This window comes from Sylvia atricapilla, chromosome Z (genome assembly GCF_009819655.1).
Source record: "Sylvia atricapilla isolate bSylAtr1 chromosome Z, bSylAtr1.pri, whole genome shotgun sequence".
NCBI lineage: Eukaryota > Metazoa > Chordata > Aves > Passeriformes > Sylviidae > Sylvia > Sylvia atricapilla.
Genome location: NC_089174.1, coordinates 86,359,905 through 86,499,798, shown reverse-complemented (window position 1 = coordinate 86,499,798; position 139,894 = coordinate 86,359,905). Strand labels below are relative to the sequence as shown.

The 139,894-nt window shown below is 42.5% G+C and overlaps 2 protein-coding genes and 1 long non-coding RNA gene across 9 annotated transcripts; all 3 read left to right on the top strand.

Annotated features, from left to right (window-relative positions):
- The first annotated feature begins 10,715 nt into the window (after window positions 1–10,715).
- On the top strand, window positions 10,716–38,547 carry PIAS2 (protein inhibitor of activated STAT 2). 7 transcript variants are annotated; one of them, XR_010745871.1, is made up of 16 exons: window positions 10,716–10,796; window positions 19,606–20,080; window positions 22,348–22,432; window positions 23,036–23,086; window positions 23,181–23,271; window positions 26,563–26,697; window positions 28,601–28,706; window positions 29,255–29,328; window positions 30,192–30,352; window positions 30,952–31,085; window positions 31,532–31,703; window positions 33,868–34,007; window positions 34,524–34,582; window positions 35,358–35,519; window positions 35,851–35,888; window positions 36,532–36,550. XR_010745871.1 is itself a non-coding variant. In XM_066339596.1 (14 exons), the coding sequence occupies exons 1-14, from the start codon at window positions 10,773–10,775 to the stop codon at window positions 36,636–36,638; spliced, it is 1,767 nt and encodes a 588-aa protein (XP_066195693.1). In that variant the 5' UTR covers window positions 10,716–10,772; the 3' UTR covers window positions 36,639–38,547. The 7 variants fall into 7 exon arrangements, 3 of the variants coding, with proteins under 3 accessions (XP_066195693.1, XP_066195692.1, XP_066195691.1); XR_010745870.1 differs by lacking the exons at window positions 35,358–35,519; window positions 36,532–36,550 and adding an exon at window positions 36,558–36,606; XR_010745869.1 differs by lacking the exon at window positions 35,358–35,519 and having other exon boundaries at window positions 36,532–36,579.
- A 39,609-nt stretch (window positions 38,548–78,156) lies between these two features.
- On the top strand, window positions 78,157–84,680 carry LOC136373828 (uncharacterized). Its single transcript, XR_010745748.1, has 4 exons — window positions 78,157–78,265; window positions 82,078–82,213; window positions 82,787–82,898; window positions 83,891–84,680. It is a non-coding gene; the product is annotated as an uncharacterized lncRNA (long non-coding RNA).
- A 1,645-nt stretch (window positions 84,681–86,325) lies between these two features.
- On the top strand, window positions 86,326–132,934 carry ST8SIA5 (ST8 alpha-N-acetyl-neuraminide alpha-2,8-sialyltransferase 5). The gene is made up of 8 exons (XM_066338553.1): window positions 86,326–87,088; window positions 102,429–102,536; window positions 113,871–113,963; window positions 116,398–116,484; window positions 119,694–119,838; window positions 122,122–122,234; window positions 125,736–125,828; window positions 128,507–132,934. The coding sequence occupies exons 1-8, from the start codon at window positions 86,958–86,960 to the stop codon at window positions 128,967–128,969; spliced, it is 1,233 nt and encodes a 410-aa protein (XP_066194650.1). The 5' UTR covers window positions 86,326–86,957; the 3' UTR covers window positions 128,970–132,934.
- Window positions 132,935–139,894: the final 6,960 nt, after the last annotated feature.

The following is a 139,894-nucleotide window of genomic DNA, read 5'->3' as shown; positions in this document are numbered from 1 at the left end:
GTTTAGCTTTGTAGTGATCTAGCCTTCCTGTTTAATTAGTATTTAGAATTGCATGTTGTTTGTAGCCACTGGTATTTTAATAGATGTTTAAATGTTTAAAGTTTAATAAGCTTCCATTCTTAAAAGAACAGAAAAACATATGTAATTAAATTTTCAATTACTATAGGGGATTTTGGGGCCTATGAAATTAATAAAACCTAAAGGCACTTAAATGTGATCTTGTTTTAAAAATCTGAACAATTGAGAACTTAACTAATTAGCTTCAACACTTACAGTGTTATTTTATTTATTTCTAGCTTAACAAAAGAGTGGCACATATTCCTATTTTTGAGACATTTTAAATTAAACTCTAATAGAGTTGTGTATCTTTAGATGCAATTGTTTGTCTAGTCATTTCCACACCTTTTACTGAAATGCATTTACATTCTAAATCAACAAAGTCTCCTGTGTAATTTCCTGAAATTAACGGACCTACTAAAAGATTAATTTAACTCAGTAACGTTTCATTATCATTTGACCCTATATATTCTGCATGAATATGTTTGTTGGGATGAAAAATAAAGAGCTACAAGAATAAGTCATCATCTGAGGAGCTTGGGAATAAGAACTATTCTGCTTTATTGCGTTCACTCTAAGGACACCCAACTGGGGCAGTCAGGACGTGCTCAGAAAGACACCTGGGTAGGAATTCAGACAAGAGGCAGCCAGGTGACTGTGCAACCACACAGGGAAAGCACTAATCATAACACACCTGCAGAGCCTTTCCCTCTTTATCTCTGGGATCCCAGGATGCTGACAAGGATGGAGTTCCTCAAAGTCAAGCTGAGACCATGTGCCAGGACAAAGAGGTGTGATGGGCTCATCTAGTTTTCCTCCTTCCTCTACCACCCTGTACTCCCACAGCTCTCCATTCCCCACAGCCTTTTGGATATCTGCACCCTTGACAGGCTTTTCTGAAGGCTGAATATTCAGTTCTTGTCTGGCTTGCTGACCCTACTTTTTTGAGAAACACAAGAAGAATGAACTGGTGAGTTTTAAACAATGTATAACTTGGCTGCCAGTGAATAGAATTTCCCAGGACCAAAAAAGGGCACTTTGCCCTCTTCTCCCTTCCAAATTATACAAGGCTGCTGCAAACAATAGAGTTGCCAAAGTTTTTCAAGGATTACAATGAGCTTTCATAATTAAAGACATACAGCGAGCTCACCGCAGGACTTATGACTGGGAACAAGAAGCAAAAAACTCCTCTTGGCAGCTTCAGGTTCTTCAGGTCACTAATTAAAAAAAGAGGCTCTGAACTTCTCCTCTCTGAAACACAAACAACTCCCTCATCTCTATACACAAAACATAGACTGTTATCTTCAAATCCATCCTGCCAAAAGGCTGAGGAGAAGCCAGTTTACCAAAAGCACATCAAACCAAATCCTGTGGCACAGCTGATGAGAAGAGCTCTTGAGCTCCAGTTCCCAGTCTCACAAACATTTCTACATTTAGTATCCAGCACCGTCCTTGGGACAAAGGCCATGCAAACAGTCTTCGCAAATGGCAACTGGTGAGGTTAAAAATCAAGTCTCTTTTTCTCCTCCCCTCCTGCACATTGCTGCTGTTTCAATACCACACCTTCAGGCTCCATTCTCAGTGGCTGAGATCTGAATTCACTTTAGGATTCAGAAAGAGGATCCCATGATGGAGGATCCCATTCCTAGGTAAATAGATCTATCCTACTAACACTTCCTGAGGAGAGAAAACTGAGGGTTAGGCACCTATTTCTTCTCTCTGGTGACCAGTGAAAGGACCCAAGGGAATTCCATGGAATAGGGTCAGGGGAGTTTTAGGCTGGATCTAAGGAAAAGGTTCTTCCCCTAGAGGGTGGTCGGGCACTCACCAGGCTCCCTAAGGAGAGGTCGAAAGCTGCCAGAGCTCCAGGAGTGTTTTGACAATGCTCTCAAGAACATGGTGTGAATTTTGAGGCTGTGCTGTACAAGGCACATGTAAGAACATGATAACCCTTATGGGTACCTCCCAGCCCAGAACATTCTATGACTCTACAAGAGGTTGATACAACATCTAAAGCTCAGTCTCAAGACTTCTCCCAAAATGCCTCTTTTGTGAAGAATCCTGTACTTTTCACTCTCAGGTGGGAAAAAGGATTGGCGTATGCATGCACAGGACCCAACAGCCTTATGGGAAAGGCTTTTAGCAGCCCTGTAGCCTCTCTTCCTCTGGTAATTTAACCAGCAGATGGAAGCAAAGGAACACGCTATGAAATTCTGCAAAATCTTGCTGTTTCTGGGCTTTCTAGGGCAAGAACCACGGAATCATTGAATCACAGGATGTTTTGGCTTGGAAGTGATCTTAAGAGCACTCAGTTTCTAACCCTGCCATGGGCAAGGGCACCTTCCACTATCCCAGGATGCTGGAAACCCTGTCCAACCCGACCTGGCACACTACCAGGGACGGGGCAGTACAGCCGTGACTTTTTAAAACAAGAACGAGTGGAGGAAGGAATATAGATTGCCTCCTCTGGCTGTGCCTCCTGCTCCAGAATCATTTAGAGAGGGGCTATGGGAGAGCCACGGCCGCCACCGCACATCAAGCTCAACCCCGTTTCCGCCGCCATGACACCAACCCCCGCGCATGCGCGCAGCGGCGCCCCCGCGCCCCCCCCCCCCCCCCGTTGACATGGCAACTGCGACGCGCAACTGCGACGCGCACCCGCTCCCCCCACCGGTTCTCACCGCTTCCCTCGCCTGGTGGGTGGTTTTCAGCGCCTGGCAGGAGAGCTCCATGGCGGCAAGGGATGACGCCGGGAATGCTAGCAGGAACGCCGCTAGGAATAGCGCACAGAGCTCTCGGACCCACACCCCGCCGACCCCCGAGGGGGTCAAGCGCGCCCCGCCTCCCCAGCGCAGCCAATCGGAACGTCAGAAGGTGAAAGATTGACTGTAGATCTGCCCAATCACGAGTAGAGAAGTGTGGGCGGAAGGCAGCACTGGCCAATGGGAGCCGAGCTCGCCTGGGTGGTGCGGGGTGGGGGGCGGCTGGGCGGGGTGTTCTGTCTGAGGGGATGGAGCGGTCCGGCCTTCAAAGAATCCTGAGCGACCCAAACCAACCCAAAATGTTGCAAAACTACCTAAACCGACCCAAAACATGCCAATCCAAGCCAAACCGACCCAAACCATGCTAATCCAACCAAACCCCACCTCAAGCAAGCCAAACCAACACAACAAAACAACACAAATGTGCGCCGTTCACTGCAAACTTAAACGTGCCCAGTTCGCTCACACAGATGAGGTGTGCCTGAGAAACAGTAGAATGCAGTTTGCCCTTCACACCAAGGATGCTCCAGTGTGAAGCATCTGGAGATGCATTAAAATGGAGACCACCACTGTGCGGGAAGACAAGGCTGTGACAAGCGCTCTCTTTGGCTGCCTGGTTGCTGCAGCCTCCTGGGGTTCAAGCTGTGAATTATCAGAGAGGTGAATTGTGCCTCTTGGATTTGGTCCAGTTTCAGTCCAGCTGGAGAGGTAGCCTATGATCAGGCAAGACAAAACCTAAAACTCAGTCTCAGGACCTCTACAAAATCTCCTCTTTCGTGAGGAAACTTGTGCTTTTCTCACACAGTGGGAAGAGGAATTGATGAACACATGCACAGCACCTGGCAGCTTTGTGGGAAGGGTTTTTACTATCCCTGTTCCCAAATGCAACATCTGCTCAGTTCTTGGATGAGGGGGTAATGACCAGGTTCTCACATCACGAAACAAAACCTGGTATAATGGAAGGTGTCCCTGGCCACAGCGGGGGATGGAACTGGATAAGTTTTAAGGTGCCTTCCAACCCAAAACATTCTGGGATTCTATACTACACTTGCTTAGCATCTCATCCTCAAAAACATGTTTTTTCCAGACATCCACATCTTCTTCCAAAAATACTCCTCAGTATAACTGTCAGTATACCACATTACGGCTTTGTCGTTTTGGTGTCTCTCTGTTCCCACTCTGGAATGTTTTCCCAGCCCTTTACTAAAACTTTCCCAATCTGGTACATGCCAACACAGGCTTCAGTGCATGTTCAGAGCTCGGGTTGTGCTGCAAAATATAATATACATTCATCCTGTCAGGAATGCAATTTAATGCACATAGTTTTTATTAAATTTGTCCCATAAAACATGGAGTTTTTTCAAAGTGGATCAGATTAATATTTCTCTAATTAACTTATGTCCCCTCCTACTAGAACGTGGGCTTAATTTTGTGGCCTTAACGTGTTAGTAGAGTATGTAATGCATTTGTTTTTCCATTATCGTGGGCTTCTTTTTTTATGGCTCTGAAAGAGAAATTCCTGTAACTGAAGTTAGAATTCCATGTTCATCACTGTTGGGAGAATAGCATGGCTCAGACCTGTGCTTGACTGGAGAGTTTTCCACCATTGTAGTTAAAGGGGTAATGCTACCTTAATATGTGGTTTCCTACAGTTTTGATGGACAAAGAGATTCTTCAAATCCTTTGAACAAAAACTGAGGGTAGTTTTCAGAAAAAGTGTCCATAGATGCAAATGCTCACTCACAATCAAGGCGGCTGTGTTCAAGACTGAAATCTATGTCAATAGACATAATTTAATAAAAATAATAATCAAGTAAGCAACTTCATAGCAAAATTTAAATATTTTGCTGTCGGTCTTACTACCAAAATATAGGTATATCACGATGATATGTTAAGATGGGCAGGCAAAATCAATATTTCATTATCAAAACTGATTAGAATATATATAAAAATACATAAGGTTTCTAATTTGGAGTTTTCTAAACTTTAATATATCTATTGTCAATGTAGTTATATATAACTATATTCACCATGTGCCTTTGTTGCCTTTTTCCCAACCTGGAAATGAAACTCGGGATAATTTTAGTAGGGAGGCAATATAAAAGAGGATTTTTAATAAAGGCCTTCAGGAGCAGTTGTGGAAAGATGTCCATAAAAGCCTACTCCGCCCTCGCCCAGGGTGAGTACATTTTTATAGGTTTTAGGAAGTTAGCATAACTGATAAAAAGCACAATTAGGAGGACAAATGGTGATGCAGTTCCCCAAGATCAATCTCCTCCGGAATCCCTCCTTCAGCACTAGTTGTACTTCGCCCATGAAATGTGTCTGTAAGAGTTGCTTCCAGCCTTGGTTCCCAAGAAGAAAGAAGATATGTTAAGGGCCTTGTACTCCCTGAGGCTTGGGGCTCTGGAATTGGTTTTTTCTTTCTGCTTAGGGAAAGGCTATGGAAAACTACTAGGAAAACTAGCTACTAATACAATACATGAGTTACAGATATATGTGTGAAGAATACAGAGAACATATATATATAAAAAAAAAAGGTAAAAAACAAATGGCATCACCTTGACAGAAGATTATGTCCCATCCAACCTCTGTTTTGTCAAACGGCTGCACAGAAAATACAGCTACAATATAGGCACATACATTTTTTTCTTTCCAATAAGCAGGATCACAGAACCACAGGGTGGTTTGGGTTGGAAGGGACTTAAAGGCCATCTAGTTCCAATACCCTGCCTCGGACAGGGACACTTTCCACTAGACCAGGTTTCTCCAATGTTGGAGTCCAGGGCATTCCTCTGGACACCCTGGAAGGTCACAGACCTTGGTAGAGAGCACTGGGACCAAAGAGGAGGATTTGAATCCTGGCCAGGGGGGTGTGGAGTCCAGGGGAGTTGCCTGGCACAGAGCCCAGGGAGACACAGTCTTTGACTTCAGTCCGTGGAAAAAAGCTTTTAACGCTGAAGGAAGAATTACAAGTCACAAAGGTGTAAAAACAGTAATGTAGTTTATCACAGGGTGGGAAATTTTGTAGTTTTAGGGTTCTTAGAATGTAGGTGAATGGGGAACAAGATGGAGGATTTAGGGTGGTGTCCTGGCTTCTTCTCCCCTGGCATCCATCTTCTGATGTGATGATGGCACAAAGTAGTTTAAGGGGATGGAGTCAGAGTAGAGATGACCCTGTTAGTATAGGTGATAGGTATTAGCACATAACTGTAAATAAGACACACATAGTTATCTGTATAAAGGGGCCACAACCTCCCATCAGTCGTGTGCTCCCATCGCAGCAGAACAGACCTTGGCTGGGCACAGAGAACATTGTAAGGAAAGAATTAATAAACAACACAAGAAACCAAGAAAGAAACAAGACCTTGAAGACTCTGTTTCATTCTCATGTCTTGCTCAGAGTCTTCAGAGGCAAAATAATCTCTCAAACCACCACCTCAAATCTCGGGTGAGCAAAGAAAACCAAACCCAAGACTCCAAGCCCTGTCCAACCTGAGTATCCAACTTAATATATTGTCTTACAGCCAGAGCCCACTTTTTGTTGTTGTTGTTTGGGTTTTTTTTGTTTTGGTTCGGTTTGGTTTTGTCAGCAGTATGATTAAGGTTGTCTTTCACCCTCTGCACTTTGACAGCTCTAGACTTCACACAAGGGGGTTGTAGGCACTGACCACCACTTAAATATTTTTACCGTTCACTTATAACCTTCCCTTAAAAAGTTCATGACTGTGGATATGAGAGATGATAGAGAAGCTTAAGGCTGACCCAATAAAATTCCTTCCTTCCTTCCTTCCTTCCTTCCTTTTAACACAGCACACACAACACAAATCTACTTTCCACCCAGTCACCCCAGCTGCGTCCCTGCCTTCAGTTAACACTCTACTCTTATCAGCAGCCGGTTAGGCAGCACAGGAGGGGTTTGATGAGGTATAATGCTGATAAGAGCAATTGTTGCAATCCTTCGAGCAGCTGTAGAATGGTTTTGTTTGTTGTTTTGAGATTTTTCTGATAGCTTGTTTTTTTGGGTTGGTTTTTTTCGTTTGTTTGTTTTCTTGTTTTGTTTTTTGTGGGGTTTTTTGGGGTGGGTTTTTTTGTTGTTGTTTAGTTTGGTTTTTTGGGGTTTTTTTTGTTCTTTTTAGCTGCAGCTTTTGTGGAAGACTGTGAGGGTTTGTTTGGATGTTTAGATGTCTTTCCGAAGTTAACACAGCTGTGGGAACAGGCAGTGCTTGTATGGACATACTGTGCATAGCATTAGAAGGATTACTAGAAAAGGTTGAAACCAGATGGGTTTGGTTTTTTTTTTTTCCCTAACAAGCCTCAATTCAGGGGGCAGGTTGCTTAGAACCTATAGGCTCGTTCCTTACCCTAATTAGAGCCTGCTGGGGAATACAAAAACCCTAGCAACTAATTCTGGGAGACAGGAGTATGCACTGTCTGCCTTGAAGAAGGTCTCCTCCAATGACTGGTGCTGGGCCGAGTGTTAAAACCAACACTGAAAATTCGGAAAATGCTCAGGCAAAGAGCCTGGGACATGGTTCAGGCGATGGACCAGCAGGTTTAGGGAGAAGAAATAGGACAGGAAGAAGGGGGCGTTGGAGATGGAGGTCAAAGTGGAAGAGGTTTCACATCCCGGAAGAATCTCCCACATTTGAGGTAGGTTTTTTAAAAGTTTGCTGGGAAGAGAAATACTGGAAATGTTGAAATTTAGCAGAGATGGCTTGGTAGCTGTGGAGTGTAAGCCTGGACTTCATGTGTGTGAGCAGTTGTGATAAAAGAACAGGATTTTGAAGAACCTAGAGCAAAAGGGGTGATTAATTCTAGTTACTGGAAAAACACAAGAGGGAGATGTGAAAGAAATTTTTGTGTGGAGATAATGGAATGGGAGAGAAAATGGCCTGTGCCCTAAGAAAAAATTAAGGAGGACCAAAAGTCTTCCTTTTTTGTCGTTGTTTTTGAGCATAGGACCCCAGAGATATGAAGTATAAAGGCTGTGAGGGAAAGATGAAAGAAAACAACATATGATGAAGGAACACTTCAGTAAAATATTAGGGAAAGCTACTGTGTAAACACTTTGTTATCTTACTCATGTGAGTTGTATAAAAATAGTGTTTGCTCTTATGCCTTCAGATATTGGGGTAAGATGAATGGAAAGGTTGAAAGATGTGGCTATGAAATGAGAGGTGAGTGTACACTAGAAAAGAACCGCCTGGCTCTGATGTGAGCTTAAACACTGATGTCCTTCCCGGTGTGTTTGAAGGAAGGAGTACTTGAGGGTTTGTTAAAAGAACAAAAGAAGGCTTTGGTCTGGTCATGCTTTAATGAACTAAGAGAGTCTAACCTGCAGCTTGCCCCTTTAGTCTGGTATTGAATTGGAGGGAAAAATAAGCATTCGATGGACTTAGGAGTTGAACTCACGCAGTGGTGTGGCAGATGGTATGTTTTATTAGCTTGTCCATTCCTGGTTTTGACTAATAGAAGAGGTTTGAAATTAATGAAGTCCTTATGTTTAAATCATCAGGGAAAGGGGTGTCATTAGACCAAGCACAAAAGCTGTTAGTGCAGAGGACTAGGTATCTGTGTCTGTAGTGGAAAACTTTGGCACATATAAGGGTTTACCTTGGAGTAAATAGTAAATAAAAAGGAAAGCCTGTTTCAGAAATCTGTTACAAAATTGCAGCTAGTGATGTTAATTATTGAGTTCCTTGGCAGCAGCATTAAATGCCCACAGCTAGTATGTATGGCAGGGATCAGTATCCTCTAGAAAAGCTCCGCTATTTGTTCCCAAAATTGCCTGCCAGCATCCCTCCTCACAGATCCTGCTGCTGACGTGGCCTGTCCCTTGGCCCATAAGTTACCACTGTAGTTGCTGCTCTGGATGTGTTGATCATGCAAAACTAGCTGCCTTTTGGTTAATATGAGCAAATATGTTTTGCATTTCAGGCCTCTTTTCTTTTCCAGTGCCTCTTCATCTTGTTTGGGTTGTGTTGGCTGCTTGCCTGTTTGTTGGCTGAGTTTTTGCAATTTTTTATTGCAATAAATCGGTTGTTTGGTTTTACAGCCAAGTTGCCGATGAAACTGAGTATTGTGAGCAGGTAATTATTGTGACTAGGTAATGATCTCTGGCTGCTTTTGAAAACAATATTCTCAGCTGCACCTCGATGTTTATTTTTCTGTAAATGTCTCAACATTTCCCTTGCAGCAGGAAACCCATTATCCATATTTTGAAGCTTTCTGCTGGTGACATTTTCCCCTTCATTTTTTATTAATAAAACGTGCTGCATCATCATTGTAACACAAATTCTGAATGCTCTTGATTGGGTGGATAAACTGGGCTGTAAAATCACAAGCTTTCTATTTAATCCATTTCGATTGCAAACTGGAATATGTTTTATTAATTTTATTCTATGATTTGCTGGTGGTTTTGGTTTTTTTGGTTTTCTTTTTTTTTTTTTTTGTTTTTTTTTTTTGCTTGTTTGTTTTGTTTTGTTGTTGTTGTTGTTTTGGGGTTTTGTTGTTTTTGTTTGGTTGATTTTTAGAATTCCGTTAAAGAGCAGAGTGTTAATCCTGGAAGGGAGGAAGCGTGGCAGGTGTGTCCAGTTCTGGGCTCCTCAGTACAGCAAAGGCAAAGGAGCTCATGCAGAACGTCCAGTGGAGGGCACGAGGATGATGAGGGGTCTGGAGCATCTCTTGTTAGCAGATAAACATCTCAAAGGCAGGTGTCCAGAGAATGATGCTGGACTCTTTTCAGTGGCGTCCAGAAACCGAATGAGGAGCAATGCCCACAAATACAATACAAGAAGCTTCATTTCAGCATAAGAAAGAACTTCTTTATGTTGAAGGTGGCACAGCTCTGGTAGAGGAGGTCCAGGGAGGTCGAGGAGTCCCTCTCTGGTGAGATACTTCAAACCTACCTGAACTTTCTGTGTGACCTGCTCTGTGTGACCGTGCCTTGACAGGGGTTTGGTGTGAGTGATCTCCAGAGATCAGCTTTATTTTGTGATTGTGTGATTCCCTGCGATCTTTTCCATGGCCACTTGACTTCTTCACACCCCGGAGCTGCTGCAGGAGCACCGTGTAATTGGGGCCGGTACCTATGGGCGTGTGTGTACACAGCTGGACTGGTTTTCCCTCATAGCTCCCAGTCTGTGCCACCCCGGCAGGTTTCCCCTCAGGATTCCCGGTGTGTCTGTGCCACTCTAGCCCAGTTTCCCCCCAGGATTCCCGGTGTGTCTGTGCCATCCCTGGCCGATTTCCGCTCAGCGTTCCCGGTCTGTCTGTGCCACCCATGGCCGGTTTCCCCTTAGAGCTCCCGGTGAGTCTATGCCGCCCCTGCCCGGTTTGCCCTCGGGGTTCCCGGTGTGTCTCCGCTCCCCCTGCCCGGTTTGCTCTCAGGGTTCCCGGTGTGTCTCCGCTCCCCCTGCCCGGTTTGCCCTCGGGGTTCCCGGTGTGTCTCCGCTCCCCCTGCCCGGTTTGCCCTCGGGGTTCCCGGTGTGTCTCCGCTCCCCCTGCCCGGTTTGCCCTCGGGGTTCCCGGTGTGTCTCCGCTCCCCCTGCCCGGTTTGCTCTCGGGGTTCCCGGTGTGTCTCCGCTCCCCCTGCCCGGTTTGCCCTCGGGGTTCCCGGTGTGTCTCCGCTCCCCCTGCCCGGTTTGCCCTCGGGGTTCCCGGGGTGTCTCCGCTCCCCCTGCCCGGTTTGCCCTCGGGGTTCCCGGTGTGTCTCCGCTCCCCCTGCCCGGTTTGCCCTCGGGGTTCCCGGTGTGTCTCCGCTCCCCCTGCCCGGTTTGCCCTCGGGGTTCCCGGTGTGTCTCCGCTCCCCCTGCCCGCTCTCCCCTCAGCTCCCCCGCCCCTCCCCGCCGCCCTTCCCGCCGGACCGCCCCTCCCCGTCACGTGTCGGGAGCGCGCTCCGGGTGCACGATGATGGTGGCGGCGGCGCCCGGCGGCGGCGGCGGGTAGAAAATGGCGGATTTCGAGGAGCTGCGGGTGAGGAGGAAGGAGGGAGAGAGGTGGCGGCGGGGGAAAGATGTCGGTGCTGGGGAGCCTACGCCATCCCCGGGGAGAGAGGGAGGGAGGGAAGGAGCGGGCCCTCCCCGACTTACCGGGGGTCTGCCTGGGGATACTGTCCCTGTCAGTGCCCGGTTCCCCGTCCCTGCCGCGCGGGTTGCGCTGCTGCCGCCGCCGGGGAGGTTCTTCCCGCTCCTCCCGACATTTTAAAACCCATCTCGGCGCTGCCGAGCGGCTCCTGCTGGGCCCTGCGCCCCGTGCAGCTGAAGGGAGGGCGATGAATAACCACCGGGCTGTTAAAAATGCTGATAGTTGTGGAATCTCTGGAAATCCGTGGACCGCTTTCCAACCGGGAAAGCTGTGCCTGCCCAGCGTGAAACGCAGTGCTGCTTTTCAGACCTGTTTTATTTTCGGTTCATTATCTTTCATATTGTGGTGGTGGACTCTCTGTAGCAGACTTGTCGGAGTGGGTGTGTGCGTGCGTGTCCTTTCATTTTGTTAAGGCGCGTACACAAAGAGCTGACTGCACACTTGGTGCTTTTCCTCCTATTTCCTGAACAATCCGCCGGTATCTTTGTGTGGAAGGAGGAGGTCGTCCTTCAGCAGCATCCACACCTGCAGAAGTGGAATTCTTGGTGGGAATTCGGCGTGCAGGCCGCTCCCGCCCAGCTGGACCTCGTTACGGGAGGGATAAAAGCCGGTTAAATTGGAACCACTATGGGCTGGGCTTTAGTGGACAAGAGGAGCTGGTGTTGGTGTGACCCGCAGCGGGAAATGTGCTGCAATCGCCAGAGAATTTCCCGTGCTGAGGCTTCTTCCAGCGCTAACACTGGTAGTGCAGCTGAGGGGCTCACTTATAAAAATATAGTGGAAAGAACTGAGTTTCTTTGTCTGAGGACAACAGTGCTCTGTCTCAGTTTTAGGTTTAGGAATCGTTGGCTGGTTTTTTTTTTTTTATTTTGTGTGGGTTTTTGTTTTTGTTTGTTTAGTTTTGTTTGTTGGTTTGTTTTGTAAGTGAACCTTGTGTTGTTGGGGATTTTTTCCCGTTTAAATGTGTTTGTATTTTCTTGATTGGTGTCCTCACCCATTCTTGGCCGTCATTCCAAGGTGTCTCGACGGGTTTGGTTGGAGCTCTAGTGTAAACTTTGTGCCAGTGGTGACTCCTCTTTTATGGCTTCCTCTCCAGTCTTGAGGTGGAGTTGTGATCTATCTCTCCCAAAGCAGTGTAATCATTTATCTAGATATCCATAAATATTGATAGTCTCCCTCAGGGCATTCGGTTCTTGTCACCTTTAAAAGTGACAAGAAACTGAGGTGCACAGATAGATGTAGTGCAGGAAGTATGGACGGAAAAGGGAACTGTGTTTCAGGCCAACTGCAGGGCTGACCTTTCATCATTCAAGAGATCCACTAGTTTAAAAAAAAAAGTCTGAAGACATATCTTTTGATATTCTCATTTGTCTTATTTGTAAACTGGAATGACTGTGAGATGAATCTGTTAGCCTGGAGCTTCTCTAAATGTTCACTATCCGTCTGATAATAATTCGTGCCTATTGTGGGAAAGCTCTAGGTAATTTTTTGAAAAGAATGTAATTGTCTGCCTCATGTCTGCAAGGCTGTGGCTGAAATTTTCCTTTTTTCTTTCTGCACTTGACGATGCATTTAAATGTGCCTGCTTGAATACTAGGCACTTGGTTTTGAGGCTTAAATTTTTTTTTCAAGCAACCAAATCTTCCTGCTTTTGACCAAAGACAAGGAAGATTCTCCCACCCCCAGTAGATTTTGTGAATTGACCTTTAGGTATGATCTGAAATGGCTGCTTTATAGATTAACCTACTGGATGTTTTTATGGCAGTATTGTTTGCTGGTCTCTTGGTTGCAGTTTCCTGTGATATGTCATCTCTACCTGCTTTATAAAAGACTACTTGGGTCATTTTGAGAGTAGAATTTATTTTAGTAATTTGTTAAGAACTGACCAAGTTCAGGAGGTCAGAATTCTCTCTTAAACTCTGTTTATTGAGAGAAGCAAGCAGAAGCATCATGGTTTTTTGGGTTTTTTTTTTTTTCAGCACAAAGGAGCATTTTAGTATTTTTTAGGACTGTCCTTGGCATCCTCTGGATCTTCATAGTTAAAGTTCTGTGGAGCTGAGACCCAAGGGTTATAATTGAGAGCTATAGTGAAAGAAACCACACTTTAAGAAACCTGCTGTCACGTGAGGCCTTTTGGATATCTTCAGTTTTGTTGCAGGATTTGGATGTTTGCTACTGTTTGGAGTAAAGGAGACAATATTTGGTGTAAGGCTTATCCTTCCAGACCATGTGATTGATGAAGCTTTTGATAAGTAGTGTTCAAGGTTTCTGTAGATTACTGGTCTCTGGAGTATTAAGGAGTAGATATGATAGCTCAGAAGATACAAAGAACACAATTCTGTTGTGTCCAGTTTTGCGATACCGTTTCCAGAGCTGCTGTTCACAAGATTTGTTTTTAAAACTGGCTGATACCTTTATTAATAATCCCCTCTCCAGAGCAGCCCAGTAAGTGTTGAAGGAGTTACTCAGGCACAGGCGGATGTGGAACAGAATCATCAGTCTGGTGTGGAGGCCAGAGATGACGAGTAAACACATTTTTGAACAGAATTGGCCCAGAAGTGGGGAACTACAGCTCCTTCTGAGAGCCATCTGTGAGAAAACAATTCCAGCTCCCCACAGATCCTGAACTCACCGAGATTTGGCTTGAAGCTTGTTGAATCTCAACAAAATACTGCTGATAAGAGGATCAGTTACATATTGTTATTTAGTATTCTTGGGTCCCCTGCCTTTCTGCTGGCGTCCTGACTCTAAAATGGAAAGGAGTAGTGTGGAGTGCATGCAGTCTTTGAAACAGATCTCTAGTTTGGGTGACAGCATCAGTCTTATAGTTCGTGTTTAATCACGTTTTGAAGTAATTTGTTAGTGTCATCTTTATGAGGCAGAAAAGAAGGCTCCTCTTAGGCAAATGGTTATGCCTGTGCCAAATCTGTGACACTTGTGATCAGTTTCATAGCCACTGTGGAAGATAACTCATTTGGTTGAGACGAGATAGAAGTGTGCAAATATATCCTATCTGGCAGGAGAGATTGCACAAAATTTACTAGAAAATCATGTTTATAAATGCTGGAAGTAGGTCTTGCTTTTACTTTTTTGCTTTTGCACGCCCAGTACTGAAGTCACACGATTCAAATGGGAAGAGAAATGTTGTTTGGATACTATATTTAAATACAGAAGTTGAAGTCTCATTCTTTTATGTATTGGATCTCTTGTTCAAACCAGACTTGGTGTCTTTCCACTTTTCTTGCTTTATTTTTCCAGTCTGGAAGGACAGCTACCAGATGAAACAGTGCTTAGTGCTAAATTGGAAATAAGAAAATGCTGAGAGCCATTTTCACGTGTCCTCCTCTAGCTCATTGCCAAGCAGTGTTTTATTTTATCTGTGTTAATATCATTTGATTGTACACGCAGACCGGTTTGGTTTTGATGGGGAAATCAAATTCCACATGATGATCTGGATTAAACTTAAGATGGTGGACAGAATAGCTACTGAGAAGTTGCTCTTGGTGCTGTAATGATCCTTAGGCTGCAGTTAAATTGAGTGTATTAAATAACATAAATGCTATTAAAATACTCTAAATAACCTCTGATAATGTGCTGTTACCTTGTATCTGCATGAAATTCCTGTGTTCTCCATAGGTTCACAATTTTAGGTCATTGAGGTTTATCGAGACACCTTAAAAGTTTGTTGAATGTAAAATCATTAACAATTAACTGTGCTGAGATACAATGATTGTGAGAGGAAGGAGATAATGTGGTTTAGGGTACTCTAAAAAAGAGGCTGCAATGAAATGGCCAATCTTTGTTTTAAATGTCTTAAATATTTGTGTTTGTTTAACTTAGGATTTTTGCTGTTAGTAAGTGCATGCAACTTTGGAGCTAATTCCTAATTTAGAACCCTGGCTAGAGTCTGTGCAGAGGAAAATCTCCATAGTACTGAGGATCTGGTGGTTATGATTTGCACTGACTGTAGTTTCTTTAGAACTTCTTTTGCTGTCCTCTACTATTGACACAGATTTCAGTAATGGCATCTTCTTTTTTCCCCTGTCGCTTGTGTTTCTTTATCTATGGTTACATCATGATTGAGAAAACCATTTTCACTCAGCAGAGAGGTCTTCAACCATCCCAGGACACCGTTTTTTTTTCCTTATAGCCATTACCCATTTCTAGCCTGCTGTAAAAAGTCAGCACGGACGCAAATCTGCTGCAGAAGATGTCACAAATGTCCTGCTTTGCTCTGAATGTCCGTGAAAGGGCTTAAAGTCAGGAGTGAGGATTTGTGGAACCTGTCCTTGCTGTGTCCCTGCTTTACAGAGCATTCAGACACTTCAGAGATTATTGGGAAGCCAGTGGGGCTGAAGCAGAGCTCCTAGGGGCAAGCTGACCAGTACTTCTGGGTAGGCTGGGTTGCTTCTGCAGTGACGTGCCCAGTTGGCTGCTCGAGCAGTATTCACCCTGAAAGCCACAGTTGTTGCTGCTTGTTGTAGACATATATCAAGAATTAACAGGCATTTTCAGTTACCTTGCATTGAGAGAGATATGTAGATTGACTGTCAATATTGCAGGGGAGTGTGGGGAATCACACAGCTCTTGTTTGGAGAGATGTTTGGTCCCTTATTTTGCTTCGAAACACGCCTGGTCCTTAATTTCAGTGGTATGTCAGCATTTCCTGGGCTCCTTAACATCATCCTCCCTGGGAAATTAATGCCATTCCAGATACACCTATGGCTTAATGCTTTAGAACAGTGTTTCTTTCTGCTGATGAATCATGGTTGCTAAAGTTTTAACTGTAAGAAACAAAAAACCCTAATGAAACTTCTTATAACCTTCAAGTATAGATTTCAGGGGGAAAAATATATCTGGAATATAAAAGTGCCTGATTTATCCAGTCTGATTTCCTTCCTGAGAGTTCTGTCAAACTACTTTGTGTTCATGGAGTAACGCTGAAACTTAAAATGGCTTTGGTTTTGTGTTAAAAAAGCTTTTTTTATTGGGCTGTGCAGCTGTAAAGAACTTCTCTTAAGAGAAAATGGCATCTACGTGACACAACTTGAATGTCTAATCTTAATTGAGTGATGTGAAAAGCATATTAATAACGAGGCTGCAGTCTTCTGCAATATGCTGAAAAACCAAAAGAAAATAACTTGATAAGGCGTTGTTGGAAGCAGTGTCTGCCTTGCACCATGATTGTAAGTGTTCTCAGTCATACATCTCCATAAAAGTTTGTTGATGATAATGAATGTCCACTCTGTATTTGTAAACGGAGTAGGAAGATAAGTGCAGAATCTTAGGTTTGGTTTGGATGGGACCTGAAAGCTTCACACCTTAAAGCTGACACCTTCCACAGTCCCAGGTTGCTCCAAGGCCTATCCAGCCTGGCCTTGGACGCTGCCAGGGATCCAGGGGCAGCCACAGCTGCTCTGGGCACCCTGTGCTAGGGCCTCACCACCCTCACAGTGAAAAATGCCTTCCCAATATTGCGTCTTGCCCTGCCCTCTGGCACTGGGAAGCAATTCCCTGTGCGGTGTCCCAGCTCTGCTGGAGCCCCTTGAGGCACTGGCAGGTGTGTTTTCTTAGACATGTTTGTTGTTGCCTTGAAGGGAAAGTAGGACTAGCTTCAGAGGTTGTCTATTGTTTAGATATTCCTGTAAACCTAGCTTTTTGTTAGTCTTCTTTCTAAACCCTATGTAAGATTTTTACATTGATGGACAAAACTATGTATATTTTTCATACAAGCATTTTTAATGTGGGTGTTAATTTAAAATTTTGATGACTGTAGTATTGAAGCCAGGCTATGTTTTCCAGTAAAATGAAATCCATTTTGTAGCAAAGTGCTAGTTTGTGAAATTTTTTTGTATGAAATGTTAGCTGTGTCGAGGCGTGACTGACTGCACATTTCACCTTGATTAACTTGCAGGAATGCACAGAAGGCAGCCGGCAGGGTAATAGACAGTATTTTGCAATACATGCTGTTTCCATAATCCCAGTGTAAAGGATTATTTTACTCATTTGCATTGTGGTTATGGAATCCAGCATCGTGCTTACTGCCTGCATCTGAAATAAAGGAGCTAGCATTGCTATCAGGCTTATGCAGCTATCTACAGAAGCATGCAACCTGAAGTTTTCTGTAAATTCATGAATACTAGTATTATCTTTTAACACAGTTTCTCTTTTATGTCATGACTATAAAGCTATTACAGCACTTCAAGCCATTTTTAATGAATGTTGGAACACTTTGTATTTGTCATTCTGACTGAGAGCAAGGAAAAGTAGAAAGGGAATGCCAGGTGGAAACTAGCATTCTCCATCTTGTATCGTTTTGTTTTTGAGAGAAGTTGCTGGAATGAAATTACAGTGACATCTGCTGTTGGCCTCTTCAGAAGTTTGGGCGAGCCATTTAGTACCTCATATAACTTTTTGCTGGCTGCTGTGTCCATAGTGCATTTATAAGACAGTGTGGGAGTACCTGTGTGAAGGCTGCTGTGTTAGCTCTGATCAGAGCAGCTTCTTGATTGAAGAGTCACTGGATCCAAGTGGGCCGTCTGGAAATGTTGAAAATTGGGCTGAAATATGATAACCGTGTCTCATTAATGATGATAAAAGGGTGTACTGGATGAGGTTTCTGCCATAGTGTTTTAGATGGTCATTTTCATGTGCTTAAATAATGTGACCATTGAGAAGGTAAATCCTGGCTAGTTACTCCTGCTGTGTTTTAATGGCACAAGAAATAGCCATTGACTTGGACTTGGGTCAGCATGTGCCCAGGTGGACAAAGTGCCCATGGTGTCCCAGCCGTGGTGTGACACAGCCCCAGGGCAGGGCCTGTCCCCTGGGCTGGCACTGCTGAGTCCCCTCCAGTGCTGGGGACAGCTCTGGGCCCCTCAGGACAAGAGACCCCGAGGGGCTGGAGCGTGTCCAGGGCAGGGAACGGAGCTGGGGAAGGGGCTGGAGCCCCAGGAGAGGCTGAGGGAGCTGGGAAAGGGAGAGGGTTCTTGGGTTCTGCTCTCAGGTAACAAGGGATGGGACAAGATGAAATGGCTTCAAGTTGTACGAGAAGAGGTCTAGATTTGATACTGGGAAAAACTTCTGGACCAAAGCTGTTGGTATGCAGCCCTGCACAAGTTGCCCAGGGCTGTGGTGGAGTCCCTATCCTTGGAGGCATTTAAAAGCCATTATGGATGTGGCATTTGGGGACATGGGTCAGTGGTGACCTCGGCAGTGCTGGAGCAATAGTTGGACTTAATGATCTTGGGAGTCTTTTCCAACCTGAATGATTCTGTGATTTTAAGTTCAGTATTCATCTGACCAAATTTTCTGGTCTTACTGTCAAAGCAATTGTAACAATATTAAAGAGATAACAGGGAACATGCCAGGAGCATAGGGAGGGTTTTGACTCTTTTGGTGATTGACCTGATGTTTGGGCAAAAGTTGTGTTAAAACTTCAGCTGAGATTGGATGTGTGTCAGAGCACAAGTGTTAACTCTGTGTAGTAAGGACTTCGAAGGCAAAGTCAAAATATTGTATTTTGATTAGTGTCCCTTCTGAAGTCAATGCCCAAAGCTTTAATCAAAGTCCAGATGCACTTCTGAACTGTTTTTGAAAACATGTATTAACTCAGATGTCTGCTACTTCATACCTTCTGTTGGCACCTTCATCTACAGTCCTTGAGTCTGGAGTTGTCATGGTGCACCAGCACAGATGGAAGGCCAGTGTTCTTTCACCTTTAAAAACTTCATCTCCTTGCTATGGCAAGTCCCCCAGAGATAGGAGGGGAGTTGGTTAGAAGTATTCTGGACAGCTTTACACCTCTGAAATGGAGGTATAAATTGCTCACAAAAATGTGAGGTGATGCATCTGTGGAAAGTTAATTGTTTGTAGTAGCAGGCTACAAGATTGTTTCCTTTTGCAAGGAGGGTTTTGTTTTTTATTTACGTTTTCACAAACAGAAGGATTCTAAGTTTTTTAACTTTGCAGTTTAATCCTCAGTCTTCCAAAACTAACCCTAATAACCAAGTAAATAATATTATTTGTTTTGAAAATATCTTTGTGATGCTTGATAACAGAATGTGATCTGAAAAGGAGCGGTAGTTCTTTCTCACATTTGAAGAATCAATTATGTTGTTTGTATATCATATGCATGTCACAGTATACAATAGATAATGTAGCTTTTAAAGAACTGTCCACCTTGCTGTGCATACCTTTCAGCAGTTAAACCTGATGTACCTGTCTCTGTTTATGCATGTCTTTAACAGTGTCTAAAATAAAGGGAGTTTCACAGTAGATATTCAGAAATTAAGAAATAAAATAAGGAAAAAAAAAGCTTAAAATGTGTTGGAAGACAGATGATAAAACTGATTCACTTGATTTTATTTTGGTTTGGTATTTTGTTCCACAAGGTGAGACAGATTCTTTGTGGTACAGCTTGTGCTTATGCTGTGAATTTAAGATTTTGTTGTTACTTTTGTTTGAGTGTGGAAACAAATCTTTCATTAACATGGGCAAACTCTACCTACACCCTGGACGCTTTGTTTCTTCATTTTAAACTAACTGTACTGTTGTGTTCTGTGAAGGTGTGGGCAGTACCAATAACCAAGTAACAAGTTGTCAGATTAGATGATGAAAGATGCCGCACCACGCTCCTTGGAAAGGCCTCCTCGGGGTGCTGTTGGCTCACCTGTGCTTTTCTCTCTCTCCTTTCTAGAATATGGTATCGAGTTTTCGTGTTTCTGAGCTGCAGGTGCTGCTGGGATTTGCTGGACGTAATAAAAGTGGCCGCAAACATGACCTCCTGATGAGGGCACTGCACTTGCTGAAGAGCGGCTGCAGCCCAGCGGTTCAGATAAAGATCCGGGAGCTCTATAGGCGTCGGTACCCAAGGACGATTGAGGGACTGTCGGATTTACCGCCCATAAAACCTGGGACGTTCACCCTGGACGGCAGCTCCCCTCCAGCTGAGCCTGACTTGGCTGTTGCAGGCATTCACCCGCTCCCTTCCACTTCAGTCACGCCTCAGTCTCCCTCCTCTCCTGTCAGCTCTGTGCTCCTCCAGGACACTAAGCCCCACTTCGAGATGCAGCAGCCATCACCTCCGATTCCACCCGTTCACCCTGATGTTCAGCTGAAGAGCTTACCTTTTTACGATGTGCTTGACGTGCTCATTAAACCCACCAGCCTAGGTAAGCGTTTAATACCTCTGCAGCTTGCTTAATTCATTAAATAAGCTTTGTTTTTGACAATACCGAGCCTAGCCTTCAGTGGCTTTTTGCAGCTGGGACCAGTGGAAACTCCTTTCCTTTTATATCCTTGTCTTTTCTTTACCGTTTTCCCCCAGAGTGCAAAACCACGCTTCAGAAAATAGAGTTTTCTGTTGTAAAAGAAATATGGTTGAAGATTTCTCTCTTTTGAACCTTAAAAAGAGAAGCAGGGTAGTTCAGTTGGAAGGTACCTGCAATGATCATCCAACTGCCTGACCAAAAGTTAGAGAATAATAGTTAAGGCCATTGTCCAAATTCCTCTTAAACACTGACAGCTTACAGTATTGACTGCTTTTCCTGGAGCTTTATTCTGGTGTTTGACCACCTTCTTGGTAACAAAATGTTTCCGAATACCTAGTCTGAACCTCCGCTTTTTGGCTGAAAGATTTGGACCTGAGGTTTCTGCCTAGCGCACGAGGAACAGTTGTGTCAGAAATAACAGATAAGGGATTTTGGGGTCAGTAATTTACAAATTGCAACAAGGTAAAGAGAACCAGTTCCTTGGTTTGCTGCTTTACCCATATCTCACTCCCAAGGATTCTGCAGGCTCTGAGATCTGGCGCAGAAATAGATACCTTGTGCTGTGATGTTCATTCAGGGTTGTGCTCAGAGTAGTGAGGTTTCTCAGCCAGTGAAGTTGTTGAAATACTGTATGGTATAATATGGAGTGGACATTGTCTTCCAAATAACCTGAAATCGGGTTTGTCTTCCCCGGGTGCCTCAGTCTTGACCATTTTTTGTTACTTGGAACTACATCTTCTGTCTTGAAATTCAGTCTGGCTTACTTTACATGGCAATAAATGTTCCCTAACTATTTAGTAATAAGTTTATAAAATAGTTTGCACCCTCTTAAACAATTACACTTCTTAACTGATTATGAAGTCTTTTAGTCTGTGGGTTGTACCTCAGTGAGGGATCATCTGCCATGCTGCAGTACCTAAAGCAAAAAACTGTACCAACAAACCATAATTACAGTGCCTGTTGTCACTTCTCTTTGTGCATAGTGGCACTCTCATTTTTTGTGCATTTAAGAGTTAAGAATTTAAATAATAGCTAAGTCAGAGAGCTAGGAGTACAGTCCACCTCACTACTTCATGCATGAGATGGGATGAGTATGATGTTCCTTTGCATTTATATAAGAGCACAAGTGTAAGTGTGGGGTTTGGTTTTAACCCACACTGAATTAAATAACAAAATACTTCCACAGTCTTTTTTGACATGTGCTCAAGTATTATTCTTAAATATCTAATGTGCTCTGTGGTGAGTGTGTGCATACGTGCACACTGTAGCTGTTTGGAATTGCTTGAGGAACTTGGTGTGTGTTTGCTCTATGTGCGTTCCATTTCATGTTTGCCTCCTTTTTGTCTGGTTTTTTTTTTCTGGGTATAGAAGCAATCTCCCCTGAAGGTCACAGTGCACAAGGCAGTCCAGCTCTTCCAAATTTGCCTGGTTTAGTTGTGCTATTTTTGCATTTGTCCTCCCTGCTGCTTATTTTAAATTGGACATGTCTAATCTACCTTAGTTTCAGGTTAAAATTTTTAACCTCTCTTCAATTTTAAAGAAAGTAGGAAAGTGACATGTGCCCACTGTGGACTTTAAATACTAAAATATCCCATCACTGACAGGCAGGTTGAACTCTGATGTGAACATTGTATTTATTTTTTTTTTTTTTTTTGTCAGATGCCACTAAAGGTTAACTCCAGATATGAAGTCTAGCTGGCTTCTCTGGTTTGAAGGGGTTGTGCTCCCTCCCTTCCTCCCCAAAGATATAATTGCCTGTAGCTGTTTGTGATTTTTCCAGCTGTCCATTTATAACTTCTGGTGCACATGTTCTTCCTGTAGTACCTTACAGTAGTTGTTGGCATCTCTGTGGTATTCCTTTTGTAAGGTATCCAATGAAATATTTTGTTATGTATTTGTTTGAACCTCCCTCCTTTGGGAGAAGGGATTATAACACTATTTGCCAGACTGCTTTAGTACTGAAGTGTAATGTGATATTAAACTGTCTGAATGTAGTTTATTGAAAGATTTGTTCCATTTCTTTTTTTTGTTAACAGTTACATGCAGTTCAACCACTATTTGAGTGACTTATACCTTATTCCAGGAAAAGCTCAGCTGCAGATCCTGTTTTATTCAACAGCTTTAATCACCATGGTTCAACCTCTTCTGTGTCTTTTTTCTTCTTCTAGTACAAAGCAGTATTCAGAGGTTCCAGGAGAAGTTTTTTATCTTTGCTTTAACACCGCAGCAGGTCAGAGAAATCTGTATTTCCAGGTAAGAAGTAAGAATGTGGGCATAGTGTAGGTAAACTTCTACAAAATTTCAGGAGAAAGTTTGAGATTTTTGTTTACCATATGCATCACTTAATCTGCAGATGCAGAGAGATAATACTCACTGAAGCTACTCTTGTGTTTGTATCTGTTGTGTTTCCTTCAGGAACAGCCATGCACAGAATTTCTGTGTCTTTTCTGAAAATTGTACCCTGTTAAAGAATTAACAGTTACTCAGTTTCAAACTGTCACTGCTTAGAGAGGTGGGAAGCTTCCTTACGTTTCTCCTGGGTGCAGGGATGGAAGCCTGCTTTTCTGTTTTTTTCCCAGGATTGGTGTAAACTATGAGAATTCATAGATGCTTTTTCATCCCTGGCAGCATCCTACTTTATTGCTGCTATGAACTTTTGGTGGAGGATGCTGATCCTGAAGTCCTCTAACTTGGCAGTAGTTAAACAGAAATGTCAATTGTAAGGTGTTCATAGCTCAGTAAAGCAAAAATAAGAGCAACGTTTCATGATGCTGGGGCAGATGTGTTAGTTGTTTCTCTGTATGGCTGCAATATGAGTCCTGCTAAGTGTGTACTTTTTCTTTCTCTTTGTCACAGGGACTTCTTGCCAGGAGGCAGGAGAGATTACACAGTTCAAGTTCAGCTAAGGTACATTTTGTGTAGTGTTCTATGAAAACTTAATTGGCTGATGGATGTTTATGGGGACACTTGAAAATGATGCTTTCTCTTTCTGTGGATACAGGCTATGCCTTGCAGAGACAAGCTGCCCTCAAGAGGATAATTATCCTAATAGTTTGTGCATTAAAGTTAACGGGAAGCTGTTCCCATTGCCTGTAAGTATGTATGTATTTGTGGCTTCTTGGTGACTTGTGGAGTGTGTATGTGTTTTTCTGTAGTGTTAGCTTGCAAAAACAGTCAGGTTGTTTGTTATCACTCAAATTTCTCTAATGTTAGGCATGGAGTTTGTACATTTGCTGTTACATAGCCATTACCACAATTAATCATATTACAGCTACTGCATGGGCTAAATGTGATTAAGCCCACTATAGCAAACCCTGTCTTTTGCTGTTAACATAACTAAATAATTCAAAAACAATCTGGTGTGTGCATGGAGAATCCTCCTCACGGGTGCTCAGACTGAGTTTATTTGAGGGTGGTAGCCCTTGCTCTGTGGGCTGCCTGTGTTTGTGGTAGACTCAAGTTCCTTCTTGTTCTGAGGGAATGGCATCAGCCTCTTGTGTGCCACTTGTGCACTGCTCTGCATCTGTCTGGTTAGAGCAAAGTTTCTTGTGAGGATGGAGAACAGACATGTTTTAGGGTTCCTATCGTGTGCTGATACTGTAACAGAACACTGTTGGCAATCACAGTTCAGGGGTGTCTGATATTGCAAAAATTAGTACATAGTCACAGGGTCATCTGGAGGCCTGGGTATAGACAGAAAGGGAAAAGCTCTCTCATTCTCAAAATATCTCTAGAATGGGTTTTTCTCTTTTTTCAATAGAACAGAGAGAAGTTCTTGCACAGCCCATTCAGAAGTGCTTCTTGAGGTTGTAAAGGGTGGAAAAAGTCATAGAACAGAGTTTTTTCAGTAGTGGGTTTGGAAAGATGCTGTGTGGAGAGAGAAGGTGTGAAACCTCTTTTTCAGAATGTTTTTAACCAGCTTGGTGTGTCAGATGTATACTCCTGTACACTCCCTCCTCCCATATGCAGCTGTGACTGCTTTTTTATTTTTGTCTCTACTCAGCCTAAATGAGACTTGTAGATTTCTTTCTCCTACTTCAGTTTTCAGTTTATGAAAGGATTTCTTTCTCGTGTTTTCTGGTCAGTGTTTTCTGCAAATGCTGGTTGCATTCTGTGTAAATAACTTCGAGGTTTTTCTCTTCTGCAGATTGTCTTTCAGTAACCAACAAAAAGGAATTTGGTCAGATGTTATCTTATGGACATCAGTGTCAGCTGATTCTCAGTCTTGTTAATATAGGTTACACCCTGCTGTGTTCTCAATTTTGTGTGTAACGTGTCACAGTTGTAGCAGAAACTACTACTAATCTTGGATTATTACTTTGCTTTAGACCTAAATCCTCCAGCTTCTTCCGGCACATGATTTTTTAATCTGTTCAGCTGAACTTTAGGTGAGAAAGTGAATAAATCACTATTGTCTTGGCAACTTCCTTCCCCTCTTCACTCACTATGAGCTGAATGACAAATAGAGTCTCAGTCTGAGTGCTTCTGCAGACTTTTTTTGTTAATTCACTCTCTCTTTGCATCATCTGGCGCTTCCTTTCTGTTGCAGGAAGCATAAGGTAACCTCTGCCTCAAAGACCACTATTACTCATTGCAGTAGTGTTAGGTAATTAGCCAATGATACCAGCTTCTGTTGCACAGTTCGTAGGTGAGCTTCTGTCTTTGCCCAGTAGGGCAGTTCATGCCTCTGTGGGGGTAAATTATTCTTTGTCGTCTCCTTGCCTGCAATCCTTACCAGAAGCTTCAGAGAAGTGCTGCCTGTGTGCCAGCACTGGGCTGTGCTCATGTTAACACCGTGTTGCCTTGTGTCATACACTTGTGTCACTTGCAAAAGTCAGAGCAATGAGCAGTTAGGCTCTCTCTTGATGAATTTCCCTGCTGTAGCAGATGATAACCTGCCTTGAGGAGTGTGGTTCTTTGCAGAACCATGGAAGACTTCAAGGCCCAAATAATATTGGCAGTTTCTTGCCACTAGAGGTGAGAGTCTGGCTAAACAGTGCCAGGCCATGCTGGTTGGGAGGCAAGCAGAATGCTCCTAGAAGGACAAGGAAGGGAAGGTTCCCAATACTTGTAGGAGTATGAGAGCTAATCTGTTCTCAAGAATAAGCTCTGTGGAAGAAAACACTAAAAGCTTCACTGAAATGAAGCAAGTGCACTGTAGAGTTTGAATCTAAAAAAAAAAAGAGAAATGTAAGGGAGCTTGCATTCACTCTCTTCTGAAATCATTGTCTTTTAAATGTAAAATTGTCACCAGTTCCCATATCTGGGAACTGGTCTTAGTCTGCTGCCTCTGTGTTCTGGGATAAAGCCCTAATGGCATACTGGGCTAGTAAGTGGAAGAGGCTGATTTGGTTTTGATGTTTTTTTTATAAATTGTTATTGTTTTTGTTTCCAGACTTAGCATCTTTCAAAGTAACTTCTTTACCAAGCACTAGGTTTTGAATCTCTATGTATTTCTCTGGATAAAGTATTTTTTTCCCAGCCTATCCTTTCTGGGAAAATTTTTTGTTTGAAACAACCCTGTCTGGAAATGCATCAATAAGGTCTGTGCAAGAGGCTGAGCTGCATCTTGCTGGCATCCTTCAGGTGCAGGATGAGTTTGGGATAAGTGACTGCAGGCTGGCTGTGAGCTCAGAGCAGGGATTCTCAGGCAGACTGGCTTGCTTTCATCATGACAGATGCAGGGCAAGAGGAATAAGCTGCAGGCTTATTGTATGACGAGGGCATTGGAACTGGATGATCTTTAAGGTCACTTCCAGCCCAAACCATTCTGACTCTGTGATCTCTTAAGTACAGCTGGTACTCCATGTGCAGTCCTTCTTCGGGGGCCTTGGCAGAGGACAGGTGACACCTGGTGCTGATGGGGCCAGATGTAGGTTGGTACCAGGCAGAATAGTCACTGAGGAGATGTGGAGCTCTTGGAACAAGGTGTAATTGTTTCTTAATCAGTGAAGTCTTTTCAGTGTGTGAAAAACTCAGTCAAGTCTTCATTACTTGCTCTGTTTGTCACTAAGGCTATGACCTTGTGATGATTCACTCTGTTCCAGTAGGGCATGGGGGGAAAAGGACAAAACATCCACACGACCTTTTATTTTTCCAGTGAACTTACCTGGACCCAAACTGTGTTCTCTTTCACCTTTTCATCACTTCTGTAAAACCCTTTTAAAACAACAAATGCCTTATAACTGTGTTTGACTTATGGTGATCTGTGGTGACCGTGGGAGTCTGATATTTCTCAGAATAAATGCTGGCTTTGCTCTCCAGCCTAGACAGCCTCTAAGTTTACCTGCTTCTCATAGAGCTGTTTAACAATATGTGTCAGCAGTTTCATAGTACAGTGGGGTACAGTCTGAGTAACACATCCATTGTCCTTTTTTCCACAGGGATATGCTCCACCACCAAAAAATGGAATAGAACAGAAACGACCTGGGCGTCCCTTGAATATCACATCTCTAGTTAGGCTGTCATCAGCAGTGCCAAACCAGATTTCCATTTCTTGGGCTTCTGAAATTGGAAAGGTAACCTCCATTTTCTGTAGGATGTGGGAAGTCACCTAAATAACTTGCTTGAGCATTGCTGCTCCCCTGCTGCCTGATGTGGCTGGCAAGTGTTTTTGTGTTAGATGTCTGAACTTACTATCAGTGCCAGGAAACAAAGTTTGCTCTGGAACTGTAGTAGTTTTCAGTTACACGTGTGAGATTCACATAGAGATGGAAAGATTTTCTTATAAGATTCACATTAAAAAATCTGCTTTTTGAGTTTTGCCTGAAATGCATGTCAAAAATAACAAACTCTTTCTGTGGTGTGAATAGTAAATCCCCCTGTAGATTTATTAAGGAAAGAAAAGGAGACTGCAAGTAATTTTTGACTTGAGGTTTAAATGACTTGCAGCACCTTTTCAGCTGTTGTCAAGTCAAGACTATTTATTCCTTATCTGTGACTGGTTGTGTAAATTCTGGATGCAGTTATCAAAGTAGTTTTCTCTACAAGGTTTTATTCAAAATCAGATTCTCTGGACTGAAAATACCATGTATTTCAAAGAGACTCCACTATAAGCTTTTATATTAAAATTTTAAAAAGAAATTGGATTGAAAGCTAATGTTCAAAAAATAAATGGAGTGCAATGCTGACATCAAAGGATGATTTTCTAGAAGAGGGATGGAGACAAAAATCTGAGCCATTGCTTCCCAGTCAAAGCATAAAATCTTAAAATGGCTCCAGTGCTGTGTGTGGTCTTGGCCTCTCATGCTGCTGCCTGCTAGCTTTCCTCCCTGTATTGCCAAAATATACTCCAGTGGAAGCAGATGACTCGGAATGCTTGGACATCCTCCCTTTGCCCTGAGAGGTGAAGTGAGTTCTGTGTTTTAGTGCTGGTGCCAGAATTCCCTGCTTTTCATCCTCAGAGTGAGACCCTGAGGCACGGGGTGTCTCATAAAGGCTTGTTGGCATAGACTGGGCTGATACTGGGGAGCCAAGGGGCCCCTCAGTGCTGGGCAGGCTTGAGCCTGTGGAATCCTCTCTGTAAGGCAACAGGTGACCATTCTTTAAGGAAAAAACAAAAATCTGAGTTTCTTAGTGGTTTCATGAGCAATTAGAATGCTTTATCTGCCGCTCTTGGTAAAAGCTGGTTTTCCTATAGGTAGTTAAGGGAGGAGCAGGGCTGCAGGAGTTTGAAGTTCCTGTGCGTTACCCAGGCAGTGCAGGAGCCATAGGAAGATGGCTGTTAGGAAATAAGAGGTTGCAGGTTGTTCTTGTTACACAGATGAAACCATTATTATCCTGCAGCGCTGGGGCTTGCAGACTTTTCATTAGTGACCTAGAAGAGCAAGTGAACACTGAACAAAAGAAGCTGACAAGTGGTGTGAGTTAGGGAGGAGTAGAAAATGCTGGGGAACGGAGCCAGGCTCAGCAGAATGGACACGGTGTAACAAGGCTGGGCTTAGAAGTACAGAACAAGCTGAGGAAAAAGTACAAAGAAACTGGGGCAGCTCTCTACCATCTGAAGCTGTTGTTTGTACCATAAAGACCATTTATCTTGAGTCAGGTGATTCTTTGAGCTCCCCACTGACACTGGAAAAAAGGGAAAGATTAAGGAGACAAAATGTGAGAAATTCTTAAAAGACTACGTGTATGAGATGTGCACATATGATCTTTCCAGGAGAAGAGCTTAGACTGTCTCTTGGTTGTGGAATTACCTTTTAGTTCAGTCATAACTGGAGTAGGAAAATTACACCTGATTGTCCAGAGAATTCTGGCAGAATGTTGGACCTCCACAGAACTGGAGTCATCTGTCAATGCTCTTAATAATAATTAAGCAAAAAGTCACTTTTTTAAACTGTATGCTTCAATTAGTGTAAATAGTCATCTATTGTTACAGTGGGAGTACTGTATGAAATCAACATTTAATCCTTCTTTTTGTAGAATTATTCCATGTCTGTGTATCTGGTTCGCCAGCTCACCTCAGCTATGCTTTTGCAGAGGTTAAAAATGAAAGGCATCAGAAACCCTGATCATTCCAGAGCACTAAGTAAGTAATTAACTTGCCTGTCTGTACTTTTAGGGAATGTTTAGTGGCTCTTTAGAGCTAGAATTGGTAATACAGCAAAGATTTGCTGCATTTTGAGAATGAAGTCCATGCCCAGGGTTTCACAGGTTCCCTTGGCTGTTGGTGAGGCATCACACTTTTTCAATGAGGGTTTTTAGGGAACATAAGCAGAGATACATCTGAAATGTAGTTATGGGAATGCCACAAGCACCCATTACTGTGCTGGGCTGTGAGGTGCAGCTAGATGTCCTGAGTTCTCTTCACTTGTACCTCACTCACTCATAATGGTTTATTTATCTCTTGACTTGCTGGGTTGAGTTTGCTCTGTGTGGCTGTTGCTGTATTTCCACTCCAACAACATCAGATAATGTGATGCAGTTTGCCAGTTCCATATAAGTAGTGAAACGGTTGTTGTTTGTGAACTAGTTTCCTAGATTAATTTTTTTAGATAGCTGAAAGAAAACTGCTGAATTGAGGTTAGCATTTGAAATAATGACCTCTGTGTATAAATTCTTTCTTTATTTTAATAGTTAAAGAAAAACTAACTGCAGATCCTGATAGTGAGATTGCCACAACCAGTCTTCGAGTTTCACTGATGTGTCCTGTAAGTATGGCTGGAAATTTCCAGATAACAGATTCATATTTTCACCTGAAGTGCAGAATTGGGGCTGCTTTTCAAAGGCCTTGCTTTAGAAACCTCACTGGCTTTATATTTTATTAACAAGCCAATATGAAATAGTGATGAGAAGGGTGCATCTACAAGCACCTGACTGTAGCAGCAGTAAACCCAGCTGTGGTTTAGGGCTGTGCATGCCTCAGCTGTGATGCACTGAGTCAAGCTGCTACTTGTGTACAGTGAGGCCTGTAAAGGGATTAATCTCCTATATTGAGGTGCTGAGGCTAATCAGGCAGGCTGACAGAATAATTAAAGGGTAGAGTGATAATTAAAACCTCTTATCTCCTCATCATGGTGGCTTTGCCTATACTGCAGATACAGTAGCAAACAACAGCAACAAAAGGTGACCACTTTAAAACAAGGTAATGCTGCCTTGGGGGTTTTCTTTCCCAGGTAGAAGTTGGTCATTCTGAGTGTAACAAATACCTGGAGCTCAGGAAAACACCTGAAATATTGGGTTAAAAGAAAATTATAGAAGTGGGTACTTCAGTTGATTGTTTAATAAAAATTAAATCCTGTAAATAACGTTGTTGCAGGTCCATTAGAAGTGTTTGTGACTGTTCTCAGTGTGGTGAGGCCTAGGAGCAGGGCTTAAATTTTCCTTTAGGAGCACTGTGTGGATGCTGTGATGGGGTGGATTTACTTGTAGCGCTCCCAGCCCCAGGCACTTCTGTAGTGAGCAGGAGGAGTTGTTGGATTAGTGCTGGTTTAGTTGTCTGGATTAGTTGTTAACCATTTAGGCCTGTTTCTCTGTCTTCTGTTTTGACGCCCTTTAAATGTATCTCCTGCAGCTGGGAAAAATGAGACTGACAATCCCGTGCAGGGCTGTGACTTGCACACACCTGCAATGTTTTGATGCTGCTCTTTATCTTCAAATGAATGAAAAGAAGCCTACCTGGATTTGCCCTGTCTGTGACAAAAAGGCAGCCTACGAGAGCTTAATACTTGATGGGTAAGAGACTGGCTTTGCAGAGTACCCAATTACTTAAAACTTTTCATTATGTACTCAGTAGCTACTTTTGTGACTTGAGGTTTAGCCATTCCATACTACTTTTTGTCAAAATACTTCATGCTTGGAGGAACCATTAGACTCTGTTATTCTTTTCCCATAATGAACTATGTAAGTTCATCTCCTAACTGCACCATCAAATTCTTCACTGTCAGTATATTTACTGTGGACAAATAAAAATGCAACATCTAAGAATAGGTCTTCTTTTCAAATGTCTCTATCCCTGAAAGGTGTTAACTTCAAAATATGACTTCTAACTCGTAACAGTTGTCTAACTTGGTTCAAGGAATGATGGTTTCTGCTTCAGTGTAGAAATCTGTGCATTGCAGTAGTGTTGGAGTGAACTGTGGCTGGGTTGGGATCATTTTATTTTCTGATATCTGCAAAGGCTGTAATTATAGGCTTTCAGGTAAAAAGGAACTAGGGAGAGAAGAGACAGAGTGGGTAGAAGGTAATCATAATTATCTTTTTCTCTGTGTCTCCTTTTCACTTAAAATAAAAGTGTTACTTAGAATCAAAAGTGAAACTTCATTTTTTTTCAGCCTCTTTATGGAAATCCTTAATGAATGTTCTGATGTGGATGAGATCAAATTCCAGGAAGATGGCTCCTGGTGCCCCATGAGGCCAAAGAAGGAAGCTGTGAAAGTGTCAAGTCCACAGTGCACCAAAATAGAAAGTATGTACACCTGGGTACTGCTTGCAAACCAGCACCAAGTCCCAGAGACTTAGTTGTAGGTTGGTTTATGTGTGTGGATTTTGGTGTTTGTTTTGTGGAGGATTTGCTAGGTCTAACCTTGTAATTTAAACTAGAAAAGAAAGGGTTGTGTCCCTAAGAGTACATTTTTGGTCTTTGTCTCTGCTCTTTATAATAGCAGTTAAGAAAATGAAAGGTTACTTTTGTTTTACATCCTTAAAATGATAAATGAAAACAAAAGTTTGTTCTTTATTAGTCCCAATGTGACAGAGAAGAGTCATAAAGCGGGTGCTGGGGCATAACATTCTTTGTAATGGCTAAGGAAGATGATCTATTACACAGGATCTGAGTTGCTGGTTCTCTTGCAAATATAAACTGCTGACATCACCAGCTTTTGGAGAACAATGATGTTTTATTTTCTTCTCCAGGTTCCAGTGTTGTTAGCAAACCATGTTCTGTGACAGTGGCCAGTGAGGTAAACAAGAAGAAGGTTGATGTTATTGACTTGACAGTAGAAAGCTCTTCTGATGAAGAAGAAGATCCTCCAGCCAAAAGGAAGTGCATATTTATGTCTGAAATACACGGGAGCCCAACCAAAGGGTTTGTCAATTTTAAAGTCAGTTGTTATTCTGTAATGTCTCAGCTAAACTGATCTTTAGAGAAATGTACTTGGAATCCAGCTCTATGCTCACAGAGGAGAATGTCTAGGCCTCTCCTTTAGAAGGTTGTATTGATACAGTAACTTCGTGTAGGCAAAACACTATTAAATCATCAACAAAAGACTTGTGTTGACTGTTGCTGTGTTTGCAGGGACAACAAACATAGAAAAGGAAGCTGTCTAAGCTAGTGGGCAGTGTTCTCCTGAGAAAGCAGATTATACCAAGTGGAGAAACTTTATGCATTCTTGCGGAGTCAGTGTCATCTTAAAGGCTTTTCTCTTGCTGTCTGCTATATCCTCTATCTAATCTGCTTTGGTGCCCAGGGAATGAGGCTGTGTTGTGTGTTTCATTTATCTTGTCAGTCTTGGAAGGGAGCCACTTTGCTGTTTTGAATCAAGATGAGCTTTTCCTCCATCTCTCTGTTAAATTCTGGAATGTCTTGGATGCTGTTGTTGGCTGTGGTTATCAGTCAGTCCTGCACCTTGATTACCATAATCAATGACTCCCCAAGTCCTCTGGCAACTCCATCTTTATAGTCAGTCTGACTTCAGGACTGGGCTTGACCAGCTTCCCTGCTGCTGTGCCACCTTCTGTCTGTCCTGATCTGTGCAGCTCAGCTGGGGTGCTGCTTGTGGCTCCCATAATGTTCCTGCTCTTGGCCCGTGGGGCTCTCCAGACCTGCAGGGAGTGAGGGCTCCTGGTCAGGCTCACCAGCACTCAGTGCTCCAGACTCAGCTTTTAGTGATGGCTCCTCAGTTAGTGTTGCTGCCTGCATGAGGTGTGTGTCTGTGTCTCTCTGTGTAGTGGCTTATGACTTGTACTGAAATAATAATAATAAACCAAATCCCCTTCTGTTTTGAAGGTTCCCCTTCTGTTTCAGAAGTAATGAGCAGGTGTGGTGAGTCTCTAGTCCCCAGGAAAGTCTCTGTGGTCCTTGGTCAGCAAGTAGTTGGTCATCTTCAACCACTTTCAGCAGTGATACTGCAATACTGTTGCTTTTTTGTGAGGATTGTGGAGGAGTCCTTCTGCAAGAGACTCTTCCTCACTTTTACAAGGAAGTGTAGCTACAGATGCATCTCTTAATGAAGTTTCAGAAGGCACCAAGACTTCCTTCCCTGCTCCTATGTTTGAGATGGCTACCTGCAACTGTAATTGTAGGAGGACTGACTTCTTTTCTCTTTATGACCTATGTATTTTCCTTGTTTTTTGGGTATGGATATGGCACATTGGGGTGTAGCATATCTCCTTTAGACAGTGTTGTCTGAATACTAGTTTTGGGAAAAAAATGGGTGTCTTCTTAGAGGCAGCAACCATGTAGGCTGAAGTATGAGATGCCTGAGAAGGGAGGGTCTGAAATCCAAGCTTCTGACGTCAGAAATAGGTTAGCAGGTAGGAGTGTGGGAAGGAAGGTGAGACGATAACCCTGATGGCTGGAGGGAGCAATATGGAGCATCTGGGAGCAGAATTCTGTGTGTTTCCACCTGGCTTGGAGTTCATGAACTGTTTTATGCTTGTGGCTGATGCCTGGGTACCTGTGGTGGTGTTTGTAACAATGCTGGCAAGAGGTCGGGCAGCATGATGGGAAGCAGAAGGGGTTGTAGTATGCTCCTTCAGAGCTGAACTGGAGACTGTGAGTAAAGACAGGCTTATATTCAATTCCCAGCTGTGTAATCTGTGTGATCCTGTGTGGCAGGATAATGGTCAGTTGTGCCCTTGGTGTAATGGGTGGGCGCTGAGCAGCAGTTCTGTGGAGAAATGAGATGGAGTGCTCTCCTCCTGGCTCTGGTCACCTGCACGTCTCTCTGTGGGTGCTCACAGACACCAGTTGCTGTCTTTGACTGTTGCCAATGAGTCCAGCACTGTACTTTCTTTTAATGCCAACTTGCTCTTATGTCACAGCTGCTGTTGAGAGCCAGGATACGGTCATGTTATTGTGAAGACTGTTATGAAAAAGGAAATTAGAGTGGAGTACTGTGTAGTGAGTAGCCACGCTGTAGTTGTGTTGTCGCACGGTGACTTGTGAATGAGAGTGCACAGCAGTGCATGGTTTCCCTTGTGCAACTAACAGCCAGGTTGTTTGTAATTTCCCATGCTGTTTGAAACAGGGTTCTCATGTATCAGCCATCCACTGCCAGAGTGCCCAGCGTGACAACGGTCGATGCTGCTGCTATTCCTCCTTCATTAACAGACTACGCAGTACCATTCCATCACCCACCAATATCCAGTATTTCATCAGACTTGCCAGGTAGGTGCTGGCTGTTTTCTGTGTGTGTTCTGACAGCAGTATTAATTTACGGGGTGGGTAGAAATTGGAAGAATTGATTAACTCTTTGTTTTTGTTGTTGTTTGTTTGTTTTGTTTTTTTTTTTAATGGAACAAGTCTATATGCAGTATGGTACTGATGTGATGTCTAGACAAGCCGAGTACAGGCTGTCTGCCTGTTTTCAGATTGCATTTCACAACAGTGATGTGGCAAACACTGCTTTTGGGGTACAAACTGGCACTTGAGCACGGCAGCCAGAAACTGCTCTTGCCATGCTCAGCCAGACTTTGTGTAAACATCCAGTAGTTATGTGTTGTAGATGCAAGGGAGAGTAGTTGCTTGTTTGAGTTACTAGAGGTGTGAGGGTGCTGACTCATCCCAGCCCTCAGTGTAGTTACTCTGCTAGCTGATTGTAGTGGTGCTCTGTCTATACTGTATGAAAAAGGTTAAGGTGAGCTACAATCTGTGAGCTGACCTCTATTGACTTTCTTTACCTAGACATACCCTAAATGCCTATGATGTATTCTTCAACACTGCTGCTAAATATCAGACAAAAGGTGGGGATACTGATTGTTTTCTATCCTGGCTCCTTGAAAAGAACACTGTGTATAGGGACTCTGGGGGTTCTCTTGGCCGGCTGTAACAAACCCAGAGCCCAGGAAGTGGTGACTTGTGGTGACAGGTGTCACTTTGGCCTCCTGTACTTTCCCTTTCCCTGCTCCATTGCCTGTCTCCATTCCTCCCCTGCAACATCTCTGGGTTTTTTCCTCTTCTTTCAGCACCAGTTTGGCAATGAGATGGATATCATTCCCCTTGTTTCTCTGTCCATTTTTGGCTTCCTTACTGCTCCCTCCCTCCACTTCTTCCTTGTTAAGAAATCAGTTGTCTTCCCAAATTGGATAGGAGAATAAGCTGGGAGAACAGATGTCTAGAACTGTTGTCCAGCTCTTACCAGCTGAAGTTCTAGAACTTGTACAGACAAAAGAAGCTGTCAGTAAAGGCAGCTGACCTTTAAAATCTCCTTCAAAATTTTTCTTTAATGGAGAAGAGAAGGAGAGATGTTACGGACCAGAAGAGATTTGGAGGTGAGGGGAGAGGGAGGGAGTGTATCATTTCTTTCTGTTGACATAGCAAACACAAGGCCAATATTTAGAAAAAAAAATAACAACCAAAAATGTGGTAATTTCTCATTGGTTTCATAATTCTAAACATCTTGCCCTAAATGCTTGCACGCTAATGGTGTTTAAGATGGACACTAGTTGTCACTGCTCTTAGAGGATATACATTGAACTACTTGTAGTTTCCTCTTCTTCGTTCCTTTTATTTGTCTAGACACAAAACGGGGATGATATTAGAAATGTTTCCTTATTGGCTGCCCGTGGGTGGAGGAAGAGACCTGCTGCTTGTTTTTGGACTTGTGCATGTTGTGACTTTACTTCATTCCAGCATCTTTAATGTGATGACACTCTTCATGTCCCAGTTTGGCCAAGTCAGGTACAATATGCAGTGAAACTTGCATTAATGAACCAACAGCTCCAAATGGCAACCTCCATCTAAGCAACCACATTGAACCACCCAGCAATATCCAGTGAATAATACATCATTATGTCATCCTCATTCTTAAAAAGAGCCACTTGTACTAGATAACTCGTTTTGCTGCTGCCTGAAGTAGTCGTTGAGAGTGGTGTCACAGTGGTATATTCCATTTAGAAATTCTTTATGAATTGCAAAATCTGTTCTACAACCACAAAAAAAAATTACTTAAATTTGTTGTGTGTGAATAGAAGGGAGACTTGTCTATTTATCATCCTTCTCTTCTTCCTAGGTCTGGATTTTCTTTCGCTAATCCCAGTTGACTCACAGGTATGTTTCTGATCTGTTGTGGGGTTAATTTTCAAGTCTGATTTTTGTGATGATGTGCTCCAGTAATTACCAGGGTGCCATCATCCAAACTGTATCTGCAGTTTGCTTGCTTAGACCTAACTAGAAAAACCTAGCAAGAGCTGGTAATGAAGATGCATTAAAGAGGATTCAGTTTAGCCTTTCTATGATGAATCCAGGCCTGGAAACTCATTCTTTACTGATAGTTTGCCTTTTTAAAGTAAATACGTGCTCAGCACTAACTTGAATATAGCCAGAGTGTATTTGAGGCCCTGGCACAGGCTGCACAGAGCAGCTGTGGCTGCTCCATCCCTGTAATTGTCCAGGTTGGACGCAGCTTAGGGCAGCCTGGGATAGCGGAAGGTGTCCCTGCCCATGGGAGGGGATGGGATGAGCTTTAAGGTCCCTTCAAACCCAAACCATTCTGGAGAGCACAGAGGGGAGGGTGAGGGAGGAGGTTCATGGCTGCCATCCTGCTGGGTCACAGAGCTCAGCTTCAGGATCCCTCCCCAAGGCCCCGCTAGGAATGTGTCTGGTGCTCGTGGCGTGGGGGTGCTGTATCTTCAGAGCGTACATTTCCCTCGTGCAGCTAGTCTCTTCACTCTTCATTGTTTGTTTCAAGCAGTACTGTCCTCCTATGTTTTTGGATAGTCTCACCTCAACCTTAACAAGCAGCACGCCTGGCAGCATCATCACCTCCACCAGTCACCACGAGAGCAGCACGCACATTAGCTCCTCGGGCCGGGCCGAGGCCGGCGTCATCACCAGCAGCGGCGGCGGCAGCGCGCCCGACATCATCTCCCTGGACTGACCCTCGGGGCAGCACGGCACCCCGTGGGCATTGCACACAGCTGCTGCTCCTCCTCCTCCTCCTTTTCCCCCTGGAATTCCAGCACCTCGGAGCTCATGCTGATATTTATTTGAAAGTATTTGCCTCATTTTGGGAGAGTGGGGTGAATTCGTTGATGCTAGGAAGAGAAGGGGTAGGATGATTTTTCGGTTGGGTGGTGTGGTTGGTTTGTTTTTTTTTTCTTTCCCCTGCTCGTTGAATAGCTGGTGTAGAAAAGGCCCTTTTGAGAACACGTGTTCAAGCTTTTAGTTTTTTCTGGGGATATAGACATTCTGTTGTGTGGATTCCGTAAGTGGTTTCTAATTTTGTTGTAAAACACAGCAATAATGTAAAAACAAAATAAGTTCTGTTTTTTTTTTTTTTAATAAAGAAAGCACTTACTCTAGGACAGCAAATAGGACAAAGCTGCAGAAGTATAGGAATTAGTGAATTTGTAATGTTTTCACTGGGGCCTGTAATAAACTTCATTAAGAGAATGAAGCTTTGAAATAGCCATGACATGTGTTCTATGTCTTGTTCCCCACCTCCCCCTTACCTGGGGATGTATAGGAAGCCTCTATAAATGGAGTTGTTGGGGGTTTTTTTTCCAAGTTTCATGTTTTTTGCAAATGCAACAAGAGCCTAAGCTGTGACCTCTTCCTCTTTTGTGTTCTTTTAGCTAGGAAGGGGACAGACTATCTATGCAAACCCTGCATCACACAGTCTCTGTGCTGCCATGTCGTAATTGGGGCACCTTGCCACCACCAAAAACTCCCAGTATACCATTGAGTGTATAGCTGCTTTCTGTGGCAGCTGTAAGGAGATGAAATAGGAACAACTTTCTCCAGTGCAGGAGTGTTTTCTAAGATTTCCTGATTATAGTTTCTGTCTCTTCAGGAGTTGCTGTATTCCACATGGACTGTGAGGGAGGCTTGGCTTTTTAGGAGATAGAAGCCATAGCTGCACAGTATCCCTACCTAGTTTTGAATTGTGTGTTTAGGGCTTAATGATGCTTTGCCCCGCATTTCCTGGCCTCCTGATTGTTGCTTTTTTACTTCAAAGGGAACAACTTCCCCCCGTTTTACTCCTCTGATGACTGTGCTGCTTTGTCTGTGTGTATGCGGTGTCTGCCCACACACACCTGGGGATAACCTCAGCAGTACTGTATGTGGAAGAGGTTACAGACTAGGAGAACCAAGTCATTTCCATGGAGCTGGAATAATGGTATTGTCTATGTATGCTAAAATAACAGCTTTTCTAAGTGTTGCGTTTCTGTTAAATAATGATGTTTGAGATTATTCCTTGCCTAATGACCAGATACTAGATTTTTTGCTAATTTTGTGTTCCTTTTTTCTTACCTCTCTAGTTGGATGTCTGGTGCTTTTTGCCTTCCAGTACTGTTACATTATTTGAACTAAGTACATGGATGAGAAATATTGAAACAGGAGGTTTTGTAACTTTTGTCTGCTGTGTACTCTTACCTTTAATGCTGCATTACCGTTCCTTATTGCCTTTTTTGTATGATTTTTCACAGCAGTCTTGAGTTCACATGTTGGTCTCAATAGTGCACCCAGTTTTCCTTTTTTTTTTTTTTTTCTTATCTGTTTAATATTTTGTACCTGTTAAGGATCAGTTCTTAGCATGATTTATTTCCAATAAAACCATTCATTTCATGAAGTTTTTCATGATGGCCTGCAGCAGATCAGTACTTTTGGCATCACCATTGCACGTCGACTTGACCTATAAGTAGAGTGTGGAAAGAGGTTCCAAGAGTAATTCTGAATAAAAGATTTAAATCTGGTCTCTACTGAAGATGTTGTTTGTGCTCTTAATGTCAAACTCGAGCATGGCTGAGGGGATGAGAATATCTCACATGTACATCAAAAAAGTGAAGTAAGGACAAGTGTCCTTAGGATGTGCTGTAAACCACTCAGGCTGTAATAAAACACAGCTGCAATTTTGTAAATTACTGTGCCCCATGTAGAAGGCAGTAATTGGGACTGAGGTAGGATTGTGTTCTTCAGCTGTTGTGGGCTGCAGCCTGCATTTAGCTTCAAACCTTCCAGAGCCATGATGGCAAGAGTGGGAGCTGAAGACATTTGAGCCTGGACAAGTCCTGTGTAACCCATGAGCCCTTCAACTGCTGAGGATGAGGGTTTGCCAACGGGTCAGAGCAGTGCAGTGTCCCCTTCTATCCTCCTGCTTCCACAAGAAAACAAGGAATTTGTTGGGATGGGTGGGGAGGGGGCTGCAGCTGAGGTGGGGCCTGCACTGCCCCCGTCCTCTCAGCCACACTGGTTAGTGTAGCTAGATATGCCTTTGGTTCATTTTCCTTTGAACAAATCCTAAAACACATCAGGATCTCTATCCAAGGATTTGGAGGAAAAGGTTATATAACTTCTTGCCTCTTTCTTTCCACTGTTTGAGTGGACTGTACCAAGCAGACCTTTGAGCCAGCTGCAGAAGGGCAGAGAAACTGATGAGGTTAACACACCAAGTCCCCCCCACAGCACAGATAACAGCATGCTGTGAAAGCCTTGCTGCACATACTGGCTTTTTTTCCCTCACCCATTCATTTGCTATGATTTTTTCTGCTATTTCTGGAAGTGAACCAGCTGCTAAAATCCCAGTGACAGAAAGATTCTTACCTTCTTCAAGGCTCAGCCTGAGCTGGGTTTTGATTTTCATACTCGCCCTCGTATAAAGCTGTTGAAGAGCCACGGGGACAGGACTTTCCTGCCCAACACCACCCCACCTGCTCCAGGCGATCCTGCACCTGTCCAGCAGCAGGAACAGGCATTTCCTGAATTGGAAAATACTGTGGCCACAGCGCCAGGGCAGGGCCTGTCCCCTGGGCTGGCACTGCTGAGTCCCCTCCAGTGCTGGGGACAGCTCTGGGCCCCTCAGGACAAGAGACCCCGAGGGGCTGGAGCGTGTCCAGGGCAGGGAACGGAGCTGGGGAAGGGGCTGGAGCCCCAGGAGAGGCTGAGGGAGCTGGGAAAGGGGCTGAGCCTGGAGAAAAGGAGGCTCAGGGGGGACCTTGTGGCTCTGCACAAGTCCCTGACAGGAGGGGACAGCCGGGGGGGTCGGGCTGTGCTCCCAGGGAACAGGGACAGGATCTCCTCACTCCAGCCAGGATGGGGTTCCTTTCCACAGTAGCTGGGAGGGGCATGGCCAGGACCTGGGGGTTGTTCTGTATCTCCTCACATTGCCAGTGGTGGGAGGAAAGGGAGCCTCAATGGAGTGGAGTGTTTGCAGTTGGTTGTGCTCCACGGCGACCACTTTGCATGTGAATCTCTTTTATCCACTTTTATCAGTACTGTTGCTTTCACTGTTTATTTTCTTATCTCACTGCTGTTTCCAGTAAATTGTTCTTATCTCAGCCCCTGATCTTTACCTTTGGTGCCTCCAGTTCTCCTCTCCAGTCACCTCAGTGTTGGAGATGGTGTGGGGGGGAAGAGTGATTAGTGAATACGATTCCTAAACTACTAACTACTCAAGAGCAAACGGCCTCAAGTTGTGCCTGAGGAAGTTTAGACTGGGAATTATGGAAATATTATTCACAGAAAGGCTGTTGTACACTGGAAAGGGCTGCCCAGGGAGGATGATGGAGTGATGGAGTCCCTGGAGGTGTCCAGGAGTGACTGGATGTGGTACTTCAGTGCTCTGGGCTGGTGGCAAGGTGAGGATTGGTCACAAGCTGGACTTCATGATTTTTGACTTAGAGGTCTTTTTCAATCTAAATAATTCTAAGGGTCTGTGATCCCAATGTTAGCAGGGATTTTCTTTATCTCTTTTAAATCTAGGTGATGGGAGCTGAAAAGCTTACCTGGAACTTGTAGGTCTAGGTAAAGTTTCTTATAGGAGATTTGTAGATAAAGCCTTTTGTAGGAGACAAGGGACTCAGGGGAAAAAAAGAGGATGTGCCACTCAGATGCTCACAGGTTTCTCTGGGATCAGATAGGATCCTCAGGTGATGAGAGAGGTGGTGGATGAGCTCCCCCAGCTGCTCTCCATTTCTCACTGGTCCTGGCTCACTGGGGAGCTCCCAGAGGACTGGAGGGGCCAATGTGACCCCATCACATGAAGGGCTGGCAGGAGGATCTGGGGAACTCCAGGCCTGTCAGCCTGACCTTGGTGCCTGGCAAGGTCACCTTGATGCCATCACAGGACACCTACAGAATGGCCCAGGGATCAGACCCAGCCAGTGCGGGTTTAGGAGGGGCAGGTCCTGCCTGACCAACCTGAGCTCCTTTTATACCCAGGTGACCCACCTGGTGCATGTGGGAAAGGCTGTGGATGTGTCTGCCTGGACTTCAGCAAAGCCTTTGGCACCTTCAGCCACAGTATTCCCTGGAAAAGCTGCAGCCACAGCTTGGGCAGGTTCAGTCCTCTCTGGGTTAAGAACTGGCTCATGGCCATGCCCAGAGAGTGCTGGAGATGGTGCTGCATCCAGCTGGTGTCCAGTCCCTGGTGGTGTCCCCCAGGGATGTGTGTTGGGCCCAGTCCTGTTTAATATCTTCAGTGACCATCTGGGTGAGGGAATCAAGTTCACCATCAGCAAATTTTCAGATGACACCAGGTTGGCTGGGAGTGTTGATCTGCTGAGGGCAGGAGGGCTCTGCAGAGGGACCTCGACAGGCTGGATCCAGGGCCCTAATTCAACTGCATGAGGTTTAACAAGACCTAGAGCCAGGTCTTACACTTTGGCCACAACAACCCCTGCAGTGCTACAGGCTGGGGACAGAGTGGTTGCGCAGTGGCCAGGCAGAAAGGGACCTGGGGCACTGATGGACATGAGCCAGGATTGTGCCCAGGTGGCCAATAGCACCTGGCCTGGATCAGGAATGGTGTGGCCAGCAGGACCAGGGAGGTCATTCTTCCTCTGTACTCAGCAACTTAGCACTGCTGAGGCTGCACCTCGAGTGCTGTGTGCAGTTCTGGGCCCCCCTAATTTAGGAAGGACATGGAGGGACTGGACCGTGTCCAGAGAAAGGCAACAAGGCTGGTGAGGGGTATGGAACACAAATCCTGTGACGAGTAGCTGAGAGAGCTGGGAAAGGGGCTGAGCCTGGAGAAAAGGAGGCTCAGGGGGGACCCTGTGGCTCTGCACAAGTCTCTGACAGGAGGGGACAGCCGGGGGGGTCGGGCTGTGCTCCCAGGGAGCAGGGACAGGAGGAGGACACAGTCCTAAGCTGGGCCACGGGAGGTTTAGGTTGGACATCAGGAAGAAATTCTTCAGAGGGTGATTGGGCATTGGAATGGCTGCCCAGGGAGGTAGTGTTATCACCATCCCTGGATGTGACCTGCAGTGCCATGGTCTGGGTGACAAGGTGATGTTGGGGGTCACAGGTTGGACTCGATGACCTCAGAAGTCTTTTCCAATCTAATTGTTTCTGTGATTCTGAACTGACAGCCTTTTGCCATCCATCTCCCAGAGCACAGAGGATTCCTGTTAGGAAATCAAAGAACGTATCTTCTGTCTAAGAGGACAAAACTTGACTGTTCAGCAAGAATTCCTGCCAGAACAACAGTGAAGGGAAGCACTTTCTATGTTAAAAACAATTGTGGTCTAGGCAAACTAAAGAACACCATTAATCCTTGGTGGATTTTTTTTTAAAGTGGGTTTTTGACACATGCAGGAGTGGTCACAGATAACATACAGGCAACAACTACCTAAGTCAAATTAGGATGTCATTTAATTTTTTTTTAAATAGATGATCATGTCAACACTTCGTTAACACTCTGTGTATTCAACGTGACACCCTAAAAAATTTCCATTTCCTTCCTGGTTTTAAGAGGAAACTGTCAGGACAAAACTGGGCAGTACACCACACACCATGAAACAGAAGTGATTACAACTTACCTAAGAAGTTATCCAGAGGTAGAACAAACTTCTTGAAGCCTTTGCCTTTACCAAGGACCTCCAGTCAGAATCTGCCAATGATCAATGATCTGGAAAAAACCTGGCTGCCAGTGTTGAATGTCAAATTGGCAGTAAAACCTAGCAGGAAAGGGAAAAAAATAAAAATATTATAAAGGAATGAACCAGATACAGGAAAAAATAGAACTGGCTTATTGTGAGTTTCTGCATAGACAAAACCCTAGAACCCCCTAATGGTAGCTAGGAAACTGCTGCTTTCCAATTAATTCTTTAAAGCAGGTAAAAGTGAGGCCAACTCCCACTTGCAGAAAGATCTCATGTCACCAAGTTAATTGGCAATAAAAAGGCAAAATACAATCCAGATAGACAGAGTGGGATATGGATGAAAAGGTGTTTCTCATGTCCCAGGAACTGACCTGGTCAGCTTGAGCTCCTTGGGATTTTAGAAGCACCCAAAAGTGTTAATTCAGTGTTCAGAAGCAGCCAAGGTGAGAAATGGAGTGCTTGCACCTGTGAGGAAAGGAACAGGACAGAAAACAATATGTTCAGTGACAGCCTGTCTCTCATCATGAACCTGTCCAGTGTGACTCAATTATTATCAAAGCAATTACTGCAGAGAAGGTTCCATAAGGGGAACATGAACAAAGCCCTGAACGCACTCAACTTGGGCCCTCCAGTGTGGGAAAGGCAGCAGTGTGATAGGACAGATACAGAGGGCTTAAAATTAAACGTGGAAAGAGACCCCCTAAATACTCAAACCCGGCCACACAAGTATGTAAATTATTATTTTAAGAAATTAGATTGCCAGTTTAGGCTTTAAAAGTTGATCATCTCTTAGTTAATCGCTGATTACTTAAGCAGGTACCACGCTGATGCTTTGAAAGGACCCACCTCCACAATAAAACACTGTATATCTTGCAGTTTTTTCCACGTGAGGAGTTCCAAATGTGTCCCATGAAACCTCCTGATGTCACAGGATACTCCTAAAGAGCATTTCCAGAAAGGGAGGAGTGAAATGAGATGCACAAACAAACCACAGTACCAGAGGAAGGTGTCTGTTCCACACTGAAGTTTCAAAGGCAGAATAAGAAAGATCACATTACTTCAAAGGTGATTATTTCAAAGGTAGCCTTAGGATTGGCAAGGGAGTGTCCTGTCATGGAATCTCCTTGGGCTGGCACGGTGTCCTCCTTTTAAAGCTTAAAATTTGTACAAAATTTCCTACCCTGCTGCTGATGGTGGCCAATTCTTCCTCCCAGGCTTGCTGCAAAGGAAAATCTTTACTTAAAATGATGGAAACCCAACCTGAAAAGGAAAAGTCTGAGTGTGCAGGAGCTGCCACGTCTTTCTGGCACCCTCTGCTGGCACCAAAGCCTGGAGGAGCTGGCCGCCAGGAAAAAAAGGAATAAATAACCGTAACTGGAGATGTTCTGAGCTGAACATGTACAGGACAACAGGCTGACAACCAGTCTGATAAATACTGTACCTAAAAAAACCCCATCAATTTGGCTTAGAGACATCACTACAGCTGCAAAACTCCCCTGCTTTGCCAGGATAGGTCTCACAAGTCACAGAGGTGGAAAAAAATTCTCCATTTTGCTCTTTTGTCTTTGCACTCACATCCTTCAGCCCTGATGGCCAAGACATTTTTTAAGCAGCTGAGCTGTTATATTTCCTGCCCACCACCCAGCACTGTGGTCTGGAATTATTTTTTAAAGCAGGTTTTAAATCTTCTGATTGCTTTTAAGATAGTTAAGACAAATTAGTATGTGAAAGCTGGGCTTAATGATAAACAAATACTTTTAGGATGGAATGTATTTTCGGGGGTTTTCATGGGAAAATGTAATTTACTAAGAAAATCCAATTGTTCAAAGGCCAGAAGTTAATGTTTAAACAGTTCAAAAAGGTCTTACTAAAAAACCCCCCCAATTCTTTCTGCTCTTTCTAGTTATTTAGGATACCCATTGCTTGTTATCCCAAAGGTTTACTGACAGAAAGAAAGACGTTACCTCCAAATAGTAACTTTGCCAGAAGAAAGGTAATTTGTAAAGAACAGTTTACCTACTCACCTATGTTTCGCTATTTCCATTTAACCTCTTCTTAACTTTAGAATAAAAAGCCTCCTAGAATCACAGAATGGGAATGGTTTGGGGAAAGGAACTTAAAGCCCATCCTGTTCCACCCCCTGCCATGGGCAGGGACACATTCCACTGTCCCAGGCTGCTCCCAGCCCTGTCCAGCCTGGCCTGGGACACTGCCAGGGATCCAGGGGCAGCCACAGCTGCTCTGGGCACCCTGTGCCAGGGCCTCCCCACCCTCACAGCCACCAATTCCTTCCCCAGATCCCAGCTGGCGCTGCCCTCTGGCCCTGGGAAGCCATTCCCTGTGTCCTGTCCCTGCAGGCCTTGTCCCCAGCCCCTCTGCAGCTCTCCTGGAGCCCCTTGAGGCCCTGGCAGGGGCTGGGAGCTCTCCCTGGAGCTTCTCTTGTGCAGGTGAGCATCCCCCAGCTCTCCCAAGAGCCTTAGAAGAAGGTTGGCTGTCCTAAGGGTTAACCTGCTAAACCAGAAAAAGTCTACACTTACCCTCTTACAATCAAATTAAGAAAAAACAGTGTTTTTCCTTAAGGACAGGATCCAGAACTAGCTGGCAGAATGTCTTCAGCAACTTCTTTCCATCTGGGCTAGTGGCTGATTTGCTGAGTTTTCCAGTTGCTGGATCAAAATATTGAAAGATGATGTTTATTTTTATTCATCCCGTTTGAACTCATGGAGTATCCACTTCCTCTGCAAATTTCCACATTTTAGCAGAGATTCAAATAACAGAAGGTGGCTAATTTCAGTACAGAATAACTGCTAGAAGTCTGTAGAGGCAAAGGATGGCTTTTTGTTCTTTTAGGCCTTAGATTTTTTTTTTCTTGTAACTATAAATGCTGACTTTAACGTGCATTTTTTTCCAGGTTGAACAGGGTTTGGAGCAACCTGTTCTGGTGGGAGGTGTCCCTGCCCTTACCAAGGGGTTGGAACAGATGACCTTTAGTGTTCCTCTTAATCCAAATCTGTTATTTTTAGGCTTTTACATGGAAATAGGTACTTTAACCAACTTTGCTATCAAGAATTCTCCTACTCCACCCTGCTATCTCTAACTGCATATTGAATCCTCGCTAAAATAATTTAAATACAATAAATCCTGGAGGAACCTATGAGCTACATTAGTCAAGGTAGGTCAATTTATTATAAGGCACCAGAAGACAAGCAAATACATTGAACTTTCACACCTGTATAAATCATTCAGTTAACAGCAAGCTGTGTACACAGCTAATAGCAGACCAAGCCTGTCAATTTCAACAATTTCAGGTTCATTAAATTAACAGAAATTCTCACTGGAATCATAAGACTGGATTTGGTATATCATCTTGTGTTTGTGCTTTAATTTTACCTGTGCAGGTCAATGAAATAATTTAGGTTCTGAAGCTGTGAGTGTCAAATTTTTCTCTCTGCTCTAATAGAGAAGAGAAGCCACACACAGAATATCTGCACAACAAGAAATTTCCTTTCTCAGTGTTGCGGTTTAACACTCAGATACTTAAATATTTTTGTTGCAGGAGTTCCAAACTCTCGCCTGGGGCTGCCTGAGGGAGCTCAGCTCAGCAGAAGCACTTGTATGCACCGCTGACATCCTCAGAGTGTCACTGTGGTATCTCAGCATGGATCTGCAGCGTTCCCTTTGCTGCCTTTCCACCCCAGGGGCTTCTCACCGTCTCTTCCACTTCGTTTCAAGCTCAACTGCAGCTTTGAAGCAAGAGTTTCATTCCATATGGTGGGAATATTTATAACAAAGGTTAAATTGAAGCTTGAGAAATATATCTGTAAAGCTCCAAGCAGGATCTGGAGGATGATCACTTTGTGATGAGAGTTAACTGAATTGTTAGTGAACTTTCTCTGGCGTCTAAAATAGACATGGCTCTTTCCTGCCACACATATGGAACTGGCCAGACTTAAGGGTAGCTGAGATTCATGGAATATAAGAATCAGAGTAAAATCCTTGCTGGGAATCCTTTGTTTCAGTAAATAGGTAAGCTGCAGTCAATTTTAGCTGTACAACAAGCCAGTATGAGAAAATTTCATCTGAGCAAAGGGAAACAGGACTAAAAACTGGTGAGACAGTCAGTCTTGTACCTCTTTGCTGAAAAAAACAGTATCTGAACCAGCCCAGTTCTGTCATTCCTCACCTTAACAGCTGGACAGCCAGAGAAAATTTCCAGTTGACTTTGCTTTTTTTATTTTACGGTTCTCAACTGCAACATAGAAAATACTATTTGTCTTTCTCTCCAACTTTCTGCTTCCAGAGATATCCAGCACATTTTCATATAATTAATTAGTGATAGAAAAACAGAGACTTAACATCTTCAGATTAGAACAGAGCAAATTAAATATCTTCTCAAGTCAGAAACAGCAGAAAGGCCAAAGGTTTCTTGTTGTATAAGTGTCAGAAGCAGCAAAGTGAGGCACACAAAGCAAATCTTATGGATTTCAAGAACTTCAACTACCCTTCAGCAGGATGCCCCAGGCAGATGTCTGACATTTGGGATTTGAGTGACACCGAGAAACTGCCTTGAGGTTACACATTTTGTCACTAGAGGATGATCTGCTTTATGAATGCTCCCCTCCCTCCCAGTTGTTTCATTCCCCAGTTGTTTAGTCTGAAACAACAACCCCAAATGAAAGAACATGGGACAATGTAGGGGGAAGGGCTGAAGAATGACTCTGAATTGCCATAAATGTATGCAATTATTTTGCTTTAAGGCTGGTACTCGCCAAAACTGGATTTTAACCACAGCAAAGTTTTTATATATTTTTTGCCATAATATTACTCATTGGTCCAAGTTTCACCTTCTCCATATGTGGGAATGATGACAGTGGCATTTTCCACAACACTCTGATAAAGTTCCTCCCACTCCAGCTGCAATCCCAGCAAAGAATAGCCCATTTTGTTCATCATCAGTATGGATTTGATAAGTTTTGCAGTAGCCTGTCACAGAACTGTCTCTGTCTTAATAAAATGTAAGCACAATTAGAACTTGTATTATATATGGGCAAGACCTCCAATCTACTTGATAGAGTGCTGAGTGGGAAAGTCAAACTGGTACCAAAATCATCGTTCTCAGTTGCCTGTACTTTTCTAATGGAAGGAGAAGGGAGACAGGCCCCACTCTCCAGGGTTTTACCGAAAAGTCAACTTTATTTCCTGCATTCCTATATTATTTCCTTCATTTCTACACATGTGTATTTACATTCAACACACAGATTGGATATGTGTTGCAGGAGCCCTGTTGTTAGAGGGTAGAAATGAGCCGAGGCATAGACTTCTTTTTTATTACAGCATGAAAAGAATCCTGTTTTATTCCTCTTTACAAGTTAGTCATCCTGACTCCAACTATTCACTGACTCTGGCTGCAGCAAGCTCCTGCTGTAGGTCTCCCTTGCAGCCTCTGATGGCTGGTTACTTCCTGCTGAAGTATGACTGCAGGTATTAGTGTGCAGACTCTGACTGCAGGCTTTTACCCAGCTAGACTATGACTGCTAAACTGCAGGTATTAGTGTGCAGACTCTGACTGCAGGCTTTTAGCCAGCTAGACTATGACTGCTAAACTATGCAGGTATTAGTGTGTGGACTCTGACTGCAGGCTTTTACCCAGCCAGACTGTGACTACAGGTTCCAATAACAGGCTCTGACTGCAGAACCAGACTGACCTCACAGCAGCGATCCTCTCTACCCAGGATCATTCTTCATCATTCCCCCTCAGCAGCTAACACCCTCTGTTTTATCACAGTTCTCTTTATTGGATAGAGTTGTGACTCATCAGTGTTGTGGCTGAATTTGGTAATTAATGCAGCTGTTACTTATCAGGAGAAAGGTCACCTGTATTCCCTTCTCCTACTATGAAGTGCTACAATCTCCTAAGGTGGAGGAAAGGCCATGGGCTAAAAATGACTATCAGAATTCATATCATTAGAGGTTAAACTGTTAGAGAAACAAGCTTCTCTCTTATGATTTTTTTCCTTAAGAAGAAGAAGAAAGTAAAAGACACTGAGTTCTTTCCAGGTGAAGAGCATGTTTACCTGAAACAGTCAGTCACAACAGGGACACCATAAGCAACAGGAGGGTTGCTGTGACTTCAGAGAAGAAATCAACGTTTCCAGGGAAGTCAATTAAGTTAATAAGAAAACCCAAACCATCCCTGAACTGTCTCATGAAGGCCAAGGTGCTGTCTGAGAGTTTACAGTTCACAGAAATTGCACTCTAAGAGAAGAAAATAAGAGTAAAATTTAATAATGTTTCATTTTCCTGCCAGTTTTATAAGTTGCATTGGTTGGGCAATTACTGTGCCAACACTGTTATGGTGAGAATACTTCTTAATTTACTTCAATATTTCAATTTCTAAAGTCATTAGGATCTAAAATTCTGCTTTTGGTATAATTAATTTTAATTCTTATTCAAAACCAACACCTTAACATATTAGTCACAGCATGGCATCACTGTGAGACACTTGTAGATCAATGCTCCAATTCACTTTAAGATTTATTTACTTTAAAACTTTGCAGTTGCAGACATCAAAGATAGAGGAAATAACAAGGCACAGCCCTCGACAGTAAGAAATCCACTAAAAATGAAGGATACTACTAAGAAACTCTCCAAAAGCATCTTCCCCCCTACTGAAGAGCAGGTGAGACTGGGCAGTGGGTACCACCTAAAAACTCTCATCCAAAACTGCCCAGATTGCACTCTGAGGACTGTGAGCTTCTGTTCTGTAGTGCACAGCTTGAGGCACATGTCAACTTAAAAAAGATCTGGCGAGACGCATGGCTTTCGGCAGAGTCGTCTTCTGTCTTCAGATTTTAAAGAAAAGACAGGAGGAAAAGATACAAACAGAATTTACGTAGATTCAATTATGATACATCTTTCTTGCTCTTTTTCAGTGTGTGTGTGAATCAGGTTCCTCAAGCCCTGGCTGAAGAAATCGTGCTCTACACATTGAGAAGTCTGACAAGGTTGATTTTTTCTGTTCTACTGTGAAATTCACCCTGAGGAGGGTGGGAAAAAAAAAAGAAAAATCAGCTATTGCTTTCTTCCAAAGTGTACAAATGTTCATATGAAGTTTCAGAGTTTTACTGTCATTAAAATCACAACCTAAAGAGGAGATGAGCTTCTTTAGGAGCTCATGATGAGATGTTCATGCTTTTAAGCTTAGTATTACAAATATGCATTAACACTTTTGGAGAGTTTGTGTGAATACAAAGAGTGGAGGTATAACTTAAAATCCAGCCCTGGTTTTGTACCACAAAACATCAACCACAGAAAATGAAGAACCCACTTGCAGAGACAGAACAGATCATCCCTTCTGATGGAATCTTGTGTGGGGTCAGACACGATAAACCCCACAAAAGTCCATCACCTCTGAGGTGTGTTTTGTAAAGCAAAGGTTTAACAAAAGATAAAATAAACAATGAAGAAACAAAAGAAAAAGCTGAGCAAACTGTCAATAGAAACGAACTTCATTTCTGAAGAATAGGTAAAGAGACCAAGGGAGTGCCTTTGTCTTGGCACTGAGCCAATACTGGTAAGAAGGGCATGGAAGATTCTAGTTTTCTTCCTTGTATGTTCAGAGGTAAACTGGAACTCTTTTCCTTGTGTAGAAAACATCTACCTGGTTGTGGGAAATGCACTGCTACACCCTTCAAAATGTTCCAGGAGGGTTTGGTGTGCACAGCTGAGACCTACAGCTCTCCCCAGAGCTCCATCCTTCTCCTCCCCTCCCACCTCTTCTCCTCACTGTGCCAAGCCCTGTTCCCACTGCAGCTCCCCATCTCCCAGGATCTGAACCCTCTTCCCAGCCTCCAGCACACCCTGGGTCTCCTCCTGTTGGAGACAAAACACCAGCTCTAGAAACTGGTGGTCCAGCTCAGCCAAAAACCTCTTAAAAATTTTATGAGACAAGTGCAGAATTTTTAGAGCCCCCTGCACAAATTATATCACTGAAAGAAATAGGTCTTGTTTCCCTAACTCTTCTATCTCTTGCTAAAAATATTTGCCCTTTTTCAGCTTGTAAAAAAAAAAAAAAAGAAAGGAAAAAAGAAATCTTGGTCCACAGAAATGCTGGTATTTATCTGTTAAGTAGATGAGACACCTTAGCAAAGCCAGGTGAGATGTTTCTAATCTTGGCCTGTCTCAGTCTGTTACAAGCACCTTTAATGTGGTTATTCCTACAAATCCCTTTAATGCAGGAAGTGCTTCACAAGGACAGGGAAAAGGACAGAAGTGGGAGGAAAAAATGATAGGGAATAGCAAGCAAGTAAACACAGAATTCTCATGTTATAGCAGTGGTTTGTACTTGTTGATGAAGTGAAGAAAAATACCCCACAAGAAACACTAAATAAATCCTGTCTAAGCTGTAGTCACAAATGACTGAAAAATCAAATTAAGCACGCATTTCTCTTGCTACACCAACAAAAGTTTCCAACACAGCTGGCATGCTAATGAGCACATCTTCCTGCAAGGATAAGATATTAATTTAAAATATCAACCAGCTCAGCTCAAAATATAATTAAATGTAAGAGACAAAACAGGATTTTTTGGTAAATGAACAGATACACTATGGATATAAATTACTGCATGTTTTCTTACTAACTTTGGATCTTTAGTTCAATTTTTTTTAAATTGTATGTTTTCTCAGAAATGGATTCTCATTAAAACAGCCGACTTCTGTTTGGAAATGAGAAATATCTAAGCAGCAGCCTGGCCTCTTCACCCCAAAATGTGTTATTTCCCCACAGTCCTTTTCATTTGTACTTTCTTTCCTACTTAAATCAACCAACCAATCCCTCCTTCTTTTGCCACCAAGGGAAACTTAGCATAAACAAGATAATTTTTAGTGTATGTTTATACTTTTGTCCACCACTTATGAAGGTACCTAATTTCTGAGTTTGACCCATTATGTTATTTTTCAGCTTAATAAACAAACAATGATATACCCTTTCTAGAAAGTTCTGCAGTGCCCTGGCCCCCTAAGTCTCACTCACAGCAACACTTACGTACTCCTGAACTTTGAACTATTTCTTTCTTCTCTTTCTTTTCAGCTTACAGATTGCACCTCCACTTTTCTACATTTATAGTTTTGCCTGTTTTTTAAGTTGGGCTGTGCTGAAAAATATATAAAATCAAGACTCTTAGCAAGAATTAAGTATAATGCCTGAAGTGTGCTGTGTACAGCTGTTTCATAATGCAAATAAATACTTAAATGTTGAGAAATTCACCTACCTGCTCATTGTTCTAATTTTACGCTTTCTTACTGAACTTGCATCTGATAAATATTTAGCTACAAAGATAATTGCATTTTGACATGAAACTTTTTCCATTGTCTTCAAGTTTCCACCACATTTATATACACGGGCCACATGTGGTTTTCTTTTGCTACAGGGAGCAGAGATGACATGGATGTTTATTTTTATTTCTTATTTTAAGCCTCCTACATGTGCCTATTTACACTAATTGTAAATGCAAACATCATGGACATATTATTTCAACAGGATTTATTGTGGTTGTTATCCTGTAGAAGGAACTTCAGGATTATATATCAATAAATGCTATTCACTTCTAAACCTTTTATTTACCACTTCATTTGCACAAATTCCAGAGCAGGCCTGGACAAGTGTGCTGCTCTATAAGAGAGAAAGGTGCTGGCATCACAGTGTTTTGGTCTTAAATACAATTGAAAATACATATTCAGATTAAAAATTAAGAGTGGTGTTAATTTTAAGTGATTTTAGTTGAAGAGCTGTTACAGAATTTCTGTTCTGCTTGTCAGTCAGCAATCAGATCAAAGGTATATTGCAATGAAATGATTGCTGCAGAGGGGTTGAGATCTTCTCTGTGCTCCAGCAAGCAAGAAATTAATGAGGTGAAAGCAGTATCTGTAGACGGGAGAAACATCATCACTTCATTAAAAAAAAAACTTAACCTTTTTCTTCCCAAAACTCCCAAGTTTCCTGGCCAGTACAGGCAGAGAATGACCTTCCTTCGTTTCACCTTTTAGCTGACATTATTTGAGCAGCTCACATTGCAGTGCTGCCAGTAATGCCTCCAGACTAGACTCCTTCTTCTCCTGCAGGGCATCTCTTCCTCTTAAAGGTGTTGAAATTCTTATTGTAATGAACAATTACATTCTTCACCTCAGAAATAAATATCCTGAAAGCCAAAGAACAATGAGAACACTTACATAAGCTGACATGGGTAACTAGAATGCCCATTTCAGTAAAAAGTAACATTAATGCAAGGAGACTACAAGAATTTGAGAAAAAAATTTAAAAGGCAAAAATTTTAATTGCAATAATTCTCAAGAAATGCAAAGGTGTGCAAGCATTTGTTTATCACTGATTCGCTAGAACAAAAACAGACTCAAAACTCATGAAGCATGTTACAAGGACCACAGTGATTTAAAAGAGTCAGAGAATCCCAGAGTATTTTTTGTGGGAAGACACCTTAAAGCTCATCCAGTGCCACCCCCTGCCATGGGCAGAGACATTTTCCACTATCCCTCCAGCCCAAGCCCTGTCCAACCTGGCCTTGGACACTTCCAGGGATCCAGGGGCAGCCACAGCTGCTCTGTTAAAAATTAACAGTGCAGGCTTGCTGAGAGGAAAAATAAATTAGAAGAAAACCAAAAGACCCAACAAGTGAGCGCAACTTACTGATTTTCCCAATGAAAATCTGATCTAATTGAGGTCAGACCATAGGTCTCAGAAAGTCTTTTCCAACCTAATTCTGTAACTCTGTGATTCTTCCTCGAGATGAGTCCATTGCAGCACTTTATCATACACATACACATGGCCTTTTCCCAACCTCACCCAAAACAGTGCTCTAATTACAAACACTGATGATCAGGGTTGAACCCTAAACCTTACGGTTGAATTCATGGCAGAAATCTGTGGGCAAAGCATACAGGAATGTTCTAATCAGTGACCTGCCCCAACCACACCTGCAAAAGAATGACAAAGAGAGAACAACCAGCACCCTCCCTATCTATCCACCTCCTCAGAGTCACAACAAATTGTAAATACCTGTTCCTGGTGAACGAGAAGGTGAGGGATGAAGCTCTTGTGTCCTGCAGTGTGCTGGCAGCTCCCATGTCTTCTCCCTCCCAGCTGCAGGGAGGGAGGAATATGAGATTTACCACAAGACACTGGGCCAAGGCCTAGTTCTTTCTAAACATGGAATTATAAAATATCCTGAGCTGGAATGGACTCACCAGGATCATCCAGTCCAGCTCCTGTCCCTGCACAGTCCCCCCAACAATCCCACCCTGGCATCCCTGGCAGTGCTGTCCCAGCTCTCCTGGAGCTCTAGGGCCATGTCCATTCCCTGGGCAGTGCCAGCACCCTCTGGGGGAAGAGCCTTTCCCTGAGATCCACCCTAACCCTTCCCTGACACAGGTCCATGCTGTGATACTCACTGCTCTGCTCTAAGGGCCCCCCTTGCAATGGGTTTTCCCTCTGAGGATGTTTAGTTTTGATTTCAGGCTTTGGAGCAGGTAGTCAGTGCTATAACCCCTCATTAGCTACCTTTAAGAGTGAGTTAAATGACTGATCAGTTCCCTGCTGGAACGCAGGGATGACACCGGGTCCCTTTAAAAATAACTTACTGCCATGGAAGGCACTAAAGTAATAACAGCACTTCACGTTTCTAATACAGACTTTCATCCGAAAACGACTTTTAGAAATATTGGGTAATTAAATTGTCAAGCACGAAATGAGTGTGTGAATGACTTCACTGAAAACCACCAACTTCAGGGACCAAGCTCAGGGAACATTTATACAGTAATACATCCTAAGAACTGAAGGTCAGGAAAGATGAATATCAAATCAAGCATATTATTATGTACAAAGTGCTATGGATGGGATAAATGATTGTATCAGCCCCACAGAAGGAAAGGTCCTTTTTAAAACCCCTGTCAGCCTTGGGTGTGGAAAACTGCTGCTGTAACTTTCCACAGAGCTGCCAAAGGAGAACCTGCAGGGCTTGGATCAACTGGACAAAGCTTAATAGGATTAAATAAGTTTAAGATAACAAAATAGCAAGAGCATGCACTCAGAGAGGACCAGATATGTGGGAATGCAGAAATTCCTGCCTGCAGGTTGTTGGGTTTTTTCCTTTTAATTAAACATCAATTTCAGTGGTCATAAATGCTCAGCCAGGAGCTCAAAATTACCTGCTGCTGCAAGGGGATTGTTCATTTTATTAAAAAGCAGGTATTAGTTGCACCATGCTCCTCAAAGCAGTACCATAACAGAGAAAAAGCTGCATCTGAGAGCTCCAAACTTTCTTTGACCAGACAATTAACAACTTCATGTTGAGCAGGCTGCAAGTCCAGCATATTTGATGTCTTGTCAGCACCTGCATTCAAGAAAAATAATCTATATGACCAAAATCCTTTACTTGGCCAAGAAAAAGAAGGGCTCTTTTGTTCATCTCCTTCCCTGAACAAGAAGAAATGTTCACAAGACATTTCTCTGCCAAGCTTTTCCTGCCCAGAGGCACATTTTTCTTTCAGCATATCTTGGAGGGGTTGTGAAGCTGATATAAAATAACTTCCTTTAAGCAACCTGGTTGTGTCACAGCAGAGAAAAAGTACTGTTGTTTTGTTCTGAAGAGCTCAGCAGCACTTGTAAGGGCCTTGCTTGTGCAGTCTGGACTTCAGTTTTTTGCACAGTTCTTTGTCAGCATGAAGAGTCCTTCCTGAAGACTTGATGTCTGGCAACAAAACCAGATTTTTCTTGTGTCTGTGTTCACCTAAACACACAATTTTTGGACCATTTTGCAGAGCTAATGCTCAAGCACAGTCCTGTGCATATAACTGAAATTTATTTTTCTCTGACTTTTATTCCTTTCCATTTTATGCCAATCTGTGCAGGAAAACAAAGCTTACAGAAGTGCTGAAAAGTTTCCAAGTTAACAGGTTCCTGGAAAAAAAATGCCTGATCTACACTGGCATGCCATTTTCATGGGCATTTTATTCTTTGTATGACCTCCTTTCCATTTAAAAATGACAGCTCTTCCACAAAGTGTCTTTCAGCTTGTTCCCTACTTACAAAAACCTTCTTACAGGTGCTAACCATTCCTCTTCCCACATTAGTTTTTTCTTTGCTAAAAGCATGGTCTTTTGTGTTTCTGGAGCAATTACTGTCCTTATTCTATCCTCCACAGCATCGCCTTCAGCCCTGGATATGGAGAGTGCTGTACTGAACCCCCTCCTGGCTGTATCTTCAATCAATATAATCATCTAAATTGTTCCTGAAGAATGAAAGAGCTCTGTGCAATTCAGCACACATTTTAAAGGCAGAAGGGAAATTGAAGAGACATTATTTTTGTACTTGCCTTCTGCCAGACTTGATTTCTTTAATATGCTGGGGTTTGCTTAGGGGGAGAATCTAAAATGATTCTGTGTAAGTGATCAATTGTCCTGTGTTTAGAGCACTGTAAATAAGAGCAGACCAGCAATTCTGGAGGATTGGAAAATGTTGAAAAGAGAGGCTTGTCAAAGGGTAGCTGAAGCTTCATGAGGAGAAGTTGGTTCAAACTGTACCCAGTATTTTATCACCATCGTACAGAGGGTACAAAGACCCTGAGCATATTCAGTAACATGTATTGGAACTGTTTAAAAATCACTTGCTAGTTAACACTTGTGTGGCAGGAGAAGCCTTGATGGAACGGGGGAGCCACTTCTCTCATCCAGTGTTTGTCAGAGTTTTAATCCATTTTCACTTACCCTGTTTTGTACTGGATCCACCCTTTTCCCTGCACATATTCAGATTTTTCCTGTGTGCTTCATTTTGGTCAAGGTTCTACTTTCTAATCAATTCAGATGGGTAGGTTTGCCTTGCTTTATAGTGCATGGAGTTCTTGGTTTTCCATTCCTTGTCTATTCAAATAATTTTTGATAATATTCAGTGGTTTAAAGGATGGGTGTTTCTGAAGCTTACTAGTACATGGTCTTGTGTGGACAGGCAGGACTCTCTGGCTATCATCCAGGGAAGCCAAGCAGAAGATAACTCAATTATCATTACTCTGCCTCAGATCTTGAGAATTCCAAGTACATGAGAGGAGCTCAAGTCTGCCTTCGCCTGCTTGTATACAGCTGACTTTGCCCTGAACAATTCAAATTTGAACCCTCCCTGGACAAAAATGGCACAGCATTAGCTTAAAACATATTTTATTCTGTAAACCAAATGCATTAACAAAAATGTTTTCTCATTTGCATTATTAAAGCACTGCAGTTAACCAAAATCAACCTGCAGCCTATTTATTTTATTTACCAATTGTATTTCTCTATACCTACCACTTACAACTCTGAGGGATCCTCTGAAGAAAGAAAGCTTATCCACATTTCAGTAGATTACCTGTTTGGATTTCTAGTAATGATGCATAAAAAACTCATAACTTTATTATTAAGTCAATCTACAACAAAATCTTTTACTGTTGTCAGATACCTGATGGGGTCAGCAGCTTCTCTTCAGCTGGTAATTCACATACTAACAGGGGGCAGTCCTGCAGGTTTCTCATCAAGGAAGTGCTGGATCTCAAAATACTCAAATTATTTGCCTCAAAAATACTGAGAATAGTATTGTAAATATTCTGCTTTACAATATCTCTATGAATAAAAGCCTGTGATGGATGAGTTCACGGGAGCAAAAAGGTGTTAGAAAGGTGTTTCTGACACTGACCAACACAGTGTTAGAAAGTCGGCACAACTGATGCCAGTAAACCTTGTGTACAGCAGAAAAAGTCTAAAATTTTTGATTCTCAGGAGTGGGGAAAGAAAATCATGTTAGTAGTAAGTTGAAATTGTTTGGTATAATGATCTTTGAAAAACAGTTTTAACTCCCAGTATTTGGGATTTTTCCAGGGTAGCACTGCAAATTTCCTTAATCTGTTGCCATAGGGTTTTTTTTTTTTAATTTGGAAATCTGTTACCCCAAACAGTGTGTGTGTTTGAACCTTTGAGTGTAGAACTTAATTTAATCTTGATAATCAGGAGTATATAGTTATAGATTAAGTGTGACTTCAACTTTTCTTTCCTTAGCAGGCTTTTTTTCCAACAGCATGCCAGTTCTTTAAAGGTATTAATCAGAAAGATGATTAATTATTTTGCTGCTTTTTTATTACGATTTTTTAAAATTATGCATTGGCTACAGTCAAGCAGTAATTCAAGCAATCTCCTTGAATTTTGCCTGCACTTCAGAATCATCTCTGTCCACCTCACAAAATATGAGGCATTTGACAGAGATATCTTCCTTGGAGGCCTTACTTAGGGATGGAGAGAGACAAGCACTTCAGGAAGGCATTTCAGCTTCTTGTTTGCCTGTGATGTGTTGTGACTGACTGACAAGAAGGATGTGCCATACGATATTATTTCTGCTCCTTCAGTGGATGCCGTGCAAAAAAATCTGATATTAATCCTAACACATAACAGCAGCACATATGATCTTCAAAAGTGCTGCCTTAGTGCTGCATTAATTCAGTTCTCCTTGAATCAGCAGTATTGCTCTTGTCATTTTAAGCAGTTTGCCCCCAAATGACTGTTTCTGAAAAGCTGTAAGAAAAAGAGTGCTAAGCAAAGATAATTATGTGTAAATTTGAAATGGATTGTGTGATCATTTTTGCTAGTGAAACACACTTGCTTGTCTGCCTGGACCAAATGAATGAGTAACTCATCCAAGCTCATTTAGAGTTTAGGACTGGCCTCATTAAAAGGCATCTGACTACATTTGGGAAATGAATGAAAGACATTACTGAAAATTTACATAATTTCTTTGCCAAAAAGTCCCTGCTTGTGAATGAAATTAGCAATGCTTCCTTATCTTAAAATAACTTATTTTTATTATTATATATTTTAAAATTTTGTATGATTATTTTAAATTATAATATCCAATATAGTGAAATGGATGTAGAAATAGGTCTATGTCATCAAAGACTCAGAAGGGATTAGTTGTAGTGTTCATTCAATTCTGGTTGCAAAGGACAGGATGAAAAAGAAGGGAAAGCAAAAGGAATTAAATGTTTTTCTGCTTCAGGAAGGAGGCAGGCAGATTTTCTACAGTGAATCAAATAAGGGCTACTGCTCAGCTTTGCTGTAAGTTTGGTATATTGAGAACATCTGCCAAATTGCCCTGGGAAGGTCACATCTGTTTATCTGGGAGCGGGATGTGTTTTGTGATGGATTCGAAAGGAGTGTTGTGGTCCAAAGCGGCTGGGCCAGGAGCCCGTCCTGAGCAAGGGATCAGCAGGAGTCCAGAATGCTCCACCAGGAATGAGCAGTCACGAGTCAACCCTCCTGCACAGGGCTGGAAGTATCCAAGGAATCCGTGAGTATTTATTTCTCAGGAAATGAACGGATTAAGACTGAAAGCTGCCAGCCTGAGCCAGGCCCAGCAGCCATGTCCCCTCAGTCCACAAAGGGCATTGAGGGGCAGGGAACGGAGCTGGGGAAGGGGCTGGAGCCCCAGGAGAGGCTGAGGGAGCTGGGAAAGGGGCTGAGCCTGGAGAAAAGGAGGCTCAGGGGGGACCTTGTGGCTCTGCACAAGTCCCTGACAGGAGGGGACAGCCGGGGGGGTCGGGCTGTGCTCCCAGGGAACAGGGACAGGAGGAGAGGGAACGGCTCAGGATGGGCCAGGGCAGGGGCAGGGTGGACACCAGCAGGAATTTCTCCTTGGATAGGATAGCCAAGCTTTGGAAGGAGCTGCCCAGAGAGGTTTGGAGTGCCCATCCCTGGAGGTGTCCAAGGAAGGCCTGGGCATGGCACTGAGTGCTCTGGGCTGGTGACACAGCTGGCATCAGGCACACCTCGGACTCTGTGGTCCTGAGGATCTTTTCCAACCTGAACAATTCCGTGCCTCAGTGGTAAAACCACTGTGAGCACTTTGAAATCTGTGGTGGAGGAGCCGTTAGGTCGAAGCACAGCTGGATCAGCTGCCTGGGGCAATCTCTGGTCACAGCTTCTTAAGGCAGATGTGCCCCTCTGAGTTTGTCACAGGGCTAAGCTGCAGTTTGGGGTGGCCAGAGGAGGGACAACCTCACTGAAGAGAGGTGGAACAACCCCTTCACAGTTATATTAATCGAGGTTGGTGAAATAAATACAGCGTTTCACCATATTCCTCTCGTACTCAGTGGTGGTGTGGGGTGGTAGGATTGTAATAATCAAATTTATGCAGGTTTTCTTTTTATATATAGCCCTCTTCTAGCAGAAGTGATCAACATACTTCATTCAGAGCTACCTGTGAAAGGAGGTGAAATGCATTATTTCTACAATAACATCACTGTTGAAATATTTCTACTTGCCTGAGTGATAACAAGGTGGTTATAAGAGCTTTCTGTGTAGTTTCTCATTCTTTCATCGTTTAACATAACTACCACTTCCCTCACCCAGCAGCAGTCATGAGCAGGTTACTGTAATGTTGAATGTGCTCTCAGTAAAAAATGGCATTTTAAGACTGACTGTAATTAGGGGTAAAAGCGACTCTTGTGCTAAATGTTTGCTCCTGGCCAGTTCTTTACAAAGCAGTGTTTTTCATTTCATAAGCAGAAGGATGGTTTTTTTAAGGTCACACTTCCAGGACACTTTTTATTGTCCCTGCCATGACTGTGAGGCACCAGGTTTCTGCAAAACAGGCAATTTTGTCAGTGATGCATGAGATGAAGTAACATCCAAGCCATGCCTCCAAATTTTCAATTGGTCATAATACCAACAGGTCAATGGACCCGTTTTTGTCATTAGTAGGAACAGACATGAAGATTTTTTTCATCCTTGAGCCGAGCACGTTTCATAATCAAATGTTCCTTTAAAGCTGGGAAGTAACATTAACAGTAGGAAAAAAAAAAAAAGAAAAAGGAACATTTTCTCTCCTAGGCACTGCCATATGTCTTTCCAGGTGGAAATACAACAGGGTGCAGTACGGCAAGGACTGTGCAGGGCCCCTGTTGTGCTTGGCTGTTGGAAAGCATATGGTGCAATAATGTTCCAGTTCTCACTGTGAATTTTCCTTCTCCTGTCTTCTCTGGCAAATATGATTGTTCTGATGTGTATTCAGCTTTTCTGTTTGTGGCTAGGAATAGTGTGTTCCTCCATCTTCAAATCTACTGTAAGATCAGGTCCCACTTCAGAGAAAATCCCAGAAGAAAAAGAGAAAAGGTGTGAAATCTTTTCTCACTAGTTCAAACTACTTTTACAACCTTGAGGAGTTTGCAGAGGCTTGGATTTCACCAGCCTTAATGGTGACTTTAGGATGCTGAAATTCCAGGAGAAGAAACTTTTCCTTATCTTGAAAGAAAACAACGCTGGTCCTCAGGCAGTTTTTATGCCCTTCAATAACACTGACCTGGTGTTGGCTTGGTCTCAGTGCTTCCTTCCCACCCTCGGAGCTGATTGCTTGGGAAGTGTTACATTTCAGAATTTATTGTTTGCTGTTCAAGTTTCTTAGTACACTCTTCAGGTCGTGATGCTGCTGAAGTTTTAGCACCACCTGAGCGCCTGTCATCCTGCTCCCCTCTGCTTGCCCAGAACTGCACAGCTACTCTCTTTATCCCCAGGGCCTTAATTTCTGTGGGATGTGATGAAATGCTTTGGACATACGTGTGATCAGAGATTATTGCAAAAAGCAGAAGTAGTTGTATTTGTTTCAGTCTCATATCAGGTCAGTGCACAGTACAGCTTCTGAGGAAGGATGCTGCTTGTGGCTTCTGAGGAAAAAGGCATAAATCTTGGGCACGTGGCAGTTTTGAAATAAGAAACTCATGCAGGGAAGTTCATAATCAGTTTAATGACTTGCTTCTGGTCTGAAAATGGAGAGGGCTATATCTCTCTCCAAAAACACCCCATTGTTATCTCTAGAGCTACTACCTCTATAGTAACTGTGGCTATTTCCATTATCCAGTCCCTTTAAAAAACCTTATTAGGCTATTGCCCTCTGTGATTTCTGTCTGCAGAAAATCCCTTGGAGCAAAATTAACTTCCCACAAAGTTCCCTGCACATAGGGTATTTCTGCACTAGGTTTCTGCACTGTGGTACCCAAACATTTAGAAGCCTCCAGGTATGTCTGGCAGCAGGGCTGAAAGGAAATTGTGGATGCCTCTTTGGGCAAGGTTGTAACCTGCCAGCTTTGCAGTGTGGTTGTAGAATGGCTGTGACAGGCCTAAAATACTGAATTGTTCACTGTGCTCCCAAAAAACTATCCAAGCCTCTATCTCCCTTCTTCCTTGGTTTCTCTTACCTTATCTCCTTCATGCCTGTTGTCCCCAGGGGATGAAAATGCAGAGTAATGCAAACTTACTCAAACAAGTAGAGATACAAAACAAATACTGGAGATTCTCTTATTGATTGCAATCCGAGTTGCACTTCCAGGCAGTGACTTGTGAGTGTCATCCCATGTCAGTGGAGCACATGATCCTTTACCTGCCCTGCTGCAGCTGTGCTTCTAGATGCTGGTTGAAGAACTTAGGTTTCATCATCATCATCATCACTGTGTTCTTGACAGATAGCTTTATTTATTTCACAAATGTTGACCAGAGCAGAGCTGGCAGACATCTATGAGAATGTCATTTGTGACATTGGTAGCAAAGTGGCAGCATCATCTTGCTTTCCCAGCAAGTGTGTGCTCTATTAGCAATCTCCATATGCTGAGTATTTATTGGTTTTTGTGTTTTAGTGTTTTTGTACTGGGGTCAGGGTGCTGCTCCACAGCCAGAGCAAAAGAAGGCAGCAAGGTTTTCTGAAGGTGGCAGTGGACACTGCTGTGTTGGTAACAATATCCCTTGGAAGCAGTAAGGCCTCATCTTCTCTCTGCTCAGAAGCACCAGATCTCTTCAGTAGCCTCTGCATGCACATTTACAGCATTTCTGAAGCCAATGCCTTTTGATCTGCTTTGTTTCCTTCACAGAGATAAAACTCTGTGTGGGTTCTCACTCCTGAGATACTCAGTCTGAACTTGGCACTTCTCCTTGATCCTCAGGAGGATCAAAATGATCAATGATCAAAACATTGTCTTCTCTTTCTTTTTACTGCCTTTTATGTGTGAGGAAACAAAATTTTATCCCTCCTATCCCTATATATCCCACTGAATCCTGCAAATATATCTGGTTTGGGAGTCTGAAAGCTGGAATATGGTACAGCCATTAATTTCGCTGAGTGAGAGTCCAGATTTAGTGGTGGTTTGATTTAAACAGAGCAAGTTGTTCAGAGCTTGGAGAAAGCATTCTCCAACTGCTTTTTAGATCAAGTAAACCACTAAATTATTACAGAATTGCAAACCTTTGGTACAGAATTTCAGAGAATTTTAATTCTAGCACAGAATTGTGAGAGGAAGGATATTGTCCTGCAATATAACTTCTCTTCCACAATCTTATCTGCACGAGTGTCTGTAATCAAGCTCAAATATTTATCCAGCTTTAAAACTTCAGACATGATTTGCAGTGCAAAATGTGACAGAGAGTTGATAATGCAGGGACATTTCCCCAGAAGTCATCAGCAATCTGCTCTGAGTGCTCAGTCTCACTGGAGATCTACACCCGGGGCTTTTTGCAGGAGCGGAAAGCTGCTTTGTGCAGTGTGTTAAACAAACAGCAACAGACAGTTCTGGCCTCAATGAGATATTAAGCTAATACCTCACATTCTGAAAATTTAAACCTGTTTTGCTCTGCTACTATACACACCTGAGTGGCCTCAAACAGGTCAGTGCTTGAATCAAGTTGCTTGTGAGCCTTTTTTTTTTGTTTGTTTTTTAGCACTCACACACATAAAAAGTTGCACTGATTTAAAACTTTAGAATTAGAATTGTGTTATCCCCTTTAAAATACGATCCCATTTTAAAATGGTCTGAATGTTTCTTACGGATATAAAAATAAAGTCTGACTGAAGTAACGCTCCTTTGAGAAGTTTTATTGACTCCAGGGGATTTTGGTGCCACTGGAGTAACTGAAAGATCTGTTTCAAGGGAAGGCAAGGGATTAAGCTCCAGAAAGAAGCCTTCCTCAACACAAACATCTGTTTCTTGTCACATAAGAGAGAAAAGCAGCAAAAGAAATGAGGCATCAAGTACAGAATAAATGAAACTGCTGCTTCTCTGCAAGCATCCCTTGCAAAGTCTGGGGCACAGGAGGGTTTTCCAGCTCATGATGCAAGAGCCATGGGCTGGGCTGGAACTTGACATCAGGAGGAAATTAAAATCCAGCATTGGTGGAAGCTGCCTGTGATGCAGAGGTGAAGGCTGGATCTGGCTTGATGATCCGGGGAGAAAGACAGGAGCAGCCCATGATTCTAAGAGCGAGAGAAGTGGGAGTCCATGAGGGGCAGTGGAGCAGAAATACAGAGAAAGGGGCAGCCTGGCAAAATAGGAGGGCAGCCACAGCTTGTGTGGAAGGTAAATAAGCAATCACAGTAAAATAAGGGGTAATTTGGTTGCAAAACGCCAGGTTGCTGCTGCTCTCCTGTTCTGGCTGAATTTCTTGCAGAGGGTATGTGCTGTTCTCTTCTCAGCACGTTTCTGATCCATCCCCACGAGCTTTACAGGAGACCTGGCTCCACAGTGATCTGCATTAATCTGAAACCTTGTTAAAAACTGTGAGTCAACTCCAAACACAAAGGAATTAGGCTTTTTCAAATTGTAATTTTCCTCCTTAAAGTAAAATACCTTTGTTATGTCAGGAAGTGGGAGTTCAGAGGCAGGCATGGCACATCTGTAAAATGCATGCGTGCTACGGGAGGGGGAATTGAAAGCTAAAGATCTCTTGCAATTATGTGCAGAACTTCACGTGGACTTTAGATTGCTTCCTTTAGATGTGCTAGCAATCCACTAACACCTGCAGGTAACAAACAGAGTAGCAAAAAAAAACCTTGGAGTACTTGAGTACTTCTAATAACATTTTCATATGTTAAGAGAATGGTGTGAAATTGTAGAAGTAGGAAATAAAGAGGGATCACAATGGAGACTGGCTGTGTGATGAAGTGTAAACAAATCAGAAGTCAAATTAAGTCCTATTTAATCTGACTCAGAGCTGATTTGCCTCAACGTGACTTCTGTGGAGTAGCAGGGTGTTTTCTCCTGTGATACCTAAATAGAATTTGAGCCCTGTGCAGATGCTGCCAAGTTAATCAAAGGAATGCTCATTTGAGCACGGGCACGAGTTTTCAGGGTTGAGCGCTCAGGGTGTTTGCTGAGGCTGCAGGTCGTGCAGGACCCCATCAAACCAAGTAGCAGGGCAGGTGATCCCATATGGGGTGGGATGGGAGGAACAGGAGCCCGTGTCTTGGCACCTGACCCCACAAACGTGACAGTGCCTCTGTCCTTGGAGAAGGAGATCTAAGATGTCGTTCTCTGGTTTCAAGTAAATCTCTTATCTAGGATCTATTATCCATTTTTCACCAGTTTGCTGGGAGATTGCAGCAATGAATCTTTCCATCACGTGCAGGGGAGGCTGATAGCAGCACTGCATCTCTCTGGTATTACACGCTCTAATTGTATGCCAGGTTTTCAAGGGTGCAGGGGCATCATGGAAGAGAGAGAAAGATAATAGCCAAGATTCCAAAGAAAGATGGACCAGGAGCAGATGAGATAAAACATGACAGAGAAAATGCAGCTTGCTTCATGGGCAAAAAGAAAATAATCAGCTCTTCCTGCAGGAGTCAGAAGCCACAAACACAGGCTGTAGCAATTGCAATTAATTGCACTCCAGAAGGATGATGCAGCACCCACGGCCTATTACAGCTTTGTTTTGAAGAACAAAATGACTCCCCAGCCACCCACTGACCCTGTGCTCAGCCCTGTTTGGCCAGAAGGCTTATGCGCATAGCTCCTTTCTCAAGAGACTTTTCCACAGGTACATCAGATTGAAGGTTTTGATGGACTAATTACTTGTATTATTTTAAATCAACAGTAACCAAACAACGAGATTTTTTGTGCAAAAATGGTCCAAATTTCAGATAGAGCCCAAATAAGCTTGATTTATGATCAGTGTACAGAAGCACCTAAACCTATTTCTAGAATAATTCTGATATTTCTAGAGCATATCAATATATGTATGAATCATGGTTTTGAAAGACTGCAACTATTTTGTGTTAAGCTATTTAAGAAACACAGGGATTTTTGACCACCAGTGCTGGTTTCCTCCAAATCTAAATCTGCTTTTGCAGAGTGATTTTATTCTTGGCTGTTATTATGTTTATTTTAATATTAAACTTATGTTTAGGAATCATCTTCATATTTCAGTCATAAGTGTTTTTTTAAAGCATTGAGAACCAGTGATGTTTTCTAGTCAGGAAAAGTCATAAAATGGGAATAGTCAGTATTTGCATTTATATAGCATCTTCCCTCATAGGATATGGAAGTGCTTTGAAAATACCAAGTTGCCCAAGATGAAAAACCTGTGTGATAGCTACACATCTACCACTGACTACAGTGAATGTGATGAAGTAGGTGCACCTAGGAGCTCAGAACTCCAGGATTTAGGTGGGGGAAAAACTTGGAAAAGTGGAAAACAGCCTGTCTCATTAAATAAGTCAACTGTTCATTTTCTGACCCTTGATAGGACACTCTGGATGGCAACTGGGGAGCCACATGAAGAGAGGGACACGCTCAAGTTGTTGCAAAGTTCCCAGACAGCTCAAGTCTAACTGTGTAGAGCTTCTAAAGACCATATTGTTATAGGATTGAATTAGAATAACCCCTTTTATTGTTGAGTTTGATGAATTTACGTCTATCTCATTTTCAGAACAGCTTCTACTTGGAAACTATTTTTTAAATTGGTGCGTGGGAGGCTTGCTAGGTCACTGAAAGTGACAGAATAGAGGTGTAATCAATAGTTCATTTCTGGGAAAGAGCGAGCCAAAGGAGGTGATGCAGGGCAGGTGAATTGCTGTAATGGGATTCAGAGTCACAGAATAAGAAAATTACTTTTTATTGCAGTTGCTCATCATCATCAGTTCTAACTCTTAGTGTTCATCTATTAACTTTCCAATTATTTCCCAAAGAAATAGGATGCAGTTGCTTCACAAAACTCTCAAGAAAGTGATTCTTGCTATTTGGGTATTAAGACATGCTGTAAAATATTTAAACTTATTGATTACATCTGTCAATGCAGTCTCTGTTAGGAAAATTAGCTTTAACTAGGACAAACAGCCCACCTCACTAATGTTCTCACTGAGTCTCTCTGGGTCTTTTCAGCAAGAATGTGATGCCATTGAGGAGCTTCTTGTTCCCTTTTTGAAGAACAGAAAGAGAAGTACAACTTCTGAAGTGAAATCCCCTGCTAATATCTTTGACCCTTTAAAGTCTGAAATTCTGGTGTGGCAAGCTTAAAGGCTGATAATATTTTTGGTGTTTTTAGCTACTTGAGTGGTTTCAGCAAAATGCCACTTTTTGAACCTCTAAGACTGGGCAGACGAGCATTTCTGGTTTGTGAACTCAGTTATATATATCCCAGCTTGAGATCTGAGAAGGAAATAGCTGTTGGCCTGTTTTTTCCTGGCAATGTGAGAACTGTGTGCTCAGTTATCAGCTCTGTTTTGCTGCTGCTCCTGTCAATATCTTGTAAATGATTTTGCAAGTAAAAATTATGTGTGACCATCTTTGTTGGAGGGACTTTATGTTCCATGTGATCTTGGCAAGCTGTCAGTATTTTGTAGCTCCCAAACTAGCAAATGCTATCTTTTAAAGAGATTTCTTATTTTTCAATAATACTCATTTTACAGTTAATTCTAAATTAATATTACTTTTGATATATTTTTCAGTGTCCTAGTAAGGGGCTTTTGTTGATCAATAGTCCATCCTTGCTTAAGTCATGTAATCTATGACATTTCAAACGTGCAACATTCTGTTTTGCAAAGAAAAGTATCAGTTTTAGTGGATATATATGCTTGTACTTACTGATGTAAAGGTAACCATATATGAGCTAAGAACCCCAAGTTCAATAGATAGCTATATTTGGGAAATGAGGCAACAGCTGGTAAAATTTTCTTAACATGGGCAGCTTCCTAGACCTGCAGGTGAAACTGACACCCTTTCCAGTTAGACAGCTAACGAGAAAAACACCAGTTTCAAAGAGCAGATTCAAAGCAGGACAGATGCTTGTCCCACTCCTCAGCAGATTTGTTTGGCAAGAAGGATTTACTCTTAACGTTTAAACAAAAAAAAAAATATTGCTCTGTTATATGTTGGAGTAATTCACAGCTTCTAGTGGCCTGTGCTCCTGAATTAAAACCACCAAAACTCCCAGGATTGTGGTTATTTGCAAAAAAGATTGAACACAGTACAAGTGATATGACTCCTACTGCTTTTCATCTAAGCTTTTGATATCTCTCAAGGCATGGAACAGAATGAGAGCTATTATAAGTTAGGTAAATGAATCCCATCTGCAGCACTTTTCATTATCTGACCAAAAGAAAAATGGGTTTACTTAGGGCTGAAAACAAAGTGCTTGTGGTCCTAGACTACAACACTCACCAGGTTTTCTGAGCCACAAATCAAACTATTTTTATGTGATTTTTTCACTGTTGATTAATTTTTGGCAGCACTACATAGATAGAGAGAAAATCCATCCTGAAAAGAAATACTGAAGTTTTGGGGAATTTCAAGGCAAATTTATTAAGGGAGAGCATTCATTCAGCACTACAAGGGGCTGCTGGGAGTAATTGTGGAATTTCCTTGGAGATACTCGGACCTTCATTGGAGGAGGCTCTGAGCAAACTGCCACAGTTTCAGGGTGGGACTTCTCCAGATGGTACTGAATGGGAATAGAGAGTCACCAGAAGTTCCTGCCTTCAATAAATTGTCCTTGCATGTGGCAGGGGTGGATTCAGACTGGATATTAGGAAGGAATTGGTGGCTGTGAGGGTGGGGAGGCCCTGGCACAGGGTGCCCAGAGCAGCTGTGGCTGCCCCTGGATCCCTGGCAGTGTCCCAGGCCAGGCTGGGCAGGGCTGGGAGCAGCCTGGGACAGTGGAAGGTGTCCCTGCCCACAGCAGGGGATGGCACTGGATGAGATTCAAGGTCCTTTCCCACCCAAACCATTCTGGGATTCTGTGATGAGCTGAGAGCTTCTTTACAACAACTAAGTGAGATTAAGAGAGAATATCCTCCTAACATCTCATCTAAATCATTCATCTTCTAGGTTAGAACCATTCCTCTAGTCCTGTCACAATCTGTCCCTGTAAGAAGTTGCTCTCTGTCTTTTTTATCAGCCCCCTTGAGGCCCTGGCAGGGGCTGGGAGCTCTCCCTGGAGCTTCTCTTGTGCAGCTGAAGAGCCCCAGGTGTCCCAGGCTGGCTCCAGAGCAGAGGGGCTCCAGCCCTGGCAGCATCTCCGTGGCCTCCTCTGGACTGGCTGCAGCAGCTCCACGTCCTTGTGCTGTTGGAGGCAGGGCTGGGGCAGCTCTGCAGGTGGGCTCTCACCTGGGCACAGGGGCACAGGGACAGAATCCCCTCCCTCAACCTTTTGTTGGTATCTAAACTGATCGTTTAGGCACTTTCTGTAGTGATGGGAGAGAGGAGTGCACCCAAGGGCTGATTTGCATGACTGCCTTAAAAGGCAATGAAACTTTTCCAGAGACTCCTATTCTCCTCTGCTGTTTATAGCATGTGTCTTCTGAACAGCTTTTCTACAGATCTATTGCCGAGAGAGCTAACATTCCATCAGAAGAATTCTGGCTTTCATGTACCACAGTCATGTTCTGAACAGGCCCAGGGCACATTTCAAGCTGGGCTTGTTTTTTTATAAATTTCAGTTCAGAAAAAGCACAGAATATATCCTCAATTAGATGTATATGTAATAATGTAATAATGATATAAAAATAGAGCATGAATCATTTTTTTAATTTGCCACTTTTAATATAATATGCCTTTTTTTAAAATCTTTCTGTATATTTGCAGTAAACAGAGCAGTGACAGGTAAAACAATCTGGTGCTTGAACTGTGGAATGTGAACATTTGAAGAGAGGACACTGAGATCATGAACTTTAGGCCTGAGTAATTTATTTTTTTTAATGTTTTTTTTTTTTTTTTTTTTTTTTTTTTTTTTTTTTTCTTTTTTTTTTTTTTGTCAGAAGGTAGTCTGATAGTCTAATGTATTGTTTGGAGCTGAGATATTTGAGTGAATGGACATTGCATTATTGTTTTCTGTTAAGAACCAGCAGAGTAGAACAAAAATAGTAGTTTTCCTTAATCTACATATGGGACATTCCATTGGATCACAGGGAAACCATTAAGGTAGGATTTAAAGAATTCAAATGAAAAAATACAGTGAAGCAAAGCTAGAGGAAAAATCTCTTGTAGAAAGCTCTGAGAGTGAGTGAGTAACCCTAAATATTAACTGGATTTGAGGTGGAGGTTCTTATTAGTGAATAAGGACCTAAAAATTGAACCTAAGATAATGCAGAGTATTAAATGATACAAAGAGAAGTAATTTTAGAGATGTGACGTAGTGTTTTCAGCCTACATAATACTTTAATCCTCAGACCTACTATTCTAAAAGTATCAGCTGGTGTTAATCAGGAATGCTCACAGCAGGGATTGAAATGGCCAGTTCACTCCTTTTTTTCCAATCAAATTCTGCTCTCAGCCACACTGCTGTCCTGTGTACTTGTGAAGGTAGGATTTGGTACATCATTTGATCTTCTTTTGACTGCAAGCCAAATGAAAAACTGCATTTGACTCACTTGTTGTACAAGCTGGTTAGATTTCTCTCTAGATACTCACTAGCCTGTATAAACCAAACCATTTTATAGGTGTTTTAGAATGTGTTTTCAGTGTGTTTTTAACGGATCTGGACAAAGCTGACTTATTCCTGCTCCAACACAGGACTTATTCCTAGCCTAGTCCTGTGTTGGAGCAGTCCCATAGGATGGGGGATTTTTCAGTCTGGTTGGTTTGTGGTTGTGCTTCTGACTCCCTGGTACCCTCCTACCCTCTTCCAGCTTTTCCCCCAGAGTTTTCCTTATGCAGGGCAGGAGGAACATGCTGGGCTTCTGGCTTAGTCCCTCCTGGGGACAGGCAGGATGGCAGGCAGTGGGACACCTGCTGAGTGACACAATTTTGACATCATTGTCTTTAGGTACAGAGAAGCTGCATTTATTTGGTAAATAAAATGATGCCCACCATCCTATCTGAAACAGATGAACTCTTTCCTTGAGGCTGGAAGGAGCTGCCTAAGTGTGAGATAAGCAGAGGCATTGCCTCTCTCAGTAGCTTGGCTCTGCTTTTGCTCATAATAGATGAGTCTCCAGACTCTGAGAAAGATCTATTGGCTCTTAATGTGAGGCCAACACTTGGGCAGCTTTCACAGTCACTAGCTGTGTGTTGTTGTGTGAGCCCTTTCCCAGCCACACAATGAATTATCTGTCCTATTTTTGCTGGAAGGGAACAAATCATAATAACTTGCTATGGCCAGGACTGGCCATTGCATAACCACACTAAAGGTCCTTCACCCCAAAGATGAACTGAAAGCCTTATAAGCTTGATACCAGTTCTGGATGTGAAAGTTTGCCCAGCTGGACCCAGTGTGTCTGGTTCTCTCTTTCACAGGATCCCAGAATCCCAGGCTGGGTAAGTTTGGAAGAGACCAGAGGGAGTCACATCTGATCCCACCTCCCTGCTCCAGCAGGATCATCCCACAACACTGGGCACAGGATTGTGTCCAGAAGGGTCTGGAATATCCCCTGGGAGGGAGGCTCTCTGTTCCAGGCCCAGGGTAGAAGTTATGCCTCCTGTGCAGGGGGAATTCCTGGGCTCTGTCCTTGCCTGTTTCTCTGGTGCCATTCCTGGGTCCCAGAGCAGAGCCTGGGCCCTGCTCTGACCCCCTCTGCACACAGGGACACCCAGGAACACCCAGGGCTGAGGGCCCCTGTCAGCTGGGCTCTTCTTGAGGCTGAACAGCCCTTCAGCCTTTTCTGGGCAGGGAGATGCTCCAGTCCCTCCATCACCTCGTTACCCACTCCTGGACCTGCTCCAGGACATCTCTTTGCATAAAGTGAAGGACACCTCTGGCTGCTCATTTTCCTGTGCTGGCATATCTCTTTCTGACCCATATTATAAACCTCTGCTGCACACTGGCGTGCCCTGAACTTCCCAGGGGATTCTGTGCAGTTTTCCATGTGCAGGGATGCTGAGTGGACATGTAGGAGCTGTAGTGCAATAGGCCATTATAGTGGGAAATAGTGTAGTTCTAAAGGCTTTTAGAAATGGAGTGTCATGGGTGAATTTTTCATCTCCTCTATCTAGATGACATTTTAATTTATGGTCAGAGATCCTTGCTTTTCAAGTGTTGTTTCCTTTCCAGTACAAGGCTGAAGACTTAAAAAATAGTGTTCACATCTCGTTAGCTTATTGTCATTTTGAGAACTCATCCTTCAGAAACCCAGGGTTATAATTTTGCCTGAATCTCACGTTGTATAATAGGGAAGAGTTTGCGCCCTTCAGAGCAGCCTTAAATAGCAGTAGCAAAAAGAAAGCGATCAGATGCCATTAGCAGCCTTCTGTTGGATTAATGGCCAGCAAAGTCTGGCGAAGATGCCTGGAGCTTTCTAGCATCGCTGTTGTGACTTTGTACATAATTGCCCACGAGCAGCTACACAACATCCAGCTCTGTTACGCAACATCCAGCCCAGCACATCCCTCCCCACCGCCTTCCCAAGGGAACACAGGCCACGCACCTCTCCCGAGGGGACACGGCCAGGCAGCAGCTCTCCTGTGCTAAAAATCCTCCATCTCTACGTGGCTCCTGGGCTTTCTGTCCTGCACACTTGCGTGACACTTCTTGATCCTCCTGCCCACTTGAACTGGACTGGCTTTGCTGGAGAACCAGCCTGTGGTGTGCAGAAATAAAGAGATGAGATGAGATGCTGTCCAAAGGTTTCAGTGGGGCTTGCATGAGAATGCCACAAGTCACTTTTTTCAGGCCTTCACTCTGCAAGCACTTTCAGCTGACAGAAAGCAGCACCATGGCCAAAAGCACCCAGACTTCTCACCCCTTCATCTCCAAATTCCAGCGTAGCATCCCTTCTCCTGGTTTTGGGTCTGTTTGTTTGTTGGGAAGCTGATCCATTTGAAAACTAATCTTTAAAATTCTTTTCCTGCTGTGTTTATTCTAAACTGGATTACCTCTCAGTTAATCATGGAAAACCCATGGAAACACTAATGCTGTACAAGATGAGGAGCAATGCAACAACAAACACAGGTGGCTGAGAGCAGGAGAGGTTTGATTTTTCCATTGGTGTTCCAGTTTAAGCCAGGTTGTAATGCTTGTAGTGATGCAGCTTCATGTTTCCTTCATTAAGAAGCCATTTTGCCCTGGCACACCATGAACTTTTCCATAAAATAATGTAGTCTGGAACAGTGAGTTGGAATTGTTTGAGAAAGCAGTATTTTTTTTAAATTTTGTTTTTAATTAGGGCCCATTAAACCAGATGCTGCACTTTAATTAAACAACTGTGCAGATGTAGGAGAACCAAAGAAAACCCTATCTGCACCTAAAATATAATATAATGATATAACATAGTCTCTTCCAGAGTCAGGAAATGCTGTTTAACCCCAGGGTAGCTTGCAAGCAAGTGCACAAATCAGGCTGCAGATGCAGAGATTGTGAGGGGAGGAGGAGAGGCCTTTGACAACCTCCCCAAGCTGGAAGGCAAAGGTCAGAGAGGGGAAGGGAGCTGCTGTACTTTGGATGTTCGGCTTGTCAGAATTTGTTTAGTGAAAAAAACAAGAATATTTCCCAAAGCTCCTCTTCTGGTCTCTGGGCACATCTGTTATCTTTTCGAAAATGAACTGAAATAACAAAGGGGGAGGAAAGTTAACTCCCTAATATCACACATGGTCAAGAGGTGATATCCACCTTTGGTTATCATATTCTGATTGCACTGGGGGGAAATGTCACCTTCTAGAGCACCCTGGACAAAGAGGTAGCAAGTTTAGAAGAGGATGATACCATAGAACCTTCGCAAAACAGGATCTGACCAGGGAATGTCTTACACCCACCTCAGTGTCTCTGATACTGATGTAACTCATCTTTAACTTGATCAAGAATTTCAGGAGGAAAGCCAGGTTTTTAGCAGTGACAGCCTGGTTGGAAATCCCAAATCCCTTCCTCTCTTACCTCTCACTGAGTACCTGTAAAGGACTGGAGCCCAAGGAAAATGAGTGTGGGGTTTGAGGCACCAACAATTGCCCCAGGCATGAAACAGGGATGGGAATAGGGAAAAGAGGACAATGTCACTTGACTTATCTGCACTAAAAAATGTCTTCTAAAGAGCACAGTGTCACTTCTGTGCTCACTGCCAATTGTACTTGATTAATCAGGTTTTTGTGGGGGTGTTTTCCTTTGCTCCATTCCTAACAGCATATTTTTCCATAAGTGATCTGAATCTTGTTGCAGATAACTCATTGCCTGCAAGATCGTGACTCCTCCAAACAGTTACAACATTTTGCCCTCAGAAACTAAGAAAATTCTAGCTGAAAAAAATCGCATTAATACAGTTTTCAAGGCATTGGTCCCTTGTAAAAGTAATCACTGTCAGCTTTCCTCTCCACCAAAAAGATGAGGGGGAGAGTTTATCTGAGGTTGTTCCTGTGGAGCTGGCTGAAGTTTTCCTGCTGGAGTCTATCAGATAATTTCAAACCAGGGAGCATTTCTGTGCCACACACCTGTTCCAATAGCTCCCCCACCTCGACACACACAGCTGCAGCAGAAAGCCCCATTCACTCTGGGGAAAACACATTTTATAATAGCATCCCATCCCCCAGCCAGATGGGATCAAGGCTGAGGCAGCTGCAGTCCAGGTCCCATGAGAAATACTACAAAAATGTGCAATTAAAATAATTAGTTAATGCCTTTTTATCCGGGATGGTAACAAATAGGGAAAAGAGCTTGAAATAGCTATTCTACACATCAGTCCTGTATGGTATTGGATGCTTCCCAAGGTTGCTCTAAGCTTTCCCCAGGGCTTTAAAAGCTTGTGAGTGGTGCTTGGCCACTTGCTGGATTAAAGATCTCTATTACTGATGGTAACAAGGGTATGTTACAGCCACTTCAGCAGTAGATTTTGCTGTGAGAACAAAAAAAGTGAGTCTGAGTTGATAATGAAGTGATTTAGATTCCCATTCCTCCCTTGGAAATCGAGATTTCCTCCCATTCAAGACTGCTTCCCATTGATTTAAACATGTACTGGCTTGGGTTATTGATTAAGCAAAATTTGCTCAATGATTCAACTTTATGGGGGATGCACAAAAACAACAACAACAACAAAAGGCCAAATACATCCCTGGCACAACTCAGTGAAATCTGACATTTACCCAGTTGTCAGCTGCTTGTTGTTTGAGGGTTTCTCTGCTAGCCTTCAAATGGCGCAATAAATGAAGATTTCTTTTGCAGGCATTCTAACTCCTCTTCCTGAAGGGTTCAAGACAAATAAAGCAGTGTACCAGGGACTTTAGACCCAGTAAACTGTATTCATTATAGCCACAGCAGGTGATATTTATTCTGCAGCCAAGTGAGATGGCCAAAGGGTGACACATAACCTAAAAAACAGGGCAGACTCTCTTAACAATCTTTAGATTCCCTGATTTCACTCTGAGATTTCATCCAGGGGACAAATTATGCAAACATTAGTATTTTTTTTTTTCATTTTATATTCCTGTTGTCATTCCCTGCCATCCCTGTGGGGTAACCTGGAGGTCAGGCATCTTATTGAAGAACATGAAAATACAGAATAATATTGAATAATAAATGCTTCAGGTCATGCAAGCTGTCCCTGTGCCCCACCTTCTTGGCAGATGAATACAGAATAGCTGAGCTGAGGGAAGTCTGAGTGGCTCACACAGTGATTTTGAGGTGTTCATATGCAGTCTGTGAAACTGTAAATGATTTTACCCTTTGCATGGATCATCAGAGCAATTTTTGAAGCACTTTGGCTTGTGGCAGAGAGGTCCGAAATCTACCTTCTATATAAATGGGCATTTCCTTTTTATACTTCCAAATTACTTCCTTTCTGTAGTTTCAAATTATTTCATTTTTCTTGCTTTTAAAAACCTTTCAGAGCTAGGAGACCTGTTATTTTAAAGTATGTGATTCTCTTATGTTGTGTGGAAATAGAACTCCCCCCATCTCCTCATCTGAGACCATTTTTTGATATCACTGAGGGGGAAGAAATACCCAAGGTTTGCTTTGTCTTCTTTTTGCCTGTGAGTGGAGGGTTAACACCAGAAGAGGGAAGAGGGGTTAGCAAAGGAGAGTGCTAGTCATGTGGATAGAATGCCAGCAGCAAAGCTGGCACATGTTGTTCCATTCACATGGAAGTATGTTTTATTCATTCGCTGATCGTCATCTACAGTAGCTATGGGAGAGAAACAAAAGGACCAGGGTAAAAGTGGAAATCTGGGTAAAATTCTATGTCTTTGTCCACTTTCAGTGGTAGTTTGCTGCAGGAAATGTGATTTTTCTGTGACATTTTCACTGGATTTGAGACTGGCACTTTAAGTAGATTAAATATCAAGTGGAAAACAATCATAGCTCATTTCCTGATGTTATTTACCTGACATCAGCTTGTTTCCTTGCTGTTTTCACACTCGGCCCTCTTGCCATCCCACCTGCAGCTGAAATGGTCATCCAAAGCTCCTGTTATTCTCAGGAAAAACAAGGTGTTTTTTGGGATATGACTCATTTGACGTATCTTTGGGATACTTTGTGATTAAAAGAGCTCTTATTCTCCGCGGAGTGTGTTGACTAAATCCCAGCTAAGTGCCTGGAGGGTTTTGGTGAGTGTTAGGAGTCAGACTCATCTCTGTTCAGTGCTGTTAACACCAGGATTTTTTGGTTTCCAAGAGCTGTGCATGATACTTGCCCATCTTCAGCAGGCATGTCAAGGAGCTCGGGATGAGGTTGCACAGGGAAGTGGATTCTGTGATCAGTCAAGTGGAGCCTGCTCTTGCAAGAGAGAGGTCTTAGGATCTTAAACTGGCAAAATCATATGTTAAAAGGCAGCAGGGCTTGGGATTTGATTTTTTTGGGTTGGTTTGTTTGTTGTTATAGTGTTTCATTGGGGTTTTTTGGTGTTTTTTTGTTTTTCTTGTTTTGGTGTTTGTTGGGGGGGTTTTGTGCGGGTTTGGTTTGGTTTGGTTTTTTTTGTCCTTGTTGTTGGTTTGGTTTTTGTTGGGTTTGTTTGTTTGTTTGGGTTTTTTTTGGTGGGGTGTGGTTTTTGGGGCTTTGTTTGGTTGGTTGTTTTGTTTTGTTATGTTTTGTTTTTTCCTTAGGCAATAAGTGGAAAGTTGTCCTTGGTCCTTCTGCAGTACACCTGCAAGGCCAAGAAATGCTATGATTGCTGTTCAGAATTGAGGGAAGAGGTGCTGAGGAGGGCAAAGACACCCACCTGCTCTGCATGTGGAGTGTGGGATGAGCTGACGGGTGGCAGATGACTCCCCCTCAGCATGCAGAAGTCACAGTTCAGGTACTGGAAGCAGCCATGCCATCACAGAAGTCCTGTGTTGCCTTGCCAAGCCAGCCTGGAGATCTCAGCTCTGTGATCCTGAAGCCAGGAAGGAGGCCTGGTGAAACATGAGCCCAAGCCTACAGCTAATGAGCAAATGATAGTTAGGGCTGTTGTCCCCACTCCAACGAAGATAAGATTTGTTTTTTGGCCTGCTGGGAGGAAGCTTGGGGTGTTACATTAAAATAAGACAGGATAGTTCTGCAAAAGTAGCAAAATCATTAATGATTCTTTAATTGAAGCTTTTACATTTAATATTAATAACCTATTAAAGCCAATGGGGTATTAAACATTTGGAGCTGTAGTTTGAAAGTAGGATGGATATTGAACTGTAACTTTTTGTATCTGTGTTACTCTTCACTAGCTGCTGGGGAGATAAAACATAACAGGAACAGGTTAAATTCTGGAGCACAGAGGTGTTGTGATGGGAGAGTGGAGATTGCAAGGACAGGCAGTGGGTATGAAGTGCAGTGTTAATGGCTTTTCTGTGCATTTTAGGGGAGGTGATGTGGTTCCAGGCAGCTGCTGGTGAACTCCAGTCTGGAGCTCTGTGTAGGGCTGGTCAGAGCCTGCAGGGATTTGCCAGGTGTGTGGCTCAGAGCAGGCTGTGTATTCCTGTGGAGCTGGCGACTGTCTTAGCTAAGGTGAAGTGTCACAGAACAGTGTTTGTTGTGAAAACACTGATTTTTGCAGTGCCAGCTGGTTCTGCTTCATCAACTGGAAGGAGAAGTGAGGAGGAAAAAGATTTGTCCTTCGTTTGTCCAGAGCAGAAGGATGCTGAATGTACAGATCTGAACTGCAGCTTCCTTGGATTTCCCAGCCAAACCTGTAGTGGTACCCAAGGTGAGGAGCCAGCACCTGAGCATGAGCTGCCAGAGGCAAGCTGATGGCCCTGCCATAGCTCTTTCCTGTGCTGGAAGGACTTAAGTTTCCTATTAATTTGTGTTTGATATGGTCCATTTTTCCAGTTGGGAAAGAAAAATAGAAAACCTCTACCTGGAGCAGAGTGTTGTGAGGCATGGTTCCAAGTGAGGAAAGGCAGGAACAACTAGGAGGCTAGAAATCTGTAAATTAAAAAGGGGTAAGGGACATTCTTCATACACTCTTCCCACTTTGCTTTTAATTCCTTTGCTTGGTAAAGCTTAGAGCAAAAGTTGAATCAGTTTATAATGACAGTGTGCAACCGTTTAAGATATATCCTCTGTAATATCTTTGTCTCTGCCACGATGAAAAAAAAACAAAACAAAAACAACAAAAACCACAACCTTTTGTGATTATTGTCCATCTTATTAAATAAATATTTTGTCTGTGATTCCAGCAGAGGTGAACTCACTGTGTTGTTCTTGTTTACCAGCTGCTTCCATGCACTGCAAAGACCTACAAGCAGTACTAGTTATGGTTTTTGTTGTCACATTAGGAAAGAGTTCTCCTCATCAATTAAGCAGCTTCTGAAGCTCTGAAACTTTCTGTGTGAATCTGACACTGTGGTTCAAATTATCAAGTGCAGCAAAAGAGAAATTCTGATTTGGGCAGTCCATTTCTGTGAAAGGGGGACCATGATAGCAACACAAAATGCAGATCTAAAATGCAGACACAGTATTTAATTTTAACTGTTCATGAAAAGAAGTAGCAAGCTGGTGGAGGAATATCTTCACTGGTGACTTTTCACTGTTTAATATCCCAATACATTGAGTTACATTTGGAAGTCATATAGATTGGAGAATATTTTGTAGACTCTGAACCCAAACAAACATGGTTTTACTGTGCTTGAGCCCCTTGGTTTATCTTCCTCATTTACTCAGGTCCAAAGCCTTCTCTCACTGCCAGTAGTCCTATTCTTGCTGTTGTTTGCTCTTTTGGATATTATTTATTATCATTGGATATTTATTATCATTGAAACTGAAATTGTAGTTCAGAGAATGCTTTACCAAGAGTAATTTGTTCCCAGCAAGACCTTTTAGCTACACAGTAACATGGAAGCATCAAAATGCCAGGAGAACATTATAAAAATAAACTGCCCTGGTGCTAAAATAAGCTTTAATTGATTGAGAATTGCACTGAGCCTGACAATCTGAACCATTTATTATTATTTTTCTTTCAAGCTTCAGCTACATGTGATTTAGAGTGACTGAATTATAGTTCCCACATACCTTCCTACCCACAGTGCGTGAAAGAAAACCCACTCACAAATTTCCTAGCTGCAGAGGAGCTGCTGGATACACCTGGAAGAAAATTTAAAAGCTGATTGAAAGTGATGTTTAAATAAAGGGGATGCTGATGGGAACATTCTGAAAAAAACCAAAAACAACAACCAATCCTATTCTGGCTGAATGCCATGCTGTGCTTCCCTCTCCTTATCCCCACTCTTCTGGGGATGTCTGTCCCTGTCAAAGGCATTTCCATAATATCTGCTTGCAGAGCACTGGATCCTGTAGGCCATACGGTATTGGATGTTAATATTGGCTGTGGATAAACTACCATTCTGCCTTCCCCATTTTATGTTCTTAGAGGAAAAAAAAAGACAAAAAATGCCTCCAAATGATTGTACTCAGGTATTTAAATGAATGCCTGTTGCAGGGTCTCCAGCACGAGATCAGAACTGCCACCAAAGACTGTGGATGAAAACGGAAATTTTTCTGACTGATGGATGTACTGGTGGTCCTGTTATAGAGAGAAATAAGTGGAATACAGCACTGGAAGTAGTTGGAATATAGCTAACATCAATGTAGTCATCATAAATCATAGAATCACAATTTGGATTGGAAAGGACCTTAAAGACCATCTCTTCTAATCACTGCCATGGGCAGGGACACCTTCCACTATCCCAGGCTGAGTTTAAGATCTCACTGTAAGTCTTTACTTGAATCATAGCCCTGCACAATTCACTTGCAGCCAAGAGCCAAACAAAGATTTTCATTTAACTCCCAACATCCTGAGGGGAGGAAGATGCTTGAGTACGTTTTTGGCTGTGGCCCCCCATCTCCCTGCCCATGCCAGCACTGCCTGTAACAGTGCTGTAAGAGACCAAGCTGCTGGCAGAGGTCAGGGCTGATCCAGGCTCTGCCTGTGGTTGGAGCTTATCCATCTGGGTGGCTGGTGCTGCCTTTGAGACTCTCAATCTTGTTTGGCAGCATAATGGACCATTGTTGTCTTGGTTTTGCACTTGTTTGCAAGCTGAGCTGTTTCCATGCTACCAAACACGACTTCCAAATTGCAATTCCTGCTGTCTGCCAAAGAGGCTAATAAATCCCACTCTCACCTTTCCTTCTTGCCTGGGCAAATTACAAATGCTTGTGGCAAGAGCTGACTCAGCTGATGCCTGGCTGCTGTGTCTGACTGTTCCAGGAATGGCTTTTATTTGTTACCCTAACACAGGAAAGCACGACCCAGGGATTCATGGCAGATCACAGATCCAAAGGAAGGAATTTTAAAAGGCCACCAGTTTTATTAATAGCCACCTCTGTGGCCACTTTTAGCTCAGACCAGAGACTGTGCAGGGCTTAAAAGCTGAATCCACACTACCCCGGGGCAGAAAGATGTATCTGGTCACAGTGCTGTAGGGGTAGAGGTGTCTGTCTTCCAGGTTCCTTGTCCTTATTCCAGTGGGCATTTCCACAGTACCAGAGGAGGAAAATAAAATATGCCTTATGGAGATGGAGAATAGGGATTTTTAAACACCACAGAAGCCAGATGGATTTTTTTTTTTTAATTAAAAACTTTTTTGCCATGGACTGAACTAAACATGGATTAGCATGGATTATTTAAAAAATCATCATGTGTCTGAATACATACTAGCTTTGGCTAGAAGAGTAACTCAGGTGAACAGTTAGGCTGGTTAGTAATGTGTGTAGCCAGAATTGTAATTAGTGCTGTTGGAGGGCATAATGAGGAATGGCTCAAAACCTGAATGTCTGGGCTGCCTGAAAGGTCATGGGAACTGAAGCTGACGGTTAATTCAAGAGGAATATACTTCATTCTTTTGAATACAAAATCACGGCAGAATTGAGATTAAAAGTTACCCTTGTAACTTTTTCTGAATAATTTTCTATCATAGGTCTCTTTTACGTCTTGATTATAAGGGCAGTGTAAAAGTTTAAAGGTTTTAATTAGCTGATAGTTCAGAGGAAAGGTTTCATTTTCACATTTTTATCCATTCTAATTAATGCCACTCACTGACAAAGCAAAACATAATCCAAAATCTGATGTACTCTCTCTGTGCATTGATCTGACTTTATATGCCATATTAAGTATTTTTAAAAATATCTGAGATGTTCACTTCTGCAGTAAAAATGTATTGTTAAAATAATTATTCATTGTGGTTTTCAGCATTAGAAAATATGTGATTCTTATTCTAGTAACAGGAATTATTTGTTCACTGTGGTGATACTGTTGGGATATTTTCATCCAAAAGAAATATCAATCTTTCAACACCCATTAAAGTGAATGCCACTAATTCCAGCACTTTCCAGGCTTTCACTGGGAGGTTTTAAAGGTGGTTTTGGTGAGCTATGTGGGAGTTGTGACTTGTTTGGAATAGAGACAGAATCACATTTCTTCTTTGAGAGCAACTGCTGGCCATAGAAACCCTTTGACCAGTGCCCTTGATTTGTTGCTAAACCTAGGGCTTACATGCAGTGGTCCAAAATCAAACTAATGTTTATTACTGACAGTTCCTGTGAATAAATTTGGGTCCTGTTTTATTTATTTTTTTTTTTTTCCTCTGCAGAGGGTCTCAGCTTGCACTGTTCTCAGTTACTTCCAGGGCTGTGAGCCTGAACAGGACCATAACAATCACACTTAACTTCCTGTGTTTTCCAGGAACATGGAAATGTCACTGGGAAAGCAGAGATGTCCCCAGCACTGAGTTTTGCATTTGGCTATACATTTTAACAGGCTCTGCTATAAAGAACTGTCAACAGTAAATGTACAGCACTGCAGCCAAGGCAGCCTCTGCAGAGCTTCCTGCCAGAAGACCTTATTCCTTTGAGGAAGACAACATTCCTTTTCCAACAGAGATGATGTCAGCAGGGTAAAAAAGGGTATATTATGCATTGGATCCTTTTTTCCCCCATATGGGGCCCTATGTGACCCATAATTGGAAGAAAATTGGTGATGATTAAAGACATGATGTAATGTATATCCAGTGTACAGACCATATGTTGTGTTCAGGACATGTCCTCTAATTCAACCAGGTAGGAGCCTGGTGCCAAATTAGCCACTCTCATCTCCATGTGGCTGAACCCATCCTGGAAGAAAATAAATGTTTACATCTTAGCTGAATCCTTTTGGCTTCCTTCACTTTCTCAGTTTAAGACATATGGATTTGTGGCAGTGATGAGGGACTAGACATTGTGTTAAGCACTCGATTATGCTAATAAATTCATGTTTTATAGCTGCAAAAGAATTAATATTGATAAGCATATGTTTACAAGTTTCGTATTCAGCAGAACCTTCCAGCCATATACCTATGTGCCAGCTCTTTGCAAAATCAGCAATCTAGCAGTTTACACAAGCATTGTAGAAACTGTAAATAGACATGATTTAGCTTTAATTTAGGGGGGAAAATGAGGTGTAAAAAATGTCCTATTCAAACTTTTTACAGCCCATAGTATTCTGCAATGCAGGCAGTGAAGTTCTTTGCTCTGTATAAAAGCCATGAAGATGAGAGTGGCTGAGCAGGCAAGAAGAGAAAAAATCCTGAAGGGGAATGTGAAGTATGTCTTGTTTTACCCTGAACCTGTATGGTTCTGTGAGTTTAACATGTCCAGTTATGTGTTCTGTGATTTAAACAACCAAGAGACAGATCTGCTGTCCCAGGCATCAAATACTCTTGCTTTCAGCTGAAATTAAAATGCGTGTTCAGTCAAATACTGATTCAAATGACAGGTTCAGTGGAAGATATTTTAAAAATTACCAATCAGACCTGCCTATCAAAAATTAATTTTTCCTGTTCATTTGCATTAAAAAGTAAATTGCAGCTCATTAGGAAGGGCTGTGTATTGTCCTTTTACCAGAGGGAGTATGAACTTATTCCCTCTACAAGAAAAGTAGAGTTTGACCCCTACCAGATTTTGTTCTGTTGCCAATTCATCTTTCCTCATATAGAGCTTCAGTAGCATAGTCTTGGCTTCTTTGTCTTTGAGATTTTATACTAACTTCTTTAAAAAATATAAAATAAATTCAAACCTGATTCATTGGGCCTTAAGAGCAAATGATGAGCTCCCATTGGAGGGTGTCACTGTAAGGAGCATGTTTGTGTTTGTGTTAAAGCACTCAGAGTCTCGCTGCTCAGGCTGGAGGAGTTTCTTGTGACAGATTATCTCTGGTGATATTTAGCAAGCAGCTCACATGCAACAAATAAAGGCCAGACACGTGTAAGACTGACTGCTTCTGGCAGCTTCATATTAAGATCCATTTTGCCAGATTTGCTTTAGACTTTGAAGTCTGTGCTCCAGGAATGGATGCAGGAACACACATTCTGAGCTTGTGTCTGTCACGCTGGGAATGTTATAAAAGCAAGTGGATGCAGCACTTGGGAACATGGGTTAACGTGGACAGGTCAGTGTTGGGGGAATGGTTGGGTTCAATGGCTTTAGAGGGCTTTTCCAGTCTTTCTCAGACTCTGGAGGGGATCTGTTGTTATCTGCTGCTTGTTAAGTGCAGGATGTAAAATAGTTTTTAAAAAAATATTTTTTTTTCTCTGCAGAGGCTCGATGCTTTCAAGGAGGCCTGTAGTTTAACTCTCAAAGGGCCCTCGGAATGAGTGCTGACACTGCTTATTTTCAGCTCTTCTGCTGCACTCTGAGACAGTTTCAGTTACAATAAATATTGCAGGCAACCTTGAGCATCATGTGAAAATTTGTCAATAGACATCCTATTTCTCTATGCCTGCACAGAGCTGGTCTGCTTCCAGTTCTGCAGTGTTGTTGTACTAGGCTGAGGGCAGCAAACAGATTTCTTTTGCATGCGAAGTCAGGAATGATGCCTGTGCAAGCTCTGGCACAGAAAATCTTTCTTATGTTTTGTAGATGCCTTTGTACTTTGCTCTTTGGGTCTGCAGCTCTCCTGCTCATAGGTTTCTCAGGTGCTTGTTACTTCCTGGCCAGTCCTGATATAGCAGAGAATGATGAGGGGACACAGAAAATCAAAACATGGGCTGTTTGCTGCAGCTCAGGCTCACCATCACTCCAGGAGAAAGAGCTTCTGCTAGGCTCAGGAATTTGGTGCATTACTGCACAGATCTCAAAAAAAAAAAAAAAAATCCCTTTGAACGGAGGGCAGTAAAAGTAGAAAAGCTGAAAGTGTTTTCACCAAAACCTAGGTGATATAAGAATCTGCAAAATCAGTGTCACACCTACAGAAAACCTAGGAAGCCAAATTCTACTTTCTGATCTTTGCTGTTATTGTAAAATGACTCCTAGAGCAACTGAGGCAAATGTCTCTGAGTTTTCAAAACCATCAGTAGAAATCAATTAAAATCATTAAGTAAATTTTCCTTCATGTCTGAGCTTATTGGCCTTTACTAAGCTCTTGCACACAAATCTGCCTGTGTAGTATCTTGTGGGTCTCAGCCTGGAAATTCTGATGGCCATACAGCTTTTCTTTTTCATGAGAGGAATTATGGTTAGATCCATCTAAATAGTACAGTTCCTATATGGAAACAGTCTCATATGATGTGAGCTTACATGAACTGATCATTTAATGAAATGAGTTTGTCCCCAGAGCTGATGGCTTTGACAGTAGGGAATCAAACTGGTTTTAGTGTTTAATTTGCAGTCCCCTGGTATGTGTATTATCCCCAGTACAGTGCATCCCACTCAGCTATTTTTCTAACCTATATATTGATTTTCTTCCCTTGGTTCTGGAAGACCCTGAATGACAAAATGGTAGAAGAGTGTTTCCAAGGAAGTATCAGTATATCCTTCCCCTCTGCCTCTACTTTTCCCTGGGTAATCTTTGATTCCACACGGGGTCTCCGCTCTATTTATAGGCAAGGTGATAATGGAACCATTTAGTGGGGGTTAGAAATAGAGGTGTGGGAGCTGTGAGAGGCACTGAGGCAGGACATATCAGAGGCTGGATCCCTACGCCTTCCCTGCAAAGTCAGTTGTGTTTAAAAATGCTGCTCTCCAGCCTGCAGGAGTCCAGAGTGACCAGCTTCATACCTTAAACACTTGTGTGACTTTTATTGCTTAAAATTAGATAAGGCAAAGCCTGCTTTAGCCATTGTCTTGCCTAGATTTCTGTGGGTCATACTGCGGACTAGCCCTGTCTTCAAGGGGTGTTTAAAGGTTGAAAGGCTTGCACAAAGTTACCTTTGACTCTTCTTCACGTGGAGCACCAGTTACAGCTGAAACAGCCCATGAACACTCCCTGTTTGCTGCTCCACACAGCTGGGCTGCTGGCACGCTAGAGCAATTTGCATACATTGATTTAACTGTTGGAAAATCTTTTCACACAAAAATCTTCCTATTCTCTTAGACAAAGGATCTTTTACCCCTCATTTTGTTGTCAAAATCCTTTCCCGTCTGTTATTGGGGCAAAACAACAACCTAGTCTGGATGTTTCATTCATAGATAAGGCTTTCACTAGGACTTGTTTTAGGGCTGGGGCAGATTTTTCTCGCAGTGAAATGAGTGACAACACTTCCCTGTGAGCTGGATTGAGCCTCTCCTGAAAATGGGGGGTTTTAGAGTAGTTACGATGGCTGTGGACAAGGTCTTGTGGCTCTGCCCTTTCGAAAGAGAACTGTGTCTAGTGGAGGAACAATCAGAATATTTGTCTCTTTAAATAAATGGTTCTTAGAGCCTGCACTGAGAGGCAGGCTCCCTCTCTGCGGCTGTGAGGCTACTCAGAGCCTCCAATAAATCAGCATGCGGGCACTGAGAGAGCTCTGTCCTTGAAGGGATGCACAGTGACCTTGCTTATGCTTACTCTGGAGGAACAGGGGAAACAGAGGAGCCCAAATAGTGAGCGGTGTGTGACTGAAGGCTCTGCATTCTGCATGCAAATGCCACAGCACCGGAGCCCCGGCACGGACGGCACGCTGCTACACGGAATGCAGCTTTCCTGCTAGCCTGACCCAGACTGCTGCTGCTGCTGTGTTTCTTTCTCTTTTTTTGTTTGCTTTTTTTTTTTTTTCTTTTTTTTCTCTCTCTCTTTTTTTTTTTTTTTTTTTTTTTCCTTCCCCTGCAGGGTTCTGAATGAAAACCTCATGATTGTTGCATGCTCGCTCAATAATAGCACGCCCCAGTCACGTCTCCTTGCGAGCACATTTGGTCGGAACCACTGAGCAGAAGCAGAGAAGAGCTGACGACTATGAGCTTCCAACGCAGGTTGCCGGAGCCCCGTGTTTGCCATTGGCTGCAGTGCTCTGGTTCGTGTGCAGCTTCCCCCATCTGGAATATGAAAATGGGATTGAAGTAGATAATTGCTAGCAGCGGGTTTTCAAGAGAGGCTTAGAGGGAACAGAATGCCTCTCACACAGCGCAGGCTGCCTGCGCTGAGAGAGCTCTGAGAGACGATTTTAGATGTTACCCACGTCTGAATCTCCTGGAAACTTTACCATGGAAGCAAGCCATTGCGCACGGTCCTGGAGCTAACATCCAAAAGAGGCAAGGAAGGGGCAGCGGGGCCAAACAATGGGATACCTTGTCCTTGGATTGCTCACAGAAAAGCCAGCAGACACTCCCCTCTGCCCCCCAGCAAAAAGGGCATGAAGGTGGCGATGAACTGAATTTCACCCAGTGAAGCTTCAGTGGCTCTAAGGAAGGATGGGGTACACTGACCCTTCGTCAAGCCGGGATTTGCTGGGAAACAGAACTTTGTTCTTCATCTTCATCTGCGCCTTTGCCGTGGTCACCTTGCTGCAGCAGATCCTCTACGGGAGAAACTATCTCAAGAGGTAAGGGGGAATGGGAAAAGTTGTCTGGTGGGACTGAGGGGAGATGGAGCTCCAGGTAAACCATTATAGCAGTTCAAACCACTTCTCAGGGTTTTGCTGATGACAATAATATCTTGTCAGGCTGGGAAGGTGCATCCAGCATCTGTAATGTCTGTTAGATTGTGAATGCAGGAGAAGGTTAGGCAGAATATAATGTTTTCTGAGTTTCCTGGATTATGTTTTAATCCTCAGCTGTGGCAAAAATACAGGTTTTTATTCAACTTAAACAGACCTGTGCCATCTGAGCATTTGCCCCTTACAAGGCTTCCCTCTCTGTGTAAGTTCAGGCTGAAATGTCTCAAGAGGTTGAATTGAGGTAGCATGTTCATTGCTGAAACTCCAATGTCTTTAGAAACAAACATGCAGATGCAGTACCTAAAATCAATATTAGTGTTCCAGATAACTGAGAGAGCGCTTTATATTTGCACTGCTGTGTTCTGATGAATTGCTGCTGAGATTGCTTTGCTGTAGAGAACATCAATCTTTGATCTGAAAATGCTCTTCACACAGCACACACCTATGGGGCTCTATAGGGCTCTGGGGGGGCTCTATAAATATTTAACCTTGACCTATCCAGAGTTTATTTTATTTAAACCTAGTTTGAAAAGTTATAGCTTGCATGATTTTATGAAGATGAATGTTCCCCTTACATGCTTTGAGGTAAGCGTTTCAGTTGTGCAGGCAGCTGCTGTGGAATTTTTTAGTGGAATTAAGCTGCATTCTGCCAGGAGAGATCAATGGTTTGGTTCTTGCCTTGCTTGCAACTCATGTAGTTGTTTGCCTTGTGCCAAGAGCAAGCAAAATGCTGGCAAATCAGCAAACATTTCTCTCTGGGAGGGAAAAGCCAGCATGATATTAATATATTTAGACAGGGGTGTTGTTTATCCACAGAGCAATTTGTGTGCCTTGTGTAGCACAAGGATTTGTCTGGGGGACTCTGATTTTTGGGCATCCCAGCTCAAGAAAGGTGTGACCTCCTCAGCTGGAAGAAGCAAGAATGAGCAGAAGTGTAGAACACATGCGGTTCTTTGGCTTGGAGAAAACTGAGAGGAGAAAGGATGACTGACTTGAAATACCCAAATTAAACCTTAGAAAAAGACAGCAATAAATACATCTCTCTAAACACTCACAAAGTCACAAAATATAGCAGGAAGGATTTGGATTTAACCATGATGGAGAACTCTTAAAGAAAATAATTACACGAAGAGGTAGAAAATCTCCATATTTGGGGGGCTTCAGGAACCTGGTAGGTAGACAAGGATAGTACTAAGCTTCTCCGGTGTTAAGAATTTGACTTTATGGCCAGGTCGAGGTCTCATCTTGCCTTATTTTCTCAGTTTTTCCCATTTTGTTCTGGAGGCCTGGCAGCCCTACCAATCCTTGCTTTTCCAAGTCAAAATGACTGCAACAGGATTAGAGAGAGGAAAAATAAATCCCCAGTACCAACTGAAAAGAAAAACGGCAGAGTAAAGATAAAATGATGAGAAGATGCAACCAGAAACTCTTCCACTGAGTGATCTCTGTGGCCTGCTTCTGTCCTGCCTGATGCCCTGGGAGCCTCTCCTGTCATCATCAGGGAATGAAAAAAGGTGATATCCAATTCCCAGCATTGCAAGGAGAAAGTTTGGTTCTGAGCTATCTGCCACTAAAGACTCTCAAGTAGGGAGATGACCACGAATTTTATGACCAGATATATGACTTGAACTGGAAAACACTGCTGGGTTTTTTGGATTTTTTTTTTAAACTCCAGCTTGCAATGATTTGTTTATATTCCTTTTTCCCTCCTTTTTTTAAAATTATGTGAAAATAGTCTCATAGAAGGATCCCCTAACTCAGTACAAGAAAAAAAAAAAATCCCTTCAGCTCCTTTATGTTGTGAATTGGCAGTTCCCATCTTCCATGGAAATTAAAATGCAGGATGTGGCCATAAGTTTTTGGTGACAGAAAGGTGATTTAAGCAGCGGCCTGCATTGTTACCACAACATATTATGAAGGTACCTTTTTTCCTTCTTTTTTTCAGCTTTCCTTTCCCTCCCTCACTCTTAATGCCCTGCAGTACCTTCTGGTGAGCATTCCAGGGCAGTCTGATGGCCAGTGAGCTCCCTGCAGGGGCAGGTGTAGCCTCTAATTACTCTTGCACTTCACAAACCTCCGGTGTTAAGCCCCCTGCCAGGAGCTGATTCCGGCTGTGAGGCTTCTTGGACGTGTTGTAACCTGTACCTGGTGGTTTTGGAGAGGGTCTTTGGGGTATTTATAACCCTGGTGCCACTTGCCAAGCTGGAGCTTGGGGACACTGCAGCCACTTATGCGCTTGGATTCCACGCGCAGCTTGTTTGGGATGCATCCCAACACCTGCAGCAACAGCGGGCCCCGTGGCCTCTTCCCGAGGCAGCAGGAAGAAATTCCCCCGTGTATTTGGAGAAACCTGAAAATTGCCTTAAAGTGCTATTTCAGTAGATGTACAGTGCTTTTAAGTCTAAATATAACACCGGGGTAGCTCTTTTCTGTAGTGGAAATGGGTAAAGGCCAGCAAGGCAGGGAAGTGTGACCTAAAACAAGCAGCTTGGGGACAATGCAGGTGACAGCACAGGCTCAGGACTGGTCCCAAAGAGCAGAGTGGAGAAAGGTCTGGGAGAAAGATGGAAAGGTTTGCTATGTGGCTGTAAAGCCGTCCCATGCCACTTGCCCTTACAGGCAGGGAGTTGGCTGGTTTGATGGCCATGAAATCCCACCTGAGATTGTCCATGGAGGGTGCAATGGAGGCTCTGGGTCCTGCAATTTGCCGTAGCCATGTTCCCAGAGCATCTGTGGGGGTGGCAGGATTGTGGACAGGAAAGGATACTCCAGGAAATAAACTCTGCTCAGTGAAATGTGATAAGGACCCCCAGCCTCTGGTCAAAGCTATCTTTCCCCTTGTGGGATGTTAATGGTCTCCTGGCATTGCTGGAAGAAGGGAACAGTGCAGAGATCAAATTTCTAGGCATTCACACATTTTTCGCCCAGTATGTAATGTTCTCCACTACTTCCTTTGGAGTTTTATACAGTTTCACTGGAAAGCAGAATCCTGTCCACCTTTTTTTTTTTTTTCCCTTTTTCAGTTTTCTCCCAGGTGGGATCGATGTGAGGGCTCTCACCAAGGCCAGTGCCTCATCCTTGTAGTTGCAGCTGAAGTCCTTACAAGAGAGTCAAATGGCAAACTGGAGAAACTACATCAGGAAGCTCTGGTCTCTGTAGCTTCTGATCCCGAGTAAAAAGGATGATGAAATGAGATATAATTAAGGGACTTTAATACCAATCTCTGGGGTAATTATTTTTATTTCAGGATTAATGTGATGATTAAAAATCCACTGCATTGATCTGCTAAAGTAGGTTAAATGCTGTGGACTTCTGCTTAAATCCGGAGCTGCCGCTTGCTTTTGTATTGACTCATCTTTCCAATGCTTGCCTTTCAGCTGAATTTCCTTTTGAATCAGATGCTCAGCTGAGGGCTGGCCTTTTTTTGTCAGCTCTTGTTTGGCCAGCAGGGAATAATCCTGGATTACATCAGGAAACTGCCACTACAGTAAAAAAAGTTGAAATCTGTCTTCATCTCCCAACCTGTAGCATGGGAGAGATCAATAGGACAGCCCTTCCCTTTGGCAAGGGAAATATATCAGAGCAGTACTTCGCTATATACCAATATTCTCTTGGCAGGAAATTCACTAAATTCTGGGTTTTTTAACAGACTGACTTCCACACAGGGAGAGTGTCAGCTGTAAAAGGTAATCTGCACCTTTAAAACTCCTTTTTTTTTCAGTTGAGTGAGGAGAACACATTTGCAAAACTATTAAAGACTCTAAACAAATAGTACCCCAGGGCTTGCCAGAGGGTAAATAAAAGATCTCACAGCAAGAGTCAGCAAACCTTTCCGTGCAGGCAGCCTGGATTATTTGAAAGCTTTCTATCTTCTAAATGAGAATAAAACATCACTCTTATATATGTGTGCCCTCTTACTAACATCAGAATCTCATGAATTGAGCCAAACCCATTTCTTATATCTTAGGCAGATTTTCAACAGTTGCAAATCAATTCCCAGGCATGCTTACTTCTTTCCCTATCATATAAGATTATTTGTGGTCACTTTCTGCACTGCATGGACTAAAGGAATAAACACAGAGAAAATAAACCTGAGCTATGCATTTGAGAGATTATTTAGTCTGTTCTGTAAAATCATGTCATTCCTACAGCAGGGACAGCAGGAATTGCAATGGGGACATGGAGGGGACATGTGGCCAGGTTGTGGTTTGAAAACAAATTGAGTGAGAAGCTTCAAGTCAGAAATACATTTTAATGAGAAAAAAAGGGGGAAAAGATAAAATAAATGAATGCAATAATATTTAAAAAAAATGACCACTGACAGAGTCAGAATACAGCCTGAGCAGGGTGATGGAAGCAGTCCAGATGGGGTGGTCTTCCTGATGCTGTGATCCCATAGAAAGGTCTGATAGCTCTGGTGCTCTGGGAATTCCAGTGGGGAATCCTTGTACAGTCCCAAATCCCAGCTTATATCCAGGTGAGAATGCTTGGCTCCTCCCTGTGGGCGGAGCATCTCACAATAGGATGATGGGTCATAAAGGAGATCCTTGATGGCCCTTTAAAGAGAGATAGGTCCCAGAAAGAGTTATCTATGAGTCATGCACAAGGCATTGATGGGTCATTAACTGAAGATGGTGATAGAAAACATCCTATACTACAAACCAGGACAGGCCCAAGTCCTATTTTTCCTAAACTGGGTTTTTTTTGCCCTAAATACAGCCAACTCAGGTCAGTTGAGGGTTCCTGCCCCCTCCCTGGCACACGCTCCTCTGGCCAGCTCAGAAGACCTCTGAAAGTGTTAACCATAACCTGAGACCATCTATTCCTGTGTTAAAACTCTCCTTCTATTTAAATATCTTCCTCAAGAGGCACAATTTGAAGGTCACCTAGTGAGTCATCTCTCTCTGGTCACACAGCTCTGTGCTTCCAATTCTAACCAGAGGGAATTACTACCCCACAGAAATTACATGTATCCTGTGAGTCATCTGGATGAATCCCTGACAAGGCACTGGGCAGGTCTTGGGCTTGGGAGGTTTTCTTCAGAGAAGAGTGCTGGAGACTTCAGAAAAAAGCAAAGTTTTCAAGCAATACAGAATACCACCACCACCCCCACCCCCCACTCCCCTCCCCCCAAAAAAAAAAAAAAAGTGTTTATGGGATGTGGCCACCACCTTAAAGTGGCCAAATCTAATTGAGCAGAGCAGGTGAAGCTGAGACTCCAGCCATGCTGTTCCTGCTACAGGGCATTCCCAAGACCATTTCATGGGGTGCAGGCATCCCTGTTGGCAATGGGGTGGAGGGAGCAGAATCAACAGCAAGCTGATAGATTAATTCAGCTGTTTCCTAAGTCATGGGTTCACAGAATCACTGAATGGTTTGAAAGGTTAGAAGATTGGAAGGGATCTTAAATCTCATGGGCAGGGACACCTTCCACTATCCCAGCTTGCTCCAAGCCCCATCCAACCTGGCCTTGCACACTTCCAGGAATACAGGGGCAGCCGCAGCTGCTCTGGGCAATCTGTGCCACCCCTCTCACAGGGAACAATTTCTCCTAACATCTTCCCTAAACTTACCCTTTGTCAATTTGAGGCCATTGTCCCTTGTCCTGTCACTCCAGGTCCTTGCAAATAGTCTCTCTCCATCTTGCTTGCTGCCTCCCTTCATGTGCTGAAAGGCCACAATTAGGTCACCCCAAAGCTTCTCTTTTCCAGGCTTAACAATCCCAGTTCTCTCAGCTTTTTCTCACAGCAGACCTGCTCCACTCCTCTGATCATCCTGGTGGCTTCCTCTGGACTGGCTGCAACACCAGGGTCTGGATGCAGTCCATCCAGGGGCTGGGTGCAGTCACTCCATCCCAATGGTCATCCCATTCCCTTTCTCAGTGCTTGCTTGCTTTAGGCAATTCTCCTGAATCCAAAAATTTTTCCTTCTTCCACTTAAAGGTTTGGGAATTTTTAATTTGCTTTTAAAGGAGAGCATCAAGTGGTTGAAGTTTTAGTACTAGAGTATGAGGAAAAGTTATTTCCTCTCTTGTGCTCCCTGGCAGTGCCCCCTACATCACTGATGCAGAAAACCAGCAGGGTTTATATCCCTGCTTCCTCTGTGCTGTATTTCTAGCAACATTTTCTTTCACCTCTGCTCCTAAGATGGCAAAACCACCTGCTGATCTGGTCTGTGAATTGCCAGTCTTTCTCCACTCTTCAGATGACAGTAAATTAAGGTAATGAGCATCCATTATTTCAGTGTTTTTCATGTGAAAATTGTATTACCCAAGCGTGTCACTCCCTGTTGTGTTACATATGGTCCTTCCTGACCTCAGATCATGAGAGATATGTCACTACAGAGTGGCCTTCAGACACTTGCCCCTTTTATTGTGGCTGTGTCCACTCCTAGACCAGCATCCACAAGCCCACCCTGTGGCTGTTTGAATCGTGCTGGGCTGTTGGAGCTCTCCACAAACTTTTTGCCCTGGACCAGTGAATTATAGGTGTCCTGCTTACCAGCCAAAAAGTGGCTATCATCCTTACTGGTTAATACAGGGACACTTAAATCCTGACTGTAATTCACGCAGTACCCAGTAGCAGCTTCCTTCAGTCTAACTTTGTTGTGTGAAGATCTAAGCCTGCTTCTGTCTGTGCAAACAATTATTTTTATGTATTTGTCTGAATATCTGGGTTAAATCTTCATTTTGCATACTGTTGCCTCAGTATGGCAAAGTAATGGTTGAGTTTTGTCAGTCCCCAGTGTTCAACACCTTTTCATCCAGTGTGAGTTAACTGCTTTGACATTTCTTTTAGAGAAGAATGTTTTATGACGTTTGAAAGGAATTACCTGCTTGGCCTCTGTGTGTGTGGGCAAGTACAGAGTTCAGTTATGCCTCCATTTGTAAAATACCAAACCCAGAGCCCTGTGTTCCCGTTTTGTGTTGTTCTCCACTCATATTCCCCACAGCCCCAGCTGTGATGGGTCACACCTTGACCACTGACCTCTATGGCCAATGTTGATGACCTGGTAACTTGGTCTTTTATTTTTGACCAAGTTGGAGTTTTCTGATCATTCTTAGACTTGCTAGGTTTGGTGCAAGCATAATCACTGTGCAAAGTATTTGTATTTTCTTACTTCCGCTATGCTTCGTTCTTACCCTTGATTGCTTTTTTATTTCATTTTTCAATTTTTAATTCAAGTGTATTCATTGCTCAGCAGTCCATGTCTCCCTCAGGCAAATCATGGACTTAACCTCTCATTTCTTTGAGGCATGCTTTCCCTCTGTTTCTTGCATCCATTTTCCTTTTCCATCAGCCCTGCAGATAGATGCTGTCCTTCCACGTCCTTTTTATTTAGTTTGGTTTATGCTTTAGTTCTCAAGGATGAAAGCCTTGAAAGCAGCCTCTGTCACTGGTTCAGCATCTATCAGAACAAATACAGCCAAAGCTGGGCTTTTGACAGTCCTAACCAAACATCTTAGGCTGTAAATATTTTGGAGGGGTTTCATAAGTGGCAGGAGAAGACTGTGCCATCCACTTCTGTGGTGGAGAGAGGGAATATATGCTCATCCTGTGCCTGGCACTGGGTACACGCTCATTGACTGTGGATGCATTTTGCTCATTGTCTTCAGCATGAGCCCTCAGGGCAATTCAGGGACACTTGACCTGATGCTGAATATATGAGTACTGGAAACGAGATGCAGTGCAATAATTTTAGTCAGATCTCTTGTGGTGTGGTGAGATTTGGAACCCATGCTGCATCAGGCATCTACCATTTCAAATGTCAGAATTTGCTGGTATCTTAAAACATTTGGGATTTCCTATGGGTTTCTGTGCTCAGGGCTTTATTATTATTTTTTTTTCTTTTCTTTTCTTTTTATTTTCCTTGAAAACCACCTGCCTCACTATCATTTCGTTCTGTTGTTGGTTTTGTGCTGCCCCTCAGTATTACAAATAATGATATTTCAATTATGAATAATTTTAATTCATAATAATTACGAATAATTATTACCAATAGGATTGATAAAGATTATCTATTACTCCTTATATCTTTATCTTCCAGCCACAGATGAGAAAAGTTAAGATTGTAATGGTTTGGAAGGCATCCTTTGATGTTCTTGATGTCCTGGTCAGCATTAAATCCAGCTTAAGCCAACTATTTGAATGTATTTTATTCTTCCCAGGAAGCGATTTTAGACCAAGTTTTTTCAGAAATTGCTTGTGAATATCTGATGCAAGATTTAACCCAAATGTGAAATGTGCTACATGAAACAAAACCCCTTTTCTGTGTAATAATGGTTATAATCCAGAAGCTTCCCACCTATGTTTCCAATTTTGCTTTTTGCAGCAGTCAAAATATACTCCTCCAACATTTTAATACTATTATTTCCCTCTAATATAGGGAGCCAAACTTCTCTCTGGTATAATTCTGTTAGGCCAAGAGAGTAGTGAAACCAGACATGCTCCTTTCCCACATCCTCCATCCATATTTTGTTTTTCATGGGGCCCATGTTATTTAATTTCTTCATTTTCCTGTGAAAATACTATTCCTACTCTTCTATGTATTTTCATACAATTTTCAAAACCTTTTAATAATCTTGTGCCTGTGAGATGGCAAGTGATCAGCTTAGTAATTACCCACTGTCAGTCAATCTGCAAATCTGTAGGTCACTGAGACAAGGGTGGATCTCTATTAATGTAGTGAGCAGAAGTTGGTACGTGCTTGTATCAGGACTAAAACTTGCATCTTGTTAATTTCTCTAGAGAAATAAGTATTTCTCTAAACTTGGCTGGTCAGATTCTATGCTGCTCCTACTGAAAAATACGAAATTTTAAAATTAACTCATGTAAGAAAGGGGCATCTTGCTCAAGTACTTGAGCTGGCCTCAGGAATTTTTTATTTATTTGTGCCCTGCCTGGCAGGGTTATGGTCCTGGATTCTGGATTGAAAGGGGCCAGCACACATGTGATGTTTTCCTGGCTTTACATAGCACAGGTGAATTTGACCTGGACTGCTGGACTGGCAGATTTATGTTTCTTTCTTTCCCCTGTGCTGCATCTTTTAACTTGTTGTGCCTTGCGTATTTATTTCAAAATGGGTTAGAGTGTTTAAAGTGATATTCAACTATTCAAGTAAGCATTTGCCTTGTTCTTGTCATCTATCTTCATTGTCTTCAGGGACTAAGTCTGGCCCTGTTGTGAGGAAAGGTTTTGGGCACAGGCTGGTCTGACTGAGCACTGCTGGGCTGGGTTGATCTCACTGTTCTCTGTGGTAACTTTAGTCCTTTACTCTTTTTGGGCCCCTCTGATATCTTTTCAAGTGCAGTGTAAATAAACTTGCAGTTTCTGGCCTGTGCAAGGTGGAAAGGGACCTTTGTTTTTTTCTCCAAAACTCCTCTTACTGCTGTCTCTGCAGGCTGCTGTGCTTGTCTTCACTTGTGCAGCAGTGTGTGTCATACTGGAGACTCCTGATATTCCCCTCACCCAAGCTCCTTTCACTCCCTGATTTTAGTGATCACTCTCATCTGCAGGTCACTCATGCATACCACGGTTTTAGTTTTATTTTCCGTACACCCTGTGGACACGGTGAGTCATAGTTTCCTTATTTTGCAGAAAGAAGGAACTGGATCTCTGGCAAGATTAACCATCTGACTTTCCAACACCTCTGTGACATCCCTGTTTAATAGGCTAGGGGCATCACTTTCCATTTTCAAAGAGAGCAGACTGATCATTTAACACTGAAGTCTTCAGTTCCTCCTCCTCAAGGGCACAAGAATTACAGGGAAACTGAGGTACAGTGAAAGTGATTTTCCAGTGACTTTAGGAAGGCTTTACATGGTCTGGACTGTTGGTCATCAGGACAGGGACTGGATATGGTTTCTATATCTGAGTAGTGTGTAGCAGGGAAGTGCAGCACCATGACCAGGCTTGCAGAAACATAAAATTGCTAATGATATATATATATAAATAATGTATATACTAATTGCTTATAACTTCAACAGGAGCCAGAGTCACAATATTTGGATTTTCTGTCACCTCCTAATGGCCTCTTTGATAGTGAGAGTGTGTATGGAGAAGGGATATGAGAACTGCTGGAAAGCAAGAGGAGGAGAAGTGAAGATAAATATTAGAGGGAGCTCAGAAAGACTTTTTCTTGGGGACATCCATATCTTCCTTTCCTTCCTCTGCTTCTCCTTTATTGCCCATCTGTGTAGGCCAGCAAGCTGAGTCAGGTTTTGGCTTAGCTTACCCATTATAAAATAACATCAATTTCTGCCTGGTTTTGCTTGGGTTTGGATTTAGTCTGCCTGTGGTAGATGCCAAATGAGGGTAGTGGCAGCTGTCACCTTTTAAAGATGAGTAGAAATCGCCTGCTGCTTGGGATTAAATGGGATGAACTGGTGGTATTTGGGGAATAGGTTGTGTCTGGAGTGGCAGGTGATGCCTCTGCTGGCACCTTGTCACCCAGAGGTGCTGATCACTGTGTCACAGCCACCTCCACCAAACTGCTTTCCTGTCCCTGGAAAGCACATGGATCTCCCCTGAACAAGCCCTGCTGCTCACCCTCTGGGTAGAGCCCAGACAAGACCTCCAGCTGTGCCTGGAGACTTCTGGGTCTCCTTCATTTAGCAGCTCCCTTTTATAAGCCTTGCCTTTTAGTCCGAAGTGAATTTTCACCTTTCCTTTCCTTTTCAGAAGGACAATAGGCACCGCTGAGGGGGGAGCTCAGTGTGACAGCAGCATGGGTGCGAAGCTTCTCACTGCAATTCATCCTCTTGGCCATTCTTGCCTTGTAGTTCAAAAACCTCATAATTATCTGACATCCTCTGCTGTTAAAACCTCTGCTTGTGTAGGAGTTGTTTTTTGTTTAGATTGCAGCAACAGGCTTTCAGTCTGTGCTTCCTGCTGCTTCCTGACAGCCGGTTTTGACAAGCCCTTCAGAGCCACTGCTGCTTTGTTAATTTTCTGGCTTTTCACCCCCTCCTCCTATTATTACTTTACGCCAATGTTTATTTGACCACACACTGATTCAACACTTTCAGTTACCAATTAGGATCAAAATATTGCTTTGACATTTACCTGAAACTCAAGGTCTCTGTTGCTAAGACATCCAACTTCACTGAGTTTCTCCAACGCAAGGCAGAGCATTGCTCATACTTTTATTTGTTAGGGGTAAGTCTTGTGATTAATGGTATCCATAGCTGACGTACATCTTCCTTGATGAACAATTTGCTTACATTCATGGGCAAAACAAAGCATCTCTGCACTGAGAGAGTTTCTGGTTATTACACCTTGTATGAATTCTTTCCTTGCCGTCATCAGCATCACACACTGGGGACACATACCAATTTTAGAAGTTCTTATATTAGGGGAAATTGAACAAATGGCAAAGTTCCACTTGGCAATCATTGGCAATGATTTCTGGCTTAAAATTAGCTTTTCTTTCTTTCTTTCTTTCTTTCTTTCTTTCTTTCTTTCTTTCTTTCTTTCTTTCTTTCTTTCTTTCTTTCTTTCTTTCTTTCTTTCTTTCTTTCTTTCTTCCTTTCTTTCTTCCTTTCTTTCTTCCTTTCTTCTTTTCTTTCTTTCTTTCTTTCTTTCTTTCTTTCTTCTTTGTTTCTTTCTTTCTTTCTTCTTTTCTTTCTTTTTTTTTCTTGTTTTCTCTTATATTTTTTTCTTTGAACTGTTTGACATGAACTATATCAATTACATAGTAGACCTCTATGTCTAAGTAATTTCCTCGGCCTTCCTCACCTTTTAATCTTTCTTTACCCTCCTTTTTTCTCTGATGCTTTTTCTCTTCCTTTTTCGTGTTTCCATCCTGTGTGTGCTTTTGCATTGCAATTCTGATTCATAGCACCTTAATTTGTTTGCCTGTTTAAATGCAGTTAGTGCTAAGAGTGAACATGATAGAATTTAACTGAAATAGAATGCCAAAGAAATACACTGATGAAGCAGTTTTCTGTTTTCTCAGGCTGCTTGAACATTTGGACAGGCAATTTTTATGGATGCTTACAACTCAAAACTGAGAGGATTAGAAAATTTTGTATTTCAAAAATTAAATTCTTCCAACACAAGGCTGATTGAAATCAATGGCAAAGCTCTCAGTAATCCTGTTAAAATCAGAATTAATTCAGTGTTTTTAAATGTTGCATCCTTGGTTTCTACTCAGTCCTAATACTACAAACCATTATTTATGGAAGTTGTTCTTGCTGTGAAAAAGAGATTTATTGTACCACCCCTGCAAAAAATGCAGAGCAGCAGCTTGGTATCAGTCTTGCAGATTCACAGTGAGACACACAGCCCTATAAACTGTGCAAAATTTCTTTGGTGGAGTGTTTTGTGTATTTATAAATCTGTATTCTGTTAATTTCTGGAGTACCTATTGGAAGAAGAGCCTTGTGTTGTCAGTCTGATTCAGGGCTGGACACTTAACTTTGATCTGACCCTAAGCTCAGCTCACAGCTCTGTGCTTTGTCCTTAACCACAGAGAAGTGTCATACCCAGATCTCTCCCTGGATATTTTTGTGCCTCAATTAGATCCCCACCCTGCCACTTCAAAGCTAAGTATATTAAGCTGATCATCATAAGACATATCTGCCATTCCTCAGGGTTAGTCTTCCAATCTCCCCTTGGATCTTTGCAAAATGTGAATGTCCTTTACACTTGGTGCCTCTGCTGCAGTGCACACCCTTCCCTAACAACAGCTTGGTGAAAACAGGGCATTAAAGAGTGATTTTACAATTTGTTTTGCTTGATGGACAGATTCACCACCCTCCACCATGGGACATTTACTTAGGTTTTCTTTCAGCTGTTACATGCAGGGTAAAGACATAGAGAGGAAAAGGACTTTACTGCAGGCTTTAGTTCTTCATTTAATCTGCCTGAACACTGGCTATACTGTAGTCGAGTTCACCTCAGGAGGACACACCAACACCAGCCATTTATCTGGATTAATGCTCTCTGTTGCAGTGCGTGAGCAAGTATCTAAGTCCCAAACAGAGAATATAAATCCAATTAAAAAGTACAATTCCAGCTTGGTTTTCCCACACTTCTACCCTCACTCCCTATGTATCATTCAGTGATGCCTTTAGCAATTAAAAGATATTTTAAAGCCATATACTTAAATGTCTTTTACAAAGATATATATTTGAAGAAACCATGTTTGTATACCAGTTACAGTGTGGCAAAAAATGTGTTAGATTGTAGTATATGGGAGATAACCACAAGTATTTATTTCAACAAGCTTCAAAGTGAAGGTGCCTGAGTGATTTTCTTATGCTTTCTTCACACCAGTATTTCACTCATACACTGTACCTTACACAGGTCAGCTGATTAAAAACTGCCAGAGAAACACATAAGTTATGGGACTATCTGATAACTCAGAGCACGGCATTACCCTATGGCCATTATAGCATAATGTGTACACACTTTGGTATGAATCATAGAATCACAGAGTGGTTTGGGTGGGAAGGAAACTTCAACTTTATCCAGTCCCACCTCTGCCCTGGGCAGGGACACCTTCCACTATCCCACCTTGATCCAAGTCCCATCCAGCCTGGCCTGGGACACTGCCAGGGATCCAGGGGCAGCCACAGCTGCTCTGGGCACCCTGTGCCAGGGCCTCCCCACCCTCACAGCCACCAATTCCTTCCCCAGATCCCAGCTGGCCCTGCCCTCTGGCCCTGGGAAGCCATTCCCTGTGTCCTGTCCCTGCAGGCCTTGTCCCCAGCCCCTCTGCAGCTCTCCTGGAGCCCCTTGAGGCCCTGGCAGGGGCTGGGAGCTCTCCCTGGAGCTTCTCTTGTGCAGCTGAAGAGCCCCAGGTGTCCCAGGCTGGCTCCAGAGCAGAGGGGCTCCAGCCCTGGCAGCATCTCCGTGGCCTCCTCTGGACTGGCTGCAGCAGCTCCACGTCCTTGTGCTGTTGGAGGCAGGGCTGGGGCAGCTCTGCAGGTGGGCTCTCACCTGGGCACAGGGGCACAGGGGCAGAATCCCCCTGCCCCGCTGCCCACGCTGGGGATCAGCCCAGGGCACGGGGGGTTCAGGCTGGGGCGGCTCCAGCTCTCACCCACAGCACCCCCAGCTCCTTCTCCCAGGGCTTCTCCCTCCTTCTCCCTCTGCTCATCCCCAGCCTGGATTGACCCCGGGGCTTGTCCTGACCCAGGTGCAGCTCCAGCCCTTGGTGTGGTTAAACCTCACGAGTTTCCCCTGGGCATATTTTAGCACCCCGTGTTTCTCCTTCTTAATTCCCTGAGATAATAATTGCTGCCAGTTAGACCAGAGGATGGATGTGGCCAGAGAGATTCACCAGCCCTTATTATAATCCTGCTGACCAGCAAGACTATTGGGGTCCTGGATGCCCTTTTCTTCTGAGAAAGCTGGCAGGTTGCATCCTGGCTGTCCCCACACAGCCCAATTGGGAAGTTAACCTTCAGTATTGGCAGCACCAAATGTTCGCAACTCAGCTTGCCAGGCTTCTGAAATAATGAAATTGGGTTAAAAAGGAGAAGTTTAAAAATAACAATCTGCAAGATCCTTTTTGGTTGGCTTCTGAGATAAGGGAAGGGTTTTGACTTGTGTTGTCAAATATTTCCCCAGCATTTTTAAATTTCTACCCTGCTTGGTGTAGTTTCCAGAAGACTGCAGGTATCATGGGGGTCGGAAGAAATCTGTGGAAGTTTGGAAAACAGGGACTTGTGATGGTTGTGTTTATGTATTGGCTTAATATAATGCCCTGTTTCCAAACAGGTAAAAGAAGCACTATATTGTGACTTTAGAGATGTCATCAAATGACACATCCTTTGCTAGCAGAGCCAACAAATCAGCGGAAGGACCCACTGCCCACCATATTTAGCAACTACTGTGGATGTAAAACTGATGTTTGGAGCTTTTACTTTTTTGGCCCTGTGGTTTCCCATGTCTCCAGCTTTCTCCCCTTGTGTTTTGGAGAATGAAATTTCCACCTCCTCATACATGTGTATTGTTTATAAGCACAGATAATTATGGACCTCCAAATTTGTATGAGGAGTCTGGCACTGTTTTCATCCAACAACTTCCAGGGTCTATGGGAAGCAAAAACTAAGTACTTACCCTAGTAAGGTGATATCTGGTTGTCCTTGGTATCTTTTAATTGTTTTTGATATGTCATAGTCACATTTGTATGTTAAGAAATAGGACATGAGAACTCATGCTGATAGACTTGACCTAATGAATGATATCAAATATCAACTTCCTCGTTTTCTTGCTAGAGGGCTGCAGTTTAGCTGGCAGAATGGAGAGGAATTGGCAAATTGGACCGGCACCTTTAATTTCACGGATGACGGAGCAGTGAAGAGTGGCAGTGACACAGGCACCAGGTACCAACACCCGAGGGAATGACTGTGGAGATCTCTCTCTCTCTCTCCTTGTATGCTCTCCCCAAATGTGAGCACAGGCTGTATGAAAAATGAGATTTCCAGTGTGCTTTGGCTGCTTTGCACTTCTCCCCACAGTACAGAAAATGTCAACGATGGCCAAGCACTGTGATGTTTTCCCCCTTGCAAGCCTTGGGGACATCTTGGAATATGCCATAAGCATCCAGAAAAGTCTGCAGGAGGGTGGCTTATATGTCCTGGCCTCCCCTATTTCCCTGCCACTGCTGTGTGTCAAGCTGTGGCAGTATGAGAGAGTGGGACTTCAGCAGAGAACATCCCAACACGACAGTATTGGTGCACACAGAGTACACTGGGGAATGTGGTCTTTAGAATAAAACATGTATTCCATGAAAATATAGTTAAACTTGAATTCTTTCCAGGGCCTAGCAGGGGAAAAGGGTTCTTCCGAGATAAGACTGGAGTATTTCCTTTATTTACAGTATTTTGCAACATGAGAAGCACTGATGTGCTGCTGCACTCTTTGTACTTCCTAGTTTGACATGGGCTCAGGTGTCTGCAGGTTCATGTGCAGACACAGAAAACTGGCAACAGTTGTGCCTAAAGAGCTCCACAGCTATCCCAGGCCATCTGCACAAATCCAGGCATGGGCATAGGGTGGGTATTTTGGCTCTCTTCCTGGAACACCATTTATGGGGGTTAAAAATCCTGAGTTATGTGTAGCGTCAAGTTCAAGAAGCAGCAGGGAAACCTTAGAAAGAACTGTAAAATAAAGAAAAAAACTAAAAACAATTAAAAGGACCTTATACTTAATACTAGTGTATAAACAAATCTCCGGGTAAATTGCGCATTTTATTTTAAATATCATCATTTTGTAACCGTACACCGCTACAGCTGTGGAGCTGATAGCACTTCAAAGGCAAGCAGAAGTTGCAGAGTCTAACCTGCCAGAAATCATCCTGTCAATGAACCACAGCAATGCTGCAGTTCCTGTTCGGGCTCTTGCTGTAATGTGATCCTGTATGAGTGCTGCCCGCTGCTTTGCTGGTTCGTTTTGTAAAGGCTCTTTTCAAAACAGCCAGCCTTTACTGCAGTTTTTCACTTAGAGCAGGAGAAGAATGGTTTATGTGTATATGTGTTTGTGTGTACCTATCTACTCTTGTTGCCTCTTCAGTATCTCCATATACAGTCTATATTTACAAAGTCTTCAGTTTAGGCACTTGGCATATAAAAGAACTCAGTGTGACACAAAGACACACATCATCTTGAAGGCATGAGAAAATAAACAAATATAGATTTCCTCCCCTAGACACCTTTGACAGAGACAATTGAACCATCATTGATTGCATGACTGGGAATGAATACAAAAGACACAGCCATGAGAGGCATAACCACTGCTCTCAATCTCTTCAGCCTTTTCAAAGACAAAGATGTTCAAGGTGCAAGTGGTTTTTCCCCAAACAAACTACACAAGCTATATATAAACCAGAAAAAGTTATAATATCAAATCTTTAAAAAAGTGTGTTCAAAGCCTGTGTTATATATTATGTCAATGACTGTATCTCCACTAGACAGGCTCCCCAGGGAATGGGCACAGTCCCAGCACTTCCAGGGATGCCCAGGGTGGGATTGTTGGGGGAACTGTGCAGGGACAGGAGCTGGACTGGATGATACTTGGGGGTATCTTCCATCTCAGGACATTCCATGTTACTGACAGTGGAGCTGAAAGCTTTTCAGTCAGGGATAAGTCTACCTGCAACATATTTCACACCTAAGTGTGTTAGAGATATTATTTATCCTTTTGCCTACTGTATGAAACCTGGGAATATAGGAAAATAAAAAAGTACTGTGTAAGTGTGGAGATGAGACTGTGTGGTGACTACTGCAGAGCTGTGTCAGAATTGTTTACTATCTACCTTTGATCACCTTTCTGACTGTGTTGTCACCAGACATCTCCTGAGAGTCTTAATCTGACACTCAACTTTGGGCTGTTGATATAAAATGAAAACAAGTCTTCCTCTAATGAATAATTCTTTCCACTGAATGGAAAACTTGCAGACTACATTTCACAGAACTGATTTTATTTGTATATATTTACAGGACTCCAGAGAGATGTCTGAAGTGCACAAAACTAATTGTATGTCAGCATAAGCACAGAGAACACCTTTCACTGCGTAGGTCTGCAGTTTGCTGTGCCATCACATTCTTGTAAAAGGTTTGGTGATATTAATTGAAATAGATATGAATAGGATTTCCATTAACCTGTACCATTTATATATAGAGAGAGACACATGTTTATTCATGCATGTGTGGTATCAGTTTGAACATATTTCCAGAGCTACTCTTTGTCTTTTAATTACATAACTTAATACAGGGTGTAGAGATGCTGACAACTCATCCTGTAGGAGTGAAGTTTTAGATGAAAATGAAGGACTTTCAAAGCAAAAGAGCTCTGAAAGAATGAGTGCATTAGAACTCCAAGTCAGCCAAACTTCATGAGAATTGTGGCCTTAGGGAAACCAATGAAAAGTAAAGATTAAACACTGCATGAAAACAATCAAGAAAGATATGAAGATTATTGTGTTATGTGATTTCAGTAAACACTGAGTCGCTCCTTGGAATCACACAATGGTTTGGGTGGGAAGGAGCTTTATTAGAGTTCATCCAGTGCCACTCCCTGCCATGGGCAGGGACACCTTCCACTGTCCCAGGCTGCTCCCAGCCCTGTCCAGCCTGGCCTGGGACACTGCCAGGGATCCAGGGGCAGCCACAGCTGCTCTGGGCACCCTGTGCCAGGGCCTCCCCACCCTCACAGCCACCAATTCCTTCCCCAGATCCCAGCTGGCCCTGCCCTCTGGCCCTGGGAAGCCATTCCCTGTGTCCTGTCCCTGCAGGCCTTGTCCCCAGCCCCTCTGCAGCTCTCCTGGAGCCCCTTGAGGCCCTGGCAGGGGCTGGGAGCTCTCCCTGGAGCTTCTCTTGTGCAGCTGAAGAGCCCCAGGTGTCCCAGGCTGGCTCCAGAGCAGAGGGGCTCCAGCCCTCTGATGGCTGAGGTCTGGAATCCAACACACTTCTCTCACTGAGCCCTGCTCTGACAACTCTGCTGTGCTGGGGTAACTCAGCTAACCCAGGTTTTCATCAGAGTGCTTTAGACAGTTCTTCAGACTGTGTGGAAGCAGTCTTTGGAAACAGAAGCTTATGCCATGTATGTGGTGCAACCAAGAGTGTGGATGCCATTTATGTCACCTAATACTGCTCTGGGCAGACACTTGACAGATCTCAATTTGCTGGTCCTTTTTGGGCACCAGAGCCTTCATATCTAGAGTCAGATTATGTTGCTGAGGGCCTTCTAGGTAGCAAGGAAATTGTGAATACTAGCAGGAAATAAAAGTGAAACACAGGGGCTCCCCAAAACCATAGGGATTTCAACCAGAGGAGGACTACCCACACAGATGCAATGACAACCAGTTGTTGCACTGGCTTATTTTTGATTCTTCTGTGTCACTCATTACTCATATTTCTATCTTTTGCATTTTACTTTGTGCTAAGCATCATTAAACCTTACAGCATATTTGTGGAGATTCAGGTAAAGGGTTTTATCGAATGCTGGTTATGAAAAGTCAAATATAGAACCCCTTCCCAGAGCCCTGATTCTTCTGCTCTCCTTTTAATATATTTTGGAACTTACTAGGACTGTGAGTCGTCATGCTTAAATAATTTTTCACTGACAAGAAGCTGCCTTAATGACAGAGTGACTTATCTGCCATGTTAGTTGGTTTATGGTGTTCTCTTCAGTCTGCTGGAGCTAAAGATAAGATTCAAGGTAGAGTTTTTGTGGTGAAACCACAGAAGCCTCAGATGGAGAGGAGATTATACTTTTAGTCTTGTCAATTTGTACACTGAATTTTCTAGTATGAGAAATCTGAAGCTTTGTCCCCACTGGCTACAAAAAAAAATAGGACCAATTTGATTTATGAAATACATGTTGTACAAGAGTGAACATAAGGGCTTAGGATTTTTCTTAAGTCACATTACTGAGTTCCTCATACAAGAATCCTAACTCTAAAAACCATAAGAAAAAAATAAACTGTTGCTTGCAATAAGCTAAAATGTGGGTTTTGAGATGCCATTGATGTATAAGGGTTGTCATGAGTTTTGGTATTCTTCTAGGTGGGTGGTCATATGGATAACAACATCAGCAGATTATTTCAGTAAGAGTGAATGGGAAAGGGCTTGATTAAAACACTCAAGTATGAGTTTATTAAAAATCTGAGAGTTTTGAAATGAATTTGAGAAAATAGGGATTCCTGCAGCATACTCCACTGCTGCTTGTCAGGAGACAGTGTTGGTGTAAAACAGTGAAAGACAAGAAGCACCAACATGTCCCTGAAACTCAAATTCAGTGTAGTCTCCAATAAATCATCCACACAGTGGGAAAACATCTAAATGGAGATGAGTGTCAGTCTGTTTCAGAAAGGACCTGGGAAGCACAGGGATGGTGGTGGTGGTGATGGACTGCAAGGTGGGCTTGTCTCCAGGGAGAAGCAGCAGGCAGCCTGGACTTTGCTGTGCCATTTAGGGCTGATTCTGCTGGAGCTCCTGCTGCTACACCCACGACTGCTGCAGTGGAGCTGTGTTCTGCAGCTTAGCTGTGGTGCTGTGCTAGGCTGAAACCCTGGAGAGGCTTGTGTCCCAAATCAGTGGGCAGATTGGAAGAGAAAAACGTGCCATTGGCGGGAGTGGATGTTTGGTCAATTCACATTGCTAATGAGGTAATGAGCAGCAGAGCCAAGCAATTCCGAGCGACCTCTGTGTGGAGACTTGGAGATGGGAGATCATAATCAGAATGGCAGTGAGCAGCCAGTGTCAGTTTACCAGGAGTTGTGAAGAAAAATATATCCTCAGGGCATCACAACCATCATCTTGACTGCACAGATGTGGAAGACACCTGTGGAGTCATGGGACTAGGTAAAAAAAAGAATCCAGAAAAGGAGTACCTCCAAGGAAAAAATCTGCACTTCCCACTTTTCTGGGGATGTTCAGTGGGCTATCTATGAACAGCCTTTAAAGGACAGAAATTCAAAAGCCGCTCCTCCTCTGTAGAAAATCAAACTTAGGAATTTAGGGCTGGTCGATGGAAGCACTTTTGGTTTTTTGAAAGCAAAACTTTTAACTTGGAAGACAGGCACAATATCTTGGTAAACTGTCCTTGTCTTGATAGATGGACCTATCTAACACCATCTGTTATCAAAACTAAGAAAAACTTACAACTCTGTAAAACCAAACATATCAAAATATCCTAAGTGAATGATCAGTGGGTTCATGAATCAATTGCTTTTAACCTCAGCTACAAGAATCTCCAGGAAAACTTGAGTCCCTGTACAAGAATCCCAGATTCTGAATTTTAATTACTCTAGTTCTTTGCAAGAGAGCCAGTCTTGAACTAAAGATGCCATTTCTATCCTTAGCTTCCAGGCACTGAATACTATTTTTCCTTGCTATACTGTATTGAAAACCTTCCTGCCATTGGTAATTGCTTCCTGGTGCAGTATCTCCTTACTCAGTCACCATATGTTTAGATTAAGCTTCACACGCATCGCATGATTTTTTAGAATCCAGATAATTTCTGCAGGTCCTTTTATAACTCTCACCAGTGTCTCTGACCCCCAAAGATGAAATGTCAGAATTGTATGCAGTAACTCAGAAGACCTATTACTACACAATGTATACAGACATATATGACATATTTTCTCTTGCTTATATTTTAATTTTTTTACATGACACAACTTATGGTGGCATATTTTACTCCCACCTACATACACATACTAAAAGTTCATGATCAGTTAGACATCTAATACATCTACTAGCATCAGGGATGAAGATGGTACAGGATTTAAATGAGTTATTGCCAGTGACATTGTCATGGTAGACAGGAGGAATGTGAACCATCTCTTTTAATATTTGTTGTCCACAAGGGTGAGACAATCAAATAGTTTCATCAGCCTGGCTTCTTTTAGACAGAAGAAGCCTGCTGCTCCTCCAGTCTCCTCTGCTGAGCCCACAGCTCTTTCTCTCTCAGTTCAGCCTTTCAAGCGCCATCAACTCAGGCTCTCAAATAACATAAAGAGCACAAGCAGCAATGTGATTTTCTTTTTTTTTTGTGCCACAGTCCTGATGAAGTTTAAATTAGTCCAAGAGCATCAAATGTTCTTGCTTCCCTTGCTACTTCTACATCAGCTTCTTTACCTGCTGAACAGGGATCATCCCTTCCCAATGGGACAAAATATCTTGGGAGAATAGACCACGCAAAGTGGTAGGATATTTTTATTAAGAGAGAAAACACCCTGAATTGATGTAAAGCCCTTAAACCTTTAGACCAGATCTTATGGGCTTTGATGTTGTCACATGAAGCATTAATAGAAGCAAAGGCCAGAGGGATTTTGTCTCTCAAAATGGGCTCTGATGAAGTCAACAGCTCCTGTGATCTACTCTGGATGAGTTTTCCAGGGCCTCTATAACTGTGATAACCTCCACTCCAGCAGTATTTTTGATCCAGGGACCCGAAGATTCCATGAAGGCCTTGTCAGATGATGTGAGTCCCCCGTGCTTTGGTGAATGTGCTCTGGCACACTTGGAATGTTCCTGAGTAAGGAAGGTGAATCTCGACCCGAGGTTGGCCATGGATCTGCCTGTGCAGATGAGCACAGGCACTGCTAATTGGACAGCACTCTTAATAAGCATTTAGTAGAAGCCTGCAGGGCTTGGTTCATTTATTCTCATTTCTTAGTCACTGGATAATGTATATTTTTGGAAAGATCTTTGTTTTTCCTGCAGGGTAGGTGGAATCCTTCCTGTGATGCTCTTGCTGCTCGAGTGCTGCAGCCTCGCTGCAGTGTTGAGAACTGGCACTGCAGGAACCAGCAGAATGAATGGGAAGGCAGCTTGAGAAAATATACCTGCTTAAAAGATGCCTGACCATTTCACTAAATTATGCTTTAAAACCTTTGTTCAATATATCAGACAAATCAGTGTCTCAACCCAAGCGTCACTTGAAGGCAGGATTGAGGTCTCAGGCTTTTTAATTCATGTAGTGTGATCAAGAAAAGCTTACTTCTGATCAAAGCAGGAGCAGCCCAGCTGCAGATGATCAAAGACCTAAATGTTAGCTGATGTACTGAGAAACCAAACGTGTCTGTCACTAGCGAGTTCAGTAGGCAGCTCAGCTGGAGGTGAGGTTGCCACGGGGGACGTGAAGGTTAGAAAAGAAGAAAGTTTCAGTCAGTGAAAAATGGAAAATTACAGGGTGAATTGCATCTAATTTCTGGGCACTCAGTGCAGTGGGCTGTAAAAAAAAAGTCCCCTCTGAGCACTTGCAGCTTGTGTGGTGTTCAGGCACAGGATTTGATACTGGAAAAGTGTTGTAGGTTTGAAAGATATGATTGACATGAGCAGACACAGAACAGTGAGTGGTGTGTAGTGCCTAGTGCCCTGGGAAACTACAATTCTACATGCAGCTGAGCTGTTTGTTGTAATTCATTTGCAGTTGTGTTCTTAAGGTAAAGAATCATGAATTCTCATATTGGTTTACTGTAGACTTGTGACCTTTCCAGGGATAAAAGTTATTTATGTTTCATCAGGGGAGGTGAAAAAATGGAGGGAGAGGACATTATGGCAGTGACATATCAACTCTTGTTTTATGGATAATAAAACTTGACTGTCATTCTTGTAAAGCCAAAACATAGACCTTTTCTGTAGCAAAAGGGGTAAGCAATATAGTCAGGTTTGTTACTTGTCGCTAATCTGGAATATAAATCAAAATAAACTGAACTACACCGTTGTTTCTTAGCTGGAGATCAGACTGAGGAGGATGATGGGGAGGACAGTTTCCATTTGTGCTAATTAAGCTTTCTGACAGGCAAATGTATCATTCACAGGGAACTACATGTTTTAGAGTGGGAGTGAATAGGCAGAAAGAGCTCTCAGAGACCAGGGAGTGGGTGAGATGGATGCTTCCTCTGGGAAAGTGTGGGGGCCTGATCTCCAAACACTCCCTGCAGGACCAGACCCTTGCAAGATGAGGACATGGGTTTAAAGGAAATCTCTGGAGGCTGAGGGAACCCATGCCCCTTGTGCTAGGACCTGGTGTTATGCAAAAGCTGCATTCTAGGAAAACACAATGTGAAGCACTTCTGTGGGAGGAGGTTGTCCAGTGCTCCAGGGAGCTGCCTTTGCTAATATCCCACCATGTCTGTAGCAGGAGGAATCGCTGTGAACCAAGTAAATAGCATGAACACTCCAGGAAGAAAGAGAGAGACCCTTTTTCCTGAGTCTATTGACCAGCCACTGTCTTGAAGAATCCCTAATGCTGTTGTAGCACCATTATTACTTGCTGCCAACGTGCAGCAGCATCCATAGCACTATGACTGAGGAAGTTTTAGGGGCTGGCTGTCTCCTCCAGTGAGGTTCAGGGCTGAGGAAGGACAGCCCAAAGGGTGTTTATTCACTTACTTGGGATCACTGAGCTCGCTTCAGTCAAACTGACCTCATGGCTAGCAGCATCTTCTCCTGTCTCTGTGCAGAATTACACTGCATCGGTGTCCCCTGCCTTTGCTACACGTGTCTCATCAGTGATGTGTCATCCAGCCCATCCCATGGATCCTCCCTCTGCACTTCCACAAGGAAGCAAATGGTGAATTCAGTGCTCCCAGTGGCTCTGTGCGGAAAGCTGAAGCTGTTGTGAGCATTAGAGACTTGCAGGACAGTCCTGTGCTTTCTCAATCTGCAGGCTCATGGCATAGCTCTCATAGAAATGCAGTGTTGCCTCATGGATTGATTTCCTTTCAGATCCAGAAGTGGTTTATTTTTGACCCAATCCTTTCCTCCTTAACCTTCTGCTGCTTTGGTAACACATCCTTTTTCATTTCTATTTTTGGTTTGTGGATTGAGTAAACAGGCAACGATCAAAGGCAATGGCTGGAACACAGGAAATTTCATCTCCATTTCATAAAATGACATCCTTTGACTCCAATGCCACAGGCTGAAGGCAGCTTTCCCGTGCTGTGGTGTTTCCACGTGACAGCATGTGCTGTTTGACATCTGAGCTGCTGCTCTCTAACTTAACAGCACAGCCAGAAGTGCACAGGAAAGATAAAAATAAACTTTAATCTAGATTTTTGCTCTGCTTATCTGCCTGAGGCACATCCAAGGTACTGAAATGAAGTGCTAGGTGACAGGCGAGGCTGATAGGCATTGCTCAGTCCTGCACACCTTAAGAAGCAGCAAGGGTGTGTAAGATGCTGAGTGTTATATGGGGGTGTGTACCTGCCCCTAATTACTGTGTAGAACATGCACATCCAGGGTGCCAGCATTGTCTGACTCAAAGAACCAACAAAAAGGATTGATACTGCAAAAGACAGTCAGAAAAATGATTATTTCAGAGGAATAAAACGTCTGTACTGGTAGCCAGAGGGGAACTCCTTCAGCCCTGGAAAATTCTGTGATCAGTAAGAAATTCTATGGTGCTGTCTGAAGAAAGAGTTTGGTTTAGTTTGGGATAGTTACCTGGAGTACATCCACACAGGACTTTGGTGCAAGCAGGTGGGCTCTTAATCCAAATCCAGTTGAAGCCTCATTCACAAGTTGCTCAGGGCCACCTTAACAAGACAAGCACACAGGAGATGTGCCAGGGCAGTGGATTTCAGCTGCTCCTTAGTAAATGCTGAATGTCCAGGTGAATAATTTAACTGGAAGGAGAATATGAGCCTTTTTGTGAGAGCCCAGATGAAGATTCATGTTAAGCCTCCCTTCAGCAGGCTGAGGAAGTATTTTCATAGAGTTCTCATTGATTTTGGAATACTTTAACTACATAATTTCCCCTGCAAAATTTATAAATATTAATTTTTGTTGCCGTCAAGGCTATACAAACACATTCACAAGCAGCCATATTTTTAAAAGATGAGCTATTGGATTTTTCTGACTTCTGTATTAGGAATTCTTTTGTTCCTCTCCTACGTTTTTAAGCATGGGCTTCCTCCTTTCAGTTTCAAGGTTTGTGCCTCTCACTGGATGACAGAAATGTTTGGTTTGAGGTTTGACAAAGCTGAGGTGGTGAAAACCTTATGGAGAGGTAAAGAAAAGCAGTTTCTAAAGCAGCATTTGACAGGACAGAAATATTCTCAGTCGAAAGCAAATTGCTTTGGGAGGTTCTTGGACTTTTTCCAGTCACACATGGATCAATCATGAATTTTTTGTATTATTTTGCAAAGACACAAACCTCAAATATTACATTTCCAGTGATGGCTTAAATGAAGCTTTTCCACAAATCTTATCTTTATATTTCTCATTGAAGATTCAAAAATGGAGTTCTGGGAGTTACAGCCTCATGAATTCCAGGGTTTTAAAGGATCCATCAAAAGAGCTTCCTCTAGCTTTGTTCATAATGCCTGTTCCTCCAGGTCATCTTCTCTTAGCTTTTCATTGTCCCCTCAAGTGCTTCATGGGTGTGTGTGGATCTTAGGAATTAGGTTTTAATACATACTTCTAATGATTAGGAATGAAACTGATGCAGAGCTTGGTTTAAATCCTGAATATTTTTTTTCAATACAGACTCACTGAGTTCACTTAACAGCTTGGGCTTTTTCTTTTCCCTAAGCACGAACAGCTACCACTGTCTTTTTCTTCCCCTTCAGTCCAGTGACTAAGGTAAAAAAATATTAGCCAATAAAGCAAATATTTATGTCTATTTTTTAATCAAGAATTTCACTGTTATTTGTGCTGTGTCAGAGCATTCAGACCCTTTTGTTCTCAAATTTTTTCCCAGAATATAATCCTTCTTTCCATTCCCTTCCAAATAGACCAAAAGGGTAAATCCCAGTGAAAAGCTCATTGCTCAGGAGCTATGGAATAGTCTCCACAGGTGGAATACAACCTCTAGCATTTTTATTGTACTGTCTTTTCCAACCCAGCACAGCCAGGCATGCAAAAAATGGGAACAGTGTTCCTTAAATGATCAGATTTTGCCCTGACTTTCAGTTCCAGCTGCCAAATGCTGACAGCTGGAAAAGGTAGCTGGTCCTTGCTGTTGCTTTAAGGGAGATGAAATCCTGTGGGAATGGACAGACTGGGCTTGGGAGACTCCTCTAGGACCAGCAGGGAACTCTTCACAGCTTTCTTGTGAAGGAATAATCTGCCTATGGGCCAGACAGTGCAGCATGGAGTTAAGAAAAACCACAAATGGCAACTTTCAGCAAAATTCTGTTGATGTGCAAGACAATTATTCTAGCCTACGCCTTGTTTAGGATATGTTTTCTTGTCCTTCCTCAGGTATTTTGAGTTTTATGAAGGGCCTTTGGAATACAACTCTACGAAATGCCTGGAATTAAGGCAGGACATCATTGAGGTGAAGGTCTTGTCTATGTAAGTATGAACTAAAGATGAAAAGCAGAAGCATTTAGTAATAAAAGGATTGCTAAAAATGCTACTTCTGAGGCAAGGTGGAATGGTATTTTGCAATGACACTGATAAAAGGTCCAAGGTTCAAGAGATCACATCAAGAGAGATCTCAGAAGGGATCCCTAACCTTCTCCAGCCTGTGCAAGCAGTGTTTGAATTTGACCTGAGATTCATTTACAAAACATGAAAGCTTTTCCCATACATTGAGGCATTTTGGTTAGACCCAGAATTATTGTTGGCAATTAAATACAGTGTTTGTAATATCATATTTCCAGTAATTAAAGAGTAAGAACAGCCAGACTGATTCATGGAAGTGTCTGTCTAGCTTAAGGCTCTTTCATCAACAGTGGCCAGTAGTGAAGGCTAAGAAAGGAAGAAAATGCTCAACCCTTCCTGATAATAAATACTGGCATGGGAACTTGTGGACTGGCAGAAGGAGTCAAGACTGGAGTAATCAGAGTGGACAATAGACCTTTCTATTAATTTGTTTAGATATTTTCTGAGCCCATTTTGTATTTTTGACACCTTCAAACAGCAGAGAGTTATGCAACTCAAAACCCTTCAGTGAAAAGGTAAGAAAATGTGATACTGGGAAACAGTAAAATATCTCTAAACTGTGTTTTGTGGTCCAATAAGTATGCCAGGGAACCAATGAGTTGAATGAGATGTGTATCTGAAGCCACAGTAAAGAAACTGGGTGAAAACAGGGAGTTTGCCAGTGTGACAGTGCACAGCTAGGTCATTTTAGTGTTGTCCTTTTGCATATTCAGCATTTCACTGACTTTTAGGTGCTTAGATTATGCCTAATCCCATGTCTAAGGCCAGTGGTTCAGTAATGTTGCAGGCAGTGCACAAAATCTGCAAAAGTTGCACTGGGAATGTCAGTTCAAAGTGCAGCTCCACAGGTGAATAACATTAAGCAGCCAGGGCTACAGAAAATACACTTTGTTGCTCCAGGTCTGCATGAATCTGAGCATGTCTCCCTCACTGACTCTGTGCACAGCAAAATGTAGGTTATGTCCTTGCCTTCTGCACTGGATGAAGGGTACATGAGTAACAAACACACTTTGCAGGGCTTGCTGACTCGCAGGGCTTAAAAATAAATAGGAGGGGTGAGAATGTCACACTTCTGCCCGTGTTCTGCTGAAGATGGGGAGTTCTGAATTGCTTTTTTGCTTTTTGGTTTTTGCATACTTATCAGAGGACACAGAGAGTTCCTCATTTTATTTCATCTTATACAGTGGCCCAAGGAAGGTAGTGGAGTCCTGCTCAGCTGCACGTGAGTTAATTCTACAGTAGATGCCATTTGACATTAAGCTCTTTTACTCTGCTGGTCTCTTCTGATGTTCTTGATTCAAATGTGCTATGTTTCCCAAGTACAGCCCTTATGGTAATGGAAAATTTCCAAGTTAGTGTGCTCTGGTGGGCTACAGAAAGTACAATATGACCTAATTCCTTCCTCTAAATTCCTCAGCCTGGGAAATGCTAGGTTCTACTCACATTAAATATATAATTATCTTAAAAGTTTTTGCTTTATTCAAACATTAAAAGCCCTCAAGCCTGAAGAGAACTCATTAAGACCTATCAATCTAGCAGAAATCACAGACTTCCAAATTTCTTATCCAGACTATGCTTCCTACCTCTAGATATTTGCAAAGCCTTCATTATCTCTGTTGTCCAAACGAGCCAGGATATGTGGGAACTTCAGTGTGGAAGTTCTTGGAACTGGTGATATCACAAAAAATGAGTCATCCTGTATCAGCCTTATTGAAATAGGAATGCTGGTTTTGGTGGGGTTTTTTTAATGTGACTACAGGTATATTGATCAGCAGAGCAGGAGGTAGAGACACTTATGTAAAGAGCTTTTCATTTCTGCTTCCCATCAGAGACTCTTATCCCTACACATGAGCTCAGAAATTGTTAACAAAACAAGTTTACCTACAATGTTGTGCTGTAGGATCTCAAAGATTAAGTTAACCTCACCAAAACACAGTCTTAGTTGTCAAAATGAATCCCCTTTTCCAATATCCCCCTCCTGGGCCCTTCTGCTGGGTGCAGCTTTTCTCCTAAACTCAGCTGATAGAGACTCATTTGCATCCCAACAGATTTTGGTAGAGTAGATGCTTCTTGCTCAGTATTGTGGTTTTTATCCTGAAAAAAATGGAGAAGGCCTGTCAGGGTGAAGAAATCAGTCCCAAACATCAATTCTTGGATACACAGGGCTTAGAGTGGCTATGTCTGAGCAGAAAAAGGAAGAAAAGTTATAAATTTTGTACTGTCTAGACTAACTGATTTTCCCCATCAATTTGCATGGTACTCTATCTGCAGCTGTTTTTAGGAAATTAAGCCCTTGTAATAAACTTAGTTTTTATTTTTTTCTTTCTTTTTTTTATTTTAGGGTGAAACAAACTGAATTGTTTGACAGATGGAAGAGCCTACAGATGTGCAAATGGGAGATGAATGTCACAGAAGCCAATTTGTTCAAGTAAGAATGGCTCACATTAATGAGACTCAGTAAAATTTACTTTAGTTTGAATTTAGCTTCCTGCAGAGAGATCAAAATTCCATATGGATAACAAGAGTAAGCGTGACAACATATGATGTACCATCCTTTTGAATAAATGTGGACTTTTCCCTCTACTTAACAAAAAGACAACTCATAAGTAATAGTGAAAGAATGCTTTTGTTATGTGCAACAGTCTTCCAGAAAGCGGAAGGAATTTGGTGTGGGAAAGACTTCCAGGTGTTATTTGGGCAGCAGTGTGGACAGAGATGAGATTTAATGACTGCACCTAGCACATCAACCTAACTCTATGGCTCAGAATGGTAATATCACTGGTGATACTGCAAATTTGGCCTACAAAACGTTCAAAACTGGATTTATTCTGGGTGTTTTAGGTACTGTCAGACCCTGTTTATGACATTCTCTGGTCATGGGCTGTTGGGTTTTTTTAAATGGCTTCTCAGCTATTACTCACAGATTATCTGCATATTTTTTTCTGGTCTTCAGAGACCTCTCAATTTGTTTCTGTAGTGTTCTGTCTTTCCTCATGTAAATTCTCTGCTGAAGGTCCTCCATGATCCTCTCAATACACAACTTTTGAAACTGGCCTTGTGAAGGCAACAGTGGATTGAAGCCAAAACAATTTTTGAACGTTATACATTGATATATTCCAGTGCCAGATTTGAATAGGTTTTGAGAAAACAAACTATTTCAGGGTAAGTGCTGTAGACTGAAGTCTGCAAGTCACTGGTACAATTCATAGCTGTTGTTTATAATAAGGCCCCCAGCTTTATCCCAAATTCTCTTGCATGATTCCAGGAAATAGCTGTCAGGAGTTAATGAGAGAATGTGAGAATGCATGTGCTAAGTTAGTCATTGACATCTTTAAAAATAACATTGTTAGTCTCAGGCTCATAACAGTTTCTCCAATGTGATCTCCACACCTAAGTTTTTTTTGGTGTTTCTTGGTTTTTTGGGGTTTTTTTCTGTATTTTTCTTGGAAATTATTAGATAGGCAATTATTAGAGCCTGTTTTGAAGAGAGGAGTCATTCAGGATTACAGCTCATTATTTTAAAAACAGCTGGAGTGAGAGGAGTAATGATTGTGCTCAGAGAGCAAGCAGCACTTTGAGGTATGGGAAGGAGCCCTTTGAGGTTTGGAGGCCAGAACAGAGATGGGAGCAATGAGAAAGGATTATCCAAAGACCACCAGGAGGACCATCAATCTCAGGCCACCACCACTAGAACATTAAACAAAGAACCCCTCTCAACCCTGGTCACTGAGAGGAAAAAGAGATGAAAGACTCCTGTCACTGCCTGTACCTGCCTGCCTGATACATCACTGCTCCAGGAACCCTCACTGCCACCCAGATGTAACGTTATCTTTGTCAGCTGGTTTCAGGAACAGCAGTAGTGCTTGTAATTAAAAAGAAAAGAAATGTCTAAAGTCTGTTTCATCTGTGTTCAATGGGGCAGAGACCTCAGTGCGTGAAAGTGTGGGGAAGCTGCTGTCCCTTAAAGGCAAACCAAGGTCTCTGAGTTTGGAGGTTGTTTAGGAAGAAGCTGAAACATGTAACCCTCTGAGCTGTGGGATCTTGAACTTTGCCAGTCGTGGGCCATCATGTGAAGTGGGGAGACTCCAGCAGATTTTAAATGGCAGCTACTTAAGCAGCAGAGAGGGAGGAAGGGCAAAAATCACAATAGAGTTTGTATCTGGAGACTAGAGAAAGCAGTTTCCTTGAGATTCTTCTTCCTCCAGATATCAAGCATTTACACAAAGGACTTTGCCTCTGGAAAATCAGCTGGACATTTAAGAAAAACGTCTTTTTCAATTCCTTAAGGAGCAGCCAATGAAGAGGTTTTTCTCATATCCGAACTATAACAATTCAATTTCACTATCTGCTTGTAATTATTTTTGCTGTTAGACACTATTCACTGACTTTTTCAGTCTGATTTGCTGCCTTGATCTGATGATCATTTTGTGCCATCCTGCAGGAGTCAAGTGTGTGAGAGTAATTGGACATCACTGAAATGTTTGCATAATTCTCTATTTGCTTTCTGGTGCTTGTAATAAAGCCCATAAAAAAGACTGGGTTATTCCTCCAACTTAGAATACAAAGCTACACACCCCAGAGGCAAGGCATTTAATCTGGGTTATTTGAGAGCCATTTGACTTTGTCTTCATGCTTGTACATTCACCATGACACGTATTTCTCATTAAAGGTATCAAATGCATTGACTGAGAAATAAACCATCTCTGGAATAAGAGTGAGCAGAAGTCAGGGCTTTCAGTGCCACCAGTAAAAGGAGAAAAGCATTCAGGGAAGGATGGGAGCTGGGAAAGGGAATCATATTTGCAAAGCTGCTTTTCCCATTTACATTTCACATGAAACATGGCTAAAGGGATCAGAGCTCAATGTTTTTTCCCCTCTTACTCTGAATCCCATGTTTAGGATTTTATGTGGTTCTTGTTTGCACTGGAATCTTTTCCGTTTTGTCCCAGAGACAAAGAAAATTTTGGTCATTTGTCTGAGATTTTGGAGTTTTAGGCATGACTAGTTTGCCTGGCACCCATCTGTTGGGGCCACATCACCTTCCTGATGCACACATGTGCAAGGCCAAGGGAAAAACTAAGATCTTTGAAAGTTGGGGTTTTTTTTTGTTGTAATCAAAGTGTGCTGTGCCCCACAGCAGTCTGGTGAGTGGGGAAGTGTCTTTGGGTATTGCTGTGTTTAAATACTGCCCTGACATATTTCCACAGCCCCAAAGGGACTCTTTAACCCCTACATTTCCTGCCCAGTGATGAGTATATACTTTATAAAATGTAGAAGACCTCTAAGGTAGAGAGGGACTAATTCATTAAGGTGGTTTTGCCAGGATATTGGAGGCGGAAGTTTATCTTTGAGGACTAGAGCAGGGCAGAATTTGCACATGTAATTCCACAGCCTGGAAGAGACAAGCAGAGGTGTCTCATTTACTCTTTTTTTTTTTGTTTGTTTGTTTTCCCCAGTCAAAGAAAAAATCACCAAATTGGAAGTTTTCTGAATGAAAATCCAGCAAAGCACCATTTTGCCCATCCTAGAGCTAAAAAATTTCTTTTTGGTGAAAAATGCCTTGTTAGGAGTAACAACAATTGCAAGTCCTCTACCATGCAATCAGCTCCTCGACCTTATTTCTTTTTCATTTCACAGGTCTACTCTGTCGAGGTGTTGCAATGCCCCTTCCTTTCTGTTCACCACCCAGAAGAATACTCCCTTGGGAACTAAACTGAAATATGAAGTGGACACGAGTGGAATCTTTCATATCAACCAAGAAATCTTCAAGATGTTTCCAAAGGTGCCCATTTGCAGGATCAGCTTCACTGTACTTGCTGCATTAGGCACTATCCTATAGACAGGCATTTAGCTCTTGTTCAACATTTCTCCAAAATTCACTGCTTATATTTTGAAAGTGTTGACTTTTGATACAATATTTTAGATGATTATCCTGTTTTCTGGTAGTCATCTTCAAAATATAGACATACACATTCATGCATACATATATATTTTTATTTTTATATATATGTGTGTGTGTATATATATATATATATATATGCAATTTCTTGCAGAATATTGCTGACATAAGAGCAAAGTACATAACAAAATAAGAGAGCTAAATAAAAGATACACTTACTGATCAGAACTCTTTTAAAGTATAATATTCACATATAATCAATCCAGCATTTGGGGGTAGGTCTGCTTTTCTTTTTGGCATGATTATTTTATAATTAATGTTCACAATGACTATTTTTATACTTATTTCCATTTGCAGATTATCTGTGGATGAGCTTCATAATTTTCAAATGTATTCATCATAATGATTATTCAAAACCTTTCCAGCAAATAACACTTGACCTCTAGGGATATTCAAGGTTATAATCAGTGGGAAATTCCCTCTGCACACAGTGACTGATGTGCAGGAATGGGCTGATGTGGCTGCAGATTTATCACGAGGCACACCCTTTCCATTTACAGCAGCATACTCGGAGCGAGCAGCTGAAATTTATCCCTTTTGAAAATTCAGACTTATATTCAGGTCAAGTACTTAGATTTGTGCCATTGAACCTGTCCTTCAGGGTCCAACCCATTCTAATCCTTTGGCTTTCCAAGCACTGCTGAGAGGCAGGGAAGTGCTGCTATCTGGATGTGCACATAGGGAGCTGGGGCAGAAGCAGGGAAAACTTGGATCCAGGAAATAACTTTGGCACGTGGAGACATGCAACAACTGGGTACATCTAAGTCCAGGAGCATTACCCTCAAACCCCTGCCTGATAAGGCAGATGAGTGCATGAGAGTCTGGATGCCTGAGATCTGCTAGGAGTGTGCTAGAGCTGCTGTGGCGCTTGCCCAGGTATGATGAAGGCATTATTACCTACCAAAATGCCTTTGGGAGTCACTGGGCAGTGACCAAAGCAACCCTCTGCATAGGAGCAGGGCTGCAGCCTGGCACAGGTAGGAAATAAAGGGCTGAGAACACAGCAGCAATTCTGTAGGGGCAAGAGCCTTGTGCTAAGCATGGGCACCTGGCTTCTGATTTCTCTTCCAGGGCTGCCGAGGCACCTTGTGTTAAGAAATCACTGCATAAAGCACAGACAGCTCCATATTTCCTCCCTGTCAGACAGCTGCTGCTTTTCTCAGACAGGTGTAATTGCATGCCCTTTTTGCCTCATGGCTTATGGATGCCGTGGAAGGATCCTGGGAATAATCACCCAGAAATGTCAAGCCACTCCTGCATCCCTCTGTACTTTACAGCATGAGATTATTGATAAAATATGTATGTACCAAAAACGAGCACTCTCATGCTTATATAAGCACATCCTTACATATTCATAAGGTGTAGTGTGGCTCAGTTCTGCGTCACAGCCCTCTCACCCTAACAGCCCAGTTTGTTCTCAAGATGTGATTTTCACTCTCTGGCTCTGGCAGCAGCTGCATCTCTGTGTGTGAAGGCAGGATTCTGCCCAAGGATCACAGGGAGATGCATCCTCCATGAGTCCAAAAAGGTGTCTGACCAAATGCAGTGCTGGTGGTGCAGATGCCAGTTAATAATCATTAATTCTATTAGTGCAATTAGAGTTGGTAAGCACTAAAATTTGGCTGCTTTCTGCGATGTGCTCTCTGACAGACTTCTTGGGCTTTACTGGCTGCCCTGGAGCTCTGTGTGCAGACTTCCCAAAAGCAGGACACCAGAGCCTGAGGAGCCAGCAGTTTTCAGGCAGCTCAGAGAACACTGCCTGAGCTACGCTAATTTATGGTTTCTGCCCTCATGTGGAAATCAAAGGGGAAAGCAAACATCTAAAATTACTCCTTATGTTATTGAACTTGAGGAAAAAGAACAGGTTATTGCTTTTTTTTTTCCACTTGAGTTTGTTGCCTGTGCCATCTCTAATTGCACAGTAAAATGTCCCATCACTTTGTGCACAGGGAATATTGCACCCCAGAACCAGTGTCAACATCCTAGGGTTAGTACATCAAGCTGCAGCTGCAGAGGAAAAAAAAAAAAAAAAGGAAAAAGTGAAAAAGAGACTTGTTGGCCCCAAATTTTGGGGCCTTTAACTGTTTCCTTGCTGTGGTGTTGCAGGACATGCCATACCACCGCTCCCAGTTTAAGAGGTGTGCAGTGGTTGGGAATGGGGGAATTCTGAAGAACAGCAGATGTGGCCGGGAGATCGACAGCGCAGACTTCGTGTTTCGGTAACCACCACACCTCCATTCCCCTTTTTTTTTTCTTTTTTTTTTTCTTTTTTTTTTTTCCCTTTTCTCATGACAAATAGAACTTTGCAAAGATATTCTTTCTCACATGGAAAAGTGACATTCACTAAATTGGCTGTGTCAAGCCTGCTTCTTGCACAAAAGGCCACGTTTTAAAAAAAAAAAAAAAAAAACAATAACAAAAAACCCCAACAAAACAAAACAAAAACCCAAACCAATAAACCCCAAACCATTTTAATTTATAATATTTTTTTAAAAAAATTAAGCTTTGGGGCATTATTTCTCTATAACTCCACGGGGTTAATCGCTGACATATTGGCAAAGTCTGATGCTTTCTTTCAGGACATCCCCTGCCACTGAGGTTGTAGATTTATCCTTCTATGGACATTAGGTTATAAGCTATTGTCTATATATTCTATGAACCTTGGAATAATTTTCTGGGGCAGATCTGAGCCAGAGGTACACCCTCTGCAGAGTGACAAGCAGCTTGGTCAGATGTTAACAGCTCGCAGCTGATGTGCCTCAGAGGTGTGTTTCTGGACTCGTGCAGAGCTCAGGTGCTCAGTAACAGGATTTAGTGTAATCAATAATCAATCTAGGGGCTCCAGAGCCACCAGAATAACTTTAAAGGTTGAACATATTCATTGCTCCTCACTATATGTGGAATTATCCAGGTTTTGCATAAATTGGAATGTCCCATGATGAGGGAGGGTACCTGGATAAGACAGTCTAGCAGCAGTTTTATAATCCTTAATATATATGAGAAAGATTTTTTTTTTACTATTCATATGCATGACTAATCCCTCTCTAAATCCTGTTAAGCTCTTTGCCTGGGTCATGGCATATGACCACTAGCTCACAGATTCATGACTTGTTCTCCAGAAAAGAAAAATCTCTTTATTTCAGTTCGCCTATTTTCTGATCTTGAGCGTGTTGTTGTCAGTTTAGAATAATTGTGCAAAAACTAATTTATTTCTCTGACTTCACAGCAGCAAAAATTAGATCAGATTTTGGTTCAGTGCAGTCTTAATTTAATTTGATATCATATCAAAGTCCTACATTCAGTATTCATTGCTTTCAGACCCTTGTGTCTGCCTCTTATTCCAGCTTTACAGAAAATCATTATCTTAGTTTTCAATGAAAAAAAAAGTCTGTGAGAAAGTTCAGGTTTCACATTATTTTTTCTTAAAAGCCTAGTGTACTCTACATGCATTAAATAACTACTGTAGATCACCTGCTGTTGTGTTGGACCACAACTGTAAGTGTGGACAAAAGGACCAGCCCTTGTCACACATGGAGATGGCAAGTTTTTAAGCAAAAGCTGAAATGTGTCTGAGAAATTTCATTTATATTCAAGAATTTTTAGTAAAGGTCCTGTTTTACCACTGGTACCCTTCCTTGAACTGTATCAAAACTGGTAAAAAAAGAGGAGATGTTATTACAAAACTTAGAAATTGGGTTGTGTTTGGTAACAGTAACAATTAAATGGAGGTTTAGTCAGAACTAGAATATCAATAAATAATCAGTGCCAAAGATATCCCTGGTTTGCCATCTCCAAAATGTGGATTATCTGCAAATATGTGCCACTGTTTTAAAACTCAAGGTCTGCTGGCATCAGTTTTAAAGTAAAGCTTGAGTTCAAGGTCAGGTCTGAACACATCTGCTTTCCAGTCATCAGTCCCCAAATTATCAGGAATCATCATCTTGGTCACCAGTGAAATAATTTAAAACATTCCACAAGCTGCTTATGGAGCTCTGATTACATTCAGTGATACCTTCAGGACACTTGGGGAAACCTTTTCTTGTGGCCAGCAGCACGCAGCCAAGATTGTTCTGTGAAATAAATTTTGAAGGCAATTAGCTATAGTAAAATAGAATATATAAAATGTGCACCAGAATTGCATTTACTAGTAGTTATTGTCTGTCTCCATCTACTGGCCAGAGCAGAGCTCTGTGGTGAAACACTGGGAGAATTTAGAGATGGGAGTGCTCTCTTGGCAGGGATGAGTTTTTGGAGTCTTATGACAAAAATCACAGTTTGTGCAAATGGGACAATTTTTATAAGGCATTCTTGCCTTCAAAAAGTCAGTCACTCTTAATCTTGGTGTGAATTTCCTGCTCAGAAATGTTGAAGCTGGTTATTTGAAAACCTTCCTCAAATATAATCTAATAAGCACAGTGCCCAGTGCTAGGTGGTACTGGGGATGCCCAATGACTTGAGTTGCATGACCCAGCAGAGAAAAGTCTGGAAATGGCATTGTCTGTGCAAAGGATAGCCAAAAACAATTCTCTGACCTGATAAAGATGGGCTATCTGTGAGGTGGATGTGAACTTTTTAAGTGTGAGAAGGACTTTGAAGGAATTTTATGCATTCTTCTGCTCCCCAAACTGTCCTCTCTCTTTGACTGAGAAATTATCCTGACAGCTAAACTGTGCTATTGTGGAAAGAGTAAGCATCTCTTACCCTAAATACCATCACAATTCTCTACCTGTTTTTGCTCAGCCCTGTTTTTCAGAAATATGGACAACTATAAGACTTAGGCACAGTAGTGTTTTTGAGGTGTGGGGGTCTTCACAGTGATGGTTTTAGTTGAGACTTGCAGATATCTTCAAAATGCTTTCAAAGTGTCACCCAGTGCCTAACTCTATCTTAAGTTGAGTGTAAAACCTGCTGCCAGGCCACATGTTTTATCCCTAAAAACACATGCTGAAGGGTTTTTTTCAGCTGGATTTCCTTTCAAACAAAGTTTGAGTGGTAGCTTGTGAGTGTGCATTTCAGTAACTTCAGCATCTCTTGAGGGATGCTCTAAATTTTGTGAGATGATGTATCTAGGACAAGGCCAAGGTGAATGGAGGTTGGGCAAAGTCAAGGCTTGCAAATCTCACAAATTTATTTCCAATAACTTTTATGTCCTGTAATGAATTTGTAGACTCAGAATTGCTGTTATTACACTGTGTTGGGAGATGCTTATAAATGGAAAAGGAAGTGATGCAGATGGTTTTGGATTAATTAGGTCTGGGCTGATTTGTCTCTTGTGGAACATTTCCCCTAAATTCTCCCGGGTATAAACCAAAGCATCTTAAAGGCAGTGTTTTAGATATAGTTTATTAATTATTGAATACATCTCAGCTGCTGCTGAGCAAGTCTTTGATTTTATAGGCTGATTGCCTTGGAGCTTCAATCCATTCTGCATCCTAAACTGCCAGAGTAAATAGGTAAATTGCTATTAAGGAGAAAAGATGGGCATTGGCTACACCTGCAAAGAGGGGTCATCTCTCACAGGTGAGGGAACAAGAGAGATCTTCACACACCCCTCAAGGACTTGTAACATTATTGCACAGTTTGGGCATCAGCATGTCACAATTTTAAATTCTCCCTCTGTTTCTAGATTTGTTGCTTGGCAGACATTAATCTTATATCTTCTAGTCTTGAAAAGGTGTAAAAATTTTTTTAACTTTCTTATTAATTTCTCTCTTTCACAGATGCAATTTGCCTCCTATATCTGATAAATACTTCATGGACGTTGGGGTGAAGACAGATGTCGTGACTGTCAATCCCAGTATAATCACTGAGAGGTTATTTCTGGTTTTTTCTGTATTTTAATTTCTCTTGATTTCCTAAACCTACCTTTAACTTAATTCTGTTACACAGTATTATTTCCCAAATCCTACTTTACACTATCACTATGAATCATAAATTTCATTCTGAACTGAGTAAGTAACAAGTTGTAGAAATATGTTAAACACTTAAACCTGCACTTTGATGATAGAAAATGGAAAGGCAATGAGCTAAAATAAAAACAACAGAGCCATCCTTCTCCTCCTCTGCTTACAAGCCCCAGTCAAAGGTCTTAGAAACATTTAGGGTGAAAGAAACTGGATCCCATCCAAAAGTTGAAGTCATAAAATCAGAATCATTAACCTTGGAAAATTAAGATCATGAAGTAAATAAAGTAACACAGACTGTCACAGGTTTTCAAGAAATATCAGTGAAACTACTGTAGACAGGATTGACTAGGTAATTTTAATTTTAAATCTGGTAATGCCCCAAAGCTATCTTGTGTCATATTTGGGACCCTGAGGCTCATAACCACTTTCCTTTCTTGATGGGGGAATGTATTTCTTTTCTTAATTAATTTGTTTAATTATGGATTTCTTTTAAAACTGTTACAGTTAGACACTTTAAACACTTGCTAGCTTTGGTGTTCGCCACTTTTATATACAGCTCTGTGCTGCACAGTGCACTATATAGCCTGGAAAAATTACATACTCCTGCTAAAACTGTGAGAAATGAGACATGATCAGAAATGTCCACTAGGTTATTATGAACTTTTTTATGCCCTGAATTTTTACCTTACATTTCATGCTGATGCTGCAGTTACAAATCCAAGTACGTTGCCATTGATAACTGAAGCATCATTATGAGAATTCCCAACACCTCTGAGGGTCCAGCCCTTGCAGAGGAGCAGCTAAAATCAATTAGTAAGATGGCATGATTGAGTGTGTCTTGAAAAATCAAAAAGGTTTTAATGAGGAGAGAAAATAATACAAAAACAAAGGCAAAGCTGAGCACAGTGTAGAGATAAGTCTCATGCTTGCTACAACACCTAAAAAGGCATGGAACACCTTTGTTCTTTCTCTTCAATGCTTATTAGTTCAGATGGGCTATTTGGCCCTTGCCCTAATGAAATCAACAAGATTTGAGTTACTCTCTACAAGCCCAGTCAATGCTCTGTGCTGGCACTGAGCCAATTACAACTAGAAAGGCACAGAATTTTCAAGTTAAACCTCCTAAAAAAACAGAAAGAGCAGGAGAACTTAGAATCAGCTGCAATTGCATGGCTTGAAAGTAGGAAAATACTAAAGGTAGGAAGACTTTCAGAAAGCTGTGAAACAAAAGCAGAAAGAGCAGGAGAACCTAGAATTAGCTGCAATTAAAAGGCTTGAAAGTAGGAAAATATTAAATATAAGAAGACTTTCAGAAAGCTGTGAAACAGAAAGAGCAGAACTCAGAATTAGCTGCCATTGCAAGGCTTGAAAGTAGGAAAATGCTAAAGGTAGGAAGACTTTCAGAAAGCTGTGAAACAGAAAGAGCAGGAGAACTTAGAACTAGCTGCAATTGCAAGGCTTCAAAGTAGGAAAATACTAAAGGTAGGAAGACTTTCAGAAAGCTGTGAAAAAACAGAAAGAGCAGGAGAACTTAGAATCAGCTGCAATTGCATGGCTTGAAAGTAGGAAAATACTGAAGGTAGGAAGACTTTCAAAAAGCTGTGAAACAGAAAGAGCAGAACTCAGAATTAGCTGCCATTGCAAGGCTTGAAAGTAGGAAAATACTGAAGGTAGGAAGACTTTCAAAAAGCTGTGAAACAGAAAGAGCAGAACTCAGAATTAACTGCCATTGCAAGGCTTGAAAGTAGGAAAATACTGAAGGTAGGAAGACTTTCAGAAAGCTGTGAAACAAAAGCAGAAAGAGCAGGAGAACTTAGCTGCAATTAAAGGACTTGAAAGTAGGAAAATATTAAATCTAAGAAGACTTTCAGAAAGCTGTGAAACAGAAAGAGCAGGAGAACTTAGAACTAGCTGCAATTGCAAGGCTTGAAAGTAGGAAAATACTGAAGGTAGGAAGACTTTCAGAAAGCTGTGAGAAAACAGAAAGAGCAGGACCACCTAGAATCAGCTGCAATTGTATGGCTTGAAAGTAGGAAAATATTAAATCTAAGAAGACTTTCAGAAAGCTGTGAAACAGAAAGAGCAGGAGAACTTAGAACTAGCTGCAATTGCAAGGCTTGAAAGTAGGAAAATATTAAATCTAAGAAGACTTTCAGAAAGCTGTGAAACAGAAAGTGCAGAACTCAGAATTAACTGCCATTGCAAGGCTTGAAAGTAGGAAAATACTGAAGGTAGGAAGACTTTCAGAAAGCTGTGAAACAAAAGCAGAAAGAGCAGGAGAACTTAGCTGCAATTAAAGGACTTGAAAGTAGGAAAATATTAAATCTAAGAAGACTTTCAGAAAGCTGTGAAACAGAAAGAGCAGGAGAACTTAGAACTAGCTGCAATTGCAAGGCTTGAAAGTAGGAAAATACTGAAGGTAGGAAGACTTTCAAAAAGCTGTGAAAGAGAAAGAAATTTCAGAAAGAAATAGAAAAAGCAGAAGAACTTAGAATTAGCTGCAATTGCAAGTCTCGAAAACATGAAAGCCTACAACAGCAGAGCAAAGCAAGGGCTGACCATCACTCACACCCTCTCCCCCTCAGATTCCACAAGCTGGAGAAGTGGAGGAAGCCCTTCTACGACGTGCTGCAGGTGTACGAGAACGCGTCCGTGCTGCTGCCGGCCTTCTACAACACGCGCAACACGGACGTGTCCATCCGGGTCAAGTATGTTCTGGACGACTTCGAGTCCCAGCAGGCAGTTTATTACTTCCACCCCCAGTATCTCATCAATGTCTCACGCTACTGGCTCGGCCAGGGCGTGCGGGCCAAGCGGGTCAGCACCGGGCTGATCCTGGTGACTGCTGCCCTGGAGCTCTGCGAGGAGGTGCACCTCTTCGGCTTCTGGGCTTTCCCCATGAACCCCTCAGGGATTTTTATAACTCACCACTACTACGACAACGTGAAGCCTCGCCCCGGCTTCCACGCCATGCCCTCGGAGATATTCAACTTCCTCCACATGCACAGCAAGGGGATCCTGCGGGTTCACACGGGGACCTGCAGCTGACAGGGGACACTGTGAGAGCGCGGCAGGAGCTCGATGGCCTGTGTGAGGTGTAGGAGGTTTTTGTCGTACCCCGAGATTATGCAATAATTGTTTGATATGAATTTCCTCAAGGCATTGCATCCCATGAGATCTAGGATACCAGCATCTTTCCTGCTAGCAGAGTTGGGTCCGTAACAGTGTAAGGAGAAGCAAAACTGCTGTGCCCCAGGGTACACGCTGTCCTGGAAAGCAAATCAGATAAGAAGCACATTTACAATACATTTAGGGATAAATAGAGCACATTAATGTATTTGTCATTTCACTATGGAGAAAAGCACCAAACTTTTGAGGAAAAACAGAGGTGGAGAATTTTAGCATAGACCATATGACTTTACATAGGTTTCCAAATCGAGTACCTTGGGGTTTTGCCAGATTTTATTGAACGCTCTGTTCTCTGGCCTTTAGATTTTTGAAAATACTCTTTAGCATTATAGCTTAATGGGGATATATAACTTAAAATCTTCGTACTCTAATGTCACAAAGTGTTGATCAAAAATAGCAGATAGATGTGTTAGGAATAAAGAAAATCACTTTACAAAATTTTTCAGCCAGGATAGAGCAGAATGTTGAACTCCCATTCACAGCAACAGGTAACTGTGTGAATCATGTTGTGGTATTGTTTTAGAGACTATTTCTTCTTCCTTCTTGCATCTTGCATTTCTGTTCTCCTCTGCTAATTGTGCTTCCTTTCTCCTTGTCTGTGATGCTTTCCATCTGGCTAACACATGGCAATGTGTGCACGTCCTCCTACAGTCACCATCTTCAGCATCACGTTGGAGTCCTTGCTGAAGAAGCAAGTTCTTTCACAAGGTTTTCTTGAGATGAAGAGCAAGGGGATAACATAGTTATATTTTACAAGTTGATTTTTTGGTTCAGCATAAGATGGAAAAAAAACCCATTTCCTCATTGATTTTTATTAAAGACTTTGTAAAAGTATCTGAATGTTGATTCACTGTTGTGCAGGTTGAGTTAACACTTTCAGGTATCTGTAATAAGTTAATGTCAGGAAATGAAGTTAAAATTCAGAGAAGTTATTTTGTGGCTTAGATTATGATGCTTATTTTAAAATTATGCTTCTTGAGATGTCAAATGTCTTAATGTGGTGTTTTTTGTATATTAAAAATGTTATTAGGATAGCAAAAGGGCCGGTGGTGTATTGTTAAAATGTCATCAGTGTAGCTCTGTCAGGTATGCCAAGCCTAATTTTTCACCTGCTACTGTTCACAAAATTCTGAAGCAGAAAAGGTGCCACAAGTTGCTGGAGTTTATTTTGTTGTAGTAGGCTGCTGGTATGTGCCCTTTCCTACTGGTATGACTGCATACACAGGAGGTGAGGTTTGCTGTTCCAGCTGTGCTGGCATAGTTAAATGAACAGAGTTTCCCTGTCTAAGTTCTTAGTCTGAAGTACTAAGGCTGCTGCCTTGCCTTGTCTTACACAGGTTACAAGATCTTTGATCAAGGATTTGAAGTTTAAAGTTCTGTATGAGGGATTTTTTTTTTTTTTTTTGAGGGGAAGAGGATTTAAATCCAAATATGGACTTGGATTTTGATTTTGTAATGCATGGATGCACAAAGCTTCTTTTAAAAGCCTCTGTGCTATGCTGAGAGCTCTGCAACTTGCTCACACTACAGATAAAATGATCACAAAAAAAGTGAAAGCACGATGGTCACAATTTCAGAAGTCCCTGCTGGCCAGCAGTGACCTGAATGGTATGTGAGAGTGTATTTAATTTACACTAGGCTCCTGAGGTCTGATTGCCTTAGAAGTAACCCATATCCTTCATGAAGGTGTCAGAACTCACCTGGGAAACACCAGCCAGGGGCAGGTGAAGGACCAGTGCTTAAACTTAATATATTATTTGTGGTGTTGTGTTTTTAGGTCTTAGAGTTACACTGCGTGTTATTGAGCACCCCCTCGTATTGTCTACCTGTGAAATAGGCAGCACACTCAAGACCCTGCAGGTGAAATGGTTTCCTTGATTCAATATGCAAAAAGAGATGTTTGTCTTTGCTGTGTTCTGTGAATTTGTGTGCAAAGGGCTTTGACAATGAAGTGCTGTGATGAAAATGCTATTTACAGAGCAATGTGACACTGCAGGTTGGCCGTCTCGCTGTGCATTAAGTTTTATGATAAAAGTAATGACACTGAAGCTGGTACTTAGACCCCTTACTCCTTACTCTGCCTGAGTTTGGGACTAGTAGCGACTTCAGGTTTCCTTTTCTGCTGCTGCTGCTCTGCTAAGGTTACCTTCTTTAGTAAGAGATTTTTCTTTGCTAGGGTGATCGAAGTAAACAAAAACCACTGGAAGGAGTCTGATAGGTTGCAAAAGGCATTTCAAAAAGGATGGGAAAGCACTTGAGAAGCATCCATATGTTGATAAAAATAGTGCAAATCCCTCTTTTTAGTTGCGAGAAATCCTTTTGGATAGACAAAAGGATAAGCAAAACTGCATTTACAGTTAATCTGTAATTACAGAGTCACAGACATTTCCTTTCTGTTGTTTGCTTCATATAAATCAGCAATGTAAATTCACTGTAATAAGTGCAGTTTTACTGTGTTTAGATTTTTTGATTGCTTATAAATCTATAGCTACTCTATTTTTTTAATGATTTTAAGAAGTGTGTGCAGGATACTTGCACGTATGCACCAAAGGCCCAATCTTGCCACATTTATCTAAAAAGAGCTCCCATTCAGGTGGGTGGGTATTTTATTTGTGTAGGGACTGCAGAATCAGGCCCAGATATTTCTTGTGAAGGTGTACATAGGTGTACAGTTAGATATAAGGAGTGATTTGCAAGCCAGAAAGATAGTTAATGAAACATATATATAAAATAGTCCTTGAGATGAAATGCATATTCCAACGTGTTCACTTTCTAATTCATTTTTCAGGTGTTGCTCAAAAAATGATTGCAAATCTATGGCATTTGTCAGAAATGCCATATGTAGAAGGGCTTTTGCAGAAAGAAGGATCCTCCTTGTTTTCTGCCATCATTCTTTTGTGTGCGGAGCGTAAGAAAATATTCTTTTGACATCAATCATTTGTCTGAGTTTGGAGCTGTTTTTTTGTTTTCCCTTCTCCCATGCGTTCAAAGCTCCAAATGTCCAGTCTTAACCTTTGAACAATGTGGTACTTGAGTGATAAAAAGTGACTTTCAGTTGTATTTGCTGCAACTAAGGATGTGTGTAGCACATTGTACTTTCACAGAGAAAAGCTTCAGGCCCCAGAGAAATCTCCCCCACCAATAATTCTGGTCTGTCAATGAAGAAAGGCTGTCAGCTGTCTGGTACCACATCCTGAGCTTGAGCTGTAATCTCAGCTGTGCTGCTGAGGATATGAAGCCTGAGACAGGGAGAGAGAAAATGTTATGGCTTAATCCTCAATTCCTCACATTATTTAGGAGAATCCCTTAAGAAGTTCCTGATATTTGCATACACTGGCAATGCAAGTTCAGCTGGAAATCATAACTAGGATTGCTTTTATTGTCAGGTCAACAGAGGAGGCTTATGAATCTGCCAGTGCTGTCATCAAAGGGAAGGAAGTATTTAGCTGGAACAGTTTAGCTGATTGCTTTTGATTTATGAAATCCAACTTTGCTGTTGGACAGAATGGCTTCAATGGCAATAGGGCCATTATAATATTTTAGCATATTTCCTGTGATTGCAACAGAGTTGTCAAAGCCAGCTCATGAATTGCAAAAGGGAGAACCATGCCGTGGCAGCTCCTCTCGCTGCCATCTCAGAGAGGAGAGGCATGGTGCTGAGCAGGTCAGTGGTCTCCTGGAGAAACAATGTGAAGGGAATATAGGAGACTGCAAGCACAACGCTGCTCCAGAGCCTTTAGTGCTGTGGAATAACACAGCAGAGCCAAGAGATGAAGTTTCACTGCTTGCAGCAATCGAGGAGTGGCGCCTCCAGCCCTTGAGAAATCTACCCTCTTGCAGGCTGGGCTGATGATGAACTAAAAGGTGCCTCAGGATGGCCAGATGTAGTAGAGGGAAGGAAATCAGCTCCAGGAATAGTCCCCTCCGTGGGTGTTTGGTGAATCAGTGGAAGCATTGCTCAAGCCTTGGAGGCAGGAGCGCTGGTGGTGACGCAGCTGCGTGGGTGGGCTGCCCGTGCTCAGCCCTCCCTGGCAGCCAGGAGCAGTGTCTGCTTTTTGGGGGAAACTGAGGTGGGCAAAAACACTGACAGGTAGGGAATCTGTCCTTTCTGACCTTCAGAGGCTTGTCAACTTGTCTGCTTGGGTAGTGGAGGGCTCTGAAATGGGCCTTTTCCCCTGACCTCTCTCGCATTTGACTGTGTAGAGAGAGCCTTGGAGCTTTTTCAAGTATAGGAAAAAAGGGAACAGCAAAATTTGGCAATCCCTAAAGGGCCAAGTTCCCTGGGAAATTCTAGAGTGAGCTGAGGTTTCAGGAATAAAGAAGTCAGTATTTATGCTTAGGGCCTTTACAAAATCCAGTTAAGTCTGTGGAAATTTTGGTGTGCTCTGGAAAGGGCAAGAAGAGCAGCCTCATGTTTTCCCCTCACTTGATTTCAGATACAATTTTTAGCATGCTTTAGATGTAGTGCAGCAGCAATACCATGTTTTTTAATGGTGTGAGTAAAGAACAAGCTTCTCTGGAAGCAGAAGTGTTGTGACTGGCACTCTCCCTTCCAGATTTCATCAATTCATCTTTTCAAACTCATCTATGCAAAGCATTTCATCGTAGTTGTGTAAATCATACATGAGCCCTCTGTACCTGGCAGTATGTATGTGAACCACAGGCCTCAGGAAAAGAGGGTTTTTTCTGCTTGCTTTAAAATACCAGCATGGAATTTGTCAGTGATATGAACGTGTTCAAGGCAGGATGCAGCCCACTACCTTTGAAGCCACCACAACATTCACTTTTGGGTTCAGCAGAAAGAATTCAGGCCTTATGTCAGTGCTTGTAAGTCAAGCCAATAACCTGCATCACCCAAACAACCCCTCCCAGATTATTATCATTTTGTGTCTTGTTATCATCCTGTCTAATGTGAGTGAGCCTTCTTGGCATCTTGTGTTGTCTGCATGGTATTAAAAAAAAAAAAAAAAAAAACAAAAAAAACCAGAAAAAATAAAAAAAGATTCTATTTGAAATTGTACTTAAGTGCTTTTTAAAATAAACTTGAGAGAAATCCAAATGTACAAGAGGCATTAGGTTGTCCCAGGCTGTCAGCACCTCCAATGCTCCCCAAAGCTCTGAGCATCCAAGAAAGATCAGAAATGAGGGACTGGGCTAAAGTAGGAAGCTTAAAGAAAGACAAATCTGCCTCAGTGCTTCAAGGATTGAAAGATGTAAATATGTTACCAACATGTCTGACTTTCTGTTTAGAAGCCATTGATGTTCTCAGTGTTTGATCTTTGGGTAAGCTGATGTACATTTTTAACTGTACTAATCACTGTAAAATGTGTTAGCATGTGAAACAGTGACAAGCCAGAAAAATCAGATACTGTGTTGGCTGTTTCTCAAGATGTTGGTTGTACCTGAAACTGTCTGATGGACCAAGACACTGAAGTATCTCCAGTGCTCCATATGCCTTGTGAAGACTCTGGATACTGTCTTCTTAGCAGTGTGGAACAGGCAGAATTAATCCCTATTTGTTGACCTTGTGTTGGCCAAGTGATACACACTTATGTGTGCATTACTCCCTGTCCCCTTACAGATGAGGTAAGGAGGAAAACTTCCTTCTCTCTCTGGGGCAGGTCAAAAATGTGGTGATTTTTTACTTTATTTCTTGGCCTTCTTTGCTGTCAACCATGAGGTTCCTGACCAAACCTCTGCACTGAGCCCATGTAAATTGAACTGAACAGCTGCTGCCTGTTGAATATATCCTTGGTTTTCACCTGATGGGAAACAAATGCGTAGTTTGGGAATACTGGAGTAAAACTTCGTGTCTTCATTGTAGGGGAGCTTGGGCTATGACAAAGATAAAGCTGTTTCATGTTTATTGTTTCTGTAAGGCAGTGGCAGTGGGGTTGGAGAAATCCATGCAGTCATGTTGGTTTTATGATGATGTTAATCTCTTGTGTCCTTTGACTGACCTTTATTTTGTCAACCTTACACCTTGTAATTTTGGCTTATTATTGTTTCTGTAGCTGTACTATGGTTGTGATAGAAAGCCTATCAATTGCTGTAAGCCATAACTAGAACAGTAATCAGGGTTTTTAGGGTTTTGGTTGGATTTTTTTGTTGTTGCTGTTGATGTTTTTGTTGGTTTTTTGTTTTTTTGGGTTTTTGGGTTTTTTTTTTGGTCTGTGTCACTGTGTTTGAAAGATGATTTAATTCTATTGAATAAACAAACCACTTTAACAGTTTTCTGGGAAAGGCAATCTTTGGGCCACTTATTGTGCTTTCAAACTGATTTTGTATTTTCTGGTGTTCTGTGTCTCTGAACATGGGGAGTTGGAAGCTTGGCTTGTAGAAATTGGTTCACAAAACTAGAGAATGCCACTGTGGAATTACATGATGATATAGCATAATTTGCATATATATATATATTTAGGGTTATGCAACAGTACAAATTAAGAATTTGATAGTTTGATCACTGAATAGTCAGTATATGTTCTGGAATGTTGCCTATAAAATATCTAGACATGGTAAGGTAATTTATTACTGGAAGTAGCAGTCTGTGTACAGACAGCCTTTGAAAAGCCTCTGCAATCCCTGGGATTTGCCTACTTACACCTTCCTAACATCTACGTCCTTTAATGTCTTTATCCTTCATATAAAATCATCTTCTTTGGATCTGGTCTGTCTTATGCAGCCTCAGACTTTCAAGCTTACACTTCCATCAATATTCTCAGAGACTTAAAATATAGATGTAAAAATATTTGTGGTAATGCATGATAGCAGATGAAACAACCATCTGTTTTTTGAAACTGGGTATTTTCCCAATTGCCATCCCATTGTTCCTAGATTATAAACTGAAATGGGAGTACGTAATAGAAATAATACAATCTGGGTATTAGTGCTGGTATAAGGAAAATGTAAATGACTTTGAAGATGCAGGGCTGTGGTTAACACTGGAAGAATCAGCCCTCATTCTTGCTGACATTAAAACTGATGGATGTACTTCCTTCCCCCAGATGCTTGTGATTATTGTTAGTGATTATTCAATCAAGGAGAGGAAGCATGTGGAGAGGGAAAAATGAATAGACAAATTGACACTGGATGATATAATTTCTGTCTATCACACTGCAAATTGCTCGGCTAAGCAAGCAATCAAAAAATGGCTAATTTCCTAAAGCCTGCAGCATCCGTCATTTTCCTCAGTGGCATTTGCAGCCTTGGCTCTGAGAAAGTCTCCATAAAAAGCCGTAGTGAATTATAGAGATGTTTCATCGCAGTCTGACAGTGCCCAGAAGTGGGCACTTAGGGAAAGAGCAGAAGAAACAGGGGAAATAATAAATGGCCCTTCTGCTGGTGTTTCCTCAGACTGATATTGACAGCTTGTATTTTTGGCCTCAGCAGTGCTGGTGCGGTACTGAGCGTCAGATTTCAGCTCTGCGTTCCTGATGAAGTGGTTTCTTCTGCTTTTATGAGCTCCCAAGGATGCCCAGCAAGATGTTTTTGGATTGTGGGCACTGCCAGATGGAGCCAGGGCAGGTGACCTCCCTTCTCCCAGCACAGGCGCTGCAGGAAGCATCTCTTGGAATGAAAGTTTTATGAATCTCTATTTATCTTCTGATTTCCTTGCTGTTGTTGTTGTTGTTGTTTGTTCCCTTGCACTGCTAACCCAAATCTGCTCCTGGGTGGTGAAGAGCTAGCAGTCAGGAAATTTTATAACACTTGGTTTTTTTCTCGCTCTACATCTTCAGTCATCTTTTAGTCATCCCAATGGATCTGGCTAGAAGAATAAACATTGCAATCCATAAAGAAAGTATTGTCCATCACAGAGAGGTAAGATACTACATTAAGTGTGTGTAAGTGCTGCCAAAGGCACCTTTTTAGGCGGAGAAGATGCTGCTTGCAAGGCTGTCAGTGCTAAAGCTGCCAATAAGGAGGATTTCAGACCCCATTCACTTTTTTTCTACACCTTAAAATTTTTGATTTAGCAAGTTCAGGTTTTAGCCCAGAGCTGAGGGCATGAGCACTTTGTTGAAGGTGAATACAGACTTCTGTAGACCTCAGAGACAAAAAATAACAGAACCTTTGGGTTGTACAGAGGTCTGTGCTGCCTGGATAGCTGGTCCCACAGGGCAGGGACAGGAGGGTCTGGAATTCCACTGACTTCCTGGGATTCAGTTCTGCCTTGGGAGAACTCCAGAGATGCTGATGAATTAAGGGCCTTTCAGATACAAGATACAGATAAAAGGTGTGCTGCAGGCCTGAGGGACTGGCGAAATTCATGCACGAAAACCAGCTCTCTCTGGGTTTTATTGCATCTTTAGAACCAATAAGGGATAAAATACACTGTTTTTCCTTGACGGGGTGTCTTTTGTTTATTTTTGCAAGGAACAGATTTTGTCAGAGGTACAAACAGCCACACTCAGTTTTAGCAGTCGTCCTGCCTTGCTGGGCTGAGAGTCATATTTTGGAGGGTGAAGTTGACCCTTCCCCCAGACGAGGTGAGTGAAATGCCATTGAGGTGTCTGAGCTGGTGTCTGGAGCTTCACGTGAGCATTTTTGTTTGCTGATTGGCACTTGGCTGAGCCATGGTCTGCACTCAGGTCAGGCAGGCAAAATCTCAGGAACTGGAAGTTAATCTTGGTGACATCTGTATTTCTAAGCACGTTATTTCCCTTGAGAAGTGCTGAGGCACAGAGGGAGCCTGATAATTTTGCAAATAATTTGCCATTTTTACTGCTCAACACAGACACCAGCAGGCGATAAAATTAAGTTCTGGTCCCTAATGCCCTGCTCTTTGGAGGTTTCCATGAGCATGTGGCGCAGGATGATAAATATGGAATATGTGTCCCTTCCCTCTGAAAAGATTAATGAAAAATTTGACTTCTCATAGAAGTGTTTCATGAAGTACTGTGTACTCAGAATGGGTTTTGGTTTTTTTTTTTGTTTCAGTTCTGTCTCCCCAATCACATCTTTAATAAATCTCTCACGAATTTTCCTTTATGTGGCAACACTGGGGAAAGATTTGTAATAGTGATGAATTTCAATTTCTCCTTATGTGGAAACTGATTGGATAAGCTCTTTGGATGGTGGTGAGAATGAGAATTAACCACCCTCAGATATTCCTCTTTGTTCTTGATGGAAATCTTGTTTGTGCAGAACTACAGAGTCCAGATCGTTGGAAATATATGTGTCCCTCTCTCCTGCTGAGATTTGGATGTGCAGCCACAATTCCTTGAAGGGAATATAGGATCATGGAATCATCACTGCTAGAAAAGACTTTTAATGTAATCAATTCCTTCCATCAGCCCAGCACCACCACCAGGTTCACCACAAACCACATCTTCAAGTGTCACACACACATTCTTAGAATATTTCCAGGCATGGTGACTCTACCAGTTCCCTGGATGCTCTGATCTCTGTTCTGATATTTTACAACCCTTGACATGAAACATTTTTTCATAGCACCCAATCTAAGCATCTAAATATCTTACTGCAGGTTGCTGTGTTAACCAGTTCCCTTTTCCTATTCCAGTGGGATGAGTCTCACTGCTCTTCCTGCCTTCTCCTGTTTGAATTCTCTACAAGGTAATATGGATGTGGTCCTGCCAGAGCACATTACTCCAGAAAAACTTTGGTCTGCAGCAGCCTCAAGGCTGCTGTTTATGGCCTGAGGGAAACTTTCTGCTTCATTTTCTTCCCAGAAGCAGAAGGAAGAGAGGAGGATTAGACAGAGGCTCTGCACATCACCCAACACCACTCTCAGACCAGCCCCAGAGCCAGACTTGTCTGACCTTCAGCAGAAGATGCATTTTTTAATGTATTTCTTTTACTCCTTAGCACTCACAGTTTCATGGCTCTTTGGTCTTTCTGGCCTCACAGCCATTTACAATGAATTGTACACAGCAAGGCAGGTGTTTGGAACAGAGGGGAATACCTGGATTTTTCATTCGTATGGGAGCAGAGAGGCCCTTGAGGCACAACCATTCCTTCAGGATTGGCTGTGGGAGCAGTACATGAGTCAGTGCTAGATGTGTTGGTAAATATCATGGAATCATGGAATTAATTGGGTTGGAAGGGACTTAAGGATCATCCGGTCCCACCCCCTGCCATGGGCAGGGACATCTTCTATGGTCCCACCTTGATCCAAACCCTGTCCAGCCTGGCCTGGGACACTGCCAGGGATCCAGGGGCAGCCACAGCTGCTCTGGGCACCCTGTGCCAGGGCCTCCCCACCCTCACAGCCACCAATTCCTTCCCCAGATCCCAGCTGGCCCTGCCCTCTGGCAGTTCAAGGCTTGCTCTCTGCCTTGGTTGAAATTTGGCCCCAGAGTTACAAGGTGGAAGGGTGAGAGTGATGGACACTGACAAGGTACTTACACAGCATATTCTGTAAAAAAATCGTGTCAATAGGCACTATTTACTCCAAATATTAAACCCAAATAGATCTGCAGACACTTTACCAGGCAGATGCCAAACTTTGTCACAGAGAAGAGGCTGATAAGACACGTACAAATGCAACTTCGTGATTCTCCAAAGAAAGTGGCATGTATTTGCATTTTTATAAGCTCTTACCATTAAATGTTTTGGGTGAGTTTTTAACCATCTCACGAGATGCTGACTGTCCTCAGCAGGGTCTTTAATGCACCAGCTGTGTGCCTTTATGGCACAGATCATTTCCATCTCCTCTGCTGAGTATTTTTGGCCACCCCTAGTGCAAAGTTTTGCTAAGTATTGCTAAGCTGTTTCTTGAAAAATATATTTTATGATTAGAAAACTTTTTAGCTGTAAGAGCAAGA

Excerpts from the sequence above, each read along its gene's own strand:
- PIAS2 (XM_066339594.1), top strand. The coding sequence starts at position 10,773 with ATGGCGGATTTCGAGGAGCTGCGG. Across the intron at positions 22,433-23,035 it reads AGAGAAATCTGTATTTCCAG|GGACTTCTTGCCAGGAGGCA; the intron begins GTAAGAAGTAAG and ends TCTTTGTCACAG. Across the intron at positions 23,087-23,180 it reads ACAGTTCAAGTTCAGCTAAG|GCTATGCCTTGCAGAGACAA; the intron begins GTACATTTTGTG and ends CTGTGGATACAG.
- ST8SIA5 (XM_066338553.1), top strand. The coding sequence starts at position 86,958 with ATGGGGTACACTGACCCTTCGTCAAGCCGGGATTTGCTGGGAAACAGA. Across the intron at positions 87,089-102,428 it reads GGGAGAAACTATCTCAAGAG|AGGGCTGCAGTTTAGCTGGC; the intron begins GTAAGGGGGAAT and ends TTTTCTTGCTAG. Across the intron at positions 122,235-125,735 it reads AGCGCAGACTTCGTGTTTCG|ATGCAATTTGCCTCCTATAT; the intron begins GTAACCACCACA and ends TCTCTTTCACAG.